Source organism: Protomyctophum bolini (genome assembly GCF_963924005.1).
Source record: "Protomyctophum bolini genome assembly, chromosome: 20".
Classification (NCBI taxonomy): Eukaryota; Metazoa; Chordata; class Actinopteri; order Myctophiformes; family Myctophidae; genus Protomyctophum; species Protomyctophum bolini.
The window spans coordinates 19,773,928-19,918,106 of record NC_137881.1 but is presented as its reverse complement, the minus strand read 5'-3'; the positions used below and the strand labels follow the sequence as shown (position 1 = coordinate 19,918,106).

The following is a 144,179-nucleotide window of genomic DNA, read 5'->3' as shown; positions in this document are numbered from 1 at the left end:
TCTAACTTTAGGTGACTGCGTGTGTGTATATGGCTTCTAGATCATCAAGCATGCCTGTGCCGTGCATGTACGTACAGTATGCATGCTTTGATTACAGACTATGTGATTGTTGGGAAGACAGCGAGTGTGTGGGAGGGGAGTCAGTTGGATCCAGTAGAGACTAGAGAGAACACAGGGGAAAGAGGGTTCTCGTGAATCTTTAACACGCATACAAAGATATTTAATTTTACAGCAGCACCCCTCCCCAGTGACACTCCTCTGACCTGGCTGCTGTGCGTACACATAAAGTGTAATTTAGTGCTCGCAACCCTTACTTATGTTTTGCATAAGAGTGCATCATGGATACATGCAGAGCACGTTCACTCGCACAGGCTAAACTTGGTGTTTGAATGAGCACACGTGGAATGGCGATGCTCGCGTTTCCATTTGCAGCATGTGTGTACTGACTTGCAACGTACTCTATGCAGCCCCCGAGCCACGCCTCTGTGTATGTATATATGTATGTGTATGCATTCCCCTCATCAGCAAATGTGGCTGCCTTCAAATAGCTTTGCTGGGTGTGAATTTGTAGCTGTGTGCCTCCGTGTCTGTGTGTAGCCTGTCCCTTCATGGATCAATGAATTAAAGTGTGGCGCCTCGAATACCAAGCGAGGCTTTGGCTTGCCGTGGCGAGCAGACTGCACGTGGTCACTCTTCCCGTCTCGTTCCACAGAAATGGCCCTCCCCAGAGCTTCCTGAGAATGACTGTAGCGCTATTTAATAGCAGCCCTAGCTATCTTCCCTCATGCTACACAGCATGCCAAGGGCTCCCACCAGTAGGCAGCTCCCCTTGCGTTCCCGCATGCAAAATTTATGACTGCAGTGAAAGACAAAAAAAAAGAGAGAGAGAAAGAGAGAGAGAGAGAGATAGAGAGAATGGGATCCAGTTCTGTCTCACAGAGCAGATATAGGTTTCTTTTCAAATCCCATACCGGCTTTCCCCAAGACATTGCTCAGCTGTGTGACAGTGGCAGAGGAGAGAAGCGAGAGGAGAAATGGAGAGAGAAAGCGAAAGAGGGGGGAAAAAGATTAAAGTGTTCCTGTCTAGCGCGTGTCTATTTTCATCCTGCTCTTCAGAGTATAAGAGTTTGTGTCTTATTACAGTTTGGAACAGACTCCGAGCACTCCCGGCCCCCCTCTCCTCTTTCTTTCTAACCCCCAGAGAAGGCACTCTGCCTGGGCTAGGGATAAGCGAAAGGTGGGCCCCTTTTGTGTGGAGGATCTGATGGCTCATATTCCAAACAAAAACACCAGGTTTGGAAGAAGATTCAGTTCTTAACATGCACAATGAGAAAGGGGCGCACCTGCACCACAGATCGCATATCTCCACCAGGTCTATGTACAAGGCAGAACGTGACATTGTGTCAACCCTAAAAGCAGGTATGTTGTTGGACACATGCAACGTCATAATAGTAAACATTGTGTTCAAAAAGCGTGGGTATAAATATTATTGGAGCTTCAATCTGTCGGCCTTTGATAGGGCATTGTTTGAGTAACAGAACTCAAAGAGTCAGAGGTGAAATAACCGCAACTGCATGACAGCAAATATTTTATTTAATGTAATCAACAATGTTACACGATGTTCTGCTTCACAGCGTGAAATAACAGGGGTACCATGCCCCAATCATATACTGTCTGATACAGTATCAAACGTCTCTCTCTCTCGGTCTCTGAGCACAGTGCGTTGTCACATGACTTCCGCGATCAATCAAAAATATTGTAGTGACCCTGCAAAAGACCCATTCGTAACTTGCTCCTCCAAGGGAGCCAGCTCTCTTGGCGTAGCTTGTTGCCTGCCGGTCTGTCGAGCTGGAGATCGGGGTTCGATTCCAGCTCTATGCACTAAACGTTATGTATGTACGACCCGCTTTCATCACATCACTCCAGAGAACATAACACTTTGTGAGAATTGGACAAAATCTGTAAGCGGAGTAGCAAAAATATTTTTGAATACATTTCGAAGATTGGATATTTTGGTGGAAAATATAGTTAGGCATAAATGCCTATTGGGACTTGCGTCAGGAATCCATGGAAAAGCTTTGCATATACATAACCTACATTTACAGGGGAGCATTATAGCTCAAAAACTTAAAGTAGGCTGGTATAGTGCCATGAGGTCGATTTGAAAAATATGTGGGAAATTACTTCCTTAGCCTAAAGGTAGCATGCCATTATACGTGCCAAGATATTTGGCACTGACCGGTCCAGCGGTTTGCAAGATTTGCCACGGACAGACACACAGGGGCAAAAATTTAATTCCAACCCGGTCTTTCGGCCTGGCGGAGATTGTTGTTACTTCAAAATCAATGATTGACTAATGGATAGAGAAATTATCAAAATCAATGTTATACCAGGACAAACAAATGTGGAAATTAATCTAAGAGGCCCATTGGGTGCTGTCAGAGGTAGCTCTCCGTCATTACACGCTTGATCGCACACCTTTGAAAAATACAGAAGCCCCACCCCATTTCTCCATACTCCAAAATCTATTAATTATCGGCATCTGAGACACCCTCCACCACCCCAGTTTTAAATATAATGCAAAGAATATCTTCATAGGCCATGGCATGCTTCCTAAAATCCCCATTAATCTTAATTTCAGAGTCAACCAAGACTTGCTTTCCCCCCTCAGAGTGATAGTATTTCCACTGGCGGGGAAAATAGCTTCTTAAGATTGCCGCAATGTGGCCAACAAATCACGTTTTGACATCCTTGAAAAAGAGGTCAGAATCAATCAGCCGCCCAGTGGCCTTTGACATTCAATAAACGTCAGTGAATATTTATATGTGTCCCATAACCGGCTGCAGAAGACAAAACAACAATTAAGACTGGCCACAGCTTGGGAGCCCCTCACGTCTGGATCACTGGCATGACAGACAGGGCAGGAGCGCCAGAGGGAGAAAAGACAGAAAGTAAAGTAAGACAGAAAAAGGGCATACTGAAGCAACAATAAGAAATGCCACATCAGTTGTATGCCTCCACCAACCAGTTGCCGTTTTCATCCATGTCTGTCCAGACTCATAAAATATGTTGTGTGAAGACTGAAGACTTTGATGGAATTTTTCCAGGAGACCTGGCCTCTCCTCTTTCCTTTTGTGCCTTGACTATTTCTCCCTGTGTTTGCTCTTTTATTTTTGTACTACTTGTGTGAATTATTTGAGGCACATTTTGATACATTTGTTTTTGCTAATTGGGCTATTTTCTTCCCCAATTTAAAGCTCTCGCACACCAAGTGTGTATTGTTTGTATCTTTTAAAATATGCAGTAGAGACACCTTGCATACTGAGTTGAATGTGCATTATTCTATTGTGAAACATTTGTTGGTGGTTAACTACCATGTTTCTGCTAGTGCACCTCTACAGCAAGAGCCGGAGTAGATTCTTCTGTGTTGTAACAGGATTCTGTAGGCCAGGGGCGTTGCATCAATGCTGAGGACACAATCATCCCGTTTATCCTGAACAGTCAGGAAATCTAGCTCCATCGTGGAGCTAGGTGTTATTATAGACAACCACTCTAACCACCTTCATTTGGAGATTGTGGAAAGGCGCAGCAGCAGGAGGAATGATAGATTCATTTTTTATTTTGGAGGTTCTTCGTCATACCGGTAGGGAATATTTACTCCACTTAAATAAATAAGTTATTTGAGAATATTTTGTTGGACTGTCACTGTAAAAGAGAAATACAGATCACTTCCAGACAGCATTAGCCTAAGGTTTTGCGTTGTTAAGCACTCCCCTACCTCGAATATGGTTTGATTACTCAGACAAAACGAGGTGGAAAAGCACCAAAAGAGAGAGAAAGAAAACACGATAAAGTGAGCAGAGTCGAGACTATGCAGTGGAAAAGCACCAACAGAGAGAAAAGTGATGGGTAGAAAGAGAAGTGCAGAAAAGAGCGCATGAGAGAGAGAGAAGACGAGAGATATGGGAGTCATCTCGTTGATGCAGTCATTTACCAGAGAGCAGCTCTCAGCCCACACAAACCCAAATGCCATCCTCTAAATTCGGCCCTAATTAGGCCCCATGTTGAATGGAGAGGACAGGAGGCTGAGCGCGACTAACAATATCAGTTGTTTACAATAACATCAACAGGCTTGTTATGGCGACTGTATGACAGGGTGATAAGGTCACACATGGGACTCTATTGTAGCCGGCGGGATGCGGATGGATCGCGCCGAATTGATTCCTCCAAACACACCATCCCCCCCAAGTCTGTCAAGACATCCTCTGCGATAGAACACGTACAGTAGGCATTATAATGAACTTGAACTGAATATCAGCAAACTACAATTAAACTGTGAATGTAGACGATGACAATCAATAAGGATAAGATAAGAAAAATGACGACCCAGATGTCTGCTAACTCTATTTACGTCACAAATGCATTCAAATACACTCAGTGGGGGCATTTACGTGGCTTATACCCCACTTAGATGGGATCTCTGGACAACCGACAGTACATGTGTGGGTGTACTGTTTTTGGTGGTTACTGTATGTGGGCAATACAAGCAGTGTTTCAACTGCATTCACATTCAGGCTTTCTTTGCGTATGCGCCTGAGCTATGCCCTCGCATTCCCACTGTGGACGGAACCCAACATCACCATCCTAATGGGTATTCTCGGCACACAGCTTTCTCGCCATTTCCCTGCCTTTCCTTTGATTGATTGTTTTAATTTCAAAAACTGCAGTTATCTTTTTATTTTTTCGGTTTATTTTTGTTGAAACAGCTCCTATCGGTCGCCAGCAGGTCACAATTCCAATTTCCAGTGTCACTCGCCCCACCAAAAATGCAGAATGACCCGAAATAATGGCCTTTCACTCTTTCCCTTTTCTGTGCCGACTCTCTAGTCTAATCCCCTCTCCCCCTCTCAAACAATGGCTCCCTCAGTCAGTCAACCATTGTATTCTTTGGAGCAGGGAGGGGGGTCAAACTAACACACATTTGGCATTTCATGTGAGGAAATGTGGTGGATTCAAACCATTAACTGTCTATTCTACTGTCTAAACTAATGAAGAGAGTGTATTTAGGGTGACGGTAACTGGGTATAGAGTCGGAGGTTTACCAATGTTATTTTTGTGCAAGTGCAATAATGGGATGGCACCCTGATCCTAAAAGCAATTTAAACTTCCAAATAATCACATCAATCATACAATATTGACATTACTTGTCCTGCCAAATCAATGCATTTTTGCCGTTTACAAAAAATATTTTACACAGACAACATCCTGCATAACTGAGAAGCTCTCGACAGTGGTTCCCAAGCGTTTGAGCTCGAGACCCAAGAGAGAAATTTGATGGCTCTCTGGTACCCACACTTTTATGTAGCTCATTGTAGGACATGAAAAAAGGGATATTTACTACATTTACTACCAAATGGGTCCCACTCCCGACCCACTGTTTGGGAAACACTGCAATAAGATACTGCTGCCCCCACCCCCCGACAGTAACATGGGTATTGGCCTGAACGTTGCACTCATTGTGACTTTTGTTGCCCTGCAATTACAAGCACCGAAGACGGCTAAACAGGCTTGGGGAGTGTGCAACCCCCAGGAGGAGTGTGGATTAGCTTGCGGGAGTCAGGGAACACACATGGAACAGAGTCCCCAAGGCCCTGCAGTGCCTAAGAGAAAGGGTAAGTGAGTGTAAGTCCACCACTATCAAACGGGGAGACAGCATATGCGGGTGTGTGACTCAATAGCTCATTACAGTTGAGGAATGTAAAAGCCCACAACGAGGTTGGACGTGGTCTACTTATCACTGGCAAAATGGGGCTTTCGACAGGAGAGTCACTCTGAGGAATGGACCAACTCTTATTGTTTACAATAAGAGCCAACTGTGATCTGATGTATATATATGGGGCACAATGGCACATTGTTAAACTGTATATACAGTAGTGCTTGTGTTAATAGATAAGGTGGTTAGGGACAGAGGCTTGGACTTGCACTAAGAAAAATAAATCAGAAACCGAAGCACTTTCAAAATGAACTGAGCATAATATGGCCACTCATGAGTTTAGTGTGGCTTATTATAGTCTATTATTAATTATTTAATTTCACACATTTGGAGCAGTGAAATTATAAATTCAGAGACATCACAAGTGTGATCTTTTTAGCCTTGCTAGCAGCAGGGCTCTTGTTGACCCAATGGCTTTTCCTCTAGTGCCACTACGCTTAGACTACAATGTCCATTTGCAATCATTACAGTACAGTACATCTCTACTTGAAATGGACAGATTGCCATTACACTTGATCGATCAACACTTTGGTCCCAAACTATAATATGTCGAAAACTACTGGCTATGGTGTAAGGAGTAGCACAACCTCTAAGGGCCAGTATTGGGGCTTATAGAATGTTCACCAGTGAGTAGACAAGAGGAAAAAGCAGGGTACAGGTGGAATATCCGATATGCATTTATTTTCTACAGGGTTCCCTGGAGGCTCTGCTAGTAGGACCACGACCAACATCAAAACTACAGCATCACCAGTTCTGTTCAGACTAGGCACCTGACATACCTTCTCTCCACCCTCATATTTCCGGCACTCTCCAGTCCAACCTGACTAAAGAAAGCGGTGAATAATACTGTAAGAATAAGTTCCAGACCCACAGGAACGCACCCAGGGTGCCGGCCCGATTCCGGCGAGCCGCCCCGTGTCTGAAACAGTTGAGAAATGACAGTTACCGTGTGGGGGTCCATCTACTGTACCCTCTACTGTACTGTACTGTCACCCGAAATCACCATATATACAGTTAATAATATGTGCGTGTGTGTTAGGTTGCGCACAAGTGGTGAAAAACAACCATGCTGTTTTCGTGCTCAGACACACCCACCCACCGACACACGGCTCCGTAAGAGAGTCGTTGCACCACTCAAAAAAATAGGCAAAATTTGCTAAACATGCAGTTGCTATAAGAACTAACACTAATTAGCAGTGAGAATAATTTGATCCCACTAAAACACAATTTACAAAACACATTAGGTCAAACCCAAGCTTCTCTCAAGTAGTTACCCAAAATATTACCCTTGTTAAGAAAACAGAATAAGACTACAGTAATCAAATGAGAGCAGTGCAGCCCGCTCCATTTGAATTGACCCCCATTTCATATTTCTTAAGGATATGGTCGAAATGATTGTTTAGCAAAATCGAATTATTTCCTTCCTGTAAATAATTGGACATCTTGATAATCTCTCAGGACTGGTTATATGCTATCCGTAAGAGATTTTATGAATGAGCACACAGCCCACTCTGACTGCTTGGTAAATGTCTCCGTCAGGCCGAAGGCATGGCCGGGAATATTATGTTTTGCACCGTCCTTTTTCTAGCTTCCCTCTCAAAAGCCTCTGCTCTGTGAGAAATATTCAGCTAAGCGGAGGGAAAAGACCCCTACCATGGGCTGTCAATCACGGCCACATGCATAGAATATTTTTGTCTGCAAGGTTGGAGGGGAGCACGGTAGGGATGCTAGGGGTTACAGGAAAGAGTCATGGATGTTCTTTTAGTTGCATCTGTTTTTATTCCAGAGCTTTGTGATGTCTTTAAAAACTGCCTGGCTGGTGCCTTCATTGGAGAAGATTCTAATTTTCCCTATCATTACCTTCATATAAGCTTAAGGTTTTTAATTTGGCCTAAGAGGCACTTGCATATCCCAAATGAGACCCCAGTGGCTATAAGTTTGGTAATAAACAATAAAAGAGTGTGGCAGAGAGCAACAAAAAAACAGCCGTCAGCAGGTACACTCAGTCTTAACATTTACTTGGACACCCATTACAAAAGGGAACCAGTACCAGTTCAAGGAAGGTCGTAGATTCAATCCCATATGCCTACCCCTGCGTTAAACCCCTCTCGTAAAATACATAAACAAATGATATGTGTCTCAGTGGGATGTGCAAGAGCAGCAAGTTCCCAATTACATTGTTTAAATGTTTTTCTAGAGTGCTCTAAAATGCCAGAAATAAAATAAAATAATAACACTACAAGCCGCAAGATTTACTTTCAATTCTTTTATAATTGTATTTTAGCTTCATATTGCTGACGTTTCATTGTGTTTCATTGTAGTGATTAGGCTCGTTTTCATTTATTACCTTTGTTATAGTGCATTGTGTGTGCAGTATGTCCATTTGTTGCATGTTGGTATATATTAAAGCAGGTTTTGGCCAGGTGACAGCCATCGTGGTGACAAGAGTGTAGCACAGTGAATGGGATTTGTGCATACATTGTTTAATGTGAAAGCCCTGGGCTAACCTATATTAACCTAGGGCTAAGCATAGAAAATGCCTATACAGTCTACCAGACTGAATAGATTGACCCGACTTAACATTGGAGTTGCAAAACATGAAAAAACTGACTCCACTATTAATGGCACACCACACTTTCAAATGCTATATGAACTATTTTTCTCAACTGAAACTTGAAAACGATCTATTTTCCAACATTTAAGAAACACCCAAAGGGAAACTTGGCCTTAAACTGTTACTTTTATCATTTCCACTTGAGAGAAGGTAGGGGGGTCTGCCACTCGAGCAAGAACCTGATTCAATCATCTTTGTAGGTGGCCTAGATCAGCCTCTGCCATTGATCACTGCCAAAGGTTACCGTGAGGAGTAGCGACAAGTAATAACCAATGATGAGCTATGATCTAAAAGTGCTCAAACGCTTTGCTTGCCTCCCGACAGTCTCATAACTAATCCTCTAGACTTGTTAAATGACATAAAAGGTGCCAAGGCCATAGCTCTTGTGACACGCTTGTCAAAAATGCATTTTCAAAGTTTATCTACAACCATGCCTCAAGTTATACAGTGGGGAATTTGTTCCATTGTCGTCAATACAGCAGTGTTCTGTGTGATGCAAAGAACCCAAATAATGACATATCATATTTGGGATTAATAGAGCCCTCATCACATTAGCTCAGCAAGGTTGAACAGTGCTACTTCCACTGCAAGAACACTACTGTACTGGCAATAAAGAATAACAAAGAGTGGTTGAACTTGGGGCAAGGTTGTGTGTCAACTTCGAAAAGACATTTATTGACAAGCGGCTTTCAAGAGGAATGAATGGCTTTGGTACATTTGTCATTTTGTCAAGGCTAGATGATTAGTTATAGTGTTCAGTTTAGATGCAAGAATGGTGTGCAATGTTAGAGCATTGCCCATCACTGGCTCTACCTCCTGAGTCAATGGTTGTTTTGTATCAAGTTAACTAAACCTACATTGCCCTCACTTGGTTTTTGTCCAATGAATAACGACTGGGAGGCCAGTCTACGAGGAGACTCAGTACTATGATTGGTGACATTTGGGATCTCCATATAATATGGGCAAAGGGACACAGACATGTACGAGTATGGATTTAGACTTGGAGATACTATTGACAACTGCCGATCCAATCGACTTCCCCCAGAACGCATCATTCCCTCAGGTCCTCGTGGTATAGATTCCTTGCAGTGTTGTTTGTCAGGCATGACGATAACGTAAATGACGACGTCAACGCCCCTTTTTCCAGGACTAAGACATGACGTTGACGAACGACACTAAAATTATTCGGGACAAGACTGACGCTGACGAGCTAAATCAGCTGTTTGATGACGATGACGAGATGTGTGTGTTTTATCGTTGACGAGACGAGGCTAGACGAAAATGTACATTTATATTTCTGAACGCCGGTGTCGTTCGCCAAAAAGAGCAGAGCTACAAGCTAACAACGTGTCGAGGCTCAATGTGGCGTTCATTGGAAGATCTGTCCCCTTTACTCCCAGTCTCCTGCTATCTAATAAGCATTTCGTCCAAAAGACTAAGACTTGCTAAATCTAAAAAATGCCTGCCAAAAACAACACTGATTCCTTGTGAAGTCGATGGGTCATAGACTGTTCTCAAGACCAGAGGGGGAAACACGTAACAGACGGGTACGCAGAGCTTCTGTAGGTACAGCTACTGCATTGCAAAAAAGGCAAGGATGAACACAATAATGTGCTGTTCCCATCACAAACAAATAAAGTAAAGTAAAGTAGAAGCAGAAGAACCCGGGCCACAGGAGCATCGCCAGCAAGTTGTGTGTACTGTATGTGCACTTGCACTTTGGAATGGACTGAATTTAAAGGACCAAATGATGTCAATCTATAAGACGACCAGCGCCACCATTATACACTTGGCCCCAAAGGACTGAGTGCATTTTCTCAATCATTTCAGTGTCCTGCCCAGTCCCCACCGTTGAACATCAGATGAAGCAGATTAAAGAGTGAGATGTGGGAGACCTCAATGGGTCGATGGTCTACGAGACCCTAACTCACCTCAATGACGACACTATTGGAATAGAATAGAACTCCTCTGTGATTTAAGCGCAGCTTTATGGCAATGCTGGAAAGTAATTTAGGTCAAATCCCTGAGGGGGATATAAAAACAAGCATGGGATAGCATACAAAAAAAATGCACGCACACATGCAGTTTGTATAAATAAAATACCATGTGTACAAGAATGCACTGCACTCGCTCTAAATCATGAAAACGTATACCCATGTATGCATGCAAAACAAGCACACTGTCACTTACCCAGAATCTACCTGCATCAGCGCATTGGGATCATTTCAACTTTGACCGCCATAGAAAAGGTCATTACAATTTAAAGGTATTATTCAGTGATTTCACTTAATTCAAATATCACTTATTTTTTCTTATGTTTTGGATAATCCTCCCTACTATAAAGTATGCTGAACATTATAAGGAGTTCCTCCCTGTCCCCAGTGATCCCCTGGGGTCAAAAAACCCTAGTTTCGGTTTGGGCTTTGGGCGGCAAAGCCTTCATCTAATCAGGAAGAGAGGGGTCTTCCTCTAATCATGATCGAGTGGGGCGGGCCTTGGTGCAAGTCTGTTGTACTTCCACCACTGTAGAGCGTGTGCATGTGCACATCTTGTTACCGGGGTGGACCGGGTTTTTTTTCTTCAAATCACCCAAATCACTTAATGCTCCTTTAATGACTGTATACAATGTGCTTAAAGGGGCAAGAAACAGTTTGTTTTCTGTACAGGCTAAAAACTACTAATGAGCAAAAACATGGCTAACTGACCGTATACACCGTGATGCAAGCAACACAGCTGCAAATAAAATCAATATTTGGTATGCTAGACGTACAGCGTTAGGTGCGGCCGATGTGCAACTTGCGCATTTGCACAAGCATTGACAATACTGCTTGTCAATAGACTGTCAAAGACTACTTTCAATGCTAGCACACAAGCATAGCACAACTAAATCAACATTGGGATTCATGCCAATTTAATCTTAAAATTTAGTCCGAGTTTATGCGTGCAGACAGAGAGAGACACACATACACTGTACTCTGCTCTCACTTGCAAGACCATCCATCTAAGCCCATATATAGTACAGTAGAGCTCTAAACAGCAGCCCTTGCATTGACAAGGGTACACCATGCTACTACTACGCCTGCTGGAGTGGTTCAAGTGGTGCCAACCAGAGCTTCTTGTGTGCGTGTGTACTACATTACATACATGTGAGTGGTACATTAAGTCAAGATGACATGACCCTACTAATCTACGGGGAATAAAAGTAAAAAAAAAAATTAAAAGAAGATAAAATTGTTATGCTTAGACACAAGACATTTTGAAGGCCACCGTATAAATATCTAGCCTGGCACAGCCAGCCTTCATCTGCTTATTGTCTAGTAGTAGTAAAGTAACATCTCACAAAGATTGAAATTCAGTTTCCCCTAGGAGATTCTGTGACAGCTGCTGAATGTTGGGGTACCATTAACCACCTATAGGATACGTCCCAGGTGCATCCATGCGATTTTCCTTCTGAGGTATTCTATTTATAGTGACTCATAGGAATAGACTATGTGACAACCAGGTATAGTCTGGTGACCACCGGAGAGACGGGTGACAGACGGAATGTAAATGGCACCCGGGAGCAGTATGGGTTGGCGCCCCAGCCTGCATCCAAAAAACCTTCGGTGAGGCCTTTAGGAGGCCGCAAGTGGAGCCTGCAGTACCACCGTTGCCCAGGTGGAGCCTGCAGAACCATTGCAGCTCAAGAATCCACCACTACTGAATGAAGTGTCTGATGCTGGGAGTCTGGTGCAACGCACAGGTCCTGGACCTGGTGAGAGCAGGAGTGGACCTGGTGAGACGTAGGAGGGGCCCTTTCCTTTCCCTAATGGGTCTGATCGAGGGTAGCTACTGGGACATAAGTCAGGACTTGATTACCCCGGCTGGGTCACCCGAGTGAGGGGTATGATATTCGCGAGACCCGAAACCCAGATGACTGTGGGATCCATCACTGAGGATACCTCCCAGGTGCATCCATGCGATGTATTTTTGTTTTATGCAGGTCTCCAAGCAGACCTCCAGAGTACCAGCAATTGGTGTGACAGGCTAATTATACAGTCGGAGATCTAGTGATTCATCAAGTAGAGGAAGAAAAGGATATAGGAGTGGTGGTTGATAATTCACTAGAATTTGAAATGCACATCTCTGAAAAAGTAAAAAAGGCAAACTCCATGTTGGCGATAATTAGAAGAAACTTTTAAAATGTATGTAAAGAACCATTTATACCGCTATACAAATTCTTGGTGAGATCACATCTTGAATTTGCAATCTCAATCTGGTGCCCTTACAAAATCAAATACATAGAGAAAATGGTTCAGAGAAGGGCTGCTAAATTAATACCAGGGTTGAAAGAAATGCCAGATTTAGTATTGAAGTGTCCTTGAGCAAGACTCTGAACTCCTAATTGGTGCGTGTGTGTGTGTGTGTGTGTGTGTGTGTGTGTGTGTGTAAGACAGTGCCCCTGCTGCCACCCTTAGATCTCCATATATGTCCTGTTCCGACATTCCATAATTATGACGATCTGATCTCCCATGCCAAAGTGCCAGTGCTCGCCCAGCAGTCTTCCGTCACCCAGGCGGATGCGTGCTTCAGGGCATCTTACTGGTAATAATTATAATAAAATGTAGGAAGCAAAAATAGGGTCCTAGACCCACAAATGGTTCCCGACCCATATGGGAATCAGTGTGCTAGTCCATATGTGTGCCAGAGTAAAAGTCAGTACTATTATACCATGAATGCCATGAAGGTCAAGGCCTTCCACCGACTAGGAGAAAAAGTGAGTGCTTTTTTGCGAACACAGTGAGCACTTACTATGAGACCTAGCAGATCATGTCTGTCTGTCTGTCTGTCTGTCTGTCTGTCTGTCTGTCCCGCTTTTGTGCCCATATATGGAGCTGAGTGATTTGTGTCACCATGACTCAGCCATAACCATATAAGGTACGTCCAAAACCCAAATATGTATGAGCTGCGTTCGCTTCCCGCGTTTGCGCGTCTTACTGGTAATATGCCTGGAATAAGTTCTCAATTATCTTGCCAGTAGTGGCCCCTAAAAATTGACAATTTTAATCATCTAGCTGCTAGATGATTAAAATTCTATATGCTAGATTCTAGCATAACTAAAGGTCACTCGGGTGGAGCAGTGCTAAGAGTGCCTGCCAACCACAGCAGAGTTTGTAGGTTTGAATGGTTGCATATGGCTTTGTCTAGCGTCTATGTCACCAAAATTAGCCCGTGTTCTGGGGAGGGAAGCCAGGCAGGGAGGGTGATATTTGTCAAATTGTCACTGGACGTATTCCTACAGGCTGTGGCAGAACCTGTTGGGCAGGAGGAGTAGGACGAAGTCTCTACATCCTCCCGGTGGGCGGTGGGGGCTCCTAACTGGCAAGTGAGTCTGTTGTACACAACAGCAGTGACAAGTTCACACAAGTTTGTGTGGGGTGGAATCAATTGGAACAACAATTAAATTGAAAAGGGGGTAAAAAAAAGAAAAATGCCTAAATAATAATAATAATAAAGGAAGGCTCAATGTGCCAGAACATTCACTGACTGGATTCCAGCAAACAAGTAGTGCGGGCATGCCAGATAAACAATGTTTTGTCCACCAACCACAGTACTCCCCTGATGCGTTTTAACTTTTAAAATGTAAAACATGACTGATTATCATTATTACGTTTAGACCAACAGCACCAATTTATCCAGCCAGGCAACATCTACAAGCATTTGGCTGGTGGCTGTTTTTTTTTCTCCATCCTGTTCTCCAAGGCATGGAGAGTCTCCAAGGCATGGAAAGTCTGAACAATAATTGGAGGCAATAAAATTCTTTGTTCACATTTGATCACAGCCTTGCTGCAACAGATAGAAAATTCTGTACCACAGATTGATTCAACCTTCCTTCAAAAATTAGGGCTGGCACGTAGTTCTATACTTGCCATCACCACCACCAACTGTGACGCGGAAAGACGTGACAAGCATGCTGAAATGACCTCAATATTTGTGCACGGTACTGAAGCAGTGCTTTGCTCAGATGGGAGGAAGGACACTGTCTCACACAGACACAAAACCATTAAGACTAGAAAAACAAACTATTCACCTTGGCGGTGGCAATAGCTGGGATGCCGAACTTCGACAAGGCCATCGCAGAAAATGAACAGTTTGCATTTCCAATAATAAACCCCTGTTATTACCCCACTTCAAAGACTCACAGCATGGCCTTCTAGGATGAAACATATGCATGCAATGGTTTGGTTTAAATATTGGCAGGGACAGATTTCTTTCATTCATTTTTCATTGTCCTACATACAGTACTACAAATACCCCTGGTATTGGCAGTATGTAGGACAATGTTAAATGCAGGTAATACATGCAGGCGCGCGCGCGCACACACACACACACACACACACACAGTCTCCTCTGTCTGTCCGTCCTTTCTTCTAAGACAAGGACCTGAAGGCATGTCTGCTATAGGTCTGTCTTCCCATAAAAATAAGAGCACCAAAATGAGTCTCACTGCCCTGTTGTAGTAATCTCCATTAGAGTTCAGTTAACTGTGGCACTGGTGTGTCCCACTGCCGGCTAGATAGATACATTGACATGCCGAGTTCCTTCCGCAGTGAGGTCACTTACGGTACTATGACACTTCAGCCTGCAGTGGCACTTGCAGTCAGCTACTGCCATACTGTATGTTATCAACCCTAGGGCTGATCAGTTATCACCCTCTCTAATCTTTATATCACTCCCAGGGCTCGACAGTGCGACTAGGTACTCGCATTTGCGACTAAAAATATCACTGTGCGAGTTGTAAAATTCAATTTGTAGCACAGGTGCGACTACAGGATTTGACCATTCAATCGTGATAAAGACAAGTCTCTGTCTACAGCAAGTGCACATTCTATAGTCGCGGTTCTATACCTACATTTATATTTCTGAACGGCGGTGTCGTTCGCCAAAAAGAGCAGAGCTACAAGCTAACAACGTGTCGCGGCTCAATGCGGTTTTCATTTGAAGATCTGTCCCTTTGCTCCCACCGCCCCGCCCCTCCCTGTGTTGCTGATCAGTTCTCTTCTCTTCCCTGTCAGCAGCGGAGCGAACGCAACAGGATAGCATGTATTGGTAGCACAGAAGACAGAAGGAGTTGCTAGGACCCCGACACGTTGAATACTAAAGTTATTTAGAAAGTTTGTAATGTTAAAACATCACTTGATATAACTTTTAACCAAACGTGAGTGAAACAGCGTGCAGCCGCGCACGTAAAGAGTGCACGTGCGCACGCACATGGAGTGGACGGATTGATGTATACCGGTATACCAAAACAACCCTTGCTAAGCACCTCTCTAAAAGCGTGTGCGCAGCAGCGCAATACGAATGACCGACCTGGCTGGATATATTAGTCAGTGGCTTGCTCAGGACCAGGTCCATAACTCTAAATGCAACGCATTAGACTAGCTATGGACCAGAGCTAGTCAGTGGCCTCACTGGCCTGCATAACGAGCAACGTAAAAAGCCTATATGTCGGATTTTCTGTCTGAACTGAAGCAGTCAAAGCCAAGGAGAATGTTACATTACTAATTCACCATCGAGTAGCCTCTGCACTAAATATCACACTCACATGATAGAACAGCAAGATAAAAACGGATAGTCTGTCCATCCATTCATAAAATGAATTGACTATCTATCTATATATCTGCATACCAAACTAATAGTCTATTAGTATAAAAACAAATTGATTATATAGATTATATAAAAAAATAAAAAATGATATCCAGATGAATATCAATATTGTGATAATTTCTGAAAAGATATTGTGATATAATATTTTGTCATATTGCCTGCCCCTACCTCATATCACTTTATTAAAGAAAAATCACACCTGTGTGAAGTGAGGGGCACTCTTATCATCATACATCATGTTTTAATTTACGTCATATTTAGCAGAATTTTGACCTAATTTCTCCGTTCATTGTCAATGGCAAATATTGAGACGTGTGGGGACTAAAGCTGTATATAAGAGGGGCTAGCGCCCCTCAAAAACACATTATTTGATAACTTTTCATCGTGCTCCTAAAATAATTTGTGTGCTACTAGATTTTTCAACTTAGGCGCACACGTGCTACTTGGAAAAATGCTAAGCGTCGAGCCCTGATCACTCCTATAACCGACAGCAAATAAAGTATGTGATAAAGAGATACATCATACTAATGCTACTGTATCTCCGCTAACTTCATTTGCAGAGTATCCTGCCACACTAATTGATTGAATTACGCACCAGCCGCGTCTGTTCGGCCTACTACTACAACCACACCGGTCTGCACAAGCCTAAACACTATGCAGAAATACAGTATATCCTGCATGCCATGGGGAATGTTATAGACTACATTGCATGCTTTCCAATGTCATATCTACCGTACAGTCTGCATTTTTATGATACTATTATTGCACACTTGGCCTTTCGTTCAGAAACAGCCTCCATGCTGTGATGCAAAGTTACTAAATGCTAGTTACTATAATGACAAGTAGTATCATATCAATGTCCTACAAACAATACATTTATATAATCACCCAGTCTGTGAACCTTCAACAGTGGCTGCTTTCTGCTAGACTGCAGTATTTTGTGTTTCCTTCCCTCCATTACAACCGTGTTTTATAGTGAGTTTGGTCCACATATGACATTTTAAGTTCCACGCAGGCAGCTCGCTTTCAGTGCTAGTACAGCATGGCAATTTAGCTCTCTTAGGCAGCTGTGTATTCCTTGGGAGGATACCACTTTAGCTTGTAGCACAAGTTTATCACCCATGCAGTCACATTCCTTTCATGGCTCCCATTCCAAATAATGGATGAGTATCTGCCTTCAAATTTTCTGACAATAATCTTGGGATCTGCATTCTAACTTCAAATTGTCTGACAATAATCTTGGGATCTGCATTCTAACTTCAAATTGTCTGACAATAATCTTGGGATCTGCATTCTAACTTCAAATTGTCTGACAATAATCTTGGGATCTGCATTCTAACTTCAAATTGTCTGACAATAATCTTGGGATCTGCATTCTAACTTCAAATTGTCTGACAATAATCTTGGGATCTGCATTCTAACTTCAAATTGTCTGACAATAATCTTGGGATCTGCATTCTAACTTCAAATTGTCTGACAATAATCTTGGGATCTGCATTCTAACTTCAAATTGTCTGACAATAATCTTGGGATCTGCATTCTAACTTCAAATTGTCTGACAATAATCTTGTAGTCCGACTTCAAATTGTCTGACAATATCTTGGGGTCTGACTTCAAATTGTCTGACAATAATCTTGGGATTTATGAAAAGGTAAATGACTGTGGACATTCGATTTATGACAGATATGGGATAAATACGGTCAGGCAATATGCCATGTATACATAAAACAAGCAAATACTAGGGCAGGGCAATATGGACAAAATCAAATCAATCAAATCAAATCAATAATATGATATACGCAGTATTGTGACAATGACATTTGCCAAATATGCTAAACTATCCAATCTACGTTGGCTAAATCTGCTTTTCTTTCTTAAATAAAACAAATTCATCTTGAAATACAATAAAAAGTGCTTGCAGAGATTTCAAATAGTTTGTAGCATATTAAGTCCTAGAATAGATGGTGTCATGCCATACGAGTGTAATTTTATGTTATGTCCTGTCTTTATCTGGACTGAGTCTGAAATAATAATGAAAATTCTCAAAATGTAACCATCCATAATTATCTTACCTTTGGTCCAGTGGCACCATCTGCTTGTCCTGTGTATGCAGCCTGGTGAGCCTTGGAACTACTTTTCTCCTGATGAATATAAACACACGTATACAGATGTATGTTTAGACAATGAGGCCACTTTATGTTTTTGTTTATAGTTAAAACAGGCGACGTCCCAAAATATAATGGGTCCCAAAAGGGGCTACGGTACATAGCCTACTACACAAGTTAACACAACACAGCCCATTATATGTACGAACTCGATAAAAAAAAAGTTTATACAAGGCCTAATGTTAAAACAAGGGCCTTGTAATGTTACAAGGCTGAAGATAAACCGCCTGCTGCCTACGCGTCCATTTGCTATTTTAGTGGCTTTTTAAAAAAAAATCATGCTAGCAGACAGAAAATAATTCTTTCCATGACTGACCGATATTTCCCACTGCCATGTCAGATGTGGACTTGAACAGAACCAGCTTTCTCCAATCTCTGCTGCTAACGAAGGCAGTCCTCCTGGACTGGACCACGACACTCCACACTGACAATGGTGAACTGCAGAGAAAACTTGTTCATGTCAAAGTTTAGCATTGGGTTTGCTGCCTATAAACTTTAGTGAGGAAGCCAAACCATGGGTGAGTGTGAGGTGGAAGTTCTGGAACTCACCAACAACAACAAGCAACAGCCGGAATCTGGAATGAACCTGATTAGCTGCACCTGGACAATGGGCTCGCGCGCGCGCGTTTCTTTCTTTCTTTCTTTCTTTCTCTCTCTCTCTCTCTCTCTCTCTCCTTACTTTACTCAGATATAATTGAATTATTATGTTTCAGACATGTTTGTCTTTAATAAAAAATGTCATGGTCCTCGATCCTGGTGACGATATTATAGGCTATACATGCTATGTGTCTTGCCCTTATAGTAGTCAGGTAATGTACCGAAAACCAATTACTTTGTCATATTATGACAAATGGCAAATACAGGAGCTCTAGTTTCAACTTCCAAGTTTATTAGTAAACACCATTGCATAACATTATGAATTATGATGTTTCTTACAATTCAATTCAAGAGGACCACTACCAAAACACAACAATAAAAAGTTTATATTACTTCTGGTAAAGCTTGTATGCTTATACAAGCTCAAGACATACACACACACAAACACACACACACACACACACACAATGTGATATTACACTCAAATTGTTTACACAATCTCACCGATTGCTTTTGATCTATTCTAACCTGGCCTTGATGGATTTGCCTAGGCAGTGGGGAACTGGTACAGTATAAATTCATTCTCTGCAAAATCTCACATGACAAAAATGTAGTATTTGTTGTGCTGCTGCTTCTATCCACACAATGCCATTTCCTGCCTTACTGTAATCTATTGTACTGAAATAACCCCAGAAAGAGAGCTTGGCTCAAGATATTAACTATAGGAGAAATGGCACTACTGGTGGCCACAGCCTCCCCTGGCATGCACTTATAGCTGCACTGCAGCCACAGCCAGCACTCAATCAAACCACAAACTCCACACGGTCATTTAGACATTCAGCTAACTGATAAGGATTCAATTCAAGTGGAATTGCAATGCATATAGCCATGATAACAATATGCAGATGATGTAAATCACCAACCTTGCAGAGGTCACATTTCTTGACTTTCTTGACGCATGTGCAAGCAGACTGGCAATAATATCCATTTTGATCCTGATTGCATTGGTTTATCACGGTGGGTTTCAAAGGGCCCCCGGTTTGATATTCATTAGGCTACGGAGTACGGACCCCCATTTGATGCCATTTCTATGTCTGAGACTCATGGGAATGATACTGTATAAGTCCTCTATACAAATGGAGAGTGGAACCAGTTCATTTGGTTGCATGTGTACATTCTCTGAGTTTTACAGGCCTGTAAGGATACATTTGGTTCATAACTATCAGTCATTTAGCTGGGAACCCCCTGGAACTCCTTCAAGGACCCCTAGGGGTCCCCTGACCCCACTTTGAGAACCACTGGTTTATCATACATTTACATCCCCCATGGAGAGTCAGCACTTCTCCACAACACCTCCACCTGTCCAACGGTCTTCAAACCTCAGTCCAGGTAAGGAAGTATGCAAATGTATTTCAAAAGAATAGCCGCAGGGCATGATGGCATCTGTATTCTCAGATGTGCCAACCAGCTGGTGCTGGTGTTCGCCAGCATCTTAAACCACCCTCTGATCATACAGCCAAAGTCACTACTGTACTTTGCACGAAGTTGAAGTCCCAAGTACAGTACCTAAGTAGGACAAAGTCCCCTGCGCCTTACTGACTGTAGAATGACTGACCTCTGTTCTACTTGACCACGCACACACACAGTGGCCATTTTGAACGTAATACTGTGGGAAACAGTAACCTGTCGCCCGAGTATGATGTAATGCAGTAGTTCTCAAGCCCATAACTCTCCGAGTCACAGACCTGCAAGGGTCAATTTGGAACTCCCTCAAGGAACCCTGAGGGTCCCTGGACCCCACTTTGAGGACCACACTGCTGTAATGGCACAGTACTGTCCCCTGTCTGAATGGTCAATATAATGACCTCTGTGCAGCTTGTACTGATCTAGTGCCTCCAAATCCGCCAGAGTGAACTGTAATCCTTCATCATTTGCAATTAGCCCTCAGGGCAAACTAATTAAAGAATGATACAGTCATCATGGGGCATACATGTCATCCTGGCACAATTGTTTTTCTGGCGACTATGTTCTGTTGTTGTCAACTTTAGCTCCACATTTAGTACCATCCTTTCATAGCTGATTACAGTAATTGTTGACATCGCTTCTCCAATGTCACTGTGACGGATTGTTGTTTTCTTCCAAGTGTGACCCTGAAAATAAGTTTAAGACATTACATTATTGTCTCTGTCTGTCTCTCTCTCTCTCTCTCTCTCTCTCTCTCTAACACGCACACCCTCAATGGAGGTTGTAGGGGTAGCCTACAGTAGTGCCGTCCGCCGATGCCATGCCAGCTGTATTAATAATGAACAGAGTGGAGCAGGCCTGGTGTTATCACAGTTTGCAGCAGCAGAGCTGGGAGCCATAGAAATATTTCCACAGTGCAAGCGTGCCATCTATTGAGGGAGAGAGGGATGGGGGATTGGGGGAGGACGGCAGAAATGATGTGCATGCAGTACCTGTTGACTGAAATAAGTTTGATGCACTCCCCTGGTAGAGACCCAGTAGAAAGTACTACTACACACTCCATCTAAATCAAGAGCACACTTTCGATTTGTCTGGATCAATACCAGGCCTATCTTCCATGCTGGCAAACAGAGGTCTGGTGAGGAGGGCTCACTGCATGTGGAGAAGATGATATGGCTCATGTCAACTGAATGACAACATACCAGAAGACTGGCAATGAGTGTTTCTGTCTCAGTTCACTGGCCTTTGGTTTTGTTCTTGGTTAGACTGAGCCTATAGTATAAACCATAGAAATTGCCACCGTCTAAAATAAAAGGGTGTTTCCAGACAGTGACATTAACAGTCAAAACATATATAAGAAATTGCAGATCTACAAGCTTGTAAATCCAACTATTTAAAAGCGATGAGAATTATATCAAATACCAATTAAATCTATAGTACTGTGCATACAGTAAACTCATACGGCATGAAAATATGGCACACATTCAGTGGACTGTGACTGCAGCAACTGGGAGTGTTCACAATGAAACTGTGGGTTATAAAATAATGTGTTTATGACATAACTCCCACAGTGAGACTTCTGCTGTATATCCAACGTTTGTATAACGCATGCTGTCACATGTAGTTACACTCACTGAACTGGACCAATAAGATCAAATAAGACTTTCTCCTCTTCTTTTGTTCCCATTCTCCATCTCATTGACTTTCCTTTCTTTCTTTCTTTCTTTCTTTCTTTCTTTCGATGGTGAGCCTGTGCAAAATCAGTGTTATACAGTAGGATAGAGAGATATAGATCTCTGGTCTTTCAAGATTGCCATTGTAAAGAAATGTGCAGAAGTGTGTGTGTGTGTGTGTGTGTGTGTGTGTGTGTGTGTGTGTGTGTGTGTGTGTGTGTGTGTGTGTGTGTGTGTGTGTTATAAGTTTGTGTGGGTTTGTGATGCGTCTTGCATATGCTCTCCCTCACAATATGTTTTTGTTGCCTATTTTAGTATTTTAGTGTCAGAACGCTGTCAGGCAGAAACCTCCTATATCCAACTTTTCAGGAAATGATCAAAAGAACCTGTCTTCCAAAGGATCCAATGTAGTTATTTTGTCAAAACACAAGCTCTTGTTAATACTTTGCATTTGATAAATATTTCGGTATTTCACTTTTACTTAAGAAAAAAATAGCAAACATAGCAGCAGTTTAGCCAGCCAGTGATGTGGGGAGAAACGTGGACTTCATCTCGTCTCTCTCATCCTGCACAGCTCGTCTACTCTGTCACTAGCGAACTCAAAGCGAGAAATCTGTGACTTGATAAGTCTGCGTAACATCAAGGAGAAGCAATGTTTTATTCATTGGCACAAAGCTCCTGAATTCACTCAAATCAAATTCGCCTGCTTTTGTTTGAGAGATCAAGCTATGGGTTTGACACGTATAGAAATGATTGAATTTGTTTGACTGCATGGGGAAAGGTAGGAGATTAAGGAGAGTGTTGTTCCATGTGAATGTGGAGAGGAGAGGAGCATTTTTGTGATGCACATCCCAAACGTGCACATTCTAAAAGGATCAAAACAATGCTGATTCTGAAATATATCTCTTAATTGTCATAAAATATCAAATAATTCGTCCTGCAATAAGCACAGCACTGAAGTGTTTACTTCCATTCCAAAGCTGTTAATGAAGTGGCTTTACTTAGAAATGACATGTTTATTTATTTTGACACATTTATACCATCCAAAACAGTGAATAGTCTCAGTGATATCCTTTCCCTACAGGGCTAGAAACAAGCACAATAATGCACTTCAATGCTGGTGCAGAATCAGCATTCATGAATAGTTCATCTGGTCAACTCAACTTAGTAAACCTACTGAGATTATGTCAAAAGGAAAGAGGGCAAGCTATCCATTGTCTTCTAGTTCTTAGCGATTATTCTATTGATTACCTTTTTGATTAATCGAATAATCGGGATATATGAACTAATCGATTAAGAACGGTGCCATGCTAAATTATGAAAATGGCAGATCTACCAATGTACACCGGATTTGAGCTTGTAGATTATTAATATTTTGGAAGGGAAAGAAATATTACTTTGAAGCTTTTCACTTATAATGGCATGCCCAAAATAAGGATTGATTAATATGGATTTACTCTTTAGGGAGATATTATTTGTGTGTGCTGATGTTGCACAGTGAAAATAGCAGATTTAAAAGTTCACAATTATTACAATTATTGCAACATATTTCTGCGTTGTCACTGCTGTTGTATCCTACTGACTCACCTATCAGCGAGGAGCCTCCACCAGGCTACCATCTCAGCCCGTAGAATACATGCAGTCACAAACTCACCTTCCCCACCCAGCTTCCAATGCCCGAACACTGGCCAATTGTGTTCGCAAAGATGCCCCGACAAAGCCAGATGCACCACGGTGGATTCGAACCCACATCGGCAAAGAAAATGGCATGTTTGAAGTTGTTTGGTCAGCCGGTGCCCAAGATATGCGTGGGACAGTCACACAGATATACTGTATAGTGTACAGTGTACAGTACACACAGGTTTGAGGATTTATAGATGGAAAATAAAAGGCATAAGTCAATGCTGCTCTGATTGGGCTGAAACCTTACCAAATTTTGAGTCATATACGACTGACATCACAGGTGGGTACCCGTGATCAGATGATGAATCAGATCCACATAGGAGCCACGCCGCTCCCATGTGGATCACCAGATTTATTTTCTTCTTCTCTTTTCAGAGGTGACCTTGTGAGATTGTACTTTCATTTTGAAAAAACTCACTGCGATCCAGGTCACAGTATACAAACAGTGCATGAATATTCATAAATAGCACGTTCAAAAGTGAAGAATGTATCTTGCTACAGTAACTATCAAGGGATCTCAGGGAATTGTTATGTTACTGTACGTGCTCTGCACAAAAAACTGTCTAACTATGTCTTCCAAGTATTTTAACCACTTAAACCCTACTGTATTGTGTTGATCGGGTCCCCCAGGGCTCTATAATTAATATAAGCAACTCTACATCTGACCTCAAACCTCAAACCCTTAGATCTCCATATATGGAGCTGACCTGTTCTGACATTCCATATGTTGATCCTTCCCCATCCATCCTTCCTCTTCGATGTCTCTCTTTTGACTGATACCCGTCCATTTTAAACTCTAGACGGGCCTGCCCCAAAGTTATTATTGTAGCCATGCCCTGCAGCCAGCGAAAACTAGAGTTCGTAACAGGTCAGAAAGCGCCAGCGCTCGCCCAGCAATCTGCTGTCACCCAGGCAGATATGTTGATCTGACCCCCCATTCCAAAGTGCCAGTGCTCGCCCACCATCATCGCTTCTCTGCCTTTTGGCTAAGATCAAGTGTAGTATCAGTCTGCTGTCACCAAGAATTGCTGTCCACCCAGTGGAAATGATCTTTTCGGAATGAGATTTATAATGTCTCAAATGAGATTTCACTGTGCAATTTGTGACTCCATAACAACCCCTGATTAAAGCGGTGCACACCCTCCTACTCCTTTCACTCTCATTTATGTGCCTTTGGAAATTGCATGAGTGATTTTAAGAGGCCTGATTTGCTGAATGCAGAGTATGTCACGTGTAACTTGCATTTATAAATGAAGGGCGAAAGGAAAAATCACACTGGAAAAAAATATCACACTGCTGAATTATGATTGTCTATAAGTGCGAGGGACTAATGGTTTATCAACCATGATAACTGCCATCACGTATGACAAACTGATGAAATGTTGATTAATTGCAACAAATCCATCATAACTGTCACACAACTGTCACTCAAGATTGTCTCTGTTATTGAGAACTTTGATTAGTTTTTCATTGCAAGCAAATGAAATGAGCCACCCGCCGATGATTAAAAGGCGTGGGCAAAACAGAATTCCCCGTTTGAAAATCAGACATAGCTTGACTGTGACTTTACCATCAAATTGGGAATGGAAATCAGACTGGCTGTGTCTGTTATGAAGGAGGTAGCTGGCAAACATTCAGTGTGTTGGTAAGCCTTTGTAAAACAGAAATCTGACTGGTACTGGGTACAAACATCTGCTGGAGATTCACTTTTGTGAATCTGAGCCAAATGTTCACCATAATTATGCAAGTGTTTCCTTTCAAAATACTACCATTTGAAAAGAGTAACACCTGCACCTGCAAATTGATAGACGACTTTCTTTTTTCATTTGTTCATACTAAAAACATAGGCTGCCCCATTTCCATATCCAAAAACACTCCTAAAATGTACTTTTAAGGAACCATGGGCTTACTGTGATTGTATAGAATATTTTTTCTGTGCAAACACCAAATATAAAGGAATATAAATCCCTTGGAAGTGAAGCATGCTGCCTCTAAAATGTCTAAATCCATTAACTTCAGTGTCAATATTTTGTTTTGGCACGAGGAGCTGAGGGTCCATATTTGAATGGCTTTATTCTAAAACACAGTCTCCAAGCCTCTTTCTTTGCCAGCGAGGGTTTCAGTGTGGAGAGACATTCTGCACAGTTCGTTTTATTTGCAGTGAGTACAGTCTGTGCCAGAGTTGACTTTGTCTTGCCCAGCCAGCCTGGGTAAACATGACGGCTTATCACCTGGACTGGCCAGGTCTGTTTACAGTGAACATGGACGAAGCCACTCAGCTCTCCAATGGTGTTTATTGTAATAGTGAGGAGCTGTGTGCGTGTGTGTGTGCGTGTGCATGTGTGTGTCTGTGTGTTTGCCGTCTATATCTCTATCTTCATTTGTGCACCCCCCTCCCTCCCCCTCTCAAAACACAAGGGCTACTTGCCATTAGGGATGCAACACTGAATCAGACTAATCAATTTACCATCGGTTATGGAGTATTTTCTATAATTGGTAATGGTAGATTGATTTAATAATTTCATACATTTTCAATTATTAATAATCAATCCCTATTTTGGCCATGTGTCATGTGCCATGTGTCATTTGGCCATGTGTGCGCGCACACACACACACGCACACACACACACACACACGCGCACACACACACACACACACACACACACACACACACACACAGGTTTGTATTGACTTGTGCTTTCGTTTGAAATGTATACCCATTCTACATATACTGTGAATAAAAATGTTCAATCAATTCAATCAATCAAACAAACACATACCGTATATGCACCAAAAAGAATGCCATGGCAGCCTATATATACGTACATTCACATGTGTGCCATTTCTATCATTGTATCTGTGCTGCTTGCCTTTTTCATAACTCTCAGTCACCACGTCCTCGTCACTGGGTTCCTACCCACCTTCCCTTTCTTGCACAGGAAGAAAGGTAGATGGCAGGCCCTGGTAGGTCACAGTGCATTAACCACACTAATAAACCCATTACATCGCAACGGAATGGGATCCAAGAGGAGTGGGGGGGGGGGGGGTAAAGATGGGGGAGAGAGCAATGCTGAGAAGGAGAGACAAAGCACAGCCTGTGTAAAAGCTTCTTGATACTGAACTGTACATAGCCGCCACTCTATGTACTTTTATACCCACTGTCTATTCATTACCTCCTGACCACTACCATTCATTAGTGGGGGAGGAATCTTCCATACCCAGCATATTGCATTTCCCTTTGCACTACTCTACGGCTTCTCTTTCAGAGCACGCGCATCTCACTGTACCAGGGCCCAATTAGAATGCCATTGTGGCCATAAATATCCACAATAGGTCTCTTAACCTGCATTACTACTGCTAGAGGAAGGAAGGAGAAGGTGGGAGGGGAGTGCAGTGGCTTCTAAATCTGAGTTTGAAAGTAATTTTCAATAAAGAGATTGGTAGGGATAGATTTTCTCTCCCCAGAAGGCATAAACCACGATTTACAGAGGAATAGACTACAGTAGCCTATATTATGTTGCCTGTTGTTCAAAACCACTGGATTAAAAAAAAAATCCTATGAATTACAAAGGTCATGCATCAAATGCTTAAAAAACACATGATGTTGTATCAAATAAATGTAAGCAGTTGTAGCCAACATCATATAATTTACTTGTGCTTTCTCATCATTACCAAATAGCAAGTCAACCTATGCATGAGGCTCTGATAAATAAGCTGAGAAGCTCCTTGTGTTTTTAATAAAAGACTGAACAGGCAACCAAGACAAGTCGAATAATCATTTGTATGGTCTAAAGTAGGAAGAATCAAGATGGTATAAGTGAAGATAAATTCAACAGAACTATATGTGAATGTGCTGCAGCGTGTAATCATAATGTCTCTGAATCTGACTAAACCAAAGCTGCTGCGGTCAGAATTGATGTACATTTAGTATTTGGTGAATGAAGTGATTCCGATCTTTGAAAACAAGCATGTGTGCCTCATCACATACAGTCTAGTAGTCAGTATATTCTATTTGTTTGTCCTCATTCTAAAGCCACTTGCCTGAACATGATTGAAGCCAGCTGGTTCTCAATGGTGCTCCATTCAGGGAGTGGCTGAGAGAATAGATTCCCCTTATACATTACTGACACCATGTGGCCAACTCAGTTATTGCACGCCCAAGAGGCGACCCAATGAGGTGGGCCGAAGGGGAAGGCTGGGATTTGTTGCTGTGTACAATGGTGTCCGAACAACACATTCATCACCTGCAGACGTCCCCGCTCCTCTCCCTGTGTGCCGAATTGATGAACCATCAACACAAGTTTCATCACATTCACTTTATATTGATAAAGCAATCATGCATGCTTTTCTAGTGCGACTGCGTATCACCGTTTCCCCTCCTCTCAAGACAAATGGGGTGTCAAAATAATATCGCCCCCCCCCCCTCCCCCCCAGTTCCTTGCTCTATGCTCTGAGAATGGAATGTGGATTCCAAATGGAGGGTCATGTGTGTTCTCCACACAGTGTATATAGTGAGACTCCTGTGCACTTTACCTTATTACATATAAGCCTATATACCATGCACAAAACATCAAATGTACTGACAAGATTGAAATGCACGACTCTTAAACAGAGCAGTTTTGCCTCCACTTTTTTTTTAATTAATTTCTACAGTATACAAATATTCACACACCAAATGTTCTCAAAATAAAATAAAATAAAATAATCCCTAACATCACGTAAACATTAAGATTTTCTCCTTGTCTTGCACATTTTGCAATCCTCTGGGTTTTTTTTTTTTTGCTTCATTGCGTCATATGCTTTGCATGACTTTGCTTTAAAAAACAGAAAAAAACTAAAACAAAAAAAACGACTCCACCACTAAACCCACATTGCCCGGTCCTGCTGTCGCCGAAAGACCCTTTCTGAAATTTCTTGTCAAGTCATCACGGTGACATCTCATCATCGCTGAAACTACAGTCGTGACGTCGTCGTGTCGTGTGTCTTGTCATGACACAAACCGTTTACGTTCGGACGTGTGACGCGACAATATAGTGACATCATGTCCAGGACGAAGGGAGGAGGGTAGTAAAAATCACAGTGAGAAGTGAGAGCCCTTGAAAAGAGATTGTTCAATCTAGGTCCAGTGGCGAGGAACGGGTGGAATGGAGCTATGTAGAGAGGGTGCCATATTGCATGGATTTGGGAGTGGGGCATGGGGACAGACAGTGGCGAGTCTGAAACAGACCTGGCTCCATTTGTATTTTTGCTTTGCCCTGCTGGGAGTGCAAGGCAAGCCCTGACAGTCATATAAAAGTGCATTAAGCTGACACTAAAAACGTATATGTGAACGCCTGTCCCTGTGGGTATTCCATGTGCCAAAGCCTACTTCCTCCACTATCCTAATTAGGCTGAAACAAAACATCACAAACGGTTTGCAAACAGCATTTGACCCATATATGACATAGAGGGGTTGAATAATAAATAGGACTATAAGGGGAGGTAGAGAGGATCTGGATCACATAAGAGAGGTTAATGATGATTTTTAGCAGAAGGGACTGTCTAACATGTGGAGTCTGAAGTAAAGAATCCAGGGGGACGGTTTCAGGGCAAATGAACAGATAATCGAGTCAAAATCTGCATATTCATTAAACGTTCTTCAGTAAAAATCACTCCTTATGAACCCCCACCAATAAAAATCTATTTAAAAACATCTCTAAGAACATAATGTAAAAACAAAGTATATATATATTTATATTTATATATTGAAAAATCCATAGGCAGGGGCACTGAAGGCACATCAAATAATTTTGGCTCCGACATTAAATGCTGCGTCTCCATTGCCCTGGTCCATGCATTCTTCCTCTCTACATCTTTATTCAATATGTACTCCGCAAGCAGCGGCCCTTTCCCAAAAACTAGGAAAGCAGTAGTGCAACAAACTTTAGCAGGATTCTTTTTTACATTTTTTATTCCTTTCTTTCTTTCTTTCTTTCTCTCTCTCTCTTTCTGTCTTTCTTTCTTTCTTTCTTTCTTTCTTTCTTTCTTTCTTTCTTTCTAAGGAAATTAGTCACATACATGAGCTCAGGAACCTCCATGAACTGGAAGCCACTCAATGTGTAAGAAAAAGCCCATGATTGAAACACTTTAAAAGATGCAATCCATAATGCAACAGGAAACATGTCGCGAGGAAGGAAATCAGTTGTCTTTTCATTGTCCAGGTTTCCTGCCATCTTTACGAGCCACTTTCACTGACTGTATAAACTTCAACGGGCTAGTAAACATACTGGTGTTTTAAGAGGTGTCTTACAGTCTCTTGTACAGTGCAAACAGTGCAAAAAGTGAAAACACGACACATGACATCTTTTTTTTTAGAGAGTTGCATCGTGTTCACCAACAAACTTATATGGATTGCACCTTTAAACCCCAAGCACGCAGTGGCTTTTTGGTTCAAACTCACAAGAGGAGATAGTGAGCAGGCCATGTGCTTTGCGGTTGTCTGGACGACACCCGACCTTACCCTTGACCTTTTGTTGACATTTCCTTGACCTCTGAAGGCTTATCTGTGAGGCTATGAGTGAGCTAAATAAAAAGGCATTATTTAAAAAATAAGGCTACCAGTCTGGGATGGTTGGAGGGACCCAGACTGAGCTACATTCCATCTTTGACTTTATTTTTATTTTTTTTATATCTTTTTATATTTTAATTTGATTAAATTAAAGATGAAAAAAGTGAAGGAAAATGGAAAAAGAAAATGTTTTAGCTTATGATGACGTCCATTTTTCTTTTTTATAGGGCTAAAACAACTTTCTCTTTACAACTTCATTTTCCCTCTCTCTCTCTATCTCTCTCTCATACAGCTCCCCCCCCACCCCCGCAACCCCTCTAGCCAGTTTCATTTCTTCTTCTTGAACAGGCTCTTAATCTTAGAAGAGGAGCGCTTCATTTTCTCCCCGTTATCGCTGGAGTCTTGGGAAGAGGCGCTCTGGAGCTTGTGCTCCTTGCCGACGCTGCGGCCCTCCGAGTCCAGGGAGGTGAGGGAGGGGTAGCGCCGCACGCTCCCGCTGGGAGGCAGCATGCTGGCGGGCAGCTGGTTGAAGCTGTAGGACTTCTCCAGCATTCCGTTCACGCCCTTGGCGATGGCGTGTCCCTGGGTGAAAGGCATGCTGTGGGTGAGGTCGGGCGAGCCCTTGCGCGCGAACGTGTGGTGCTCCAGGGAGGGCGAGGGCGAGGTGGAGGGCGGGCTGGAGGTGGGCACCAGAGGCGGGGTGGAGGAGTCCCTGAGGCCGCTGGGGAGGGTGGTGGGGGTGCAGACAGCCGAGGAGGAGGACGTTGACATGGAGGGCTCCTGGAGCTGTCCGAACATCAGCATCTCGTCGCGGGAGATCTTTCGGAAGGAGGTCTCCGACCCCGGCGTTGAGGCGCTCCTCTGCTTGCGCCCCAAGGAGGAGCTGAGAGCGTCTATGTCGCACTCCTGGACGTCCCTGGGAGGGTATCAATGTGCAATTCACAGATTAGGATTCAACTTTATTGTGTTATAATTTGATGACTGGGTCATCTGTCACTAGGAGACTCAGTAAATGACTCAGTAGGAGATTGAAGTTGTCATCAAATTATTGTGTCAGGAATGCGAAAACAAATCTCTGTGAATTCAAGGCTTCGTGGGATGCGTAAACTATAGATTTTTATTTATTTATCAACTACTCCTTTATATACTGTCAGGCTCAACTGTTAATAAAAGCATTTTGGATCAAAAGGACACATCGCATCGCAGGTGTAAGATTATATGTGTGTAAGACATATGTACAGATTATACAGCCAGTAACTAATGGATACTGTACATGAATGGGATCACCGCTACATACCCCCTACGTTCCCCCTACATACCCCCTACGTTCCACGTTGAAGAAGTGGTATTCTTCCACCGCCTCGGGGTGGTAGGACAGGGGGGAGCTGGCCATGGACAGCAGGTCAGGATCTGGAGACATGAGTGACGACTGTGGGCTCAGCAGACTCCTGCGGGAGCGACACAGGCTGCTGTTTCGCGTCAGCGGCGGGCGGATCAGAGTGGTCGCTGCGCACGGGGACAAGCAGAGAACAATATCAGGACATGGTGTCAGACACGATATGTCCGGGGGGTGGGGTTTATGACTGCAACACAAAAGACGATGACTAATGGGCTGTCCACACCTTACCGCACCATACGTAGAACCAAGAATATATTATATAAAAAGTCGTTCCGACTCAAGTGGCAGAGGCCACACACCGCAACTTTTAACAACGTAAATGTGGATGCTTGCATAATTATCTTTATAGTTATACATATTGTGCTTGGTGGCCCATAAATCTTGTATGCTTGTATGATGAAAAAAAAAAAAAAAAGTAGTGTTCCAAGAACCACGTATTCTAAATTGACTCGTGTCACAACAAAGTTTTAAGTTGAACTCACTGGAGAACTGGGACATGAGGGGGGGGGTGTCCTCATCCAGGTCGTCGACTCCGCCGGCGATGGGGTAGGGGGGCACCGAGACGCGCGGCATCACCACCCAGCTGTGGTCCGAGTACAGGCTGGCCGTCAGGCTGGGCAGGCCCGAGTTGTGCACCACCGGGAAGCCGCAGAGCTTCTCGATCTGGTGCCAGCGGTGCAGGCGCTCCCTCAGGCACGCCGTCACCTCGGACAGAGACTTCCTGGGGGATGACATAAGGGCAGCGGTGGCCTAAGGGTTAGAGGAGCGCACTTGTTGCCGAAAGGTTGCCGGTTCGATTCCCCGGATGGGCAGGAAAAATCTGGGTGGGGAAGTGATTGTCATCACTCACCCAACACCGCTGAAGTGCCCTTGAGCAAGGCACTGAACCCCCAACTGCTCCCCCTGGAGCTGCCTAGTGGCCAACAGTATAAGACTGTGGTTGTACTGGTCAGCTCCCAGGTTTTAATGTGTGTGTGTGTTTCTATGTGCAGGGCGTTGCTGAAAATGAGCACTTTTTTTTAACGCTTGCGTTGTCTGTGCCCCTCTTGCACAGACCTGTCGTTGATCCAGGCGACCACAGCTGCGTTATTCCATGCCCATCTGAAAGTACCTTTATAGTGTGTAAGGCAGCACTTCTCAACCTTCCCGCCCAAAATAAATAATTATATTTGTTTTGTTTTTTTATCTCATTTTTTTTATTGAGAGAAATATGAAACATGGGATGCTGCTGCTGATATTTAAAATATATTGAAGTCACCACTGAGAAGACTCATGGAAAGGAAGGAAATACTAAACATTTTTATTTATTTATTAAATGTTTCTTTTTGTGGCTTTTGCCTTTTTATTTTATGTTTTTATGGAGGGACAGACAGTAGGCTGACAGGAAATGGGGAGAGAGATGAGGGGGAAGACATGCAGTAAAGGCCGTCGGGATCGGGAGTCGAACCTTTGGCACACTGCCAGACTGGATTACCAGCCAAGGTGACTGGACCACTGAGTCATGGCCCAGACTGTCAGTCAGTCGGGACCAGCATTGAACATTCAACCCAAGGAAAATGTAATAATACTCTCAACGCCACGCCAACTATACTAACAGTAACAGTGTAGTCACCTTCAAGAAAGCACTAAAGATTAACACCACCCCTGTTTCAAACAGGAGTTACAGGACTAACCCATCAATGTACATAATCTGTCCTTACACATGTGACCGATGTGTGTCTCCTCTGCATTTAACTACAACCTATTTAACTATGTATACATACTATGCTAATAACATCCATAATAGTATACAGTATGTAAATATGTATGGCTCAGGTGGCTCTCAACTGTGTGTTATTTGGTTCATTTTTAAACAATGAAAAAGAACAATTTATACTTTGACAGTGTCGTTCAATGACGCTTGAGAGAGTTAAATGTTTAAGCATACATTTGGCTTAAGTTTTTGTTTGTTTGTTTTGTTTGTTTTTTAACAGCACATCTATCTCACTGGTTAATAAGCCAGAAACTTCAAACGTATTTCATTGCCCACAGGGTCTACAGTACTACTAGACCTGATCCTTTTTCACTCTATATACTTGGGCTCCATTTGCGTCACCGCTGAACCCCTTATGCCTAAACTTCTTTGCCTTTTTTTTTTTCAAATCAACTAGCCAATCTACATTGACACGTCGTGAGCTTGTATACTGTCCATTTTAACTCTTCAAAGATGTTTAGCAAAATAGTACAAAAAAAAGCAAAATACCTCAAAATTGTACTTAAGTACAGTAAATGGTAAATGGTGCATTTATATAGCGCCTTTATCCAAGGCGCTTTACATAGTGCATTACATTCACCCATTCACACACATTCATACACCGATTGCGGCGGAAGCCATGAAGGGTAACAACCAGCACATCGGGAGCAATTTGGGGTTCAGTGTCTTGCCCAAGGACGACCTGCTCTACCTCCTGAGCCACAGTCGCCCAGTCGTACTTAAGTAAATGTACTTTACACCACGGGTCATATCGACGGAGGGTGCCTTTCAATACGTTTTGCATTGACGAGGTGACACTGTAATAGGAATTGATATTCCATGACACACACAAGGACCCATCTGGTCGTTGATCAGTAATCAATGACTAGTGTGACTGACTTCGCATTAATGAAAATCAATGGATGAAGATCCATCTGTTCAATGTTGAGAACTATTGATTTGCCTGTAGTCACAGTATTATATGCGTGCACATTCGTATGTATAGTGTACGTAGACCTACAGTATGTGTGTGTGTGTGTGTGTGTGTGTGTGTGTGTGTGTGTGTGTGTTGCCCAGAATGGGTACATGTGGTTTTTTAGCGTGTATTTAAAAAAGGTGTGTAAGTGAATATTCTATCCTTACTTGGCCTCTAGTATCTTGTGGTCGACCTCGTCCAGAGATGAACTGTGGGCTACGTGGAGCGTTCCAAACACAGTACCCCTCTTCTTCTTGATTTTCTCTGCCTATATATCACACACACACACACACACACACACAGTAACAAAACAAAATGACTAGATGAACAGAAAAAACATATGGATGGTGTCAAGGAAGCACAACTGAACACAAATCGTCAAAGAGATAAATCAAGCTTCGTGTCGTGAGTCAACAATAGACACTTTGCTTTGACGAGAGCGTCCCCTGACTCTGTGTGTGTGTGTGTGTGTGTGTGTGTGTGTGTGTGTGTGTGTGTGAGCCATGCAAGTCCCTGAGTTAATCGTTCAGAGTCCATAATCCCTTCCAGCTGCACGTAACAAAGACGAAAACAAATGACGCAATTAAAACACAATTTGGCCAAATCATTATGGATAACAAATGAGGGGAAACGTGGAGGCAGGAACGAGTTTATTCCCTCACACGTCGTGTGAGGTGAGAACTCAATTAAGATTGAAATGTTCATTTCCAAACCACGTGGTTCACGGCGAGCGGCGAAACCCTCGGAGTGTGATGCGAGTTACTTCATAAAATGTCTAGACATATGATAGCATCCATTTAAGACTGAGACCAGCCTCTACAAATGTCTTCTGACAGTTTTCAGAAAATGTTATGTTTCTATGTCAGCGGTTCTCAAAGTTTTTCATGTCAAGGACCCCAAAAACTATATGTACTGTAATTGGCCGCCGACCCCCATCTGAAAATATGTTGTTACAGGGAAATGTATATTCACACAGTAAAACACTGGATTCTTACTTGATAACGTATCATACTGCCAATGTACAACATGTACATATAACCATGATAAATATAGTACCTGGAACTGTGCTGTAAATGACAGATGCCTGGTCTAATGCTTAATTTATGCTTAATGCATCATTTTTAGGGGTCCTTGACATGAAAAGGTTTGAGAACCACTGATATACTGTATCAACATAACGTTTTTCAGAAAACGGAAGACGGAATTAGAAGACATTTGTTGAATCGGCCTCATCATGTCTTAACGGGTTTTTAAGAAGAGCGATGGCATAAAATTGCATAATTGCATAAAATCTACCAGCACATTATACTGTAAGGCATGATGAGCCACGCCGGTTCATTTCACCAGTGGTGTTTTGCTGTGCCGCAGGCCTGCATGTTCTCCGCTATAGCCACACAGCACAGGGTGCCGTTTGATGCTCTGTGTCTCACGCAGTGGACGGATGTTACCCAACAAAACATGGATTATTCTGTTTGATCAGTTAAGTCCATTTATGGAGACCATGTGGAATGGCAGCTTATGTTACTTTAAGCATCGGTCTCATGGATGTGATCAGTACAGAGACTAACAAACAAGTCACAGATTAAGAGCTGTTTACATAGGTTTGACAATGTTGGGCTGATTTCTATTTGCATACACACTGTTAGGCTCAATGATCTAATCTCCAGTTACTAAAGCCATACATGGCAATAAGAGAGCCTATCAAACGCCGGTCCTGATACATTTGTAAAGCAAACTCTGATGCAAAACACTCTGTAAACCTGTTCTGTCCTGCGTGTCTCACCGTCCTATACCATTACCTATACATTTAACATTACTCATATAAACACCATAGCCTGTCATACCAGTAAGACGCCTGAGGGCGAGAAGCGACCTCGCCCTTTAGGGCGTGGTCTGCTGTCTGCTGGGCGAGCGCTGATACTTTGGAATGAGGCGTCAGATCAACATATCTGCCTGCGGGTGACAGCAGATTGCTAGGCGAGCGCTGGCGCTTTGGCATGGGGGGGTAAGATTAGTCGATGAATGCACAAAATTTCATCCTTGAAAAGGCATTTCCCAGCAAGAGTGAAACACCAAACACGCAGCTTATTGCCAAATTGTCTATTTGTGTTTAGTTTTCATTCATTTTTGAGAGGACTAGTCTACTGTATGTACTATGTAGACCCAGGGACAGACAGGGATGGAGACAGGCAGCACAGGTCTCCAGCCAGAATCAAACCAGTCATCGGCTCGCCCCCGAGTTACTGTATGCGTGTCTCTTAATCACCCTCCTCGGGCACAGCGGGTCGGGACCGCGTCGGACAAAACACAAGCCAACTTTGTTTCATTAGATTCGTGCAGCCCTCATTTTACTCAGATGGATTCATATGTTACAAATTATCTGTGCAATGATGATTTTTGGGTTTAAGACCTGAGACAAGATTCTACAAAATGTCTTCTAAATCATGACAGTTTTCTGTTTCTATGTCAGTGGTTCTCAACTATTTCATGTCAAGGACCCCCAGAATTATCTGAAATTGGCCGCCGACCCCCATATGGAAATATGTTGTTCCAGGGATCCCCCAGAAGCAAATATCTGAGTTAAAAACGTTTGCTGTGAAAGAGTATATATTCAATGATTTGCACACATTTTCACAATGGCAGATCTACAAGCTCATAGCGAGGCACTCGGTGCCGCGCTATGAGCTTGTAGATCTGCTATTTTTCAACGGATAAAGTTTAAAATAATGGTTAAAGTGGTCCAAAGCTATAAGGTGACACAGATGTGTCCTCAGATCTAAAATATACTATAACGCACCTCTTCTTTGGCGATGGCGAGCTGTAGCTCGGCGCTCTGCTTCTTGATGTTGTAGTACTGCACCTCCACCTCGTGGGTGAGCTGCAGCCACATCTGCAGCGCCTCCGGCACGGACCACTCCGACTGCATCTCCTTCTCGGCTCGCTTCAGGGCCATGCGCACCTGCACGGAGGGATGGAGCCATTGTTGGAAAAAAGGCGCTCACCTTAGGCGCTCACCTTACTTACTTAAGTAAGGTAAGTACCAATACTGCAGCGTATATAGAAATAACTCCGTTGCAACTAAAAGTCCAGAACTCAAAATGTACTTGAGTTAAAAGTACTGTGTATTGGCATCAAAATGTACTTGAAGTACCAAAAGTAGAAAGTACTTGTTATGCAGAATGTCCCATTTCAAGTTTTCAAATGTATAAAGAACTTTTGAAAATAGCTGATCCACAAGCTCTCACAATGCGTCGCATCGCGACACATTGTGTAATAATCAAAATCTACAGTCAGTACAGTACTTAAGTAAATGTACTTTGTTACTTTACACCACTGGATACAGCCATGGTTCAAGGTTCAGGATTCACTCTTTAGTCATCAATGCCAATGACAACGTAAAAGGCACGTGGAATGCATTGTGTGCCAACAACACCAACACAACAGCATCTACGCAGTCTACGCAGAGTTAAGGCGTCATTACAACTACATATAAACTACCTGAAGGTGCGTGACAGAATCGGTAAATAAAGCAGCTACAGTATTTAAGATGTTGTATCAATGTATACATTATGTGTAGATTCACATTTTCTGCACTTTGTCTGTGCATGGCCACATATTCTTGCTGTAATTATGTGACACACAAATTCCACTACATTAATTTCCCAAATGTCGCTTGGGCATGAATGTTATGTATTAGTATTTTTGCTTTCTAGAATGTTGAGGTACCCAAACCGGTTGTTACTTGTATATACGATGTAACAATACAAAATGTGAATCTTCAGGAAGGTGGGAGTAGCGACAGTCTCCAGGCTCCTTATCCAGTCTCCTGGATAAGGATCCGGGCAGACTCCTGGGTGGGTGAAGGGTCTGAATCCATCGGATGTTGAAAAATATGTAAACCTACAGGATCGAGCGATCTTTGCAACGCGTGTCTCGAAGGACAGACTGTCCAGGACCTCTCGAAGGATCTCGACAGTTGGAACAGGAGCCACCAGGGAGTTGTCGACGGAGCTGGAAAGATCCTACACTGGGCGGGACTTTCCAGGGAGGAGAAGAAGCTCAGTCCTGTCTGCGTGGAGATTGTGGTGGTGAGGAGACATCCACTGTGAGATGTCAGCCAGGCATGCAGCTTCGATTTGTGCAGCAGAGGGAGGGAAGGACAAAAACAGCTGAGTGTCATCAGCACAACAGTGGAGCTTGCGAGCAGAGATGACAGAGCCCAGATATTTTTTAGTGTAGAGGGGAAAAAAGAGGGGGGCAGAAGAGCAGACCCCTGTGTCTGTACAGCTCTCTTAGATTTGTGAATATCCGTTGGTCCCAAACCGTAATGAATCTCACGTCCAGGGGGGCGGCTCGGGTGGCAAGTCCCTGCCCACCACCACGGAGGTTGTGGGTTTGAATCCACCGTGGTGCATCCGGCTTTGGTTGGAGTCTATGCGAACACCATTGGCTCGTGTTCGGGGGAGGAAAGCCGGGTGGGGAGAGTGATATTGGTCATTGCAAGACTGCACGTACTCCTACGGGCTGGGGAGACACCTGTCAGCAGGGAGTGTTGGGCGGGAGGAGTAGGAGGAGGGCCCTATGTCCCCCCGGTGGGGGCTCCTGACTGGCAGGTGACTCAGTAGGATACAGCGGTGACAACACAGAAATTGGCATAACGACTAAATTGGTAAAAAATAATATTGGCTACGCTAACTTAAAAAAAGAATAAAAATAAATTAAAAAATGAGGAGAAAAAAAAAAGAATCCTCTGATAGTCCTCATTAGGATAGGACAGTCCTCAGATGTCCTCAGTCCTACCGTGTCAAGACTCTTGATTGATTGGTTGATATTTCTTTTTTATTGACAAAAATGCATAGTACAAGACCATATATGAGCTGGAGAGCTTATTTCCATGGTGGTCCTGTAAGTGCCCGTCGTGTTGTTGTTCCCTCACCTGTACCAGTTCCTCCTCTGCGTATTTCAGCCGGCTGAGCTCACTCTCAGCGCCCTGCCGCAGCTCGCGGAGCCGGTGGGCCTCCCTCTTGGCCCCGCAGATCTCTCCCATCATCTTCTGCTCCAGGTTGTGCTTCTCCACCGCCACCGTCCGGTTCTCCTCCTGGGCCTTCTCCAGCCTGGGTGGGGAGAGGGGGGGGGAGAGAGAGAGAGAGAGAGAGAGAGAGACACACAGACACAGACACAGACACAGACACAGACACAGACAGACAGACAGACAGACAGACAGACAGACAGACAGACAGACAGACAGACAGACAGACAGACAGACAGACAGACAGACAGACAGAGCATTTTTGAGAGTTGCATAGTAATTGCTTTATTTATTTATTAAAATGTTTCATCCATCATTGATTGATTGATTGAAATCTTTATTAACAGTTTGCAGAATTACAGTACATTTCAAGCACAAACTCAATACAAAGACTGTTAACTGTGAGTGGACGACCCAATTAAGCCTTACACTTGTTTACAACAGGGTCCACATTGTTCAATTCATCACATTGTGACAATTTGGCTGAACGTGAAAGCTCTGAAGCAGTCCAAGCAGCTTGTGTGATTTGACGCGCACGTCACTTTTCCTAGCCTAGATTTAACAACTAACTCATAAGGTGGATGGAGAAACGGAAGAGGAAGATGAAGAGGAAGATGATGGAGCAAATGAAAAATCCCATTCTTCACAAAGGACTAGGACCCTTTGTTTCATATAATTACAAGGGCTGGGAAAAACACCAGCTGTGCACAAGCTGGTTGAAACCATCTCCAAACAAATCAGTATTCATTCAGCATTTTGTTCACTTTGTCCGTCCACAATTATTGCGAAAATTGTAGAGGAGCAATTGATGTTGATAAAGCTGATGAGTAGAACTCTGTTTCTGATTAAACAAATCACTTTGTGATACTTTATGTTGATAAATCTGATGAGCCTAGTGGTATTCTGTACTGTTATGTGTCTGATGAACCAGCACCAGTAGTGCATTTTTATTTAACAGCATAAAAACTAAACGTAGAAAACAAAAAGAATAAGGGTGCCCACAAAGCCGCCCACAGTGTTTGGGATGCATTGCTCACCGGTCCTGCAGCTCCATCAGGCTCTGCTCGGCGCTCTGGAGGCTCTCCAGGTCCCTCATCATCTTGGAGATGTGGACCTTGCTGGACTTGTTCTGCACGTAGGCGAACCAGCAGCCTCCCACGCCGATCACGATGGACACCATCAGGATGAAGTCTTTCATCCAGTTGTGCTGTGGACCTGTGTGTGGACGTGGACGGGGAGAGGATGAAATCTGTGATTTGTATGCAACAGCGTGAAAGGGGAATATAGCCCCATAGCAGACCGTCACACCGGACGCTCTGTTTCCTAAACTATTTAGCACAATTATGATGTTTTGGAACTATCGTTCTAAATGTGTTTGTCTGCTGTTCTACGACATACAGCCAAAAAGTTGGAAGAAATCACAGATTGAGGCTTTAACATGTGAAAAGGAAAGCCACGGTAAAGTCATTGTCAGATTATCAAATTAAATGAATTATTCATCTTTTGTCTCAATTGTTTCGCGAGCCTACCGGTATATATTTCCATCAGGTTTCCGTGTCGGGGGGTGGTCAATTTTTAAACATAGCACATGCAGTATTATTTATTTTGTACTTTTAATACTGACTTCAATATAGTTTTAGATACTTACGTAAGGGCGGTCCAAAGAGCACTGCATCCAATGCCTTTAGGTTGAGTTTCTGTTTATGTCGTTGGTCTATTATCTTCAACTGTTGCGAAAGAAACGACGGTTCATTCGCCGCTATTCTGAAATATGGGCAGAAAATATCATTGAAATAGTTATACATTTGGACTTCAGAAAGTCAGAAATCAAGTCAATTCCTTTATTATTACTGCAGCTGCGATAAAATGGGCAGCTCCTCAGTGAACGCCTCCAAAAAATGTCCTGGTCAATTTATGCATTTTTCTGTTCATCTTACTGACACAAGTGGCTTCTTTTATAGAGGTACTGTGGGATGTAGGTTACAGTAGGCCAGGGTTAGCGTTAACTATTCAATTAGTTAAGGGTCAGGGTTCAGCTTAGGGAAAGAATTTAAAAGTATCCCCCAAGGCTGTGCATCTGTCAATATGAGCCTACGCATGAGAAAGAGCTATGTATATGAATAATATGTTCAAACACGACATCAGTTGACCCTGATGAAGGCCCATGGAGGCCGAAACACCTTGGTCGTTTTTTTTAAAACCTTGTTTTGTTTTTCTAAATGAAATAAAGGATTTTTCTACCTCAACTGCTGCCTTGGATCCTCTTTAAAGGTATAGAACTTTTAAATAACTCTTGTGCTGAATTATTGAAACCGTCTCCAAAGAGCACCTGTCTGCAGTTTTCTACATAAAGGACCCACAAAGCGCTTCTTCTTTTCATTTTTTTTACGACAGTGCTCTTCAGCCAGTAGAAGTTAGAAGGGCTCGTCTGTGATCAACAGGGACAACTTGGATCAGAGAAAAATAATAACTGGGCACTTCAGGAGAGACTACCCAAGTAAAATGGACCTGCAGCACTCGACTGGCGTGCACTAAAAGTCCATTTTTACAGTCTTTGGTATGACCCGGCTGGGGTTCGAGCCCCAAACTCACAGTTTCAGGGCGGACACTCTAACCACAAGGCCACTGAGCACTACGTATGTTCATTGTTTTTCGCAGGGGTGATCGACGTTTCGACTTTCTGCCTTCCTCGACTCTGAGGAAGTGCCCAGGCATTATATCTTCACTGATACTACGTAGTACAGTATATATACTGTGTATTATGTGTGTGTGCATGTATCATTTACAACACCATCTGCCCTTTGCTTATTTTTCCCAGGGGTGAGGGTGGTATCTGCCACCACCATCTTAAGGAAACCAGACAACATGGCAGTCCTGTGAAGGCCGCCCAACCCGCCCCACGCCGTGACATCACCTCATGAGTCAGCAGTCGGCGGCAGAGATACCGTAACGTGACACCCATACCGAGCCCGGCTCCTCACCCCTCGTGGCCCCTCACCCTCCTATCACCCATCCACCCCTCTACCACACACACACACACACACACACACACACACACACACACACACACACACACACACACACACACACACACACACACACACACACACACACACACACACACACACACACACACACACACACACACACACACACACCTCGCCTAAGCCCCACACATCTCTGTTCTCTCATGCTATACATACTGTACAGTTAGCTCTGAGTCGCATTCCATTGCAGTCGTGGAAAAGGTACTCACATTATTTTACTACTACTAAGTAAAAGTATTAACACCATAATGTAGAAACACTCTGTTACAAGTCTGGTATTCAAAATGTACTTGAGTAAAAATACTAGTGTGTGCAAAATATACTTAAAGTACTAAAAGTTAAAGTATGTGTTAGGCAGAATGTCCCATTTCACAAGTTTTCAAAATGTAGGCCTACAGTATATAATTCTTTTGAAAATAGCCGATGCGACACATTGTGAACTTGTACAATGTGTATAGGGCTGAAGTAATTAATGTATGCTTTGTAATAATAAATAACAATCTACAAAGTGACTAGTCACTAAAAGTTTTCAAATAATTGTAGCGGAGCAAAATTATAATATTTGCCTCTGAGATGCAGTGGAAGTAAAGTACAGACAATTGGAAATACTCCAGTATTATTTTTTTTTAAAAAGACCTTAAGTACAGTACTTGAGTAAATGTACTTAGTCACCACTTACTTCATGATTCATTTCTATGCTTTCTCCTGCACGTCACCCGGATGACTTTGTCAACCTGGCGTGTTAACCCATTTAGACGGGAGGCCATTTAAAAATAAATGGCTTCTAAATACTAACAGTAACATGTTTCTATGTCAGTGGTGCTCAACCTTTTTCACGTCAAGGACCCTCGGAATTATCTGTATTTGGCCGCGGACCCCCATCTGAAAATATGTTGTTCCAGGGGACCCCCCCCCCACCCCACCCCCCAGAAGCAAAGATGTTCACTCTGAAAGAATATATATTCAAAGATTTGTGACACATTTTCACGATATTTCAAAAATAGCAGAGCTACAAGCTCATAGCGCCGCACTACGAGCTTGTAGATCTGTGGTTTTTCCACAGCTAAAGTATAACATAATGCTTGAAACACCAAAAGGTGTTCCCGTCCGGAATGGGTTTTAATAATGTCTTTGTTTGTGGCCAGCGTCACAATGCAACCGTTAAAAGGGCGGCTCAGGGGACCCTCAGGGTACCAAATGGAACATTACAGCTCTGTAACTCTGAGAGTTATGGGGCTCTGAGAAATAATAAAAATGCAGTACATTTATTAAGTCGCTTTCACAGACATAGAAAGTTGTAATTTATGTATGTATGTATGCATAAATCTTATCACTGCGCATTCTATAAATATCCCCCACAAATATGTAAACCGTGTGTGTGTGTGTGTGTGTGTGTGTGTGTGTGTATATACAATAATCTTTACTGCTGCATGCATTCATCTTTTTTCATTCTCTCATTAGCAGTTCCCTTCTAGTTTCTTGTGTTCCCCCTTATGACCAGCAGTGGGCAGCATTGATCAGAATAATAAAAAATCTGAGGGTACCTTTGGGAGTTCTAATAAGACCCATTTATCTGCCATAAATCCAATTCATAAACCACCAAATATACCCAGAGAAACAAGCTCACAGAACCCATGAACCTGAATGTCTGGCAATGAGCACTTTGCAAGAACTCTGTAAGCAGTTCAATGAAGATTATATTCATTCTCTGTGTGTGGTGTCAGGAGCAGTGTTGATTTTGACAGCACATTTTGATTTAGGTTTTAATCATAGTCTCTTGAATAGTTTTAATTTAGTTTTAGTCACATTTTAGTCACCTGGAATGTTTTAGTGGTAGTCTAGTTTTAATCGACTAAATCTACAGTTGATTTAGTCGACTAAAATGTATTTTGGCAGGCCTTGATGCCGTCATAATGGCTGATTTTACACTTGCAGAAAATATCTACATCGGCTATTTTCAGCATGCAACCAAGTGTAAAATGACTTATACTGGATCTCTTGTCCAGTTTGTCAGCTAGTCACTTCCTAACATTTTAGTCTAGTTTGTATTTGTTGACTAAATTGTCAATATATTTAGTCTCAGTTTTAGTCACCATAGCTTGGTTTTAATTTAGTTTTCATTCAGTTTTCGAAATCAACAGTGTGTGTGTGTGTGTGTGTGTGTGTGGTGTCAGGAGGTACTGGGCCGTGCTAATACCGTGGCAGTGTGTTCCCTGTGACCCGGAAGTCTCTGAAGTTTGTCTCATACTGAGGCAACTCCACCGAGTCCTTCAGCCACTGCACCGCGTCGTCACTGGTCCAGTTGTGAACTGGAGAGGAGAGGAGAGAGACACAGAGACACAGAGAGAGGGCAGTGTTAAAGATACAGATAAAGATAAAGAAAACTTTATTGTCCATTAAATTGACATAAAATGGAAATTCGTCTTTGGCACACCGGCAGTTAGTTATAAAACATTACAAAAAATACACAGGTGCATTAAAATACTATAGAAAATGCATTCACATTAACACAGCAACAGTGATCGTGAACAGTGGGGATTAGACTATTTAAACATTTGTTTATTTAAAATGTCCACCGCAGTTGGCACAAACGAAGTTTTGTAACCCTTCTTTTTAGCTACGGTAATTTTGCCCTAAGCCTCCTGCCCAATGGCAACAAGTCAAATTCAGAGTGAAGAGGATGGGTAGAATCATTGTAAATCTGAATTGCTTTTTTGGTTATGGAGCGGTTGTATATGTCCTGAAGTTGCAAATGTTTGTCTCCAATGATCTTACTTGCCTGGTTGACTACCTGGGTGAGCTTGTTTTTATCTCTTAACTGAGAGATTCCCAAACCAGGACACGATGTTAAAAGTGAGAACACTCTCAGTGCGTGATCTAGTATAGACCATGGTCAGGGTGTGTTTACTGGCATTAAAACTCCTCAGTTTCCTGAGAAGATAAAGCCGCTGCCTTGCCTTTTTGTAGATGTTATCTGCATTGGTCTGAAAGGTGAGTTTATACATCCTGCAGGCAGGCAACCAGGGCCATGTCGTCAGCGTACTTTGTGAGAGAGATGTCTTTGTATAACAGAGGGGATAAAACGCACCCCTGTGGCATGCCAGTGTTTAGGACAAGGCAGTCAGACAGAGTGTTATTAATACAGACTCGCTGGGGTCTCTCTCTCAGGAACTCCCCAACTGTGTTAAACCACGTTAAATCACGTTTACATTTCAGGTACATTGCCGGCAATTAAGTTGTTCTTAAGGGGGTTCCGGGGGGAGGGGTCCCCCAACAACATTAGTTAAACGATTTAGGACTGAGGCCAGAGTCTACAAAATGTCTTCAAAATCCTGACAGTTTTCTGTTTCTATATCGGTGGTTTTCAAACTATTGTGTCAAGGACCCCAAAAATATAATCGGCCGCCGACCGCCATCTGAAAATGTTGTTCCAGTGGCCCCCAGAAGAAAAAAATATAGCAGATCTACAAGCTCATGAGCTTGAAGATCTACAAGCTCATGAGCTTGTAGATCTACAAGCTTGTAGATCTGTTTAAAATAATAGTTAAAGTGGTTAAAAGCTAAGGTGACACCGATGCGTTCCAGTCTTTAATGGGTTTAATATAACATCCAAATAATTGTATTCACTTGAACCACTTTATCCTATTTTATATCGTATATTTAGGCTATTGAAAAACAGAAGATTTACATGCTCAGGCTCAGATCTGCTATTGTGAATCATTTCGGGAAAAGATGTCCCGTAGAAATGTACAGTGGTGGAAAAAGTACTAGTTTTACGTAAAAGTACCAATACTGCAATTTAGAACTACTTGGTTACAAGTAAAAGTACGGAATTGAACAATGACTAGTCTAAACTAAGTATGCACCCCAAGTAAAAGTACTCATTGTGCAGAATGTGCCATTTCACAAGTTCAAAATGTGTACAAAATCTATTGAAAATAGCAGATCTACAAGCGTTGCGACGCATTGTGAGCTTGTAGATCGGCTATTTTAAAATGGCCGAAATGTATAGGGCTGAAGTGGTTAATGCATGTTTTCTAATCAAAATGTTAATCTTCAAAGTAACTAGCAACCAAAGTTTTCAAATAATTGTAGTGGAGTAAAAGTACAATTTTGGCTCTGAGATGTAGTGGAGTAGAAGTAAAAGTACTGGAAATTGGAAATACTAAAGTACAAATACCCCAAAATTGTACTTAAGTACAGTACTTAAGTAAAAGTACTTAGTTACTTTTCCACCACTGTAAATGTAAAGCGGTTGGTTTGGCGAGCAGTGGCAGGACGACACGTGTCGTGTACCTTCAGAGTTCTTCCAGCTCCGCCACAGCTCCTCCACGGTGATGTGTTGGTCCTCGCGGTGCAGGTTGCTGTGCTTGTTGGTTTGCTGTTGCTTCATGTCTTCTATGATGAACTGGCGAAAAACAAAAGGCGTTCGGGGATTAACCCGGGGGATCACGCACTTTATCCTCCCCGCACACACAAGTTCACATAATCGTCTTTCTGGCGCTTAGCGCTGGAATCCCTCAGTGCTCATTTAATTCCGACTGTAGAAATGGATGGTGGAAGCACATAACTAAGTAAGTAAGTAAGTAGAAATGGATACAAATGACCTGCAAGGTCCATGTTTACAGTTAAATGAACACTGAGCAGTTAGAGGATTTAAACAAGTAATGCGTTTGTCACTCCTGCTGTAGCGCGATTTCACTGCTGCATCTCAGTGTGTGTGTGTGTGTGTGTGTGTGTGTGTGTGTGTGCGCGCGTGCGTGCGTTTGTGCGCGCGTGCATGCATGCCTGCATGCGCACTACTTTAACAGAGAGAGGTGCTGTGAGGACTTGGCCTCAACTAAAAGTCTAGTTTTGGATCACTCACACACATTCTGTTCCCTCTCATTTCTTCCTTTTTAGGGACTTTGCTGATGAACGGAGAAGGGAGAGAGAGCGAGACAAACAGAGCAAGAGAGAGAGGGAGAGAGAGAGAGAGAGAGATAGAGAGAGAGAGAGAGGGAGAGAGAGACAGACAGAGAGAGTGTGTAGCAGTCACGCACATTGGTCATACACGGACACTAAGAGGTTATGTAATAGCAAAGACAAAGCAGTTGTGCATGCGTGTGTGTGTGCATACACAAGTCTTGAGCGATAACTTAACCGGATGTCGTCCTTTGGTTGGTGCCTTTATGCCACAGAACAGAAGGCCAATAGTCTGCCAGCCAACCACCCACTGCACTGCCACATGGCAGGAATCACCAAGGAAACCAGTGAAGGAGAACCACCATGCCTTTTCAAAAAACACTGTTTTGTCTTTAGACTTTTCAGTTCGTCAGTGTGTGTGGTCCTCCTGTCTTGGCCACAAACTGTGGAGGCCATGAAAACAAAAAAAAACTTTGTCTAATTTGGAAACCCTACCCTACCTGACTTTGTTACATAATCATCTGAGGTTGCCTGGATGCAGTACACTTGCCAATGGGCCACGGCGGCCATGGCTTATCTATATTTCATTAAAAAAGACAATACAGCAGCTTGCACCAAAGTCGTAGCACAACTTGGTCCGAAAACAGTTAAGTTGCACTTTTAGGCAAAATGGTAAACTTGGTGAAACCGTTTCCGGAGAGGTAGACTTTTACATTAGTATAATTCCTGTCCTCAAATACACGTGAATATATTAGTTTAACTCCTACACATGCTCAACATACTCACATACAAAATAACATTCTGAAGTCATCTTTTGCAGACAACCATTGAAATCTTCGTAATACTTTGTAGAGCTCGCCTCGAGGCATGTGAGATAAGGAATTATAGTCTGTTAACCATACAGTTAGCTCTGTGTTCGCCTTGTGGCTTCTGTGGCAAGGAGTTTTAGCAGGATTACTGTGATCAACCTTATTCACTTATTTCAAGTTGCTGGAAGCCGTGGGAATTCAGCATTTGATGGTATTAAAGTAGGCCATAATGAACAGCAAATGTTGTTAACTGATAAACTAAATAAAACCTCACTGATCAAAACACACCCACATGTTGTAGCCCCACATGGACCTCACACTACTGGGAAAAGAGAAGTACTTTCACATTGTCCATTAAATATACAATGACATGTATTAAACAAAACAAAAACACACACAGCATGTGTTTATTGCTCACACACAGACAGATTCAGTAACAGGCAGAGAGTGACACATGCTCAGCCTCTCTCTCTCTCTCACGCACGCACGCACGCACACATATTCAGTGGCAAACAAAGAACCGTTTTGTTCCATCATCTCATGGCAGATTCCAGATATTGGTCTGAGGGCTCTTCCCATCAGCCACTGCACTGGCCTCCCTGGCAAACCACTGTTTCTCCTACATTCTACAGGTATGTACATTTCTCCTCCTCCTCTCTCTCCTTCTCAGTCTCCACTTATTGTCCACGACGGATTATATGCCACATCATCGATCATTTATCCCTCGTCGTCAATCAGCAGTGCACCCAGCTGTGTTCTTTTTCACTTAAAGCCCACACACATTACCAGGGAACACTAACGCCAACGTGGCGGTGCGTGCATTAAATCTCATTTCTCACGACCATGATGTTTGTCAAGCAGTCAGTTAGGACAGCCTATTAGAGAACAGTACCACTGACGGCCAAATAATGACTGAAATGTTAAATAATGCCAAGGACACTGAGACAGACAGATGAAGGAGGAATGAGAAGGAGGAATACCAAACGCATTTACCAACCTGCCCCGGGCGTACAGCCGGTGGAACTGCTCGGTCTGGTTTTCCTAAAGTAACCTAAGTAAATTATGCTTTTTTTTTCACACTGATCAAAACTAAATGGAAACTAAATGAACTAAACTAAACTATGATGACTAAAACTAAAACTGAATAAATTGACAATTTCGTCAACAAATAAAAACTAGACTAAAATGTTAGGAAGGGACTAGTGGACAAGAGATCATTGGACAAGTCATTTTACACTTGGTTGCATGCTGAGAATAGCATATCTACAAGCTTGTAGATCTACAATTTTCAGCAAGTGTAAAAACAGCCATTCTGATTTATGACGGCATCAAGGTCCGCCAAAATACATTTTAGTCGACACTAAAACATTCCACTTGACATGTACTGTATATGGAGATAAAGTTTTCAACTTTAATGAAAGCACGCACCCAACTCTCTCTTCTCCCTAAAGTCACACATGGACGTTTAACTTTCTCTCTCCCCACAGTCACACGTGGCAGAAAGAAAGCTTGTATCTCCATATTCCATAATGTTTTTAACGTTTTCTTCATAAATTAATGCCCTCCTTGAGTCCTTCGTCATACTACAGTGTCACACAAAAGTAACAACAATGTGACGTGTTGTGAGCCTGTAGATCTTGCTCTCTCTCTCTCTCTCTCTGTCTCACTCTCTCTCTGTCTCTCTCTCTCTCTCTCTACAGTAGTGAGAGAGAGAGAGAGAGAGCGCATCATACGTTTTTCAGAAAAATCTTTAGATTTAGAACATTGGTTTAGAACAGTGGATTTAGAAAATAGCTGATATACAAGCTCGTACATACGCGTTGTGTGCGCACACACACACACACACACACACACACACACACACACACACACACACACACACACACACACACACACACACACACACACACACACACACACACACACACACACACACACACACACACACACACACACACACACACACACACACACACACACACACACACACACACACACACACACACACACACACACAGAGAGAGAGAGAACTACTGATTTAGAAGGCATTTGTACAATTGGCCTCGGGTCTTGACGGGTTAAGTAACAGTTTTAAATCACACGAGGTTTCCGCTGGACCTCGACGACATGCACACTCTGTGAAAGAATCTGCTGTGCCCTGAAAGAGGACCCTGGAGCTGTCCAATGGCCCGGGGTCTGGTTCCCAGCACTGGGGTGTGAGTAAAATGTCTGGAGTGTCTCTCTCTCTCCCTCTCTCTCCACAGCCACAGCTCTCTCTCTCTCTCTCTCTCCACGGCCCCCCGTGCAGTCGTGCACCACGGGACTTCAACACAAACATCTCCCGTCACTTTCCCACCCGTCCAGCCCTTCCAGACAACCAACCCTCTATACATAGAGCCTGTTAGACACGCCTTCAGACTGTTCGACCTGCTGGCTCCATAACCTAAACACAACACACATGCTGTACTGTACACACTGTGTATACTGTATATTATCGTCCGCTGAGACATACGGACTAACTGAAATATATATCTAATACCTCAATATCAATATTGTGATGATATTATCAAATTGTGACACAAACCCAACCCTGGGGCCCTCAAAACCTAGGACAGTGCAGCTATGTGTGCGTGCGCACACACACACACACGCACACGCACACGCGCACGCGCACACGCGCACACACACACACACGCGCGCGCGGTTCGGTTTCTGACAATTTCAAAGTGATGTAACTGGATTCTTTTTTAGTGTCTCCTTGGCTGACGGACAGACAACATGCAGCCCAGGAACAGGAACCTGCACCTGCCGTCCCCAGCGAGCAGCCGCAAACTGCAACGCAACAAACCCCTGCCTGGCCGGCCGGCTGGCTCCGCCCACAATACTGTATATAGCAGTATAGCAGAAGCTAGAAGCTTTGTCTGTCTACTTCCTGATTGGTCATTGCAACCAGGTATTTTTTTCGACCAATGGCAAAGCTTCTAGGAACATCTTTGAATGCAGATAGCGGCCCCTAGATGTGTAACAGAGACAACATTTTTCTGAGAGCGTCTACCCATTGCTGGCTGTCTGAATACCAAAAAAAAAAATGTCATTAAAATGTTGACATATTATTGCTTATAGCAGCTTTAAGGAATGTTAACAAAAACAAACAAAAAATAAATGGAAAAAAGACCATTACTTATTATTTAAAGACGTTTACGCCACGGACAAAGCCAACTCTTGTTGTGACAAATCATGACAATAAACACAATGTTTTGGGCTGAAAAAAAGTGTGGTACCCTGCCTTCTTTTTACTAATTATTTGAAACATTGTGTTTATAGTCATGATTTGTCACAACAAGAGTTGGCTTTGTCCGCGGCATAAAGATCTTTAAATAAATACTTTTTGAAAAGTCAATGGGGAAAATGACCGGGTAATTATTTCCTGGGCCGTCGTCGTGCAACGCTCTATAGTTGAACTTTCAGGGAAACAAGCGAAACATTCGCTGGAAATAGCGAGCCTACAAGCTCAGAACGTGGCGGATTGTAACGCGTTGGAGGCTGGAAAACTGGCTATTTTTGGCTCCGAGATTTGGTGTAAAGGAAGGAAAAAAAGGAGGTGACCAAGTATAGACCCCTGGGTGACCCTGGTCAATGAAGCATATAAATTAATTGGTATTTAATTATGCAAAGCAGGTCTTTCATGACCAGTTTGAGAAATCCATAAGCACTACTGCAAAGCGGATTTGTAATCCCAAGAGTGGAATCAATGATACACACTGGCATGCATGACATGGCATTTATTCACAGCTTTGTAGTAGCTAATGTACTGTAATCTGTAAGGTGACCTCTCTCTAAACTCTTAACGTATATATGTCCTCTCCCCTAACGCCTCGCCTCGGACGTGACAGACAGGCTAGGTGATGAAGGCCACGGAGGTTAAAGAAATGCCACCGCTATTTTAGAGCTCACCTGCTATGCTAGCATCCTGCTAGCCATTTCTTAAGGTCTCCGGGTTGGACTGATAGAAGTTTTATATCTTCGTAAGAAGGTTTTCACACTTTTTGCGTCCCCAAGGCACACCAAATGGCGAGTCAAAAGTATCAAAGCACACCTGTAAGCATATCTGTGCAAAATAGCCTCTATTAAAGACATGTATATTATCACTCGTATCACTGTGTAAACATTTATTTCAAACACCGGAAAGAGAGCAAACGTCTTTCTCTGTAGCTGGGGAAATAGCTGAGAAGCCTTGGTCAAGTGTTTTGTTTTGTTGTTCTTCTTTTGTTAATAAAAGTGGAGACCTGGCTCTGACTCGGCCAGTTCAACAGCCTACCCTCCCCCCCCATCCCTCCCCAGTCCCACTGACAAGATGAATGGGAGAGAGGAGAGGGGGGTCTGTTTTTTTCCTAATTACTTCCTGCGGATCCTGCAGCTGATGTGACTAGCATGTCACCAGCACCTAACAATGATTCAGCAAGCTTGCAAGCCTCTATAATTTTTCTACTGTGTGTGTGTGCATGTGCGTGTGGTGCTATAAACCTGTAAAATGAGAGCTACTGTATGTTACGACTTAATAAAGTGTTGAATTTTGGATGAGGTTTCATAGGGTTGACAGGGCAGTTTGCTAATGAAATATAAAAAGGGTCATCGCCTTCCACTTTCTTAATCATATGTCACAACCATCTAATTTAAATCACTACTGGTGAGGAAAGTCTTCACATTTCTGTGATGTTTTTCCAGTTTTATGTCAGTACATACAGTACTAGCTCACTCAATGGACTGACTTGCAGGTTGCTGTAGGCTTGAATCTAACCCATGACCTTTCTCACATGACCTTTCTCATATCACATGAGCCCTCCCAACTTTGCCTATCTTCCTCCACCATGTGTGCCTAAAATGTATTTTTTTTAAAAGAAGAAAAAACAAACTGAAAGAAATGCCTTTGAATTAAGAAGTCTTGGACAAATGACCGTCTGTCAAGAAGTGGGGACACAATAAATGATTGCGCTAACAAGAATGAAGCCCCCTGGTCTCAGCGTGCCTCCCACTGGCAGAGCTTCTAAACCCTGACTTGTCGTCCAAGCTGTAAATCACTAGTTTTGCCCTTCAACATGCTCTGCTCTCCAAAACAAGAGGTTAAAAAAAAGCTGATGTGGTTGTCACTGAATATCTACGCTGTCTCTGAGTGATTACACATGGCACGATGACGACATTTCAGTCATATTTCCAACAATGCGATAATTAATCATTTGCCGATACGGAGATAAGCAATACTGGTATTTCTTACCGTCTAATCGTCTATACAGTCTAACCCCAGGGATGTTACGTGCGATGAGAATGACGACAACTGTAATTGCATGTACTGTACAAGTGATCTAACATTTATTTATTGCGTGAGTGGGAGGGGGACATCAGTGGGAGCTTTGTTATGCGTTGTTGATGTTATGTGCTGACATTGACTTGTTCATGATCATGGCACATGTTGGGCTTGGGGAGTGGGGGGGGCTGTCAGACCAGATGCCAGCTCAGGATTAGTGACAGTAACCAAGGCATGGCCTTTCGACACTCTCGACCCCCAATCTGTGTCTGTCTAGTCTACCAGGAAGAGAGAGAGACCTCGTCATGGCACTGTGTTAACCATTATCATATATCTGACACCATCAGAAAGAGGAACATTCAGGAGATACGATATTTAGATAAAACAATAAGAATATTCTTCTTCTATTTTTTGTCGCTAGACATTGAGTTACTTCTTATTTCTCAAGAAGAAAAAACTCCAGCACACACCGTCTTCAAGTGCAAAAAACAAAAAAAACAAACAGGTTATCTTATTTCCTCTCTTATATATGTCAGCCCTAATTTGGCCCTCTCTGACGAACATATCGTTTTATGTAGGTGTGCAAAAGTCTTGCTTTTCATTCTTTTCGCGTCTTATTTCTGGAAATGTCACAAAATGATGAATAATAATAGTTGTTGTTCTACACGAGTGCTTTTAAGGCAAACACAAGATCCACAATCACATTCTCAGCATCCGTGTCACACGCACAACAACGGTCTGAGATTGTTCAATCATTGTTCAATCGCTGATAAGATACTCGTTTGGTGAAAACAGTGGCAGTCACGTCTGTCCTTTCGGGGCCTTAGATTAATCTATCCATCCTATCTAGGCTGCCAGGATTGATTTATTACCTTTGGAGCATACGCCCAAGTATTTGCATACGCCCGTTCACTTGCATTAAACTCATTTTCCCAGAAGCCCTAGCAGCCCAGAGCATGGCTTGATTTCCGGTCTCGTCATCATAACACGACGGCCTCGTCACCAGGACCGCGACAAATCTGCTCTTTCTTTTTAATTATAAAAAATGTCGAATTAATCACATTAAACAAATAGCGGGTTTAGCGTATTACGCAGCACCGACATATGGATTAAAAAGCGGGGAACACGGTTTACAGAGTAGAACTATTAAAGAATAGACATTACTGCAAACCATTTTTCCAAACGCATATCGTAGTTTACGTATTAGAGACGTTTTAGGAGGCCACTGGTTTCAGTAAAATATGGTATGAAAATCAACTGGCAGAGACTTGAAATGTCGCGTTCAAGGCTGAGCATTTCAAAGTCATGCAGAAAATAGTCCCTTGCCTTGAAAAGACTGAATTCAGACTGAATGAAAAATAGAGAAATCACGGCCCTCCATTTTTAAACATGAATGCCAGCCAAAAACAACTTAGGGGATACCGCTGGCGGTAGAAATGGATTTGTGTCAAAGGGCAGAAACTAGGCCAGGGCCTTCATCTAAAGACACACATCATGCCCACAAATTAACACATAGTATACACATGGATGCACATGTGCACACACTCACTCAAGCATAGACTCACACAAGTACTGTACATCCAGTGTTGCCATGTCTGCTTATTAGAAGCGACTTTAGGCTTGCTTTTCTGTAAAGTCACTTTTTTGGGTTTGTTCGTTTCTAAAGTATAGTTGATTATTTGGGCTTGCTTCCTGTTGTTTAAACCATTGGCTCTCAAACATTTTAATTTCAAGGACCCCCAAATGAATATGTATTTGTCCATGGACCCCCATCTAAAAGCATGTTGTGACCACTGACTGTACCAGATTGATGTTGTAAAGAAGCAGATCTACAAGATTATTTTCAAATATCCAATGCTCATGTGGGCTCATTTTACCTAGTTGCTTTTTTCTCTCGCAAACTCTGGCAACACTGTGTACATCCACTGTGCATTCAGTCCACTCCGCACAGATGGGCACAAACACACACTGACACACATATTTCCCTAATCCAGCCCCATGGGGTGAGTTCCAACACCCTGGCCTTAGGGAGTCTTAAACAGGGCCTAAAAGCACACGGCCTTAAGCTATGCTGAGACACCAACTCAATGTCACGGCAAAGAGCGGTGGTATAAACGTGTCTCGCACCTGCACTGCCCTGCCAGTTAAAAATGACTCCTGCCACTGATGCACACGGACAGAATGTGATGTGAACTCCATGGCCCTCCCGCTCCTTTCAAAATAAGAGACTGGTGATTAGCAGCGGGCAGGGCTAGGTCACAGGAGGGCTCTGGTCCAGTGTTGATTTCGTCGACTAATACTATGAGAAACAATGTCCGTCGACCATACCCTTTTTCACTGACGAAAACTAAATGGAAACTAAATGAAAACTAACCTATGATGACTAAAACTAAGAATGAATATAGTGACAATTTCGTCAACAAATAAAAACTAGACTAAAATGTAGGAAAAGGAAGGGACTAGTGGACAAGAGATTCAGAATAACATTTTACACTTTGTTGCATGATGAAAATAGCCGATCTACAAGTTGCGTTGTGAGACCAAAACTAAATTAAAACTATTCAAGAGACTATGACTCTAGATTTGCTGTCGAAATCATCGAATCATCATCCCTCACCATCACATGCACACGCACGCACGCACATGCAGGGCATAATAAATGAAAGCAGTCTTTCCTTGTTCACTGTTCTCACGCGGACTGGTATATCTAATTGTGTTTGTGACCGTGTTGAATGTCCAGCGACCTTTGGATCTAAAAGCAAAGATAGGTACAAAGGAAGCTTACCGCACTAGGCCTTATGAACGAAGAAAATATGATGTTGCTTTCTACGAACTGCGAGAGATTGGCCAACCCAACTTTATCATATAAAACACAATGACGGGTGTAAAGGCTCATTCATAGTCTGGATTTTCGGTGGTGAGGTGACCACCTGAAATAACGTTGAGCGGAGAGAAGCGCTGGGGCGGTGGCGGTGGTTTGCTCTTCACCGCGGCTCGTGACGACATGTTGTAGTTCCTCACCTAACCACCGAAAATCCAGACTATGAATAACGCTTAACGATCATCGGCAGTTACAAATCGTAAAGCACTGTAGCAGACATGCTTCAAGAGGCTTCAGCTTTGGCGAGCGAAGCATTAGAGGTCTTCGGGTAAAACCAGAGACCTGAAAACATCCGGGATCCGACCCGGACCCGGCTCGGTCACCCGTGAAGACCTCTACAAAGCATGCTGCATGTAGGCTACAGCACATCACCATAATCACACGTAAAACACATAAAACACACAGCATACTCCCTTTCCAGAACGGAGTCGTTATCTGATGACTTGAAAAACTGTATGGGCAAAACACAGTAATAGTTCCAAGAGAAGTCAAATGAGTTGCTACACAACCCATAACAGAGTCACAAACACGGTCATATACTGTCTGACACTAATATACGTAATGAAATAGCAGAGACAAAGCAATTGTGTGCGTGGGAGGGGGAAGGGTGGGGGGGGGGGGCTGTAGGAAAAGCCCATGCACATCACAGTCCAATGAAATGAGTGCTGCATGGATAAAAAAATGAAAGCATAAACATCTGCATACCAAATTAAGATGATTTTATTTAATGCAACGACGTGACATTGTGATTTGCGAGCAACAAGCCGCACCTTTTCAGACAGACACCAATCTTCTGAAAGGGGTCCTGCATTTTGGCACCTATAACATCATGCCACACATTGCCATTTAATGCAATGACGTGGCATTTCATACAGGCAGCATCTTCCAAACTAGGGGTCCTCCGAATTGAAAACACACTTGTTGACGCAGTTGGTCAGAAACAGGGCTGTGTTTCTCAGCAAGGAGGTCAATACTTTTAAATTATGCTTTTTAGCAAATGATAGCTTCACTCTAGGATCCAAACAGTTTCAATCACCGTTTCGGATGCCAGGCCCAGGACTGTTATTGTCCCGCTGTGTTGTTGGATCAACGTTATTGCCTTTAATTTCTGGGTAAGCGAGAGATGCAAGGTAACTAATAGCCATGCCTATGAGCATCACTGCGAGCTATTCAGAGTAAACAAAATGTAACACTGAAATATGGCACCAGTTGTTCTAATATGATTAGTACCCTGTAGCCCTGTAGTATTTTCGGAATTTGATCTGTAGCCTTAAAAGTACAGAGTTCGGTACTCAACCCTAGCGAGAAGTGTGTGTGTGTGTGTGTGTGTGTGTGTGTGTGTGTGTGTGTGTGTGTGTGTGTGGGGGGGGGGGGGGGGGGGGGCTCACCTCCACACTCTCATTGACCTCGATGCCTCCGTCATTGTCATCGTCTAGCTGCTTGTGGATGTGTCGGAGGGCTTCCAGGCTGAAACGGTCGGCTTCACCCATGCATGGTGGCACGACCTGCAGACAAGGATCTGGAAGGCAAGGAAGGGACAGAGACAGGTCAGAGATATAGGCCAGGGTAAGGCAGTACTTATTTAACCTATTTGATTAGTGCTGCATGATACTTGCTCAAATGTGAATCTCGATTTTCCTCCACAAGAAAATAAATCATGATTCTCACACACCATTCATTTTTTTCCCCATAAAAATATTTATCGTCTTTTAGTCTGTAGTTGCTGAACTGTTGAACATTACTACATTCGACATCAAATGCTTGACTTAAACCTGCCTTGAAGTCTCTCTCGTATCAAAAAGAGTAAATAAAATGAATTGGACACTAGTCAACTAGTGCTGAACGATTCTTGCTCAAATTTAGAAATGAGATTCCATTATTGTGCAGCACTATTCATATATTACAAGAAATTACCCGTATACGTCCATTTGTACAGTCTCAAGACTCCTACATTCTCCACATTGAGCCATGCACCCACCTAAACTTTAAGACTCCTACATGCTCCACATTGAGCCATGCACCCACCTAAACTTTCTTCCCATCTTATCCACCTAAAGTTCCTTATTAATGAGACACCATCCATCAAACTAATACTGCCGACAACCAGTGATTCCTCATCATCTTTTTTTGACCGTGGTCGAGATCATGGATTTCACAATGCCACGCCAAACTCCCCGGTCCTTCATTGCTATCCCCAGTTCCTGCCTGCTGTAGCATGTGTCCCTAGCAGCGATGATATCAGGGAACAGGGGACAGTTTTCTACCTCTACCTCAAATACTTGTAGTCATCAACCTGTTTCAAAGGAGTGTTTCCAAAAACCTTATAATAAGGACTCCAAGGACCGCCTGGGGGGCCCCGGGGCCCACGTTGAGAACCGAGGTAATAAGATGAACACGGTTCCCAGCAGGCTATGAGCTCAGCCACACACGTGATCAGCTGTGTGTGACAGTGCAAATATTTTGGGCCCATGATGCCGGTATTCTTTTTTTTATTCCTTCAGGAAAGCTTATACGTAGATGACGGTTTGGCCAAATGTTTCACCATCATGAGCTATATATGCACTCAAATCCCTTTAGCATATAAATTACTTTGAGCGACGTGTGCAGAAGGAAATGCTTGTGGACAAACATAATCAGCATGTGGAGTAAGTCGGCGTCATGCTGTCCCATTATTATGTGCATTTGGCCTGTAACTTCTTTTTGTGTGTCACGTGGCCCCCGGCGAAGCTCGTTCTCCTGCGGTGGCGGCGGTAATTAACATACCAAGATGTCATTGTGATATCGTGTGTCAAACTCAAAGCAAGCAGCAGCACACCCACACACACACACACACAGGAGGAAGAACACTAAATACTATGTGTGAGTCAGCATGTGCCGTAACAGTGCTGCAGCATGACGGCAAACAGGTCTGACACATTTTCCCCCGCTTCACTGTCACCTTATCCACTCTGTACGCCTTTGTGCGCTGCTGCTGCTGTCATTCCGTGACCCCCCCCCCCCCTCCCCATAGACACATACACTTTGTGTCCCAAGTATTACACCAGGGAAAATAAGCCCATAACTTTCTTTCATGCCTATCTCTGCCAGTTGATAGTTTGAGCTGGCAATCTGCCAAGTTCTTGCACTTGGAGTCACATGTGCGCGCACACACACACACACACACACACACACACACACACACCTGCCGAACTATTCACAATAAAATGTTAAAATAATCATCATAATAACACTTATTTATAATACATTTGAGACAAACTGCTTAAACATTCAATTCAACAGCCAATTCACAGACACCCATGTTAACTTCCCAGCCTGGCAACACCAACCAACACAATTTGTATTGTACTGTACATTTGCCCTGCATGTGAAATGTGTCCATCCTAACTGTTAGGAGCAGTGGCTGCTATTAATACAGCACTCCACCCAGAGGGAGCAGTTAGGCGTTAGGGGGCTTCTTGTTCAGGGACACTTTGACACGTAGACTGGGGGGACCGAGTGACCTTTCCATTCCCAGACGGCGGCCTCGCTAATACCACTCTAATTAGTTTTCTATTATTATGATTATTGAATAAGAATAAGTAGACACTTAATTGCATGGCATTGCTGTGGATACCTTCTATGTCTTCTCCAAAAGTGTTACTTTTCAGAAAACATGCGGATCCAATGTGGTAGTTATCTCGTCGTCACAAGGTCTTGTTAATGCTTTTCATTGATCAAATATTTACAAAGCCCACAGACTTAACCAATTTTCATCCTGGCTTCCCTATCAGGTATGTGCGTGATATCATCATCATATGCGGAAGTTATGTGGGAACGCCTACCGAGTGGCAAAATAATACTTGGTGGCCTTGACAGCCCATAATACATCCATACTGAAAAGCCCTATATCTGATTGCATGAAACGACATTAAACGAAAGTTAAACTCACTTTTCCACTCACTTTATGCATGTGCATATACAGTACCCTCTATAGCTGAAGGTAAAAGAAAAATAGATCACAAACAATGCATCACATTTTCACTACTTTAACGTGACAGTCATTCAAGTTCAACATTAGTATTGTTATATTATAAAATAGGGCATTAGGAAATAAAAATATATAAAAATATGGACAATCATTGCCTTTGACCAATGTTTCTACTTTCTATCAAATTACAGTAGTAAACAATCAATGTTGATGTTATATTACACACAATATGATTATTGTGCAACCAATGCATTAAAGAAAATATTAAAGAAAATAGGCTACATCAACATGGTACTGTATTTATTATTTACCTATTACAATTACAACTATACAAAATGTATGGTACAGTATGTGGCATGAAATTAAGTCCTATAGGGCCAGTGCATAGGAGGAGTTTCACTCAGAACGGGTTATTCTGGTTGACATTTTCCTGCCTACCAGTAGGCTAGTAGTAGGCTGCGAGGCTACATTTTCCAGCCTCACTGTAGAGACATATACCATTATAGATTTTACAGTCTACATACAGTGTTTTTAAATAAACACTGTATGGTTTGGGTGTCAGATGACAAATAACATAACCTTGATCCACAACAGTAATGGGTCTGCCCTGTTATACCCTAACTTGTCCAATGTCCATTCCACCGCGGGCCGTCAGAATTATGCTTCCATTGTAGCCTTGCAGTGTGTTAACTGTCGGCGATATCAAATAATTAAATACACTCTGTATGGTTTCTTTGATTTGGGAGTCAGCTGACAAAATAACATAACCTTCAGCAACATTCCCAAACACATGTATGCTCTGCTCTAGATCTGCTAGATCTACCTGTCCTCAAACGAGTATGACATGTGTAATAAAAGATAATAAAGGTCAGATCGCATACAGACAGATTATTTATTTACTGCGGAGAGAACACATGTTTGACTGATCACTTGTCACTCTCGTGGTGTTTTTCCCCTCTCCCTGGTTCCATACGGAAATGTCCACATGTCTTCTCGTCAAGTAAGATGTAAACATTGTTAACTGTTTTGACGTGAGGGGAGGGGAGGCGGCTATCAGATCAGAACACTCAAACATTTTCTAACGACGAATAATAATAATACCACCGTCGATCCAGAGCCATAGACTCTAGAGTAGAAGAGTTGTGACAAGTCCAAGATAGTAGAGAGATAGAAGATGGTGTACTGACAGAATACACACTAGCGTCACTGACAAGCAAATTTACGAACTACAGACTGGCAGCCAAGTAGCCTAGCATCCTACTTGCCTACATGTAGGCAGCAAGATGGTGGCCAAATAAACCCAAATCCTACCGAACGCGTCACTATGCTCTCCCCCATATATAAAAATCACACTTGTGTGAAGTGAGGGGCGCTCTCATCACACATCATCATTCATCATCACATCCCGGGCCAATCACTTTTGGCGTCACTTTATATCCTCGCATTTCGTGCTCAGCTAATTAAATCATCGCTATGGGGTACACACAAACCAGGGTATAGGATAAAAAATGCTACTTTGAAATGTTGAACACTGAGCATATACACAAACAAAATAATCATACTATGACTATGAAACCTTGCATTTATGACACCTAACCTACAATCCCCATCGCTCAGGTAATCGTGACATCACGTGACATCAGCCCCCATATATGGGGGCTGTCGCAGTTAAGCCTAAACCTGGAGATCCTTGATGTCATCAATATTGGCCAGCAACTCACCTGACCTCAAAGATCAAAGCCTTAGATCTCCATATATGGATATGCCAGAACCTGTTCTGACATTCCATATGTTGTCCATCCATCATTCCTCTTCAAAGTCTCCTTTTTTACTGATTCAAACTCTAGACGGGCCTGCCCCACAGTTATTAGTGCAGCCGCTCCCGGCAGCCGGCGAAAACTAGAGTTCTCAAATGGCCCGGAAATTAAGGCCCTCATCAAACCCTGTACACTCAAGAGAATGTCCCCACTGCCACCCTTAGATCTCCATATACTGTATATAAGTATATAACAAACAGTAACAAACAGAAAGATAGTTCTGTTTGTTTTAGAGAACTGATAATGTGTGGGACATGGTGTTCCAACCAATGACATCAGGCTGGAATGTGGAGTCTTTCTGAATAGAGTTCCTTATTTTAACTCTTATTAAAATGGACACTGAGGTCCAGGTCGTCTGCTCCTTGGCCTTCCTGTTAATGTCAAGAACCCCCTTAACTCTGAGAGAGTACAAATGAAACCAAAAACCACTATCCGAGTTACAGGTCTATAAAGGTCCATTTGGAACACCCCCGAGGGTCCCTGGACCCCACTTTGAGAACCATTGTGCAGTGAATAAAGACATTGATTGCATATGAGCCTATGCGGCCAGGCACACTTTGGAGTAAGACATGGGTGAGAAAACCAAGGGCAAATGATGACAACAGTTAGTTGCTAAAGTGAATAATAATACACTGAGAGCATTCTGACCGGATGCATCACTGCCTATAATGAGTGCAGCATGGCTTCAATCAGAACTATAGCGTTCTGATTGGCTAAGATTCACATGTAAAGTTTGCAGGAGTGGCTTGTTTTGAACAAAATGCTACAAATCATGGACGCATCGTCCAATATTGCGGTCAAACTCTGCACGCACGTTCGCACTAGGTTGAGGAACAAATGCCACCCTTTTAACATTGCCCTATTATAGCACCACCAGGAGGCCGATTTTTGCAAAGAGAAAAATATATATTACTCCAACAAAGTTTGTCCAAACATCACGCAAATCGGTACACAAATATCTCTATAGAGGTCCCGTCCCCTTTCAGAACAACGAGGGACCCAGAAGAGAATTTTCCATGCATTTTTCCCATAGTAGTTTCAAAAAGTATTTATTTAAAGACCTGTAAGCCTCAGACAAAGCCAACTCGGATCGTGACAAATCGTGACAACACTTTTTTTGTTGTTTTTCGTCTTTGTAATTATTTGTTCGGCCCAAAGTATTTATGTTTATTATCATGATTTGTCACGATCCGAGTTGGCTTTGTTGGCTTACAGATCTTTAAATAAATACTTTTTGAAACGTCTATGGGGAAAAAATCATGGGAAATTATTTTCCGAGCCGCTCGTCGTCATGAAAGGGGCCGGGGCTGCAACGCTCTATAGTCAAGTGATCAAGACGCTCTATAGTCAAGTGATCAAGACGGGTCTGCCCGATTTTTTCCTATGCCTGATTTGCCCAATTCCGAACATTGCTGGCCCACAATAGCCTACCTGACCTGGCGGAGACCTGTTCGCCGAGCTACACTTTCTCTAGTTGGTGGTGATTTATTTGAGCATTGTAGTGTTTTAGTATTCTTTTAACTAGGAATAGTTTTAGATTATAGTAAGCCAGTGGAATGGAATTTCATTCAATTACGCATTTCATATATTTGTTGAATGACAATATAGCTTTGAGCTCTTGAGACTCTCTTGAATCTTGGTGTATAGCACCTGCAACCATTTTGTGAAAATGTTCAAGAAGAATACAGACTTCCTCTGTACTTCTTCCTCTCTCTTGAATAACTGTCAATAACAGGCATTAATAATAATAAAAACAAATATACGGCATTATGCAACTCTATTCACACAAAGAGGCTCTTTGAGAGAACTCTTACTGCCTTTTTACCAAGTTAAAAGCATCTGAAGCCTGAGCACAAGTTACATAATGAATTTGCCTAGCTTGCCAGAGCAGTTTACATACACTGTGGAATACCATTTGGATATCTATTTGGCTGTTTGGTTACTTAAGCAGGCACACAACACAAGTACCTCACTTGTGTTTTAGACAGACAGACAGACAGACAGACAGACAGACAGACAGACAGACAGACAGACAGACTGAATGTGCCTTGAATAATTTCCTGCAATGTCTTTGCAGACAGATGTCAGATCACAGCAGTATAAACAACATTATTTCATGTTGATCTCCTCTCTTATTAATTTCAGTGTAAATTACTGCCCCAATTCTGTTTAACGCATTATTCACGGAGGCCTTCAAGAACAGAGACGTCTTACCGAACGCTTCAGAGGGAGTGAAATTACAAGACACACTCCTTCAATGGCAGGCATCAGGCAGGACCACCTGGTGTGAGTTCTGTTCGTTTTAAAAAGCTTTTCTTCCTCCCAGGTGTCATGATTTGAGTGCAGAGAGAAGTTGTGAGCGACACAATGGGGCTGGGGTAAGAGTGGGGGCTGGGAAGGGACCGTGATGTGCCAGGAAGTGACTGTGACTGTGCTGGTGACCCCCAGCATTCCCGGGGACGCGCGCTAAATCAAAACAACCGGCAGAAGTGGTCCCAGAAGGGGATAAATTTGGACATCATTGAGCTATTAATAAACTTGCTTTGCTTCCAGTTGTCAGGATGTGGCTTATCTTGTAAAACCACAACAATGGCAGAGGTCTCCCTTGCTCTTTCTCACACTCGCACACACGCGCGCACACAGACGTGCACGCAGGCAAACACGCATGTACACACACAGACACTCTTTGGAGGGCAATTTCACTTATTTCAGTGTGGTGCCTGGTGCAAGGACACAGAAATTAACGTCTTGTCCGTCGTCCTCATCTTGTATAAGTTCCTTTACTCTCTTTCTGCCTTTTGTTAAATGTCCCTCAACAATGGCAGAATTAAAGCAAATGCAAAAGAAAATCTTAAAAGCAGAAAAGAATATTCTGAGCAAAGCGCTCTTCCAGACAGAGACAACAAAGTGACTGTCAGCATGTCGCAGATCATCTCTATTTTTTTCTCCTACAAAATAATCTGCATGTAATTATGGAGGCTTTGTCCTCGACTTCACAAAGGGATCATCGTCTCACAGTGAAGAGGAAGACAGAAAAAGGCAGACGGGGAGGATTGTGCGTTTTGGGCCGTTTGGTGTACTTTTAGTTACAGGGGACTTCTTTTGTGCCGGCGTGCTTCTCTTTTTCCCTGGTGGCATGTTGTTGTCGCGTTGCGCAGTTCACACCTGGCAAGCCTGGTGCCCTTCGACACGAAGCATTCCGAGTGAGCGTGGTGTGTGATGTGATCGGTGAGAAGACGTGCGCAAGCATGACAGATTGGGTCACAGGAAAGTCTCCCAAGCAGCAAGTTTGTTTACTTTCTCTTCACACTCTTGAAGACTTTGCACACTATAGTTTGACAGGCGGGGAAGTGATAGTTGAGATAGTATTACCGTACCAATGCAAATGTTCATTAAACATAGCAATAGCATCACTTAAACGGGTCCCTGAACAGACCAGTGAACACGAAATGTATCCACAGGTGCTACGCAGCAGAATTATACGGATGTGGACTTTGGAAGAGTTTGCAGATGTATGCATGTATTTCCGTATGTGGAAAAGACAAACTGCCCAGTACCTTATATAGCCTATAAACCTCTAAGAAAGTGATCTTCAACCCACATGAAAGCATTGAGAGAAATGAAACAAGAGGAGATGAAAGCCTTATTAGGTGGGATGTAGAGAAGTTCATAAGTCACTGTCGATGTTGAATTCCCCTTTTATGGCCCATTTTGTCTGACTGCACTGTTAATCCCTGGAGGACCCAAACCCATAAATACAGTCTGACATGATTTAACAATTCTGATAGATCTTTACCATGTTTTTTAAATATAAACGGAAAACCTAATTTCCACCACTTTTTGTCTTAAAGTTGCTAGTGCAAAACAACTGCACGCCACGCAGTCTAGACAATGCACCAGACATGTTTCAGACCAGTGTCCCAGAACAGTAGTGACTGAGCAATCGTATTCAACTACAAATATGTGGCTATTCTATCTATTTTTGCTGCGTGCCACACTGCCACTTTTGCAGAAAGCAGCCAAAATAGACAGTGAAAACAATAGTCCTAGTGACATCATCCATCCCGGTATCTACGCTTAGAAATCTCAGGCCCATCCAGACTAGACTCTTCAAGGCATTAGACGTGTTCTGTATCCGCTACTGTCCGTCTCTATGGCCAGTACTGGCACTGAGGATGTCAGACATGTCACTAACATTCATGTCTTTCGGTATGGAAGGAAACCAGAGCATCCGGAGGAAATCCATCCGAAAACGGAAGAAGAACAGACTGCGTTTGAAACCCTTCCCAAAACATGACAACAGTCAAACAATAAATTAAAATAGAATAAATGGGTTGGGTCACAGACCTCACAGACTGATAATTCTGGAGGATTGACTGCAGGTCTCATCTCGAAACAATGACTTGAGAATTCACTTGACCTGGACATCCAAAGAAAGACTAAACACATTCAACCTTCACCCATCTGTGAACTAAAAGGTCCACCAGGCTCTTGGGTGGAGGTACAGGCGTGGTGGTGCCCCTCCTCCCCAACAAACATCCATCCATCGACGACTTGGATGAGGAGCCAGATTCAGTGTCAAAGAGTACCGCACGCCTGGGGAGTGGAAGTGTGGGGGCAGAGAGAAAGTGTGGAATTAAGACAGTAGGATATGATGGGTTTGAAATGCGACTCTGTGGAGCCAAGGGGGATAAGGCGGGGTTGAGCTGTCCTCTTTTGACCTGCTGAAGCTTATACTTGTCTGTTCTTACTCTGTCTGTCTGTCTGTCTGTCTATCTGTCTGTCAGACACTGTCTGTCTGTCTGTCTGTCTCTCGCACACACACACACACACACACACACACACACACACACACACACACACACACACACACACACACACACACACACACACACACACACACACACACACACACACACACACACACACACACACACACACACACACACACACACACACACACACACACACAGTATGTGTAACTAAAAAGGTACAGTATATATATGACTATGAATAGATTTACTGTTTGACAATAACAGATGTAACGTCTCGGATGAAGGTCCCAACTGTGAACCTAAATGGCCGTGTAGACATGCCATGCCACCCGTGCCAGCCATGTCAGTAGTTTGTTACAACCATTTGGCACCGTTCCATCCTCTGATCATAATAAATGCTGGGATTCATGCCAAGAGCAACTTGTGAGTTAAGAAGTGACCGGATTTAGAGCTCTATTTACAAAATCGGGGAAGAGATCAAACCGACCACAAACAATGCAGCTATGGTAATCCAGGGCTGGATTGCCTTTGTGGTCACTGGTCAGACGCACTCTGTCCTGCAGTGTGAGTGTGTGTACAACTCTGTCCGTCATTCCTGGTCCCCAGTGAAGTGACCCTCCCCCATCAGGGCATGACACCTGCTCCCCCCCACCACCCACCCCAAGGCACACAAACACGTATGACCCCTGCTCTGATCCCTCTGACAAAACCTGTGCGTCTCTCTCGTGGTAATAAGCCAAGAAACCTCCCCAATTACACAGTGTTCGATATGGTCTGAATGTGGATCCGATGGCTCCAAAATTCCAGTAGGGGATGCATGGTGCCGGTAGGGGGGGAAGGGGGTGAGGATGTGATGCCAATCTGTGTCCGACTCCCCCCCCCCCTGCACCGAGAGCCCATATGGCAGTAACATAAGTCAATTTGACGGCTAGAGTATTAAAGGCGAGTAAATAAAGCTTCCCGAGAGTCTACCATTTCATCTCATCAGCAGCCATTAATAAGTCGCCTAGAAATACCACTCGCTAGCATGGAGGGCCGTGCAAGAGACAGAGAGGTAGAGAGAAAGAGGAACGTGAGATGACATGTGACGTGGTACAATAGTAAAGAGGAAGACAGGAGATGCACAGATGAACACAATGATTATTTTCCAATGCCGGTGCGATTGCGCAAAGAGCAGCAGCACTGTTTAATGCAATTCATTATTTTACCTGATCATGCTATACTGTTGACTTTTATAACTTTGTCATGGGTAATTCAACAACAACAAAAACGTACATTGCATTAAACAGTGCTGCCGGGCGGGTCTTTGCACAACCGCTCCGGGATTTAGATATAGGCGCAATATATATATATATATATATATATAACACAATGGCTCTACACGCATGCATGAGAACTTTAAAGTGTCTCTGTCAGTGCATGAGTTCCCATTTGGCACCAGTGAGAATGACATGGAAACCTTTCAAATTAAATCTTAGATTAGTCTGTGGCAGTGGCTCTTAGAATAGGGGTCATGGGACCCACAGGGGTCCTTAAGGGGACTCCAGGGTGCCCAGCGAAAGGAGGAACAGTTTAATTTCACCATTATTTCACGTAATCAGGCACAAAACCTCACTTGTGATTTACATAGACAGCCTGACAGACTGACACATACACACAAACCTGAATGTGTGTGTGTGTGTGGCTTGAATCATTTCCCGCAACGTCTTTGCATGGATGTAAAGACAGACGTCAGAACACAGCAGTACAAACAACTTTGTTATGTTGATCTCCTTTCTTATTCTTTTCAGTCTAAATTAAAATGACTGCCCCAATTCAGTTTAACGCTTTATTCACTGAGGTTTTCACAGAGTTGTGTGACAGTACAGAGTTGTAGAATTCTGTACAACAATCTAACAACAAAAATAAAAAGATAATTGGGGTCCCTGGCACAAAATCTTTTCTAATGAGGGTCTGCAGACTAATATAATATATCTATTTCGGGGTCCTTGACATGAAAAGCAGCATTTAAAGTATGACAATGACTGAACACATGCAGGTGCAACGTTGTACTGTATGTACTGTATATCCCTGTGAGGAAAGGAATTCTCCTGGCGACGGCAGAGCTCTCTACAGCTCACTTCCCCTCACAAATCAAGTAATAATGGGACTATCTCATCGTCGCTCCATCGTCTAAACACAGAGATAATACCTATTCAACTGGCTTTGCAGTTTCGTTATCTTTGAGCACCGGCCAACATTTCTCACTTGACGTGTGTCTAAATTTCAGCTAGTATGATCTGCTGCTCTGAAGACAGATGGGTTCCCTCTGGACCCAGGATGCTCTGGGGGCATGGCAGGACAATGTGTCTCAGGCATATAGGGTTACAACACAATCAGCAATGAACAAAATACAACGGCAGCGGGAGATGCAGTGACAGCGCTGGCGAATCCACGCATATGAGAAGGAATGTATTCATGTATTAAACACACACACACACAGCCCCTTCTCCCAGACAGGACTCAACACTTATAGTATATGCACAAGCATACGCCACATTTCTCAAGCGCCACCCATACATCGACGGAGGGTCACATTGCTGATGTAAAACACTAAGCTCAATCAATTATCCATGTGTGAGTGAGTGCACACACACACACACACACACACACACACACCTGTGCATTGGGCTTCACCAGACTTTAGCACTGTTCCTTGACCCTTTGCCACTTCTAACGCAAACCTTAATTTCTAGGGAATATTTCACATTATGCATTCGGTCTGCGAGATGAAATGAATAAAGCCAATTAGAGGATGCTGGTACTGGTCTGCATAATGAAATCAAGACAAATCTCCCCTAACCTAGCTGAACCAGCAACATACACTATCCATGCCCATGTACAACGCCAAGCCTGGCATCAGTAATCCTCAGTTTAAGGCCACATCTTAGAAGGCATGCAAGCGCGCTGGAGGGAGAGAAGTATAGTCTGATGCAAAAAACTTCCAGAAAAGGAGACGTTTCTTGAGCCCCGGTTAACTGTGGAATGCTTCAGTAGAAGCAGAAACATGACATTCGGGAGGTGGGTTCACTTGTTTAATTAGCTTACTTGCCCTCTTGTCATGCTTCTCTGCATATAAAACTAATGGTCTGTATCTGTGTGTCTATGTGTGTGTGTGTGTGTGTGTGTGTGTGTGTGTGTGTGTGTGTGTGTGTGTGTGTGGCGGGGGGGGGGGGGTTTGGCGGCTAGGAGAATGGGGGAGAAAACCAAAGAGAGAAATACAGACAGAAAGACACTATATTGTTGGTGTCAGGTGGAAAGCTTCTATGTCCAAAACTGCTACTTTTCAGGAAAGGGGACTATTATGATATGATATGATATTGTCAGCTCGCACTGAAATGTGTCTTGCGACCGAGCGGCCTTGTATGCAACACATATACTCACATTTGACACAACACAGAAAACCCCAAATAAAGAACCTGGGTTCCAAACGGATTCAATACGGTTGTCATTTTGTCACAATCTCTTGTTGTTAATACTTCATCTGTTCATTATTTATATTTAAAAAAAAAGACAAACTTAACCGCTTTCACTTTCAAAATGTTTCTCAAAAATAGTGAATGTAGTCAATCTACATTCTACAAGCTCACACAACTCGACACCTTGTGGTAGGAGAGGTTTCCTCATCTGTTTTCCCCATCACAGGCTTTAATTTCCTTGAGAGTTTTAGATTGCTGATAAGGCAGTGTTGATTTTGTCGATGAAAAATGTTCGGCGACTACCTTTTTTCATTGACGAAAACTAAATGGAAACTAAATTAAAACTAAGCTGTGTTGACTAAAACTAAGACTAAATATATTGACAATTTCGTCAACAAATAAAAACTAGATGAAATGTTAGGAAGGGACTAGTGGACAAGAAATCCAGTATAAGTCATTTTACACTACTAAGAGAGTGTTACTTGCTTTTGTCAAAGCGCCTTTCCATATTTAGATGTTGACAGTTTGATTCTCTTGATACTTATATTTCATACTGCATGTCAGGCATTTGTTCTGTTCTTTTTTTTTTATGTAAAGCACTTTGTAACTTTGTTTAGATAAGTGCTCTATAAATAAAGTTTATTATCATTACACTGTATTCTCTGACCTCATCACGAGCGGGTTCAAAACCAAGCAAGCAGCTGGGTCCATATGGCAAGCATAATTATCAGTTTAAACCCACAATCTGTAAGGACTGTGGCCTTTTGAAGCATTCAAAACGGCAGATCGTTTTTGTACCACACTGCAGTGCACGGCAATGGCTTGTTCTACTGAGACACACAGCTGCACAGCATGATAAATACATATCATGCTGTGTGTGTGTATCACACACGTCCAGGGCTTCAGAACCCTCTGTGCATAATCAGATCTCAATGCTGTGGCCTGACAGGGCCTATAGATCCTAAAATACTAGATAGATGTGAGTGAGGAAGCAGCCTTCTGAAATGACATCTAAGAACCTAATAGTTATTCTCATTGATCAGGATGTTGAGGTAAACCGAGTCGAATATAGAAGTTTAATATACATATAAAGCTCATGGGAGAAGTAAAGACTCATGGTCAAATATACAAAGATATAGGAGAAGAGATTGTGTCATCGTAAGACCACAGCTCTACGGAAAACAATAAATAGTAGGTCTGGGTGGAATGGCATCATGATTCTACTAAATCTACACTATCCAGAATCTCATTCAGAACATCGTTATCTTAAGGTCAAGTTTTAACAACATCCTTCCACAAAACAATTGTCAAGAAAGCAGATTCTGTCATGTTCAGTCAATAGCACATGCCAGGGATACCAACAGATTAAACAAATTCAGTGGTTTTTGAGGAGCGCTAGCCCCTCCTATTAGTGTAGATTTTTGTCTTACACAAACATTAAATTCCCATTGACAATGAATGGACAATTTTACGTCATAGTGTCTGAGCAAATAGACGTTACATCATGATGATGTACGAATTAGACCATTCCTCACACAGGAGTCAGCCAAGCTGTTAATCAGCATAACTTCCTGTTTGACTTCCTGTTCAACTGATGAGATGGCAACACCTACACATGGCAAAAACACAAATACAGTTACAAGCAGTTTGTCCAAACAAACATGGCAAGCCTGAATAAGAAAGAATATGAAAATCATGGAGCTCGATCACCCACCCCCATTTTATTTCAAGTATCTAACTTAAACAAAGCATCAATCAAATAGCTACTGCAGTGTATTGGATGTCGCAACGTGATTGAACATTAGTTTGTTTCATCGAAACGCAAACTGACAGCTAACCAGTTTGCCAACTTGACAAGAATATGTCGACATGTGATGATATGCCAAGGACATACAAGAAATAGACGCCTTGATCTTTAAAGCTGCATCTGACAACAACCTGAAAACATCAACATGCATGGCCTTGGTCACATGACACTCGACAAAAGCCATTGAGATAGAAAGAGTTGCATCACCTCCGATCACTCCGATTATTTTACAGCAATGGTGGACCATGTAAACAAAGAATATAGATTTATTGTATTGAATAGTTCAGTATTATATTCAGTGTTCAATCATTTTTTGGCATAATTCTGAATTCGTTTTGGTGTGCTCACAAACAAGTAACACTTGCCATCAGGCGACGAATAGTTCCAAACACTGCTTTATAGGCCTACCTGTAGTTACAATCACTGAATTCATATAATGGGTGTTGATGAAGCATACATGAACCAAGTGACTTTTTGACCAACACCTTCACATATAGGCCTACAGTGAATGTACTACCTTTCACTCCTGTATTTCTTTGAATTAGAACAATAGATAATAAAATAGAGGTCATTCATTTGCCGTTACCAGGTCCTTGAGTATAATGTAATATGAACCGAGTCCATTTTGGACAGAGATGAAGGCTAGGCACCTGTTTGTCCGGACACACACCCTCGTTAGCAGCACTAAGGTGGATTAGCAATGAGCTCAGCAAAGCCTATCTTACCCACAATTCCTCAGAGAGGCCTGGGAAAAGTGTCTCCTTGGCCGCTGTCAAGGACTGTCTAAAGAGGACGAGACGCGAAGGCCGTGCGGGCGACGCCATGTTGCTCCATGGAAGGAAAGAAACATGTGCAGTTGAGACCAAGGAAGCTGAACGCGGAAGTGTTGGCTGCATATAGCCCATTGCGCATGCTTGGATTCATCTCTGCACACTATGCCTTTGGTTGTTCGCTATTAATCGAGTGTGGTGATGAGCATGGACTGAGGACGTGAACTGAGGTGGAGAAAGAGATGAGGGCATACCAAAGAAATCCACACTGCAGGTCGTCCCCCCCCCCCCCCCCCCTCACAGACCGCCAAATCACGTGCCTCATGCCAATGGAAAGTCCCTGAAATCAGAGGGGACTGCTACTTACATCCAATATCTATCTTTAAATCCTACTTCAAACATACCATGGTAGAACTTTGCATTTCCACTGACGTCCACTTCAATTCGGCATACAGTAGCGCAAACATCACTCACTCTCTGCTGATTTCTGATCGTCTGCACCTTTGTTAAATTCACGCACACACCACACACGTACACACACACTCCTCTCTCTCTCTCTCTGTCGCTCTAATTAATTAGTCTCATGTCCAGCAGCTGGATCCTGCCGGGAGCTGCCTATGCCCTAAAAAGCATGTGTAGGGATGGGTAAAAAATAATCGATTCATGGATAAATCACAATTTTGAATGCCACGATATTAAAATCAAATCGCAAGGTTCCGAATCAATTTTTGATTTATTTATTGTTTCATGTGAGAAAGACTGACTGACGTTATCTGGCTGCATTGTCGTGTATGATTGAACTTGTCAAGGTCTATATCGTTTAAAATTGGTTTAAAATGTTCTATAATAAATAACAAATAATACATTTAAGAATCGCCATATAAATCTAATCGGCACCCTATCAATATCGTATCGAATTGGGAGGTAAGAGAATCGTCCCACCCCTAAACATGTGCCTGCTCATGCAAATGCTGAGAAGTGTCCTTGAGCAAGGCACTGAAACAGTAACTGCTCCCGATGAGCACTTGCATGGTTTCCTCCTCCACCATCGGTGTGTGAATGGGTGAATGTGAATACATTGTAATGCACAGCGCTTTGGATAAAAGCGCTATAAATGCAGTCCCATTTACCAAATAGGTCTTAAGTGTAAGAAAATGTGCACAGTGATAGGTGGCGGAGAGAGGGAGCAAACTGGCTCCATTGACACACACATTTGTCATAAACATGTAGTGTTGAAAAAAATCAAAAGCTGATAGTGACAATAGCCTGCAGTGTTTCTGAGAAAAGGATTAACACTGTAAACTACTAAATCATATAAGTAGCCTTCATGGGTACCAACGGTTCCCGGGGCCATGTGGTCCATGACCACATGTTTCTGTAGTATGAGGCACTTTGAGGCAGCTTGATGTACAAGCGAAACCCCAGAACATAATGACATTATGCTTCTATGTCACAGGGACCTACCTGTATATACCCCCAATCCACCAATTGATAGCCAGTGCCAATCAGAGAGAGCATTGGTAAAGGGTACCAATTTTAGTATTTGGCTTAGGGTTGAACCCAGTTTCAGGGTGGACAGTGGACACCTCGGGCCAGCGGCCACTGGGCTGGTAAAGCAAAAGTTCCAAAAGAGTGTGGATTTAAAATGAACAGGAAAACCGGTAGAGAGGTGGCCTCAAATTAATGACTCCGACTCCTACGGAGGTGCTTTCTGCATGAGTGATGAGTCATTATCCGGTAGAGGTGGCCTCAATTACTCAGACTCCTGTGAGTGATGAGTCATTAACCGTATATAAAAAATAAATAAAAAGTAAATTGCTAAAATAGCTGATATACCTAAGCTCACGAGTTACAAGTCAATGCAGCCAATCGCCTAAACTTTTGGTTTAGGTCAATTGATGTTTATGTGATGTCAAGTGATGATGAATTCATTATGAGAGTACATACTACAAACCATATGGAATATAGACTGTGCTATCGAAGTGAGTTATGTTCATTGTTCATTGTTGTTATATTACAATTTAGGCATTTAGCAGACGCTCTTAATGCAGAGCAATACACAAACACTCAAAAATGGCCATGCAATGTCAATGGCATTCAATGTTTGTGTTTACACCAGCCCTCAAAGCTGGACATAGGAGGAAAAAACAATAATATGTACATTTAAACTATACACACTATGGGATGCAAGGTCTGCAAATGAACTTGGCATCTGCTATAAAACATGTCATCTACATGTTTGCCTTTGCATAACCCTGCAAGGTTGTCAAGGATAGAGCAAGTGAAGAGGTGAGTCTTCAGATTATTCACCATGAGAAAAACCACACACACACACACACACACACACACACACACACACACACACACACACACACACACACACACAGTACACAGTGAATCGGAGTCCTCCAGGCCTAGGACAAATGAACAATCTTTTCAGACCGGAGGCCTGAAAAGATTTCTTAGACAAACTAAGATGATTAATAATTATAGTATTCAATTTTACGTCATTATTTCTAAAAACCAATTTACAGTTGATTTGGAATATGTTTCGGTGTGCTCAAGAGATAACAAGAAGAATGCTGAAGTAACACTTGCCATCGGGCAACCAAACACTGCTGTATAATTCCCACTCCCAAACCCTGAATGCTTTTAATGGGTGTTGATGAAGCACATGTGATACACGCGAAGCACGCAACCTATAGTGTACAAAGCATGAATTGGGTCAGTGATTATGCTTTATGCCTCAGACAGCCTGCATGTTTATCCAATCCCATGCAGGTTAATGGTAACCACCAGTGACAGAATTTGTAACACCTCTTTTGTCCTCACTGTCTGGACTGTTTACGTTTTCGCAGTTCAGGCATGGGTGGGGGGCCATGACAATTATAAGAACTTTTCGTCTCTGGTCACAGGGTCTCCTGTACTACACTACACTAACCTTACACTCTTTTTTCCCCCTCTACACCAAATCCCTTATAAATCAGCCATTTTCAATGAATGTTCACCTATTTTTGTGAAATGTTTGCCTCATATGACATGCCCAGCATAGGGATAGGGTTTATGTTAAGACATTAAATAAAGCCCTATATTGTTTTTCAGGTGAGCCTTGCTAAAAGGTTGTGTCTGGTGTCTGGCCTGTTGAAACCTGGTTATATTGAACATCCCAACTTAAGCCCACATCCATGTCATCAGCAGGTCAGCGGCGGTGGCGGCGTCAGCCTGCTTTATCTCGGATTCCACCGACCAAAGGTTCCGACATTGAAGACGAGGACCGTACCGGAAAATACCAGTGGCTTTATAAATACCCCGACGGGCTCCAGCACTGTTGTTGTGCATTCGGATGGGCCCTATTAGGATGGATCACAGCCCCAAAGCCCCCTGTTTGAGATGTGCAGCAGCTGTCTACCAGAGACCAGACAAACTGAACAAGCAGGTGAGGAGGACAACACCAACGTCTTATTCTAGACGGGAAATGGTTGATTTAAAGGACACTAAACAACCCCAAAACTACTTTTTTCCCCCTCCATCGATCACAATATTCACCCAGGGAAGTCTTGAATTTGTGGAGAATTTTTGATTGTTCGCATTCCTTCACGGTAAATAAGGAATCCAAAAACTAAGAGAATGCTTGAATGAATTTAATTGAATATGGGTCAGGATTAACTCATGGTTAAAGCTGTACAGAAAGATGTAACTTTCTGTCACGGTTAGAGTCAGGATATAATGTAGGACCCAAATGCAGGATGAGGCAGAGGCAGAGAAGGTCGGTACAAAGTGTTTCAAAAACTAATAACAAAGCCACAATGAATAACTAAAAAACTAATGTCAAGACAGGAGACATGCAACGTACCGTATCGGTAACATTGTTCCGAACATTGTTAGGGTTAGTTAACCCTAACCTCAGTCTTATCCAGCCACGTATATACGTCAGAATTAACGGGACGTCGGACTTATGGGCAGTCCCCATCACAATGTAATAGCAAGGAATCACTGGGATCAGGGGGGTATAAATACACAAGGACACAGGTGAATTCAACTGATAATCAACACAGGGACTGGCTAGGACACAGGTGTGGAAAACTAATAATTACACGTGAGACAAGACAGGTCACAGTAACTACAGAGGAAACCAGGACACTAAATACTACAAAATAAAGGATGAACACAACAGAAAAGTAAAACACTGACTAAAACTAGGAAATACAGAAACATACTCAACTAAAGGTTACATAGCTCCACTTTAATAAGAGTAAACTATATCAGTCGGGCACACACGCACACGCACATGCACACACACACACACACACACACGGCTAGCCCTTTGCAGAGCCATGGGCACAGCTACAGTATTGCCTTTAATGAAATGCGGCTGCTGTCTGTGTTTTAATGGGCAGATCTTCATCATACTAAAAGGAATGAACAGTAGGCTGCCCAGAAGAGAAAAGGTCAACGGTCAAGGTCACAATAGTGGGTATACTCGAGTCGTGGCATCATCATCATCACCAGAAGTTATGCAGGAATGCCTACGGAGTGGCAAAAAACTACTTTCTGCCCTTGACAGCCCATACATCCAAACAGAAAAGTCTGATTAAACAACCTTAAATTCACTTTGCCACTAACTTTCCACTTGGTTACAGACAGAATAAGAGATGTTGGTGCACGCCAGGCAGGTTTGACTTTGCACCCACATTTGCTTAATTAATTTAGTAATCAAATGCGGTGCAATTGTTTGTGGATGCTTTTACACAATAAGCATGATAACTATAAATGTAAATATATTGTTTAAAAAAAGATGGCAGAGTCCACACCACAACTAATGAGGACCAGTTAAAGTTATAGTGCTTGATCTATTCTGTAGGGCTGCTATTGATCATTTTCTTAGTGATTCATTCCATTCATTGGTTAAAGCAGCACTATGAAACTTTCCTCTTCTGCCCCGGATTTGAACCTGTTTTTTCTTTTCTTTTTTACCATTGAGCTAATAGAGCTGTGCTGTGCTGCTTGCTCATTGGATTAATTTAATTCTTGCCCATCAGCCAGGTAATTGAGAAGCACAACCTCCCCCCCTATGAAAATATTATTATTTCATTGAAATCAATTACCGTGCACGGTGCACTCCTATTATAGTGCCTGTAGTGAACAGCCTAAGCCTTTTAGAGTTGAAACGGTGGGTTCCTTTCTCTCTGGCAGCGGAGTTTTGATTCAGATTGAAGTGCTTTGGCATAACACCGCACCAGTTCAGTGTTTTGATTAGGTTTTATTACACTAGAAGATCCCTTCGGAACAGCCTGTCCTACTCTTAGTGGGAACGCGTTTGTTTCTTGAATCGTTAAATTGGACAACACAGAACCAAGACATTTGGTCCACACTCACACAATCACCCCAGAGACAACCCAAAACTCACTCTGAAGCCCAAAAGCCTGTGAAAAACAGCCTGGCTTGTTTCTTGTGTGTATGCGGGTTTGGTTGACAGAACAGAGGCCAAGAGCACAGGAAGTATCTCAGAACATAAATTGTTGTGCTCCCTGCAGCACTTAACCACTTGTCTTTATTTAATTTCTTTCTTACTTATCCTGTATCTTATTTATCCTGTATTTAAAACACATTGAGTTTTCCATCCGTTTTTCAAGTGGACCATGCATGGCCAATAAGGCAGAAACATTAAAACAAAAAATACACAAATAAAAACCAAAATACAAATAAACAACAACTAGAAATAATTTAAAAACATGAGCACTCTTTGGCAAACAGCTGTCCAATTTCCAATTTGAGAATCTTTGAGAATGGTACACAATTTTCTTGGAATGTACAAAAAGACTTGTAGTAGCCTACATTGCAATAAAATGGTGCACCACATTCAGTTATCACAGTGGGGATATTATATGAGAAATAATTTCAAAACTATTGTCCAAATGTCCACATAGATCATGAAAGTGTAATGTGATAATGTAGGTTGGTAACTGCACCAGGATATTTTAATGTATACAAAGACATGCCAAAACACATGGCATGTGTCTTCTTGGCCAAAGATGACTGATACAACTGACTGACAATACACAATGATGTGTGACAGATAAAGCACTGCATCATAATATACACTATTATAGTGTCTAAAAGTATGAATCTGTAAAAATAATATCACCATAATCCAATCTTTTTAACCCTAGCGACCCTAATGTCACTATAGGTGGAAATGTAATATTAATTATTTTCTTTAAATTTCTTTCAAAATATGTCTTAAGCAGATCTACGGGTTCGCAATGTGTCGCCACGTTGTGTCAAAAACACAGAGCACAACAAACACCTTGGGGAGAAGCAAATGTTTACACCACTGCTGAGCTGCAACACTAGCTTATCTCCAATCGCCAGAGGCCTTTTCAGGCCTATAAGCTTTTAGCACAATCAAGCTAATGACAGTGACTGTTAATGCCATAAGACATTTTTGTCACTACAGTATAAAGAAGGAAAACAGGCCAGGTGGGAGACAACAAACTATGCATCTAATGGAAGATGTTAACCATCAGAACACATTCAATGTGTATTTCTACAATAACTAATGATAATGATGACATAAATGTCCACGTAGCAAACTTACCGGTAATTCATGAATAGGCTGCAGCCTGCCAACTAGAGTTGCATAATAGTGAGGGCAGAAGGCAGATTATATAAATGCAAAAAACAGATATACGTGTGCTGCGATTAATATGCACTTCGCATACAGTGATGGCAGAACATGTTTGTTAGGATTAAAATGCATATTTGTAGGGTGGCTTTGAGGAGAATTAATATTTTAATTTGCTACAAAGAATATCACAAACCACCGCCGTGCTGACTGGATGTCTAAACTTCACTAGACTAATGATTTTTTTTCAACAATGTATTTTTTTCCCTTTTTTACACACAACTGACAATACAAACATACAAAAAACAACAATGAACATTACAAGACAATTACTGGTATAAAGAAAGCAAAACAATAACCAAAACAAAAAACAACAGCACTACTCCTATTCAGCTCCATCCATTAAAAGTGACAAATTATTGTTCTTTATGTAACTTATAAAACGTCCCCACACCTCCTGAAACTTTTCTTGTTTGTCTTTTGCCTTTTCCAAAGGTAAACATAAAGACAATTCCCTGAACCACTGTGTAATACTTGGTTTGTCTGGCCTCTTCCAGGTCAATGCTATAGACTAATGATTTGGCAGAAATTCTAGTTATAAAATTGCGAGGAGAGACTAATGATTCGCCAGAAATTCTAGTTATAGAATTGCGAGGATAAACAACAGGACCCATTGATTGTGACATGTGGTCTACGGTGGGCTTTCACAGTGCTGAGAAACCGTGTCATTTGTCAGATGCTCTTTTCACGTGTTAATAGCATCGTTTATAATAATCAATGACCTGCCCCGGTGAGCCCACCCCACGGGCCCAAATAACCATTCTCTTTCACATCTACAGTAGCAGATGGGGGCAGCATGGGAAGGGGTGTGTGTGGTTCAGAAGTTGAGATGAGGACAACAGGGACACCAAAGGTTGAGAAAGACTGTCCAGCTGACCTCTCAGGGGTCAGGCTCGAAAACTGCCAATGATGACGACAAACTTCTTTGAAAATGTTAACTATAATCTAATTACATTTATTCCTGAATGCAATTCGGGGTGATTATTTACCTGATTGATTACATCATCCAGATTAGTAGCGATTACATGTATCCAGTCATTTCATTCCGGCACATCATAATTTAAGTTTTGGTTCAAGAGGTAATGTATTGCCTTGACCAGCTCAGTGACTTTGTGGTTAGAGTGTCCGCCCTGAGATTGGAAGGTTGGGATTTGATCCCCTGCTGGGTCATAACAAAGACTATAAAAATGGGACCCATATGCCTCCCTGCTTGGCACTCAGCATCAATGGTTGGATTGGGGGTCAGTCCCTGCAACATACAGTACTATAGCATCATGTCCAGTCAGTGGGTGTACTTGTACATCAAGCTACCTCATGATACAGAAACAGGAGTTCCTGCCCTCATGGGACACATGGAACTGTGTGATCATCATTATGGCCAGAGGGGATGGATTGCGTTTATTAAAATGCCAAACGAGCTAAAATATACAGTATAATAACCATTAAAACAGGAGGAAGTAATAATCTCGCGTAGGCGTAGCCAGACAACTATTCCACAATCTCTGAATGCTATATTGAGTCTGGAACTACACCTCCCGAAATACGAAATATTTTTTAATATCTTTACATTTAATTATTTTATTTCCTTTTCTGCTAAGCAGCAAGCTATATATGCTTAGATTATTTCTATTTATATTAGGAGACTTTTGCGCAACTGTAAAGATGAAACAGAAATGGGGAGGAGGCTCCACTTTGCGAGAGGCAACAGTCTGGTAACGCGAGACTAACATTGTAATTCAAGTGACTGCTACAAGAAAATATAAAAACTCTGTAAAAATTGCATACAATGTCCCTGCTTACCCTTTGAATAAAATTTGTTTAAAAAAAAAGTGACTGCTACAGCTACTTTCACTCCCTTACAGGGTTGACACTAACGGCTGCCCGACAGTCAAGTAATTAAAATGTTCTGGCAAGTGGAGTTTGCGTTCAGGTTGCCCGACTGGATTTTGCATTCCATCATGCTGCTCAGCTGATTGTCAAAACTGAACATCATTTGTGAGTTTACATGTGTCACCAATTCAAAGTGGTTGAATGGTTATTTTCATCCATACATTTATAATTTCTCCTGCATTCAAAATCTTCCTCAGTCTAATATATTATGCAATGTGTACTGTGTAGGTAAGAGCATTTAGCCTACACAAAACCAGGTCTATAAACGTTCCACAACGAGTGGGTGGACCGATACCACAGATCAAGCCTGAAAGATCCATCTTCTATTTGTGTGAATTGCTTGTCTGTAGCACCCTCTTGACCACACAGCTAAACCAACTTAAACCAAATTAGTCATGTTTCATATAAAACAAACAGTATAGTTATGTAATCTGCAGCAAGAAGCTCTCCACGGACCATGAGTAACAAACTTTCTGGTGCACGCACGCACACGCACACGCGCACGCGCACGCACACGCACACGCACACGCACACACACACACACACACGCTCTCTCTTCCTCTCACTCTGTTACTGAGACTCAATGAAAAGGCAGGTGACCTTTCCAGAGAGCCTGCTGGGAAATGGGTTATTCGGTCATGTCCACCGACAGTGTATTAGTTCACTGCTCTGTGTGGGTTATCACCTGATATACTTCAATGACTATTGGGGGGTAAAACATCTGGCAAAACTTTGCTCTTCTAAGCCCATGTGGGCAAGCATACTTCTGCCTTTAAATCCCTGGTCAAATGTGAATGTGTCATGCATGCATAGTTCCATAGTCATACATTCATTGTTTACTCATTATATGCTGTTAATATACTCTTTGAAGGCGTGTTGACACTGACTGTACTTTTTAATAGTCAGTCTCATATTCACAGTTGATGATTGTAATTAAGACAGTGCATATAGCTTCTGCTGTAAAAGAAAAAAGGTTCTGACAATATAATTGCCATACAATGACAACATTCTATCATCATCATGTCACTAGAGCAAAAGGCAGCCAAATTTGCAAAAAGAAAAATATATATTTTACTTATCACCCTTATTTTTCTTAGATTTAAATTGTACACTGGAAGTTTTCCTGACATACCCAACTTACTTTCAACCCTTTTCATATCAAGGTCCATTATTTATTCAGCATTTGAGCCACGGACCATCATCTCAGACCCAAGACTTAAAATGTTGTCCACAATTCCAAGGTGTATTGATGTGGTACCATGGGAGAGATAACAGACGCAAATGTTAATCAAAATAATAATTCTTCTACACTACATGGTCTAATTGTGTACTGTAGACTTCTTGCAAATTAAGAAATGCATACGTTTAACAATAAGTTCAACAACTCTTGATAGCATAAACTTAAACCAAATGATTTTTGGTTTCTTGTTACACTCTCAAGAGATAAAGATCTAATAGGCACCATTTTGGTTACCAACTCTCCATCATTTAGCTGGGGACCATCTGGAATGCCCCACGAACCACTGGTGGTCCTCGGACCACTGGTTGAGAACCACTGCACTATATCATCAGGGTCAGATTTAGGAGAGTGGGGGGCCTTGGTCTTGAGTCATTGGTGGCCCCCCCAACACACTGACACAACACACCACAAAATGATAAGCTACAGCTACTCCAACCAGAATGTATGACCGGAAACACATGCATCCCAATGGAGACATAATAAGAAGCACAGTTTGTTCTTTGGGGACACAGAAATTAATATGCAATGTCAATGCTATAGGCTAGTTGATACAGCATGGCAGGCCTAATAGTCACAATAGAGTCGCAAAATAGCCTACCGGTACATTGCATCACATGCACAAATCAAATTCTGAACAATTATCGTCGTCAATAAAATGTATCTGGACAATTATGTTTTTATCTCCTGTCAATCAAAAGGTGCTATTTCAAATATGATGTACTCATTCTGAATACATCATATTAAAAAAGCTTCTGATAATGGCATCTGGAATTTGTCCCCTCAGCATTCAGCCCATTCTAACTATAAGGATCAGTGAGCAATGAACAATACCGTTGGGAATTGGGATTCGACACTATTGAGGAGCTGTGGTCAAACTGGTGACCTTGCGATTGCAAGACCGGTGGCTCTACCACCTCCTTATCTTATTCACTATGCCATCTGGTTGTTTCATTAATAATTCATGGAATTCTTCCTACCATTTATAACCATAGGATGACTTCAATATTGCTGCCCCTGCAGTCTTGCCCTTGTCCATGGCCTGTCACCGTTGTGCTTTTGACCTCAAGCACTTGCAGTGAAACGTCTGTCCTACACAGCTGAGCCGCTCCAGACTTAATTTATAGCCTACATAGCAGATCTACAAGCTCAGTCACAACGTGTTGCATCACGATGCATTGTGAGCTTGCAGATGTGCTATTTTAGATGTGTGACATGGTGCACGACCAAGTATAAATGAGGCATATTGAATTTGAATCAATCAGGCAGACTGCAAGTGAATGTCATACACATACACCACTGGCCACCATCACAATATTAGGTTTCTATTAAGCCAGCTTTGATTGATAAGTGACCTTACCTTAACACATACTTAGACGCACATCACTGCTAGCCTTGCACTTATTAGTATAGTTGGGCAGCCAGTGTGGCAGAAATCCCAGAATACAAGTCGTTTACTGAGAGGAGATATCAAGCATTGTCTGATATTCCCATAATGAAATATGATCACACACACACACGCCAGTGTGACGTTAATAAATAGGCCCAGACTGCGCTTTGATTTAATAAACCCATGGCGAGGAGGAACTGCTACCTACCCAACCAACAGTGTATTTGTGCAACTGTGCATGTGCCTTCTATACATCACCAGCCTACTCAGCATTGGCCACAACTGGCCACATCATCCACATGTTGCCTTAGCATCAGGACGTGACGTGGAGAACATATATATTCTTGTCCTATCAGGGGGGGAGGGCATCGTGCATTCCGGTCATGCCACCGGCATTCCTCAGCATGTACCAGGGGGGAAAGGTGACTCTCTACGAAGAAGCACGACCCCCCCCCCCCCTACGGCCACCTCCCGCCTGTTATCTCATCACTGTGCATCCCTAAATTCCACGGCATTCTTCGAGCACCGGTACATTGCATCATCATATTGTGTCCATGTCCAACAAAGTGCTTACCTTTAGTGGCTACATTTGTATCAGTCGACTGTCTCGGCAGATCATTCGAGTAGGCTGTGCACTCCACCACCAACCCCAGTACCGCATAGATGACGAGTCCACGTAGCAATATATTCACTACCTTGTGGACGTAAGTCATGTTGAAGAAAACTGAGAATTCGTATCCGTGGGGGGAAAAAATGTTGGGGGGGAAACAGAGCAAAAAGAAAGAATGAAAGAAATGAAAAAAATGCAATCCCAGAAGGAAAGAAAATGAGTGCTGGATGCCAAACAATACGCAGTCACCAAAACTGCCTTTTGTGCACAATTAACAGAATGTGTCGTGTCACAACTAGGAGGCAGTTTCAAATGCAAACAACTTTAATTCCTGCAGTAGAATACTTTGTGTGATAGCCTCGGTCTCAGCCAACATACCGCCTAGCAAACCAAATAGCCGCCGTCATTGTTATTTTACTACAGCATAAAAAGATGAACGGGACTCATAAAGTGCTTGAAGAGCTGCAATGTAATTGTGACGTTTAACGTTGCTCCAAAAGCCAAATTAATTTAAAAAACCAAAAACTCATACAGCCTCTGTACCCTCATAGAGCCTTTATACGTGACTTAACTACGTAACGTCAAGCGATCCCTTCCATGCCTCCTGTGAGAGCAGATTTTATAGAATTAAAGGAAGCCTAGTCCTCTGTTAAATCGATAGTCCTATAAAGTGAACTTGTAATGAAGGTTAAATAAACCCTCAACCCTGGCCGGATAGCGACGCTAATGGCAAAAAGAAAGAAAGAATATCCCCAATGTTGATATCGTGGAAATCCGGCTCTTCCCCCGCAATAGCACGAGTCGTATTAAATCCTTATGTTGTTAGGACAGAACAGTCAGTGTGTACTTCCACGTACAGTATGCAAACATCACGCCTGGAGAGAGGTCCGCCTCTTGCAGCTTCAAACCAAAGTAGCAAATCCCATCGCATAGACTACTAGACTAATAATGTTGTGGACTGTGGTTGTCCTTTCCTTCTGCTGGTAAAGTAGAATATAGTCCTGCTGCTGCCTCGACCCTCCTGTAAACCCGACGCGGCTCCACACAGAGACAGACAGACGGATCGGTCACTCAGGCGACGACAACAGTAGCGGCGGCGCACGACGACATTGATTTCACCTACTTTTACAAAATGAAGTTTATAAGTGTCGCCGATGGCGGTGGTGATATATGATCCTCTGATTCCTCTCTCTCCCCCGTGTGTCATCAAGATCAACTGTTACTGTGTGTTGCTTGCTGAGAGAGAGAGAGAGAGCGCGCGAGAGAAGCCGGCTGATGCAGAAAGCATTCAAAGCATGGGGTTTATGCATCGTCGTATGACGGTATGTGTGTGTGTGTGTGTGTGTGTGTGTGTGTGTGTGTCTCGTCTCCCCCCCCACCCCACCCCACCCGTAAGCCTAGAGACCGAGGCTACCCCCCACCCGATCTAAAAGCTCACTCACCTCACTGCCTGACCTGTTGCCTCCGCGCCGGCGCTCTGTGAGAGCTTGTAGATCGGCTTTTTTTTATTAAAAAGGGGAAGCCTCGGAGCGGAAGTAGCCTACAATATACAAATCATTTTAACATCTGGGTGATGTCAACGTAGGCTACGGACGGTGCCACCCCCACCCCTCACGCCGTGCAAGAGCAACCACGATGTGGTGTCACTGGTGTCATGTGTGTGTGTGTGTGTCAGTGTGTGTGTGTGTGTGTGTGTGGGGGGGGGGGGGTTTCTACAAATCGATCAAGACGGAAGATATTCGCAATTTCATGTGGCACGATGCGGTGGTGGCGCTTGTTGTGTGGCAGCATGCATCTGGCATGATGGAGCAGGCTGTGGTGCTCCTGTGGTGGCGGGGCAGCCAGGGGACTGAGGGAGGGGAGCCTAGGCCTGCCCTCGGGTTTCCTCGTGAAGTGCATGCCATGCATCCACAACGAAGAGGAATTCTCTCTCCTCAGAAACTTCGGGGGTGTTTTCCTCGTCACGGTGACGCGGATGCTCGCCGGTCCATTGTTCTCTTCCTACCTCCCACTCTCTCTCCATCTCCCTCCCTCCGTCCCTTCCAGAGTCTCTCTCTCTCTAAGTTTTCCTCCTGTGTGGAGAGGCGAGTGTCTATTGGCCAGAGCGTCCCAACATGGCACACTGTGATTGGCTGTTCCACACAACACTTTGTCTCTTTTAAAGGTCCTGTGGTGGTGCGCGCAGCGCGGGGAGCTGTTCACTTCTCATCAATCGTCGTCATCATTCAAATTTGATAATCCACATGCTGGACGAAAAATAATGATAAATACTACTACTACTGCTCAAAATAATAGTCATACTAAGCTAACACAATCGACTTATACAACTAGGTCTACTTGTTTTAAAACAATATTCGTTAAAAGTTGATGACAAAGCACCTGAGAAAAGGCTCTGCCTCTGAAAACTACATGAAAAAACGAAATGAAACCATTTAAAAACGGCTGTAGCCTAGGCCAGGGATACTCAAATAGATTTACCTGTGGGCCACATTACAAAAATGGCAAGGGGCCAGGGGCCAGTAGATAAAATTACGACATTAATGATACTTGATAACTTCTCTCTTTCAATTGCTTTATTTTCGCAAAATGTATCAAAGTACAATGTGCATGCACACAATATGTAAATAAATAAATGTGTTACATTTTCTTGCATAAACACAAAGAGCTGTTTCCATAACTGCACAAATTATTGCACATAACATGAGTAGCTGTTATAATAACATAATAACATAACATGAGTAGCTCTTTGCCTGCCTGCCTGCCTGTCTGTCTGTCCATGAGTAGTTATTTGTCTGTCTGTCAATGAGTAGCTGTCTACTGTCTGCCTGTCTATGAGTAGCTGTCTGCCTGCCTGTCTATGAGTAGCTGTCTGTCTGCCTGCCTGCCTGTCCAATTGTCCATGAGTAGCTGTCTGTCTGCCTGTCTGAGTAGCTGTCTGCCTGCCTGCCTAATTGTCCATGAGTAGCTGTCTGTCTGCCTGTCTATGAGTAGCTGTCTGCCTGCCTGCCTAATTGTTTATGAGTAGCTGTCTGTCTGCCTGTCTATGAGTAGCTGTCTGCCTTCCTGCCTGTCCAATTGTCCATGAGTAGATGTCTGTCTGTCTATGAGTAGCTGTCTGCCTGCCTGCCCAATTGTCTATGAGTAGCTGTCTGTCTGTCTATGAGTAGCTGTCTGCCTTCCTGCCTGTCCAATTGTCCATGAGTAGCTGTCTGTCTGTCTATGAGTAGCTGTCTGCCTGCCTGCCCAATTGTCTATGAGTAGCTGTCTGTCTGTCTATGAGTAGCTGTCTGCCTTCCTGCCTGTCCAATTGTCCATGAGTAGCTGTCTGTCTGTCTATGAGTAGCTGTCTGCCTTCCTGCCTGTCCAATTGTCCATGAGTAGCTGTCTGCCTGCCTGTCCAATTCTCCATGAGTAGCTGTCTGTCTGCCTGTCTATGAGTAGCTGTCTGACTGCCTGCCTGTCCAATTCTCCATGAGTAGCTGTCTGTCTGTCTGCCTGTCTATGAGTAGCTGTCTGCCTGCCAGCCAGCAAGTTGGTTAACAGAAAATAAATTGTTATGGCTGAGTAAAATAAAATACAATAAACACAATTTGCCTGAAAATAGATTACCCAGCTATGACCTTTTTCATGAAAAAAAATGAGTAGTGATATGGCTGACTGAGTAGAATAAAACAATCTACCTGAAAATAGATAGCTATAAGTGAAGAGCAATTTCCGCAATTACCATTTCCGCAATTTCCGCAATTTCCATTTCCGCAATTTCCTCAATTTCCATTTCCGCAATTTCCATTTCAACCATTTCCACAATTACCATTTCCGCAATTTCCATTTCCGCATTTCCGCAATTTCCATTTCCGCAATTTTCGCAATTACAATTTCCGCAATTTCCATTTCCGCAATTTCCATTTCCATTTCCAACTATTAATGGCAGCTGGGTTTCATCATTCAAATAAAATAGAATTCTGTCCGTTTAGCTATAAAATTATGTCAGGGAATAGGGATACAGAGTATATGTCTTCCCCCCCCCCCCCAAGCTTTTATTTTCGTTCGAGTAATAGTACAACTCTAATAGTATTACTTATAATAATGTAATTAAAGATAACTTCATTCAGATTTATTTATTTTTATTTTATTTTCCAGATTTTTTTTTCTTCTTTTTTTTTAGATTTTCATTGGTGGGCCAGTCATAATGGTCCCGCGGGCCTGATGTGGCCCGCGGGCCTGAGGTTGAGTATCACTGGCCTAGGCCTATATCCATTCGCATAGTGGGCTTGAATTTCATCAAATGAAAGCTGACAGACAGTCATATATAACTGCACAAATTATTTGTAATGTGTCATTCAAAATTCAACATCATGAGAGCATGGGAAATAAACATTGAAACAATGAGCACATTTTCACATTCTCGCTACTCATTCTTCAGCCATGTCCAAGGGCCATGACCCAGAAACACATTCAAGCTCCACCATCTGGAAGGATGTTACAATTCATAAATTTGCTTCCATGGATGTATAAGGGAGACACAAGGATGGACAAATACAGTAACTATTGTGAAAAGGCCCATGTGTTACTGTCCAAACTGAATTAAGGGTGGCTGAGGTAAACAGGCAACTACTACTTTCAGCCACTGCCAAGAGTGCCAACCTCAGACTAGTTTCGGAAAAACGCACGTTTTAGCCTCAGACTGATGATGAAACCTTTCTGAGCTTGTAGATTCGTTATTGTCAGGGAAGAGATTTGGTGTAGAAAATTATAGACACCTGGAGGACCCAGATTAATTTAGCACCACATGCCTCACCACACCATATCAAAAATATCTACCGTTGTACACTTGGGTTCATCCGTCCATCCATCCAAGTGATAATGCCCATTGTCCAAATGATGCATCATCATATACCTGCCCTAGCTTTGACATGCAAAGGTTAAATTAAAAGTTTTTTTCCCCTTTTTTTTACACACAACTGACAATACAAACATACAAAAAACAACAATGAACAATACAAGACCATTACTGGTATAAAGAAAGCAAAACAACAATAACCAAAAACAAAAAAAAACCAACAACAGCACTACTCCTCTTCAGCTCCATCCATTAAATGTGACAAATTATTGTTCTTTATGTAACTTATAAAACGTCCCCACACCTCCTGAAACTTTTCTTGTTTGTCCTTAAGAATGTATGCAATCTTTTCCAAAGGTAAACATAAAGACAGTTCCCTGAACCACTGTGTAAGTGTAATACTTGGTTTGTCTGGCCTCTTCCAGGTCAATGCTATCATTCTCTTAGCTTGTTTAAATTAAAAGTTTAATTTAGATGCTTATTGTAAATCGCTCTGGATTAAGAGCGTCTGCTAAATGCCTAAAATGTGAATCGTCACACGATCGTGTCGCTCGCAGAAATGATAGATCTTTCCAAACAAAAAGAAAATTATCGTTTAAAATCTATTATTTTTGGGCAGGGTCATTCAACAAAGCTGGCTATGAATTAGCCACAACAGAAGTGGTCCTCAGACAGGAGAGTCTGCTGTGGGAGTCCTAGTCAACAGGTGGCATATGTAACATGGACCAGCAAGAGAGGGAAAGGGAGGGAGGGAGAGGAGGGGGGTATTTGAAAAAGATGAGCAGCATAATTTGATACCGGCCTGGCAGAGAGGATGGCAGGCAAGTGAACCAATGGGCGAGGGAGCAATATAGAGTGGATGCTAGGAAGATGGCCGAAGGGGCAGGCTATCATGTTCTCCGGCCAGTGCTGCTACCTGTCAATTATCCTTTCTGCCTGCACAAGCTCAATACCTTTGGTGAGCTGCCAGAATGGAAGACACCCTGCCCAAATATTTACACTATCACATAATAGGTATGATATTCAATAAAGACGGTCGCTTCAGCAGGATTGAGGATGGCTGCAGCACAAATCCGAGGACATACTGTATGTGATTTATTCATATATAAATTACACATAAGCACAGATTTAACAAAAAGTGATTACATTAATCAAAGAATTTTAATTATACATTTGTTGTAAAAGAACAAAAAATACTGGGAATGAGTGACAAGTTTCCTAATTACAGTACAGGCCAATTGCAAGTGTAGAACATTGCAATTTGTAGCTGCTGTGGGAGCTTCCAATCTTCTCAGTAATAACTTATAAGCAATAGTAATAATACGGTAGTTGCAGTTACACTTATCAAAGTTGATGCACTTATTTCTCACATGCTGTTAATGCAGTACAAATACTGCTTCCTGTTAATAATGAGCCTCTCAGCTAGTCCAAGCATTGGCACACAAATATGTTCATTCTTCAGCAAGGAGGTTAGTTTAAATACTTGCTGTTCTGCAGACTATATTTACAGTATAATCTAATAACACGAAACAGTGTAATGAGTAGTTATGGAGCATGCATTCTGAGGGGGGGGGGGGGGGTATGGCTTTTTAATACCAATTTTAGACCAATCAATACTAATTGAATGGTCTGGGATGAATGTGCATAAGTACCAAAGATTTGTTTTGTTGCAGTTAGTTGGTGTTCCATACACAATAAGTCAGCAACTCCTGTTGGATGATCAATGGCGTCGGCACGGCAACAGCACGGCTGCCTGGCATCTCTTCACCCAGGTGGTGCATGCATACAGACGCACCACGCCATGCGATGCTCATCTCTTTATCACCCAGGTGGTGCATGCATACAGACGCACCACGCCATGCGATGCTCATCTCTTTATCACCCAGGTGGTGCATGCATACAGACGCACCACGCCATGCGATGCTCCTCAGATGTCGGTGGCAAAAAGGAAGATCTGGATGAGAGGCATGACCTTCAGAGTTGAAAGGTCGGCGAGGACAGCCTGTGATGAGGTCAACAAACGAAATGCAAATCAGACACCGTTTTGCCGTCAATGCTTGCACATCCCTTATGTAGCAGCTATGTAGCAGCATAAGGGATAACGAATCATAAATTCAGCATTTGAAAGATTAACCACAGTGACAGGATCCTCTGCAAAACGACAACTTGCACGTTGGAATATGCCGTTCCCCACCATGGCCTCTTGGGATTGACAAGAGATTAAATTTAGGGGGCCTATCATGTTTAGAGAGAGGGTCTAATATTTCAACGCTGGGCCCCGGACTCTAAAAATAAGGTAAGGAGCAGTGTGTTATAATAGCTTCTCCACAGGGCCAGGTGCTAAATGAGCAAGCAAATAGTTCCGGCCAGCATGTTAGACCATCAGGTCAGCTTGACGCCCTGTGCGTCACACCCTGGATTAACCGACCCCCCCCCCCCCCCCCCAACCCCCTCCTTGTCCACCCACTCACACAGGAGGCTAGCGGGAAGGAGGGAGACAGTGTGGAGGGAGGAGAGGTGAGGAGAGAACAGGGCGAGTTATCATCACAAGGATTACCTTTGGGAACTGGTGAAATACATAGTATACTGAATAATGGTTCCTGTCAGGCGGAAACCATGTATCTCCATATATTTATTGTATTTTTGTAAATTAATGTCCTACTTCTTTGTATGCGAGTGTCCCGCAAAAGTACTGAAAATAGCAGATCTACAAGATCACAAGCTTACAATTTGGAAGATTTTGAACGTGAAAGTGAAAATGGTCTGTTTGTGGGTTTTATAAATATCTAATCAATGAAAAGTACTAACAAGACAAGAGCTTGTGACTAAAGTATAACTGCACTGGCTCTTTACTCCATGTCCTGAAAACTAACGGTTTTGGAAACACAAAGTTTCCACCCGACATTGTCACAATATACACTGAACTGTACGCCAGTGATTCTCAACCGTTTACATTTCAAGGACCCACAGGTTGATGTGCATTAGGCCACAGATCCCCATTTGATGTGATTTGTGTACAAATGAACCTAAATGGACCGTCACGTTTCCATTTGGTTCGATTTGTGTCGAGTCTCTCAGAGTTATAGACCAGTAATGGTACATTTTTTGGACACACTGGTGGGACCCGACGTTGAGAACCAGTGCTGTGTACACGACATGACATTGTCACGATGTGCGTCAATGATGTACTGACGTAATAACCCCTCATGAAATGAGTGTGGGACGTCGAATATGTCCACCCACCCACGTTTCAGTCAAATCTATTAGGCCTCTTTCAGACAGCGACTGTCTCCAGTTAAACGGCAAAGTCCCGTTGCATTCAAATTTTTTATTGACCCTTTACACAAGAACGCACACTTTATGAAAACGCTATAATTTCGCTAGGTGGCGGTAACGGGCTGCCAAATAGACCGTCGCTCGCTGCCTGCTTTCTATAACGCATTGAGTGACACTGCAGTGCACAGGCTGACAGGCATCCCAGAGGCTTGCAGGCAGAGCGCGCCATGGGATGGTTATATATTTTATAATACATTAGGCTACATAAACGCTGCTGCCGCCTATCACAAGGCATTTTATTTACATCATTGTTTTACATTCACCATGGCCATCATTGATGAGCGGCGCTTTGTAGGCGAGGAGGGAGGCGTGTCCACTGAGGAACTCCATTATATCATATATGGCTCTGCAATGAATGTAATAAACATGCGTTGTGAGCCAACAAGTTTTGCGGATTCACCGTTTTGCCTGTTTACATGGAGACGGGAGGAAACGGCGTTCTCAAAGATTTCCACTCTGGAAGGTGGTTTCACTTTGTTGCGTTTTCTCTCCTGAAAACGCCGTTCTCGTCAAAAAGGGACCCCAGCAAATGATTTTGCCGTTTTCTATGAACACTGTTCTCGTGTAAAGACCACCTGAGTCGCACCTTTCGCCTTACTCACCTTCCGACCTTTTTTTGTTTTTGACATGACATGCCCAGTGAGCCCAGAGAGTCTAAAAAAAGCTAAATACAGACACATGCTGGGCTTTGTATATAAAATCACCCCGGCGAGTACTATTTCAGCTGGAGCAGGGGCCTTTAGAGGAGGTGGCAGTGATTGGGACGGGGTGGGGTGTTGGTGGTTGGAGGGTACGGGGTATAAGGTGGTGGGTGGGTGTACATAAGCAAGGGGCCGAGCATTCTAGAGTGTCCAGCCAGCATTTCTTTTATTTTTTCTCTCTTTTTTTTAAGATGCGTGCATGCATGCAGAAGACCGGGTTACAGGCACCGTCTGGTAATCATGGGCTATTTCCAGCCCTCTGGTGCTGCGACGGCGAACATGGGAGCAGACTAGTATAGGAGTGAAAGCACAGTCCCTCGCATCTACGTACACACATGTACGCCCCATGGACGCACAGGTGCGAAAAGCAACTCACCTCGGCCGAGGCCAGAGACGTCACCTCCATCAGATTCTCAGCGCGGAAGGCAAAGACAGCAGCTGCTAGGACTGGAGGGGGGAGGAAGAGGGAAAGAGAGAGAGAGATGGATCGGGGGTGAACAGTTTTATATGCATTAGGGCCACAGACGCCCATTTGATAAAATATTTGACCTCTGGGAGTCCAATCTGACTGCTTAATCCTCTTGATTGAACTCAGAGTGTACAATGTGTATTGGGCGGCGGTGGCTCAGGGGTAGAGTGGCCGGATGGGAACCGCAAGGTTTCCAGTTCCCTGTTTGAACTAGAGTGTAGAGTAGGAGAGTAGCGACACGCTTTGATCTCACCGCAAAGCGGGTGCCTATGGGCTATAGTTCCAAACATTGCTCCTATGGCTGGAACTATCCCATTGAGATAGAATGAGCACTTCCGCATTCCATTGTTACAATGGGAGTCAATGCTAGTGTCGCCACTCTCTTACTATATTACTCTAGTTTGAACCAGGGCTCCCCCAGAGTTAGTGCCGAAGTGTCCTTGAGCAAGACTCTGAACCCCTAATTGCTCCCGATGAGCATGTTGGTGCCTTGCATGGTTTCCCCCGCCATCGGTGTATGAATGTGTGCGTGAATGGGTGAATATAATGCACAATCCAAACACAAAAGGGTCCATTTCAGCCCTCGCGCCAGACCCAACGTTGAGAAACAGTGCTATAATGCAAACATGAGTTCAAACGGAGTGCTGCTACAGTAAAACTAAAAGCCTACCTGCCACTATCTCCAGTGAGTCATAGCCCAGGATACGGTCCCAGAGTAGCAACAGCTGGTCAGTGGAAAGATAGCCGGAAAAGGCCCGCACCATCCACTTGAAAGCTATGCGTAACCTGAACACACATAGTTAACAGGTTATACAAGAGCAGTTGTTTACTGATGAAAAACAGAACAAGATCTATGTAAGTATGAGGCTATATTATATCATTTATTGTAATGGTTTGTTTACTTTGAATATGCCTACATAAAGTATGGGTACTCTAAGCCCGGTGTGGGGCATAAAGAATTCAAATACAGGTCAGTTTAGCTTAAAACAAAACCTTTCAATAAATTAAAAAATAAAACAATGTTTAGCTTTCACATACAGCCAGATCACTTCATCTGTTCCATGAAAACACATTGTCATAGGTGATTTCACCAATTCACCACAAGGTGGTAGTACAACCTTATGTACAACCTTGTGTATTTTGCAACCTCACTGCAACAACTGGTTAGAAGGATGAAATGGAGTGGGTGGTACATCATGATTCCAAACACAGTACACAGATTCAAACACCACACGAACAGTAAAGCATAATGTAATAATCCAATAGTATTAGTGACTGAAGAACATATCAAATAGGGATGATAGGGGTTTGTGTAATCTCTCAAAACAGATTTGAAATGCCTTTAAATTATACAATATTTATTTTTAACCAAATGTTTTCCCACTATAGGACTTTTCTGTTTAGATGTATGGGCTGTCAAGGCCAGAAAGTGACTGGACAGCTAAGCTAGGCATGTAGTAACGTTAAACGGTTTGCGGGTGGCGCCATTTCTCCACTTATCCATGCATTACCGTCAGATGAGACATCTAGTAGTCAACTACAGTAAGTGATTAAGAAAAATAAATATAAACGTTCCATCCCCGGTGAAACCATGGTAATATGAATGCTGCTACATTAATTCCCTCGGCTTGCAATGGCAATATTTGCATCTATTATTTTATGGAGGGTATCGTATGCGTGTGACATCATCATTATACCCCCGGAATGCCTACTGATTGGCAAAAAAACTATCTTCTGGCCTTGACAGCCCATCCATCAAAACAGAAAAGTTCTAGCTGATTGCATTAAACGACATTACATAACGTTAAACTCACTTTGCCAATCGATGTTCTATATACATGCGCATACCCTCTATACTTGTGGAGACTTTTGGCCCTCACAAGTATAGGCTAGTAGTATATGCGTGCACACGCATGCACGCACGCATGCACAGCTAAGCTTACAATGCATTGTAACTTGTAGATTGGCCAGTTTTGGCAAAGAGTGTGCAAGGGAGTATTAGTTTACTGGGAGTAGAGGGTTCAAGTGGTTTTAATAAATAGCCTACAGTACAGTTGAAAGCCGTGCATTAATTATATCGCAGTGGTAGTGATCATGTTGTAGCAGCTGCTGCTGCTGGAAATCCATACATTACTGATATTGTGGTTGTATCAGTACTCTGCTGTAAAGCAGTGTTTTTCAACCAGTGGTCCTTGAGGGGGTTCAGATGGTCCCCAGCTAAATGATGGAGAGTTGGTAACCAAATGGACCGCCAGACAGTTGAGAGTGTAAAATGTTCTACTGTAGGAGAAGATGAGTTTCAGTTACCATTGTCTGCTATTATGTTTAAAGATGCAGAACACCTCAAGCAGACTGTAATAAACAAACCTTTTAATTCATTGTCTGGTTCCTGTGTGATCCTCAACACAGGATCTGATAAATCCAGACTCAAATTATTAGTATTATTTATTTGAGCGGATGATTCAGCTAAGTCTCTCATAAGGAGAAAAGATAGGTTGGAAAAGCTAGTTAGTGATGAACTCCTTAAGGTTAGTGTCTGGCTATCAGATAACAAACTGTCTCTCCACCTCGGCAAAACTGAGTCCATTCTTTTTGGGTCCAATCACAAACTGAAGAAGTCTCCTGGGTTTAAAATAGTGGTCTGGGACTTTGAAGTGACAGCCAAGGAATCCATTACTTACCTGGGGTGTATTTTGGATAACAAGCTTTCAGGAGAAAGTATGGCACAAAAAGTAGTTTCAAAGGTAAGTCAAAGAACAACATTTTTAGCTAGAATATCCAGCCTTTTAAATACACCTCAAATATCCTGGATGGGGCTCTTGTACAATGTCACTTTGACTATGCCTGTACATCTTGGTATACTGGCATTTCTATGACCCTTAAGAAGAAACTTCAGACCTCCCAAAATAAATTGGTTAGAGTGATCCTTAAGTTGCATCCTACAGTAGAACTCATATTCTCCCTGCCCACTTCACCAGTCTGGGGTGGCTTAAAGTGGAGGAGAATGTCCCAATGTAAAATGTGTCTAGTTCACAGGATTAGAAATAATGTAGCACACAAATCTTTCCGTGATTAATTTTCAAAGGTTAGTCACAGGCACGTCTTCACTCTGTATGCCACAAAAGAGTAACGAAAATAAAACAACTTTTGGCATTAACCACCTTGCCTTATTTAAACATAACCACCCTGGACTCAGTGAGTCGTTACAGGCACTACTACCGATTTTAAACCCTGCCTTTTTCGCAGAAATATGGGAAAAACATAATTCGTTCATACTGCAGCAGTTCAGTGGAATGACTTGCCTTCCAGCCACAAGTTGATCAGTTCCTTTGATGGTTGGCCGATAACATGACCTAATTTTAAATTCATGTACTGACCTTTCAGTGTAGAAAAGATAAAAACAAAACAATCTAGATTTTATTGATCAGTTTTTATGCAATTGTTTTAGTGTAGAAAAGATAAAAACGAAATGAAAACAAAACAATCTAGATTTTATTGATCAGTTTGTTGTTTTTCTTTTTGTCTCCTGCCCCCCTTTCCCAAAAGGAAGCTGTTAGAGAAAAATACTAAGGTGTTTTGTTTTTGTCTGTGTTTTGTGTTGTTGCTCCCCATGTCCCCTTTCCCCAAAAGGACCACAACAGAAACAAGCCTAACAGATTTCTCGTGTCTGTATCTTTTTGAATGAATTTTCAATAAAGTAATCAATCAATCAATCAATCAGTCAACATGCCAGCTTGTGATGGACAATTAATATTTATTTTTTGCTGTAAAGCGTTTAGCTAGTTACCCAGCGAGACTGGGAAGTTATCCAGTATCCACTGTATACTGGCAGGTCCTGAGACAGGCATTATATGTGGCATTATGCCTAGTCCAAGTGTATTCCATGTTTGTACTTAGGTTAGGTGCAAAGGTGAATGGGTGTGTTCAGATAGATGGCTTATCAGAGGACAGTGTTACTTGGGGACATGAGGACACAGGACGTTCTACAAGCTAAACCAGTTTTGTGTTTGTCAACTTAACTTAAATAGTTTCCATTAAGGTAATTGTCCCCCCCACCCCCCATGGCGCCCCAAGCGGCTGTTTCGTCGGCCTGTGGGAAGGGCCGGGCCTGGTTTCATTTTACACTCTCTAGCGTTTTTTTAAGTCAATTATAGGAAAACAGACTGGAATAGCCAATTTATTTTTGTTGGTGACAAAGACCTTTTTTCTGCAACGAACAGTGCCATTTCACATTTGTGGTGCCCCTCCATGTATTATTCAAATTTGGGGTATATTGGATGCTGTGTTAATGATGTTTGCCATTCTTTGTAAAAATAGGCGACTCCTGCAAAATGTGGAGGAAGGCAACTATAGCCATTTGGAATGGCTATAAATGTGTGTTTTGAAGGAAATTGAAAAAGGAAACTGGCAGACGTGTGGCCTGCATCGGATTGTGTCATGATTCAAGGAATCCAGGGGAAAAGTTTTGATTGTAACACAGCCTGGTATAGCTCCACCATAAGCCTGATATGGGATGGAGTCTCAGCCAATCAAATCATCACGTTCCGTGCTACAAACACAAACACGTGCTCAAACACACCTACACACAAAGCTGTGCAAAGGAGGGGCTAGCGCCCCTCAAAAATATAAAGCAAAATAAAGCCTGGGGTTAAAAAGAACATGAAACTATAGCATTTTCCCCATTATACGGAATTGTGTGGAAAGAGAAGAAATGGTTAAACAACTCTTTGTAGGTGCAGTTGATCCAGATCAACTTGTCTTGCAGCTTTGTAGATTTTTTTTAGCAGCTACATAATATGTTGGGAGTGGCAGCGGTGGCCGAACGGTTTGTGGAGCGGTCTTGATATCGGAATGTCGCTAGTTCGTATCGCCAGACCGGCAAGTTAAAATTACCACCGCTGAAGTGCCCTTGGACAAGGCATTGAACCTCTACCATGAAATGTTCTATGAGCAGGGCCTGGCTGTAAACAAGTTCTTGAGCTTAGTCCAGTTACCCTGGGTAAACATAGTACCTTTCTCTTGGCTTTAGTATCTTCATGTTGCTGGCTTCCATTAAAATATGCTGTATCTTTGCATCTTCATGTTGCTGGCTTCCATTAAAAATATGCTGTATCTTTGCATCTTCATGTTTCTGGCTTCCATTTTAAATTAATCGTAGCCTGCACCTTTGTATATTCACGTTGGCACAAGCAGACTGAGAAATAGCTTCTTCGCCCAGGCCATGGCTGCTAAATAAGTTAATATGAAGTGATTCACTTGCACTACCTTTGGTGTAATATTTGTGTACTACGCTGCTTTCGATTAAATCTTTTTTTTAGGGCTATTCTTACTGTGTATTTATTTATTTGTGTGCTAGGCAGTGGTTCCCAAACACTGGGTTTCTTTGGGTCACAATACAATTATTATTTAAAAAGATTTTCAAACTGTCTAAAAATTAAAATAATATCAAATACAATTTGGCAAGAAAAGAATCAAAATAATTTCTGAAAATCTAAATGAAACCCATAATTACAAAAGAAATAGAAAAAAAAACTTGAAAATAGAACATAATGTCTCTGCTACAGTGCTCCCTCTGAGGTTTTCTACTGGCTGTCTCTCCTACACTCTCACACTTCACTACTTAACTGTACTGTAGCCTGTAAAACGGAATGCTAAATGTTTTTCATCTGCACGTCAACACATTCCTTCTGGTATCGGTTATACAGGTATTCTTGGTTGTTTTGTGTTTTGTGAGCTTTGAATTTAATGTAAGTGTGTGTGTGTGTGTGTGTGTGTGTGTGTGTGGGGGGGGGGGGGGGGGGGGAGGGGTTGAGAGAGTGGGAGGAGGGGTGAGAGTGACACACACAAACACACACACACACACACACACACACACACACACACACACACACACACTCAGGAAGAACCACCCATGTCATGTGATCTCTGAAGAATGAGGAAAGGAAGCCACATTGTTAAAAGTCAACTCGGTCAGTGTGTGACAATCATTCATCACTAAGCTGGAAAATGGACCTGCACTTGCATCCACAGCAGATTCTGTTGGACGAGGACAAATTGGCCTGTTCCATCTGTCTGGATACACTGAGGGTTCCGGTGACCATTGCCTGTGGACACAACTACTGCGCTAGGTGTATCGGCGGATACTGGGACAAGAATGAGCAAACGCCGAGAGTCCGATGTCCACAGTGCAGAGAGTCGTTCGACCCAAGACCCAGGCTGAGGAAAAACCTCCTGTTGCTCGACCTGGTGGCTATAATGAAGGAGGCAAAACTCAAAGGTGTTATTCCTGAGAAGTGCTTCGCTGGGCCTGGAGACGTGGGCTGCGATACCTGCCCTGGGAGGAAGCTGAAAGCGACGGAGACTTGCCTTCAGTGCATGGTCTCGTACTGTAGCACACACATCCTGCCTCACTATAAATCTCCTGCCTTTAGGAATCACAAGCTGGTTAAAGCCATGCCTCAGGGGAACACCTGCGTGCGGGAGAGAATCCAGGAGAGAGGGGAAGAAGTGAAGCTGCTTGAGCAGGAGGTGGAAAACATCAATCACTCTGCCGACAAAGCAGCGAGGGAAAGTGACGACATCTTCGCCGAGCTCATCTCCTCCATTCACAGAAGACGTTCTAAGGTGAGGGAGCATCTCAGAGACCAGCAGAGACATGAATGTAGCCGTGCCGAAGCACACAAGAAGATTGTGGAGAAGGCGGTCACTGAGCTGAAGAGCCAACATGCCGAGCTGCATGAGCAGCTCTCTCACACAGAGAATCCCAGCCACGTTCAACACAGTTACAGCTCCCTCTCAAGGATCAGTGACAGCGTGTCCACATACCGAGTCAGCATCCATGACCGTCCTCTGAGACACTTTGACGACGTGACCGTGGCCACGTCAAAGCTGACGGACAAGATGACGGCCACTCTGAAAGAGGAAGCGGCACGCATCTCAAAGACGGTGAACAGAGTGGATGTTTTAATGTCAACCCTAGAGCCTAAGACCAGAGGCGAGTTCTTGAAATATGCTCTCGCGGTCACAATGGATCCAAACACAGCACACCAATACCTGGTTCTGTCCAACGATCACCTGACAGTAACGAATACCAACACAGTGCAAGGACATCCTCCGCACACAGACAGATTCACAGACTGCTGGCAGTGTCTGGGCACAGAGGCTCTGACCGGACGCCATTACTGGGAGGTGGAGTGGAACGGAGAATACGTCGACATTGCAATCGCGTACCCGGAGATCCAGCGGACGGGAGACATGGAGCGTAGATTCGGACTGAACAAAAAAACGTGGTGCCTGCAGGTTTACAAGGGCGGGTGCCATTACAGAACCAACGACATCGGTCACGAGATCGACATCCCCGTGAGGTCCAGAGTAGGAGTGTACCTGGACCACGGCGCCGGCATCGTGTCCTTCTACAGCGTCTCGGACACCATGACGCTGCTCAAGAGAGTCCAGACCGCGTTCCGTCGTCCCATCCTCCCCGGGTTTTGGGTATGCGACGCCGCCACCATGGAGATGTGTCATGACATCACCAGGTAAATCCACTGGGCTGTGACTAAATACATGTGCTCACGTGCAGCACGTAAGTCAAATTTGGAGGTATGTTTTTACTTTACTCGAGTATTTCCATTTTGGAGGGGGCGCTAGCCCCTCCTATGCCCAGCTTTGTCTGTTTGTGTGAACACAAACACGATGATTTGATTGGCTGATCACCCCATAGCGATGATTTAAGTGATTGGCCAGAATTACATTTGTGATGATTTGATTGGCTGAGCACGGAATGTGATGTATGATGATAAGAGGGCCCCTCACTTCACACAAGTGTGATTTTTGTATATACTTTTACTTCTACTCCACTGGATCTCAGAGGCAAATAATGTATTTTTCACTCTACTACAATTATTTGAAAACTGTAGTTAGGCTACTAGGTGTATTGAAGATGTTTTATTGTGTATACAAGCCCTACTCTATTATACTTCTTCCATCACTGAGCAAATCAGATTTTGTCTGTTGAGAAGATATTGCATAATTATGTCCTTATGATTTGCCAGAAGGACAGAGGAATTCTTGTGGCTTCTTCTTTTTTTGTTCCATTTTGTTTAGCCTGGAAACCAGACAAATTGTCTTGTTATGAAGTAATCATCATTTTGTGGGTTTGATTTTCCATGTGAACATTGAGTGATATTGATTTACCGTAGTTTAAATTCAACGATTATGTAATAAACTGTAATGTAATACATAGTAACCCAACATGATAATTAAATTACAATAAATGTTTGTGTATGACGACATTATGTGTATTGTGTTTGTCATCTTTAATGCTGTTACTGTATATGGACTGAGACTTATTTTGTGTATCATCATCAGATGTCCAGCTTAATGTCATGCAGCCTCTGACAGTGGTCTGTTCCGAGACAGGTGGTGATTATGTGTGGTATGACATGAAATAGTTTGCGCACCACTGACACAGAAAACTGTCAGGATTTAGAAGACATTTAGTAGAATCCAGTGTCAGGTCTAAATGGCACTAGCGGCATGACCTCAGCATTCTGTTACGCTGCTCGGCTAGCTGAGTCTGTCTGCCAAGACAACTACTTCCGCCCACTTTTCAAGCTGCCTATGGGACAAAGTGTCCCATAGGCAGCTTGAAAAGTCCAGACTGATACCGGGGAAGGGGGGGGGGGGGGGGGAGAGGAAGCAAGAGTGAATCCACGTTATCAGGCTGTCACAATGACATATATGTATGAGGATCAGTGAAGAAGGTGTAGTTGTGTACGGGCTACTCACGGCTGAGCATCGATCTGTCGAAGGTGGTAAAAGAGTTGGGGGAGGTGTGTCTGGAGCAGACATTCAAACTGGAGACACAGCGATACGATGCCCTGTAGACGCACACACACACAAACACACACACACACACACACACACACACACACACACACACACACACACACACACACACACACACTATGAACTATGTGTGTGCACAAACACAAAATAGAGGATACAACTGAACCATGAACATAATTGATATTTATAAGAATTTGTGAATAGAAGTTAAGCTAGACAGTGTGTGTGTGTGTGTGTGTGTGTGTGTGTGCTTACTGAAGGCGAGGAGGAGATGGAGTGCAGTCTGAAGAAATAGCGTACATACATCTCTCTGAACACACTGTACAGCTTAGATGGCTCATTATAGAGGAAGCACAGAGGAGCCACTGGAAGAGAGAGAGAGAGGCGCGCGCACACACACACACACACACACACACACACACACACACACAAGTCATCAATATTTTATATATACGGCTCACACATTTTTGCCCCTCACACGTTTACTGTAGACGTTGATAATGTCGACGTATAAATTGTACTCACCGTACATTGAAAATCCATGAAACGGAATGACACCTGTACGAGGGACATTTTCAAGTCAATTCAGTGCATTGCAGTTGCACAAGATGAATAACTAAATCCAATGGAAGCCTTTCACAAGTGGCTGTTTTCACGGGTGAACGTGGCTAAAAGGTAACAACGTTAATCATGATATGCTAATAAAGTTTCATATAATAGCTTTGTTTCTGCATGCCAACATGAAGTTAAATGTACATAGGTGTCTTTCCTGGCAAAAGTCAATGTTATTACTACATTATTGTCTTTGCCGGGACGAAGGCGTGGCTGAAACTATGTATTTGTTAGACAGACAACAGCATCTAATGCTGCTTGCCATGCATTAGGTCAGGTGTATAATATTTTAGATAAAATAACCTAAAAGGCAGTGTCTCTCCTCCGCGAATGTTTGTGGGAATTATTGATTTATCCTGTGTTTATTTATTACCTACAGTAGATGCAGTTACTAGTTTGACCCAGGGCAGGTGCTACTGTTTAAATCAGCCACCCCAAACCCAATCTGAGAACCCATCGTCAAAAAATAAAGGAAAAACACTCTTTTGACGGAGTCAACAGTCTCACATTTAACTGCTGTTTAACCCATTCTGAAAGGGAATCTCTTTTGGTGTTTTAAGCATTATGTTATGCTTTAGCTATTGAAAAATAGCAGATCTACAAGCTCATAGTGCGGCACCGAGTGCCATGCTACGAGATTGTAGGTCTGCTATTTTTGAAAAATCGTGAAAATGTGGCGCAAATCTTTGAATCTATATTCTTTCAGAGCGAATGTTTTAAACTCAAATCTTTGCTTCTGGGGGGTCCCTGGAACACCATCTTTTCAGATGGGGGTCGGCGGCCAAATCCAGATAATTCTGGGGGTCCTTGACATGAAAAAGGTTGAGCACCACTGATATAGAAACATAGGGTTTTTCAGAAAATTGTGTAGGATTTAGAAGACTTTTGTAGAATTGTCCTCAGGTCAAAATGGGTTAATGGGGACATTTGGATGTAATTCCTTTCCATTGACTGGGGTGACTCAGTACGTCGGCAGGCTGTTTCCCGGGCCCATTTTCCAAGAGATTTCTAAGAGATCTCTAAAGCGATATGCTTGATAATTCATGCTGGCAAAGTCTGCTCCTGAGCCTCCAGAGTAGACTGAAGGATGTGAAAGTGAAGTTGCAGTCTCACCGTTAGGAGGATACACCACAGCACATTCTTCATTGCCCACTTTTCCTAAAGGCAGACACATAGTTGTACACATTGTTAATATTATTCTGAGCATCTTGATCACCATAAACATTACATTAAGATGGTGCATCGGGGCGATATTTCGCATTAGCCTGGTCCCCGAGCGCTGGGTGGGTGTATTGTGGAAAGCCAAAAGTGGAAGAGCCAATCAGCATCAGGGCCGATTGACGCCGATTATTTACCAGGCTAATTTTGAAGCACATCTGGATGCAAAGGCCAAATAATAATAATAATAATAATAATAAATACCTGAAACAACAGGTTTGATAATGCCCATATATGGACTTTGTGTGTGTATGTGAAGGACCGAGAGTCTCACCCTGGATGTAGGATTTGGGAGGAGTGGCGCTGTTGTAACTGAAGTGTTCCAAGACAGCTGTATCTCTGGAGAAACACAGCAGCACCTGAACACGCACGCACACGCACGCATGCAAACACACACACACACAAACATGGAATTAAGAAAATTCATCACACACGATATACCCCCTTCAAAATACAGTACACACAGACACGTACACCGCCCTACGCATGCACTCACATGTGTGTGTGTCTGTCTCTCTCTCTTCCAGTGGTTCCTCTGTGTTTTCTCTGTACAGTGTGTTCAGAGAGATGTACTGTATGCACTCTAGTCTATCTCCTCGCTTTCAGTAAGAGCACACACACAGTTGCGCGCGTGCGCACACACACACACACACACACACACACACACACACACACACACACAGACACACACACACACACAGGCTACCGTTCTTAAGTTACCAAGGGCTTCCATTAAAACACTTTTATTTGGTCACTGGCGAATGATGTGCTCGAGTTGCTTCCATTACTTTCAGGCAAGGAGTCTATTAAAACAGGCTAGCTGGAGCCAACATTCCAGGATGTTCTGAGATAGTGAACCGTAACAGGCTCTGGAGTGAAGTGGCCACTCGCTGCACGAAATACGAGTGGAGGTTTCTTTTCCCATTACAATCCCATTTGGGAGAATTAATTTCAATTCCCCTGCCCACTTGAACTGTATTATATTCAACAAAGTAGCCCTGAGATGGACCGACCTCACGGACGAGACAGCAAACAATGACTATGGGGTGTTTCGGCAGAGTCCCTAGGGTCTGCTCTTTGATCAACCTGTGGGACTGGATAGTAGACGACGGTGGTCATTTTAGAAAGAGGCCAAACTGCAAAGAATGTATTATTCAATGAATTATAAATGTATATTTCTTTTGTTTGCTTGTTATTACAGTAGGGATGCAAATGATTTTACTCTGTAGCACTTGAAAGCTGCATTATAAATACAAAGTATTATTATTAATCTACAATATTACACTAATCTACTTTTCCCTACACTAAATATATTCAGACAATAGCTGGTCTACATTCATAACTGTTACATCTGCAGTGGTTGGAGATGGCCCCTGTAGGAGCCGTAATATGTTGCTTTCTAATGTGCTATTATTATTGACGTAAGGTATGTCACTTTAATGGGCACTGCCTAGGTAGTGGGCGTGTCACGGGGGCTGGGGCGCTGCCACTCTAGTTTTCATGGCGTTACCTGTCACTTGGGTGAGGGAAGTTTGATAGAGAGAGGAGGTGAGCGTGGGAGAAGACAATTCTGTTGACCGTATCAATCGCACCTCTTATTCACCTTAACAACCACGTTCAGTTATATCTAAAGCCTGGGAACTGTTGTAACTTAACATGTGGTGACAAGAATAAATGGTAAAACCTACAGCTGGAATGGACCTGAATTCAGTGCGTGCGTGTCATACAAGCGTCTCTTTAATATCATGTTTAGCTCCTCGCGGAGGCCTATAAACCGCCGCAACAGCCCCGATACTCTATAACGTAGAACTATGACATGCTCTGTGAGTTTGTAGGTCTGCCTTCTTCGCTGAATGTTCACCTATTTTCACCAAATGTTCGCCTTCGTTACATACCCAAGTACAGTGCATACCTACAAAGTAATTAAATTAAGAGTATTGCTCATTCCAACTCCCTTCCCCTACACTAATACTGCCCACCACTTCCACAAGATTTCACAGACTAGTGTGCTCACTATCGGCCAATATTGAGAGAGATGTGAGGCTTTTGAGCCACGCCTGTGTAATCACGATAAGGTGGGGGTCCAACAGGTGAGAAGGCAATCAAAGCTGTGGCTACTGGAGCGGCTAATAATAACAAACGCTCAGACTGGAGACGTTTTCTGAGTCTGTCGGCGATAATCTCTGAAGTAACGTGGCAGAAAATAGAACAGGTGAGGTGGTGCTGCTGCTATCAATCGCTAGATGCTATTGCAATGAGTTTAATCCTTTGGGACATCCAAAGACGAAGTATGAAGCTAATAAACATCCAGTTTTGTGTCATCTAGTGGTATGAAACAGGAGGAGGATGTAACATGGATACGAGAGAATAGAAGTGTGGCCCTGAATGCACCGTGGGTGCCCAATGCACGGCACCGTCGACACATGAATGCACACTGCACCTTCCTGGGTGTATCCTTAGTGGCAGTGCATAATCATCGCTGTCAAGCAGAAACCATATACTGTCCAAAACTGTTAATTTTCAGAAAATGGGAAAAATAATGTGTGCTCCAATAGATCCAACATAGTTGTTTAGTCACAAGCTGCTGTTTATACTTTTCATTGGTAAAATGTATAAAACCCCACAGTCAGATTGTGTTTTTGAGTAGTATAGACTCATTTTGCTATTTTTGCGTGACACTCTTGTACAACAAAGTAAGGCATTACTTTATGGGGGGGAAAAAAGGTGAAATATGGAGATACTAGCTTTCTGTCTGACAATGATATGTGAAATAAAGGTTATAACTAACACATTTATTTGACCTTTGTGAAAATGGGTGCACTTGAGTGAACAACACATTGAACACAAACTAGGACAGAAAAGGATGCGTTGAAAGCTGGAGATGGAAGAAGCTCACCTGATAGAGATGAAGATGGAATAATTAAGTTCACCTGATAGAGATAGTCTTCAAAGACAAAGTAGTAGTCGTCATTACTGGCCGTGAGCTTCACGTCCTGGAGGATGGGACAAAGCATCGAAAACAGCTGATCTACAAGCTAACACGCTGCATTGTCTTGTGAGCTTGCTTTACTTTATTTGTCGATTTAGACGGGACAACGCATTAATGGACACTATATAAATGCAGTGTATTAATATAGTGTGCATTATTGCATACACCGGATTTAACAAAAATGAAAATTTCCATCTGCATTCCCAACATGAAAACATAAAACAAAACAGGCAAACAGTACCTTACATTAGGAAACAAAGCATTGAAAACATACATGCACAAGAAAAAAAATCACACACGTGTGAACTGAGTGGTGCAATCACCAGTTTTTGGTCATTTCATTTTATAAACCAAATGAAGTGGAGTGTACAGTACCTTGTAGATGAGGTTGTCCACCAGCAGGTCATGTTGTATGACCCCTGCCTTCAGCTGCTCGTAGTGCATCACATCCTGAACACACACACACACACGTCTCATCATCAGGGCTCATCAATATGTCCGCACACGGACAAATGTGTCCGTGGCAAAGACTCGGTCTTGTCCGTGGCAACTTTGAGATTTTCTGTTTTTAAACATCATTATAATGTTCTTATTTTGATTATGAGACCCAATTACTGAATGTCAAGTCTCCAGTATGTATGACACTCACGTATGGTACATTTTAGGAGTCCAACTAGTAGAGGTTCTCAAACATTATATTTGCAAGGACCCCCTTTAACTCTGAGAGTGTACAAAATGGTTTCATTTGAACACCCTTTACAGACCTGTGTTATGGTCATTCAGGGCTTAGCTTGTCCACTCATTTTGTATATCTGTGGCAAAAACGGAATTTTGACAAAAATGTCCACAACGAGCCAACATGGTGATGACCCCTTCTCATAATCATCAACCGACAGTTCAAATCTCTAAGCACTTGAACCGCAGCATCCATATTGTGTGGAACATAAGTGGTTCATTGTGCTGACACAAGAGATGAGGGTGAAAATCCAATTTAATGCTTTCTGAATGTCATAATTTTCTAGTAATGCGATTGCGATACCAATGAATAAAAGGAGCTGACTATCTGTAAGCTCTGTACTAGGACGTGTTTCGAAAAATCCCTAGCGTGCAGAATGAACAGTTTGCGCCATATATTATTTAAAAGAAATCCATTAACCACCTGACCTCACGGAGGTTGTTAAATTTAAGCTATTATTCGCTGACAGTGACGATAGCAGGAGATGACTCTCATGTTTCCGGCAGCGTGGTTAATCTCACAGCTGTCATAAAATAACCAGAAAACAGGCAATGACGGTGGAAAAGGGGAAATAAAAATGTCTTTGGTAACAGATGTTAAGGACCCTGGAAATAAATGAATGGCGGAAGCAGAAGAGACCCAAAGGTACTGTAGACCTTCAAGTTGTGTGTGATCGTGTTTCAACACTTCCAATTAAATTTCTTTATCCTGTATGACTGACTTCTCTCTCCTCCTGATCCAATGGAAATGGTATCCTGACCTGAAAATGTATTTTCTGTTATAAAGAAACTAAAGAGCAGGAGTGACAGGGCTATTACCCCTGTTTAATCTGAACCAACTCTCAATGATTGATGTGGTAACATAGAGCTATTTAATACTTATTTAAGCAATAAATAAATAAATCACTTGCATGATGTTAACCACACTTGACCCCTAGAGAGCCCCTGTTCCACATTTTGGCAAAGGCATGCAAATATTCCATGAAAATAGCAGATTTCCGTTCTCAGTGTGTCGCATGACACTGAGCTTTCTGATCGGCTAATTTGGCGAAGAGAATTTGGGAAAATAGGAGGGGACCAAGTCCCCTGGAGGGCACCAGCAAACAAACTATATACTGTATGGTTTAAGTGCAAAACAAGCATGGGCACACGGCCAAAACCAGATTGGACAGGAGGGAATACCTGGAAGGAAGAAAGTGTTCGGCTCATATTAATACAAAGCAAATTATTTGTTTTCTAATAGAAATTTTGTTTTTAAGACACATTTATCTGACCACGGATCAGATCATTAGCATAACTGATGTGGGGGTTAGAAGAAGGCCAGTAAAAGCACCCCACCAAAGTATGTGAAACTGGTCTGCAAACATTATTGCGGTGGATTTCATGGTGAAAGAATTGCAGCATCAGTGGAGAACAAGTCAATGTCACATTTGTGTTACATTTTAATGTGCAAAATGTGCTATAAAAACTAAGTTTGATGTTGAACAGATGCAGGAATTTAATGTGCAATATGTTATGTACTATAAAAACGAAAGTTTGATGTTGAACAGATTCAAGTATTTAACAAACCACTACAGTTAAGCAATGACTTCAAACTACAGCGGTGCACACAAACTGAAAGGACTGACACTTGCTGACTTTCTGTTCAATGCGTGGGTCTGGGATCCTGCAAACACTCTCCAGATCTCAGCCAGGTGCCTGTTGCTCTCCCTCAGAGATCCATCTCCTCACGGCATGCGTTGTTTTATCCATGGAGGACGCTAACTTGGTACATTTACTTGAGTCCTGTACAAACGTGGTAGATCTTTGAATAGCCAACGCTGAAATCTAAAACGACACAGATGCTTTCCCGATTTGAATGGGCTATGTCAATTTTGTTGAGTATCTGTACTTTACTTAGTATTTGTATTTTTGGATACTTTTGATTACTTTCCCTCAACTACATTTCTAGCAAGGAAAATCTTAGAATTTCTTTAGAAAATACATACAATTCAATACAGAAATACGTTGATATCAAAATGTAATTTGTACTTTTGTATTCTTAATAGTTCTACTGCGTAACCAGTGTTCCCCACTATTTAATGCAATATTCTACGCTGCCTAGATTGTCTTATTACCTTTGGAGCATACGCCGAAGTATTTGCACCTTTGATCCACGGAAATCCGGCGGAAAATAGTCAGATGGTTTGTTGTTGAAGAGAAAAACATGCCGCCATTACAATGCAAAACAAGAACCGCCTCCACAGCATGTTGTAGTCCAAACAAACACCCCGTTCACTTGCATTGAGCTCATTTTCCCATAAGCCCTAGCAGCCCAGAGCACCTCGTCACCAGGTCCACGCCAAAGCCGCTCTTTCTTTTTAATTATTAAAAAACGGCGAATTAACACATTAAACAAATAGTGGGTTTAGCGTATTAAGCAGAGGGGAACGTTGGATAAAATCATTCAAAGCCCTCAACGTCTGGAGCTCTCTGCTGGAACTGTTGCCCCTGCAACAGGACCCCGGATGAACGGATGCAGATGGATGATGGATGGATGGACGGACGGACGGGAAGTATTTTTTTTAAAGCATGTACTTTTGAATACTCAAGTATTTATTTTAGAGCAAGCACTGCTGTACTTCAACGCAATACAGATATGGCAGAGTAATGGGCTCCAGTACTTTCGGCCACCACAGTGCTTATCATCAGGACAGATGGGATATTAGGGGAGGGGGATGTTCTCAACCTTTATACAGGGCAATTGCCACACAGGGAGCAACCCATTCTGTTTGAGCTAACTGATGCTAAATCACCAGCGTTTGATTACGTTGGCATTGGAGCAGCCAGGACACTGTGGTGTAAACATTAGGGCCCGCTGGGATATGTCTGCCTGGCTGTATGTGGGTCCAGCTCAGAAACATGCAGGGGGATCTACTGGAACTCCATTCCTTTGCACACGGAAGCTCAATGCAAGTCAGTGCAATCCAAAAAACAACTTTGGATGCAAGTTCACTGCTTGAATGACGATGTCAAACAATATAATAAATCTGAATATTTGTATTCAATAGTGTAACATTATCCATCTATTGATTCACGGAACCTGTGTGTGTCCCGGACATAACTTACCAACGAAACAGCCTCAATGACCCGGGGTGTGCCATGGCCAGTGGCAACTTGATCGGATTCCGACCGAACTGTCCGAAGCTCTACAAGCTCAGGCAATTTGGTGTAGACTAGAGGGAAGAAAGTATAGACCCCTGGGTGGGCCCGATCAATGAATATACTGTAATATCAAAGTGGTTATAGTCAATGCTAAATAAAAAAGTATTATTTTTAGCGCACATCCTCGGTCATATGGTTCACAATATATGCCAAAAAGAAAATAAATCGATATCAAAATCCAATCGAGTTTATATTGAATATATACCAACAGATTTGAACTATTAACCACTCGTCCTGCTGTTGCTACTGTGACACCTGTATTTCCCCGTGGGGATCAATAAAGGTTTATCTTGTTTATAAACAAGAATGCACATCCACTAACGGCGGGGCTCCACCGGGCGCGTGTGACGCGGGTCAAAAAACAAACCGGGGCAATTTTAAAGCAGTCACCGAGCGCAGCGCAACGCAGGCAGGGGAGCCACCCTTCATTGTTTAAAAAGGGAACATTCCCTGACGGTGACGGAGACACGACGCTGCCGCGTCCAGTGGAGCCCCGGTGTTTATCAAGCCCCACCGTCTGAGCGGACATTGGTTCACAAGGCTACCCACAAAGAAACCCCCAATGGATAATATGTGGCAACAGCTCTCTGAAAGCCGAAGAGGGTGTGTTAACAGCGAGCTGAATGTATCACATACCAACACAGCCTGTGTTGCATCATTAAGCATCTCTCTACACAGCAGGCCCTTAACAGCCTCCTCATGATGAGGTGAGGAAATGGGATCGGTTGAAAAGTTCACCTTGTTGTACACAAGATGAAGGCTGAGAATAGCTTCCTCCGTGCACGCCACTTTATAACAATCACTGACAGCGGATAAACACGGCGAGGGACCGACTTGTAGGCATGCGCGGCATGTACGACTGGGTATGGCTACGGTATATTGATATATTGACTCAGTTTGGAAGAAACCTCAGTTATTTTATGACAATATCCATTTAAATTACAAGGGGAAGAAGAAAGTACTGGCCTCTAACATCACCCGTCAGCTCACCAATACTGTCACTACATGACGCCAATTACTAACTAACTAACACATCCCCTTCCTCCACATTTCCACTCCCCTCCACCACAAATTGCCTCTGTTATCCCGGTTATTATATCTCACCAACCCCGTAATCATGTTCCACCCAAAACATGCCTCCAACCGCTTCCACAGGTTCCCACTGATGGAAGTATTATTGGCAAGAAAACATTTCAATCTGCGCTGAATTTGCGCTGAAGGTCTCTGAGATACTCATCCCAAGCCCTGCTGGTCGTTACACCCACAAAACTAAGAACTAAAGGTGATCGAGCCTTTGCTAGTTTCGACTATGAAACAATCTCCCGGACCACCTGAAATCTGTGGCCTCTGTGGACCTTTTTAAAAAACATTTAAAGACCCACCTTTTTAGACAGGCCTTTGCTGTATTGATTTCTTGATTTTTACCAGTGCCATTTGCTCTGTCTTCTTTTTATTTGCTTCATTCTTATAATTTGTATTCTTATTATTAATATTACTATTGTTACTATTGACACTTAGTAGTTTGTGACTATGATGTCTGTGAAATGTGCTCTATAAATAGAATCTACTTACTTACTTACTTACTGTGCGTGCATGCATGTACAGTACTGTACCTGGGGCTGGTTGGTGGAGTTGAGGATGAGGGCCCACAGATCTGCCCGGAGCCCCGTGGGACAGCCCTGTCTGCTGTACTGCTGTGCTGCAGCGCAGTCCTGCGCAGACAACACTGATAAGGGAGAGAGACAGAAACAGTTACCAACAGCGAAGGCAACCGACATCCATCACCAATCCAGAGTGTGTGTGAGTGTTATTTTATTTTTTACGTTCCGTTTATTGCATTTTTTGGATGCGTTATATATTCAGGGATAAAACTCTCCAGTAAAATTAGTATACAGAACAATTCATTGTCTTGAACACATCAAGATAGGCTGACAAGCTACAAGCTAAGAGACTCCCTATTGTAAACAAGTGTAATGCTTTATGGTGTCGTCCACAGTTTTTGTATTGAGTTGTGCTTGACATGTACTGTAATTCTACAAACTGTTAATAAATACTTCAATCAATCAAACAAACAAACACACGCAGAGAACAGAACACTGCAACACTTTTGGCAGGGTGTAAAGCGAGTGCAGGCCATGGCACAGTGGCCTTTCTGAACAGTTTGGGATTCACCCCCTTGCCTGAGGACAAGCGTCTGCACAGAAATGGCTCTGCCAAACGCCTGTTAACAATTAGTCATCACATTAGCCCAGAAAGCCACTCAACAGTTTTGAACACAGACACTACAACAAAAATCGAAAAACTCCAGTCTACTTCCATCAAGCATGACAGTGCCCAAAACACGCACGGTCCTTGACTTGAGGTGTTAAGTCAGCCATAAACATGAAACACCCTTCACGACCGTATACGCTGTGGCCCCCTGGCAAACACACGGCAGCCAAGGAGTGGGACCGAGCTAACACACAGGCAATTAAGCGTGTGTGTGTATATATGAAATGGTGGCTGTGTGCTTAAGAGTCCCGCAGATTGGAAAGACTGATTGGGGTTTAGAAGAGGTCAGTGTTTACATTGGATTCATAGCACGCTGATGAGTGTTGAGTTAAAGTGCGCCTCTCGGCCTGTTAGGAGAGATGGCGGGGGACGACGGCACTTGAGAGGGCGAAGGAGACGATTAATTATGGCAGGAGATGACATCAGGGTTATGTGTGAAGGAGAGTGAGAGGGGGGAAAGACAGACATCAGGGTTATGTGTGAAGGAGAGACAGACATCAGGGTTATGTGTGAGGGAGTGGGAAAGACAGAGCAAAAGTTGAGTCAAGGGCAGAGGGAGAGAAGGAAAGAATCGCTCAGACATATCTGCTTTTATGAATTTTGCAAAAGTAAATGTAATGCAATTTGTAGTCGGCACTAACACTATTTCCGAATATTCTCATATTTTCACTTTCTCTTTGTATATGCAGAACACACTTTTGAAAAGGCCTGATGTTGACCAAAACTGTGCTATACAAAATGTAATAACACGAATAATCATGGGATAATTATGGGATGATTGAAAGGATACTGTACTAAACAAACAGTAACAACAGTAAGCGAGCAGGTCAAGTACAATATGTCCAGCGGTCCCAGCAATATACAGAAAATAAACTTGTTCAAACACTAGTGCATTGCCCGGGGTCCCCCAGGGGTCTATACTAGGTCCCCTCCTTTATTCCCTCTACAACAGGGGTGCCCAAAAGGTAGATCCTGATCTACCAGTAGATCACAAAGGCTCCACCTTTGCACCAGCACGATAGACCACATGACATGCCCCTAAAATATATATAATCTACCACTTGAATTAACGTGACTTGATTGATTGACATCAAAAAGGGCCTGTTAGCTCAAACTCAAATACAAGTTATTTTCAAGAGTGTTGCACACAAACATTAGTAGCATTATAAAGTTATAATAAAACCTACCAATTCCATTTCCCCCCTCTATTTCCCGTTCCAAGTGTGTCTTATGTAACTTTAAACTTTTTTAATAATGATTTTGGTCAGTAGATCTTGTTGAACTGGTCATTTTGAAGTAGCTCTCAAGAAAGAAAAAAGTGTGGGCACCCCTGCTCTACAACAATAAGGGCCTTTCTCTGCCCCACCCCTCGCCCACTGTTTATATTGCGTTTAGTTTCCAAGATGGCTGCAGCACCAGGAGGGTGTGGGGCGGAGGTGAGCCTTGTAGATGAGCTTGTAGATGCTATTTTCACAGAATATTCACCTATTACGACAAATCCATAACAGGGCCGTCAGGGTCCAGGTGGATCAGCTTGAACAAAGTACAAATGATCACAAGCAGCCCCACAGCAGCGACACGTTTCGGCCGGAGCCTTCCTCCGCGTAATTAGCAATTATCACACTCAGGAAGGTACATGGCGAAACGTCCGCTGCTCTTGCGAGGTCATTAAAATAAAATATCCTAAAAGGACGTCCTGTGAGTGCTGGTGATCCTTTGAGTTACCTATCCACTTCGTGCCTTGTGTCACTTCCACTTTTCATGGCCGGTGTTTGATCCTTTGTACTAGTATCTTTTCAGATCCGTTCCCGTTCTCCTTTTCAAGCTTTAACCAGGACTATGTATGGAACTGCCAGGAACAACTAATGGTCCTCGACAGTGACCTTTTTGAGGGCATGTAGATCAGAAATGGAAGAAGTGGCCAACCCGTTGAGAACTTTAATAACTAGAACTGCACTCTGTCGAGTGCCTACTTGCACATTGCACACAAGTAGGCCATAAATGGCCTACTAGTGCGCAAGCAAAGTGCGCAAGTACTGTCGACAGCTACAAACTTTTATATCTCAGCCTCTCTGTAAAACATTGAAATTAATTACGAAAGTAATTACGATGCGTTTCAATATTGGTTGGGTAACAGGTAACGTACCAGTATGTATGTATACGTACATGTAATGTATGTAAGTTGACAGTACTATACTGTGTTCGCCTGGCTTTTTTATGCGTATGCTCGGAGGTATATATTATATACTGATGTTGATGGTGACGTAATTGTATCAATGGTTATAACTGGCTTTCGAAGGTGACGTAATAAAGATAGGTTTCAGATTACATACATGTATACATACAGACATTACCTGTAATTCACCCGACACTGAAACATATCCCAATTACGTCACCATTAACATCATCAGTATATATACTGTACCTCCGAGCATACGCACACACGTACGAGCACGGCCACAGTACTTGTGTGCTCTGCTTGCGAAAGTAATAAAACCTTCCGAATGGATACTGCAGAGAGCCGATGAAGATCGAGGCCCAAAGCCACATGGATGATTCTCTCTATGTCATGGAAGAAGACTTGACCTTCAACAAGCTTTGAGAGTGTATTCGCTGATATTAAATCTGAGGTGTCCTGAAGATTTTCAGCATGTGATTGTACGTATGGTGTGGATGTAAAACTCTGGCCATGTCAATGAGGCAATGTGAAAGTGTTTAAATAGTAACCAAACCCCTGCCCCCCCCTTACCTTTATTCCCGATTTGAACATACTCGCTTTCAAACAAATCTGTGCAGCGATGGGAGAGAAGGAACAGGAATACATCAGCGATCACCAGGGAGGGATCCGCTTTAAAATCACGCCAACTTTATCAGCTTGATTTACAAACACACAACCAGACGACAATACTATTTAAATCCCGAGACTATAAAACTGACTATGACTGTTCATACAGAGATATGGTTTGAGAGACACCAGAGCGGCACGGTGCAGCCCTGAAGCCTGCTCTGTTTACACCCGTTTGCATCTGCTGTGTTTATAAAGTAAACACATGTTTATCCCTGTTTTCACTGATGAATCCATCAGCGCCAACATTTTCCTACAGACTAAGTAATGTTCATTACTGGAAGCCAGGAAAATGTGTCATTTAGATCACAATTGTAGTCATTCTAATTTGTGACTAACTAGTAATTGTATCAACAAATAACATTTCACCTCTGATCATGATTTTTTTTTCAATTGAACATATAGATGAAATTGTGTAAATCGATCTACGTCCATTTTCTATTTCAGCTTATCTGTAGATCATATGAGTGTCAAAGACCTCATACAGTATTTCGGAATATTGCCACACATGCACTTTGATCATATAAACTCCTAGTGACTGAATAAAATGAATAAAAGTGGACACAATTCTAACAAGACATTTACAGTAGTTGACTGACGTTTTGACGATTACCTGGATGCATGTGAGAGTTGTCGTCGATACCCAGCTGGCCAGTGGTCAGGCTTAGTTCTGAATAAGCCTCTCTCTGATGGGTGAAAAACAAACGGGCTTCAATCAGACTGTTACTCGACAACCTTTAGAGAAACTTTGTACCATTTATATTTCCAGTAATTGCAGACACTGCTATATACAGCATTTGATGTATGGTATGTGCTAGTTCTTCCAGGGAATCCAATTCAGTTATTATTTAGTCACAAGTACTTACTTTGACATACTTTTCATTGATTATATTTATATAACACCCACACAGACTTTCACTTACAACATATTTCAAAACATTAGCAAAACAGCAGTTCTCTCTTCCCTTGTTAACTCTTTGCCATATCCAAGGCATTTCAATGTAGTTGATAGGATTCTCTATGGCAGAATGCCATTTTTGAATGATTTATTGAAAATTCTCTGTTGTGACTGTGCGACAACGAAAGACCTTCAGAGAAAGCTTGACTTGTCTGCTTCCAGAAACTGAATGTTTAGTTTTTGTGTTGGAAGCCATTTAAAAGAGCCTGCATTTACACTGTGTAGTGTTTCTAGGACAACAAAAAAAGTTATGCCCGTTTGAAGTTTTATTTTCCAAATAACTTTTGATTTCATTGGACCACGCACAGAACATCGGAAACAAATGCAAACAACGGCCGCCGGGCCGCAAGGCACGAGGTTGTGACACACAAAAAATAATCATACTAATATGGGGGGAGTGAACACAACGGAGACAGTGCTTCTTTCACCTGACAAATATCACTATGTGATCATTTCTTGTTTTGTGAGGTGTTGTGAGCTTGTAGATTGGCTTTTTTGTAATTATTTTGTACCTTTATACAACACTCTTGTACGATGAAGTAAAGGAAACTAAAATAAAATAAAGTTGGAACAGAAACACACACAAAGGGCGACAGTCAGGCCCCTACCATCTGCCGGACGTCCCTCACATTGAGTGGCACTTGGATTAGACCCCAGTGGCTCCGGGCGCTGACCTCCTCACAGTTATCGTGGTTGGGGTTCCGCAAGCTGACGAGTACCTGACGAGCATGGGAGAGGTTGCGTTACAAACATGCCCGCCAAGCGCCATTCTTCTCCATCATTTCAAGACCATTTACATTGAACCGCTGCGAATAATTTGATAAGTCAGGAGTCCAATTACCTCCAGAAAGTCCTTGGGGGCATAAACAGGCCTGAAGCGACTTAAATCTGAACAGGAAGACAAGAATGTAAGGAAATTGCACATGAGTTCATGTCATTTTGCAATTATGTACATACTGTACATACTATTGAGTACATCTGACTAACATAAAACTAGCTTTCCATTACGCTCATTAACGGTCTCAGCAAAAGCTGTATGTGAAGTACAAATCGGCCTTGAACCAGACGACATCTACAGAAGTCATGGTGATTCCGCCAGACATCCATAAGTAGGACGGTGAGCCAGTGCAGCCCAGAGAAGGGCTACGTTTAGCATCGAGGTGGAGGAATTCCTGTCGTTATCACGTCTCGGTCTGGGGAGTCTGGACAGCCTCTACTGTATGCTCACAACCCCTGGTGTTTATAGGCTGGGGACGGCACATGGCTTGAAATGTTATCATAGCCTACTCTGTACAGATAGCATTGTTAGGATACTAGTGGCTCTTTTTAACTAAAAGAACTAGGCGAACCATGCCGTGTCGTGTGAAGTATTTAACAGGTTCTGGATTAGTTTGCACGAGCTACAGTATGGCTCGGTTCCAGATATGGTTCTTGTTCTCGGATCCAAATGTTGGCCGTGCTCCAACACTGCTCCCCCTTCAGGGAACTTCTGGTTATAATGGAGACGAGAACAAAACGAAAAAACGACATGACAATGTCCTCTCGTTTTAACATCATTGCTTAATGTACTGAGAGTGGGGTGGGGGGAGGGGGTTGTACAATTCTTGTCAGCAAGGGAAGCTACAATATGACGACCTGTGAGCTAGTAGACGCTAATCTGATAAAATGAAGACATGCCAGCACTCAATATATGTCCTTTTCACATGATTTATTCATCTCTGACGAGCAGACAACGTAGTTTACCTCTGACGAGCAGACAACATCTCGTTAGAGGTAAATAAATCATGTGAAAAGGACATATATTGAGCGCTGGCATTTCTTCATTGTATCATGTACTGTACCATGGAGCCTTGCACCTAGAAGCATTGCTTCTCTAACCTGGAGTACTGCGGGTTGTCTGCTTCGGCAGTACTCTCTACTTATGCTAATCTCAAATACACCCGTGCCTGATTGATGCCAAACTCATCTAGTGAAAACTTGGGTCTGGAGAAGAGCTAGTGTCCACACCTGGTTCATCGGTGCCCATCTCATTCCATTTGTTGGTCAGCTCATTCTGCTCCGCTACAGGCCTCTGCGGAGCAGGAAGAAGAAACGTGTCCTGTCAACACAGCCCTGTGGGCCTAAATCAGCAGGATACATCCTGAATAAGCATGTTTATTAAAATAATAAAAACACCGGGAGCTACAAACCCTGACCAAACCCGTTTCTCTTGTTCCAAGTCTCTCCTCTCTGGAGATATGACCGATTATGTAGTTATTATGACCTTGACCTTTTTGTCCCAAAAGGTCTTTAAAGGTAACTTGTTACGTTGATAAACTATTGATTCGGAGAAAGCGAGCAAGTTACTTTACTTAGCTTAATTATTACCGAATGAGTTATTTAATTACTAACTTTTTTCTTTTAACAGCTGATCATTCCATGTTTCATGGATATCTGCATATCTGCTCTAAGGTTTTACCTTGACCTTCATTGTTAACTATGCTTTGAGCAGAGGTTAGCTACAGAGTTAGGTAACAAAGCTTAAGCGTGAACAAAGTGCAACCGCCCATAAAATGCTACGATAAACTATACAGTGAAAGGTACAATGTGAAAAAAAGCACAAGGAAATAATCCCAGAAGCTACAACAGAGAATTATTGTGAATATGCTCAGCTCAGCCTTGATTGAAAACACATTTAGACACCTTGCGAGCCAGTGGGACTTCCAGTTCTGTACACATGCTGTTTAGGCTTTTGAGGATGCGTTTCTCCCAGTTGGTCTGTCAAGGAGAACACGAACACACGCGAACACACACACACACACACACACACACACACACACACACACACACACACACACACACACACACACACACACACACACACACACACACACACACACACACACACACACACACACACACACACACACACACACACACACACACACACACACACACACACACACACACACACACACACACACACACACACACACACACACAGTTAGTGGCAGATACGGTGCTACAAAGAACATAGTGGTAAAAAGTGGACCACATCTCCCATGTGGGCAGGCAGAGACTGAGGGAGATAGGAAGAGACAGACTGACCTGTGCCTTGCGCATGTATGACAGAGGCTCTTTGAGGTGTTCTGGAGGGACTGCAGGATGACTGGGGGGAGGTTGGCTGCACAAGAGTAGTGTATAAAAAGTAAAAGCCCATGAAATACCAATGGAGAATATTGTATATATAATACAAAATATACAGTACTGATTAGTGTGTGCGTGCGTGCATATATATATAATATAGTGTGTATATAAAATGTTATGCATGATAATATGCCAAAAATAAGTCTGGAGGGACAAACAAGACCCCCTTGTTTGTATATTTTAGTTATATAAATATGTGTTGCCTACTATTTAGCTTTTTTTCTTCGTTTTATATTTACAATAAAGCATAAAGGGTCAGGTTCAAGGATTCCCACAAATTTCAACTCTAAATCCAAAAGATGCATGGTGTCTGCCCGAGACCCAAACTGAAGCCATGTTTTTTAAGTGAAAGTGCGACGCTGCGGTGAATTTCTTAATTAGATTTTATTCTTTTCAGTCTTTATTTTATTTTAATTTGTGAAATATATATTTCATATACAGTAGGAAACGTGGGACTGCGACCCAGAAATGGCTCCCGGTCCGCATTGTTTGGGGAAAGACTGCTTTAGTCCCCTGGTGAACTCCTCTAAACCAAGTGTACCACGTGGTTCCCATCTAAGCCCACTTATCATGCCTCAGACATATTGCATGACTCATGGTCTCCTTGTGTTACACAACCTTCACCCCAACATAAACACCCTACAAAACATCGGGTTGACTCGTGCCTAACAGGGGGGGTGTTTTATGTCACCCTTGAAGAAAAACAGTGGGCGAAGCAGCTGTAGGTGTTTCAATCTATGCCAAAGTCTAATTTATAGTCTGTAGTTGGACGTTCACGGTGTCACATCACTTGCTGACAAGAATTATACTCGTCGACTCGGCAAGCAAAACTGTCATGCGATAGATTGGGCTTAGGACGACAGGGAATATACACCAGTAAAGGGCAAGATCGTGTGCAGACATCCGCCTGGGTGACACCAGACTGCTGGGCGAGCACTGGCGCTTTGGCATGGGGGGTCAGATCAACATATGGAATGAATTCTGTAGGCTACTGGCCATATATGGAGCGTGTCTTGAGTGTACAGGGTTTGATTGTAGTTTTAGAGTTGCTGGCCAATATTGATGACATCAGGGGTCTCGATATATGGGCATTCCCATATATTGATGACAACAGGGATCTCCATCCCTGATGATGTCACGAGGCATGACCATATATGGAGACGTGGGGTGACGCACACACTGAAATGCACGTTTTCATAGACCTGTGGTCGCAATTATGTCACCTTTCCATCCATGTGAAATGGTAGAGATATCATTGTAGAACAAACGGTTTAATGAATGACATGCTTTTCCCTGTTTGAATTGAATAGAAACTGCATGTTGAAAATAGCACTGTGTGACTGTAAAAGAAAAAGACTGTTTAATTTCCCACTGGCGAGCTGTGAACACACATAATGGGGAAACGAAAAGTGTGATTAGATGATAAGAAGAATCAAATAACACAGAAAAGCACGGAGACATATTAAACTGTGTCTTCAATATCCGACGGAGACAAATGGGTCCAACGCAGACTAACACAAATCTCATATCCAGACATTATAGGCGACAACCAACCCCGACATTTGATTACACAAACAAGGATATTGGTGCAACACGGAGGTGATGGTGGACCAGCGGTAGGTCAGGAGGGCTGAGGACATGGTGATGGTGGACCAGCGGTAGACCAGGAGGGCTGAGGACATGGTGATGGTGGACCAGCGGTAGACCAGGAGGGCTGAGGACATGGTGATGGTGGACCAGTGGTAGACCAGGAGGGCTGAGGACATGGTGATGGTGGACCAGTGGTAGACCAGGAGGGCTGAGGACATGGTGATGGTGGACCAGTGGTAGACCAGGAGGGCTGAGGACATGGTGATGGTGGACCAGTGGTAGACCAGGAGGGCTGAGGACATGGTGATGGTGGACCAGCGGTAGACCAGGAGGGCTGAGGACATGGTGATGGTGGACCAGCGGTAGACCAGGAGGGCTGAGGACATGGTGATGGTAGACCAGTGGTAGGTCAGGAGGGCTGAGGACATGGTGATGGTGGACCAGCGGTAGGTCAGGAGGGCTGAGGACATGGTGATGGTGGACCAGCGGTAGGTCAGGAGGGCTGAGGACATGGTGATGGTGGACCAGCGGTAGGTCAGGAGGGCTGAGGGCATGGTGATGGTGGACCAGCGGTAGACCAGGAGGGCTGAGGGCATGGTGATGGTGGACCAGCGGTAGGTCAGGAGGGCTGAGGACATGGTGATGGTGGACCAGCGGTAGGTCAGGAGGGCTGAGGACATGGTGATGGTGGACCAGTGGTAGACCAGGAGGGCTGAGGGCATGGTGATGGTGGACCAGCGGTAGGTCAGGAGGGCTGAGGGCATGGTGATGGTGGACCAGCGGTAGGTCAGGAGGGCTGAGGGCATGGTGATGGTGGACCAGCGGTAGGTCAGGAGGGCTGAGGACATGGTGATGGTGGACCAGCGGTAGGTCAGGAGGGCTGAGGGCATGGTGATGGTGGACCAGCGGTAGACCAGGAGGGCTGTGGACATGGTGATGGTGGACCAGCGGTAGGTCAGGAGGGCTGAGGACATGGTGATGGTGGACCAGCGGTAGGTCAGGAGGGCTGAGGGCATGGTGATGGTGGACCAGCGGTAGGTCAGGAGGGCTGAGGACATGGTGATGGTGGACCAGCAGTAGACCAGGAGGGCTGAGGACATGGTGATGGTGGACCAGCGGTAGACCAGGAGGGCTGAGGGCATGGTGATGGTGGACCAGCAGTAGACCAGGAGGGCTGAGGACATGGTGATGGTGGACCAGTGGTAGACCAGGAGGGCTGAGGACATGATGGTGGACCAGTGGTAGACCAGGAGGGCTGAGGACATGGTGATGGTGGACCAGCGGTAGACCAGGAGGGCTGAGGGCATGCGTCAGCATCACAATTGGCAGGAAATGCCCTTGTGACCACGTGTACAGCAGTGTTGTTTTCGTCGACTAAAACAATGACGAAAGATGTTCGTCGACTACCTTTTTCCGAAAACTAAATGAAAACTAAGCTATGATGACTAAAACTATGAGTAAATATATACTGTCGATTTCGTCAACAAATAAAAACTAGACTAAAATGTTAGGAAGGGACTAGTGGACAAGAAATCCTTGTCCTCATTTTACAATTAGGACTACCTACTGTAGTGGGAAATCCAATCCTTTTCTCAAACTGGCAGGGCCAGGGCCAGGCCTCTCATTAGGCAAAGTAGGCAACCGCCTAGGGCGCCATCTAGAGGGGGGGGTGATGGCATTTGCATGATCTGTATTCTATATCACTCGTTTGCAAGTCACATCAGTATGTGAAATTATCAAATTAACTTTGTGATACTGACTGCAACGGGTTCCGGTAGGGGCGCCTCTGACGGCACAGACTGTTGGCTCACAAACTGTTTGCTATGGCCGAAAGCTCACAATAGATTTCGATTTGTGTGTGTGTGTGTGTGTGTCTGTGTCTGTGCACTGTGCGTGTTTGTTTTGTTTCCACTCTTCCGACTGTCTCACAACATTTTAAAACGATTAGATTATTAGAAAAAGCGGATGTACCACCTGCCCCCATTTCCATTTCAGCTTGGCGGTCGCATAAAAGTGCAAAGCCTATCTAGCGTGCTGATTAGCGGAAATGGAAATTCACTTCAGAAACATGAAAATATATTTCCATGAATGGAAATGACAAAAATTGCTTGGTGGAGCAGGTGTGCTTCCTCTTGTGGGGATGATTGGGTGTGGGTGCAAATAATATAAAGCAGCATGTGGTGCACCATCAATTCCCTTTTAATGTGCTCTGAATGATGAAGGCGCTGGAGTCTGGATGAACCGCGTTAGCAGCTGGAGGAACAGAAATTACAGGTAACTGCGTACTTGATCCAACCGTCTTGCATTTGTATTTATTTTTGGAATGTTTGTTTGTTTGTTCTTTGTTCTTCCTGTAGCAACTTTTGTAATTGCAGACTCTCTGGCATTCATAGATTATGAGTTGTTGTGCATGATAGACTAATCAAAGTCTGGTAGTTTTTGTTTGCGACCTGAAAAACCTGTCCGTCAGTCGGGTCACGCCTCCATATGGTTGTCAGTCCATTACGCATCGTGACATCTCCATATATGAAGATCACGACCCTTACCTCATCAAACCCTGGATAGCCATACATGGAGAAGACTGAATCATCACCTAGATCTGCATACTGTATATGGAGCCGGCCAGCAACTCTACATCTGACCTCAAAACCTTAGATCTCCATATATGGAGCTGACCTATTCTGACATTCCATATGTTGATCCTCCCCACCCACCATTCGTCTTCGATGTCTCCCTTTTGACTGATACCGGTCCATTCAAACTCTAGACAGGCCCACCCTAAAGTTATTAGTGCAGCCGCGCCCGGCAGCCTGCGAAAACTAGAGTTCTCAACAGGCCCCGCTGCCACCCAGATCTCCATACAGTAAATAAATGGAGCTGACCTGTTCTGACATTCCATGTTGATCTGACCTCATCAAACCCTGTACACTCAAGACACGCTCCATATATGACCAGACCTCATCAAACCCTGTACACTCAAGACACTGCCCCCGCTGCCACCCTTAGATCTCCATATATGGAGCTGACCTGTTCTGACATTCCATATGTTGATCTGATCTCATCAAACCCTGTACACTCAGTCAAGACACGCTCCATATATGGCCAGTACAGAATTCATTCCATATGTTGATCTGACCCCCCATGCCAAAGCGCCAGTTCTCGCCGAGCAGTCTGCCGTCACCCATGGCGGATGCGTGCACGCGTCTTACTGGTACTAAATATACTAATATATGTGACAATGTGTTTGTTTTTGCATTTAAAAACGAAATACTTAAAAGAGTAGTACCAAAAAGAGTTTGACAATACTGGTCTATCCAGTAGGAATATCAAAGAGTCTGAGCAGCCACCAAGCATGCAGTCATAAGGCTTCATGGCATGTGTAATGAAAACAAGTCGTTTTTTGGGTGAACACAAATGCTATAATAGCCCAACAAAGGTTGAAATTCACTTACACGTGCATTTCTCTATATACGGCATTCTGTAGATTTCTTTCCCAACCTGTAAACATAATAGTATTTCTGTATAATTGGTGTAACTATTATTATTATTATTATAACTAGCAGTATTGTTTGAAGTAATAATAATATAAAGATAAGAATTGTGCTCACATGCATTACCAGAGACAGTACTGTATTTATAATAATAGCCAAATGATCAAATGTGGGCGTTACCGATTGCAACATGCTTACCTGATGTTTTAAGGAAACTGCGAACATCTTCTTTAAGGGATTCCAATTTTATCTCAGGTTGGTGTAAACAGTCCTAAAAAATGAAATAAAATTAATTTTCACTATTTTTGCATGACACTGTCTGTTCTGTTGTGATATAAAGTAGCCTATCAAATAATTTGATCAAAATGTTACAAACGGCAGGCTTCTTGATTGTTCGATTAATCGAAATAGTTAAGAAAAAAATAAGAATATAGGCTACATCACTGCAAAGTGGTCATCTGTTCGAGGTAAACAACTGACTCCGGACGAAATTTTAAGTTGTACACCTTGCAGAGCAATGCTGCTAACGTTAACTCACTTTGGCCTGCCTCTCAATCTGAGAGTGCAAATGGCTTCCTTTCAGTCGCTGGACAATTTGAGCAATTGTCATCGATAACTCGGTTCCGTCCGCCATCATTTTAGACGATTATGATCACAACAGGGCAGTCTGATTTCTAGAATCCATCGAGCACCCGATGATGCACCCGATCTCTGCACTAGTCTGCAGTGGTTACTTAGCAACTGAGCACAGCAATAATATGTCCTGGAGGCTGGAGGGAAACATGAGCATCCGACATTATAGTTCCTAGCTCGCTGCTTTTCAGCACACTATGTAGTGCAGTTCTCAAAGTGGGGTCCGGGAACGCCCAGGGGGTCCCACTCACTCCCTCCTTTGTGCTTGAGGGAGTTCCAGGGGGTCCCCAGCTAAATGATAGTTAGGAACCAAATTGACCCTTATATGGGTCTGTAACTAATACTAACTATCAGAGAGTGTACAAATGGAACCAAATGGACCCCCATTTGGTTTTGGTTCCATTTGTACACTCTCAGAGTTAAATTAACATTGATTTTAGCTACAATATAAATTGGGGTCACAGATCTCATACCATTAAATGGGGGTCAGTCTAGAAATGATGAACCGCATTGTGACGGAGGAGCGTTTAGCCTGCGTACCCCATGCCTCAGATTGCCCCCTGTGGGACCTAACCTGACTCCGCCAGCTGGTGGCAGCAGTGAGCGAGTGCCGCAATCTGGCCCCCACACCTGAAGCTACAGTAGCATACCATTTGAAGTGTGACTGTGTGAGTCAAACTGTAAGTAACGAATCCATCCTATCTGACTCTGACAGCCTTGCATAAAATGCCAAAGCGGGAATATAGCCTACAGCTTGAATACATGTCCATGATGTCCTCAGATTCACACACACACACACACACGCACGCACGCACGCACGCACGCACGCACGCACGCACGCACGCACAAGCACGTATAGCCTACAACCGACTAGAGGCTAGTCTAGCCAACCTAATAATCTTTTGCAGCACAGGGTGTATTCAAAATAACTATAGGCCTAAGGGAAACAATAACATTTCAGCATTTACATTATGGAAAGGTCTTTGACAGAAGCAATTAACAACACAACACCCACTTTATAGACGACCAATGGGGCAAGGAAAACAAAAAATACCCAAGAAAAATACCAATAAATTATGGGGGGGAAATGGTGGCATGCATGGGCAGTATAGCCTATAATGCAAAACAAACAAAGAACAACTTATAAATTATAAGGCTACAGGTATTATAAGTTATAATAATAGCCTATACGGGCATACACGCATATTAATGTGACATTAATTAATACAAAAAAAAGTCAATTGAGAAATAAAACCTTGTAAATAAATAAATCTTCCAATGCAGCGATGAGCCAGCATGTATAGTCAGCTGTCTGTCTTCATCCTCCACTCTGCCTGTAGCTTACTGTAATGTAATTAGGGGCCAGGCCATGAAAGTGCCAAGTTAGAAGTATAGGCTCATCAATACGATATCAACATCACATCAATCCAACCAACCAACCAGTGCAGGAAAGGAAAAGGACGGACTTCGGAGATACGGGCTGGTTCAGTCAGAGGAGAAGAGGGCTTGGTTTGGTTTGACGCACACCGTGCGCGCTGCTAATTGGGAAGAAGAAGAGCATGAAGAGGAGAGCGCACGGAACGGCACGAAATGTCCCTTGGTTAAATATTATAGACTGTATAGTAGGCAATATATAGTGCTCAGCATCCGACACACCGACACAGGACATATAGAGAACTAACTGTTATCAGAATCAGACTCTTCTTATAATTCTTTGGCTGATGTTCGACGTGTGTGTTGCTTCTTGGGCTGAGAGATCTTCATTGCGTGTTTGTATTGTAGTTTATATATATTGAATTCTCTTCTGTAGAAGTGGAGTTTTGAAGCACAGCCACCATGGAGACGTTTACCTTGCACGACATGCTTATTATAAATTCCACCGATTTAAACAAGATTTTGTGTAGCCTTGGGATTAGGAATATTTCTGACTGCGAGAATGAGCAGGGTTCGTCATCAGAATCGAAAGGTAGGTTTAATTGGGCTTTCTTTCTTTTCCCTCTCTCTTTTATGTTCTTTCAACACAAATAATATAGGCTAGGTCTACAATACAACATGAGCCTTTTTAGTTATATTCTTATTTTAAAACAAAATTGTTATTCAACCGTCCGTTCGAAATAGTTGTCTGTATAGACGACATATCGATACTCCAAAGTGATCAATTTGAGTCGTATGGCTATTTGCGAATTGCGAGTGACTTTGGGCATCTGTTGCCTGGTGCGCAAAATGCGCATATTACGCATCGTTCAACTAATGTGTATAATAGCAACTCAATTTCGAGATTTTATTTCATGCTACAGTATAGGTCACATGTGTTTTAATGTTGTCATAAGCATATAGCAATAATCCAGTTGTTTCCAGTTGATTCTGAATTGAACTAATTACGCAATTAATTTAGGCATGGTCTCATTGGTCTATAGTCTATAGATCATGTTTGCCTTGATCTGTATGAAATGTGTTTCAGAAGAAGTCACCGAAAGTGATGAATGCTGTTTACAATGTATTTGTTTTAATGCATATCTGAGACATGTAGATTAAAACAATATTTAAACCAGCAAATAAACATCTAATGATCATGGTATGCTAATTTGCTGCAGGCATGGGTGTGATTAAAGCTGCTAAGACATACATAATAGTCTACATGCAGTAGCCTACATTGTGTGTGATAGGTTATACATTGCAATTTCCAGGGCTGTCAGCAACATCATGTGTCTGTTTGGCTATCTGTGAGTCTATCCTCTCATTACTGATGCATGGATTGTTCTCAGTCTTCACGACTGATTTCAGTCATTGGGATTCCACAGCAGCTCAGTATGTCTTCTATATAGAAGCATCTCTTGTACTGAAAATAACAACTGAAAATGGGCAACTGTAAAATAGCCCAAATAGCTGCGACAGTGCGACGTGTTGTAGATTGTGGATTGGCTATTTTCAGTTGTTTTAAGATTAAAGTATTTGAAGTGGTCAAACAAAAAATTGAAGCCTCAATCTAGAAAAACTAGAACATCACAGTCCTACATAATATTAGTTCATATAGTTTAGGAAACTTTCATGCTGTTTCACAAATCACAGATTCGGGACTGACAAAAATTCTAATCTGATTCCAGTCGTTGCAATTCTTATTTAGCTATATTATCCCATCACTGACGTCATCTCCACATCTGTCCGTCTGCATGCGTTGCGTCTCACAGACCTCGACCAGCAGGTGCGGATCGCCCTCTACAGCCTCATCTTCCTCCTCAGCGTCCTCGGCAACAGCCTCATCATCGCCGTGCTGGTGAGGAACCGCCGCATGAGGACCGTCACCAACCTGTTCCTGCTGTCCCTGGCCGTCAGCGACCTCATGCTGTCCCTGATCTGCATCCCCTTCACCCTCATCCCCAACCTCATGAAGAACTTCATCTTCGGGACGGGCATGTGCAAGCTGGTCATGTACTTCATGGGTGAGTCCGTGGACAGTATACAAGCTGGTCATGTACTTCATGGGTGAGTCCGTGGACAGTATACAAGCTGGTCATGTACTTCATGGGTGAGTCCGTGGACAGTATACAAGCTGGTCATGTACTTCATGGGTGAGTCCGTGGACAGTATACAAGCTGGTCATGTACTTCATGGGTGAGTCCGTGGACAGTATACAAGCTGGTCATGTACTTCATGGGTGAGTCCGTGGACAGTATACTGTATACTGCAGGGGTTCCCAAGCGGCGGTGCGTGCAAACCCTTGTGGTGCATGAACACCCTAGGGGGTGTGTGACATGAAATGGGTAATGGCGGTTTTATGGTGTCATTTAACACAAACGGCAAAATCTAGTAAACCAGAGAGATGGAAGCTGTATAGAGCAGCTGCGGGAGTATACAGCAGCTGCATGTCTCAGTGACATTCTGTGATTATTTGCCATTAATCATATTAAAACATTTATCATTTTCGCCCCAAATGCAACGAGACTTAGTGTTGGGGGGTGCGTCAGCTAGGTGAGGAGGTAATAGACTTAGTGTTGGGGGTGCGTCAGCTAGGTGAGGAGGTAATAGACTTAGTGTTGGGGGTGCGTCAGCTAGGTGAGGAGGTAATAGGAGGTGCACAGCCAAAACAGTTTGGGGACCGCTGCTATATAGGGACGACACGGTCAACGCACATGCACCAACATCCTGATAGTATACAACAATGGGTCAAGTTGTTAACACAGAGGGTTGTAATCAAATGGCCCCATTTGTGCACCCTCTCTCTCTCTCTCTCTCTCTCTCTGTTAAATGGATTCAGCTGTAGATCAGGATGCTGATCACAAATAAAAGCCTAAAGGGGGGGTTGTGTCCCAAGGGGATTGATATGTTCTTTTATTTCCCAAGAAATACTGTGTAAAAGGATACAGCATTTGCTGTGTTCCTCGCAAGTGGCAGCATTGTTTGAAAAAAAATAATATATATAATGTCTTTGGTGGACTAATGTAAAATTCTACAACTTTTAACCACAAGTCTCTGATGGTACTGGCTACATTTCTAAATGCCAAAGTTCAAATTGCCTTATTGAGGGAAATCATTTCACAGAGGCCCTAAACAAAGACATCTGGGTTATGGCCTGTGTATTGTTAAAGGCTCTGTTTCTCTCTGCAGGAATGTAAACTGGCTAATGCTCTAGTGAAAAATAATAACCTTAATTTCAGTGACAAACTAACAATCCAGGCTAGATTTAAGACGAGAGGAAAGGTCAGCAGGAATGGCTTCTACAACCAAGTCTACCAATGTGATTTTATAAGCCCAAATATATTTGATATAAATATCATTCCATTAATGCAGATGGCATAAGGGCATTAATGGAATGAAGATGAAGTATGAAATGTTCCCATTTGAAATCCTGAGTGCCCTGATGCACACAGCTGCATTGAGGCATATTAATTTATGTTTTAATACAGCCAGTGCAACAACATCTGGTACTCAGGGCTTAAAGCAACAAAAACTCCCAAGACTGAAAATGATTTTTTGCATATCTGTACTGATCTCATTAAATGACCCCTATGAAATCCTCAGGTTGAAATCCCTCCCCAGGACTGAGAACTTTAAGCCCTGCGGGTACTTAAAATAAGCTATGCAAGATTTCTCTCAAAGTATGGTTTTGAAAATGTGCAAAACTTCATGAGGGCATGCTGCCTAATGATGGTGCGCGTGATATCGCGATTGAATTTGGTTTATTACATCGTTAATTTAATTTCTTTCTTCATCAATTCATGCAGAGCAAAAGCCTGAGCGTTCATAAATACACTGTCAGAGGTAGATGCTCAGGACTTCACCATGTGTGGGGCCGCACTGGGATCCTAATTCTCAATGTTTCAATGCTTCCTGTTGGCTGTTATGGTGACAACACGGTGCTGCCAGCCAGGGCCGATTATCTCATTTGTCTACATGTCGGATAACGTGTTTATGTGGCCCGCCGCTGGGATCGTACACCGCGATAATGTGGATGTATTTATAGGACTCAATGTTATTATTACTGAGTTTGTTAACACTGCACTGCAGGGCTGTATATTGTCCCATAGTGCAGGGTGTCCTCTGGCTCCATACAATACATTTACATTTGACGAATCGTTAAAGTGCCATGACATCACCACCATTCACCAGCAGTCAGCCTGAGAGCGTATCTCTGTTAAATTGGCAAGTGCTTCTCGTCACTTGAACCCTTCAAACGGACACGATTTGCAACTGTAGCCCACTTGGTACGCTCCCTTTTCACTCTACACAAGGCCCTATATCTTGCGCCACCCCTTACCCCTTATCCCTAAACTTATTTGCCATTTTTTACTATTTTAAAACATATAAAATAGTAGGCTACTAATAGCCGATCTACAAGCTAATAACGTGTCGATGTAGATTGGCTAGTTAGTTGAACTATTTTTAAATGTTTTAAAATAGTAAGAAATGGGAAATAAGTTTAGGGATAAGGGGTAAGGGGTGGCGCAAGATGGAGCCGCAAATCACTTCACCAAAAATAGCAGATCTAGAGCTTGCGGATTGTAGTATAATTTATTCTAAACGTTCCCCCAAGAATTTGGATGCTGGGGTTCAACATGGTTAAGGATTACAAACACCATGATGTGGGGTTTAGCTGTGTCCAGACTGGCAAAAATCCCAATTCAACTCATGTTTATCTTCCAAAAAGCCAACACTACCCAATCTGATTAGTTTCTGTCGTAGTGCAGTCCAGCAAACTGTTTGCTGGACTCTCTACACAAACCAAAACGAGACAGAACACAGATGACTGATGTCATGGATCCACTGAATGTTTGAATCCAAATCCGAGTGTTGCCAACAACATAATAATAATAAGTCCATCGTGTAGCAGAAGAAAATATAATATTATGACTATTAAAGAAACTCCCAGTGAGACTGCTTGCTCTTTGATTAGCAGTATGCTTATTACAATCATCAAATAAAACATCAACTTGAGTTACGCTGCTAAAGTCAGAGTGCCACGTGCCAAGGCATTCTCTTTAACCCTAGAACACTAAACACAGGTGATTTTCATCCGGACGATTTAGCAGTTGGGTGAGTTGGGTGGGTCTTTCAGTACCTTCATGATGCTCAGTGACATCATATAAGGTAGGTTTGTTTCCCTGCCCACATCCCTGTTTTTTTCTACAGGCAGGTGTTTGGGTGAATTTAACCCGTGTTTAGTGATAGAGTGATAGAGAAAAGAAATCCCATATAGACTATTTCTTATGGAATATTTTACACTGGGTAAAATATACCCATGTTTAGTGATGGTGCAAGAAAAAAATATGTTTAGTGTTCTAGGGTTAAGCTGTAAAGTGAAGTCTTCACTCCCACTCTACCCTACGCTGCTGCTCCACTGCTCAGATTGCAATCACTGCTACTCACCTCCTGGCCTGCATTCATCACCTCCTCCTCCTCCTCCGCCAGCCCATGTATACCTTTCATGTAGACTCTGATTGTAGATTTCCCCGGGGCACGTCTACGATCCTCTCCCTGTTTTCTCATTTGCTAATCTTTATGGTGCATGCTTGCGGAGAGCGACAGGTTCAGAGCCCATTAGACATCAAGATGATAAGATCCACCACTCAATAAATCTGTTTCATGTGAAATGTCCGCGTGAAATCTCATAATTCACATCAACTCCATTACCTTGTAACCATTAACATGGTAAATGGTGCATTTATATAGCCATGGCGCTTTACATAGATTGTGCATTACAGTCACCCATCCACACACACATTCATACACTGATGGCGGCGGAAACCATGCAAGGCACCAACCAGCGTCAACAGGAGCAATTAGGGGTTCAGTGTCTTGCTCAAGGACACTTCGACACAAACTGGGGGGAGCCCGGGTTCAAACTGGCAACCTTACCATCCGGCCACTCTACCCCTGAGCCACCGCCGCCCCCAGCATGAACCTATAGAACAAAATGAATGTTATAGTGTTGCCTTTCCCCCGGTTTGTACAGGAGTCTCAGTCAGTGTGTCCACCTTCAACCTGATGGCCATCTCCCTGGAGCGCTACAGCGCCATCTGCAACCCGTTGTCCTCCAGGACGTGGCAGACCAAGTCCCACGCCGCCAAGGTCATTTCGGCCACCTGGGTGGCGTCCTTCGTCCTCATGCTGCCGTACCCCATCGCCAGCACCCTGAAGCCCTTCGTCCGCTTCAACAACAGCACAGGGTACATGTGCCGCCTGGTCTGGCCTCACGATGTCATCCAGCAGTCCTGGTGAGAGATGCCATCCTCTTACCTATACCTAGTTTTGCTCAACACATTCTCACACTTTGTTGTGTCAAACTGGGTGACGACGTGGGACAGGAATCACAGGACTTGACCACGCGTCCCCTGCCTCAGACATCGCTGCCTAGTTGTGTGCGACTCGAACGCCATTGAGTCGACAGAAGTAGACTTCTCAACACTCGGCACCGCCTGCTTCTGACGGCAGATTGCAGATTGCCCCAAATCACTGCAAAGAAAGTAAATCTTGTCAGTACTGATGAGATGTGACGCACTGAACGACTGTTCTTCCTATATGACTCCTATTACTGCAGTTGCGCTGCAAACATGAGAGATACATCTTCTGTTGATCTGTCAGTGCTAGAGGCTGTAGGGATGTAGTTAGGCCTCTAGTTTGATGACATGTGACGCACTGAGTGACTGATCTTCCTGTGACTCATTTCCATGACCCACTTAATTTGTCCCCTTCAGGTATGTGTCTCTGTTGCTCCTACTCTTTCTGATCCCTGGGATAGTGATGATGGCAGCCTATGGACGCATTTCTATGGAACTCTATCGGGGAGTCAAGTTTGAGCTGAACAATAAGAAATCCAACAGAGGTAAGGTCATTGCTCATTACTTGGGTTAACAGCACTATATGCATTTCCTCATTCTTTGAATTTGGATGTTTTTTCCAAACACAGTGAACATTTATACCTCTTATCTGATAAACACACACACAGTGCAACAAATTGTGTGATGGGGTGCTTGTCATGACCTTCTACTGGCCTTCCCTCTGACAGAGAGACAAGCGAGCACTGGCAGCATTAAACCGGGTGACAGCGACGGCTGTTACCTCCAGCCGTCCAAAAGGAAGAGCCTGACCTTGAGTACGGCCAGCAGCAATGGGGGCGGAGCCGGCAACACCGCCACCAAGGCCAAGCTGAGGCGTGTGTGCAGCAACAGCTCCACGGCCAACCTGATGGCCAAGAAGCGAGTCATCCGCATGCTCCTGGTCATCGTCTTCCTCTTCTTCCTCTGCTGGACCCCTGTGTTTGTGGTCAACGCGTGGAAGGCCTTCGACCGCCAGCTGGCCGACCGCCTGACGGGGGCTCCCATCTCCTTCATCCACCTGCTGTCCTACGTGTCGGCCTGCGTCAACCCGATCATCTACTGTTTCATGCACAAGCGCTTCCGCCAGGGCATGCTGGCTACGTTCGCCTGCTGCAGCCGCAGCCACGGGGGCATCGGCTCCATGAGGTCTACTACCGGAAGTGGCACGCCCAGAAGTGGAGTCGGGTCGGCGAGAGCAGGGCTAAGAAGCAGCGAAGAGAATGGCCACGCCCCGGGTGGCGGCAGCTCACGATTCACGTATAACAGTGTCCGTGGATCAGCTTGGAACGAGTTGACCTGAATCTGACAGACCATTCGTGAAACTTACTGTAGATCACGGGCTCGAGTGCCAAAACCTCAAAACGTATTGAAAAGTGCAACCTTGTTATTAGGTAAGGCCGTAAAAGTGCTTTATGTGACTTGTTTATGGCCATATTATGCTGCTTTCGCTTGGAGTGTGACATGACAAGGGTGCAGAAGTTTGTCAATGCTGTGTCAGTGCTCAGTGGTGTGCAGTACATTCAGTGCATATTTACAGACTCCCCTTCAGTCTATATCAACACCACTACCTTCTATGTAGCTTCTCTCAGCTGTTTTTCTCAAGCTCGCAGCATCCAAACTCTGTCTGACACTGTCCAGACAAATCCTGAATGCCTGATTAGTTTTGGTAGATCTCAAAGTCAAACATACTTAGGAACTACTGTGTGTTCATGGAGTGGAATACCCATGAATGGGTAACCTTCCCCCACACAGTCTCGATAAACACCTCTCACCACTTTAAGGGTGACAGCAACATTGTATATAAATGTGGGTAACGCTGTCTTTTGAAAGTAATTGTTAACATTCACTTAAACCCCCCATAAGTGATTAAAAGGTGGTTCCAAATCCCACCATGTGACATGCAAGTCACTTTGGAAAGTAATTGTTATCATTATTTTTAATCCAATAAGTGATTCAAAGGTTGTTCCAAATTCCACCATGCGTCACCTAAGTAAGACAATATTGTAGAAAAATACAATAGACATTATTGTTTTGAAGAAGTTTTAGTACATTTTCCTATCATCTAAGAATAGCAACAGTTTTATGTACAGTCATTGCAATGGGCACTCATCCGGCATCTAAGCCATTTAAGATGTGTACAGAAATATTTGCAAATGCTATTATCAGGCAATTATAGATATGGTAATGGCGGATTTGAAAACCGCATAATCATGTTTGTAATTAGTAGCCTATTAATCTGTTCCTGATATGCATTCCATACCATCTGACCTAGTCCACTATAGCTTCAAAATAAGCACTAAATCCTTATAAGCACTTAATCCAATACTTAGTTCAGGGGTTCTCAATATATATATATATATATATATATATATACATATGCATGTACTCTGTGTAGTGCACTATGTAAACTCTTCATTTCCATTTTCCAGCCATTCAGTTGCAAAATAATTTGGGGACCCCGCCTAAAATAATTGGGCGACACCCTGAGGGGTCGCGACCCACGGGTTGAGAACCCCTGACTTAGTTGACCAGGGTCAGCCAGTGCTTTTCTTGGGTCATATTTTCCTCCTATAGCCACCTTCAAGCTCCCAGTGTTGTGAGCTGTAGATCATCAATTGCTGCCAAATGTTCCTCCTGGAATAGGGATGCTAGGGTTCATGCGGCCTTTACCAGCTGTCTGTGTTTATGTCTGACTTCATAGTTGTACAGAGTATAGGAGTGTCATGGAGGCCTTATCGTTCTGTGGGACTTCAAGCACCTGGCCGTCCACTCTTCAAAGAGCTTATTTCCCAGCACTGCCCGTCACTCTCACCTGATAAATATTGACTTTGGTTAAGTATAACTGCAGCGCAAATGTAGCAATTTGTTATTTCCATTTCGTTTACTCATTAAGTCGTTATACTGTGTTGCAATGTAATCGTAGCTGTAACAACCTTGCTCTGGAGGATAGATTATTTATCTGACATAAAGTAATTGAAATCTGTGTAAAATGGTCAGTATTTGGTGTTACTGTATGATAGAATGATTTCTATGCGAAGAATATGTCTTTTGAACCTGTGTCGCGACAAGTTTCTGTCTACGTGCAAGATATTTTCCAGACAATAAATCAGCCATTCAGCTTGCACAACGTGCTTCTGTCACGAACTCTACTACATCAAGTACTGAAATAATGAAAGTAATAATGGAAATGTCCTGAAAATGGTCCCATCTACTAACAAATAGAGCCTCACCCTTCTTATAATGTACACACACACACACACATACACACCGACCGAGCCCAAATAAACAGCTGCTGCTACACAGACTTGAGAGAGTAGCTTGGGCTTTTAACAGCTTTAACGAAGTGGATCTAAAAGGCAGAAAGCATTACATTATCTCACAGCCATATACTGTAGTTGCCTGAAGGAGACTCCATTGGAACCACTTCCCACACAGTAAAATCCGCAGTAACATTTTACACACTAAAAAAATAAATAAAAACTAGGAAAAAAAGGCAGGACTAAGCAGGAAGGCAATAAGCAATAAGAATAATTAGAATTTTGCGAACCTGTGGCTTGCTCATCCTAGCACCACGTGTCGCAAATGGGAAGAAGGCAATTGCGGGAGGCAATAGTTTTTTTTACTTGGAAAAGCAAACATGGCAACCCATGATGTTTTCATATACCCACTTCCTTAGAAAGTGCAAACTTGGCAACCTGGCTGAGTGGCCCTATTTTTTGTTTCTATTTCCGTACGTATTGATCAATTACCATATTGTGATTAAAGCGCGAGAGAGAAAGAGAGGCACAGACAGACAGAGCACTGCAGTAGAGGGTGGGAGAGAAAAAGAGTCTCGTCTCTTCTCGTCTCAACGTGCATGCATTTAAAATGAATCATTTGTTTTTTACACACAATCATCAGAGTTTTAGCAGAAGCAGATGCATCATGCATGTACCGGTCTTGGCTGAATGGAATATTAACAATAACAAGGCGCTTATGCACTTATAAACAGCTCCTACTTTGCTCTCTTCATAATCCACGTGTGGGGAATGGGATACACAGGAGAGTTGTCATGGTTGCTTTAATCCTTCTTATATTAATTTGAGGTTGAGGTCAACACTGTTGTCGGGATCCGTGGTCGTGATATAAAGTATAATTGCACGCCGGTGTTTTCATTCAAATCAGCGCAAGGCAAAACCATGCAGGACGGGGTTTGAATTGTGTGGCAAGTCTTGCGCTGCTGATCCTAAATCAGCATAATCATCATACGTAACACAGTCGTTCGTGTGGCTGCAACACTATCCTGATCCTAGGTCAGCCTAAATGATCACACTTTAAACAGAACTTTTTACCCCGTTTTTCTCCTCCGCAGCGATGCAGAGCATGAGCGCACATGCAGCAGACAGAGAAAAAGTATATAGCCTCAGTCAGACTGGCACACAATCACACACTGAATGAATATTATATTAACATTTGCAACAACAAAAAAGCTACTATAGATTCCCTTGTCCGTATAAGTCCAAAGTTCACGCGTATAACTTTTTCATGCATTTTGATCAAAGATCCTGGGAGGAATTGATTTTTATATAATTCGAAATGGCGGGTGATCTACAATTTACAATTTAGCAGATCTAGAGGTCAGAGGTCAAAAGTAAGCACGAAACCTTTTTCGGCATGAGGAGACGCATGTGTATCGAAGTTTCATTGCCATTGGTCAAACAGTTCATGGGCTGTGTGGTCAAAGTTTGCATTTTCAATTGAGTGCTATAGCGCCACCCTTTTGCCAATGGTTGTGGGCTTCGCATCCTCACCGTTTGGCAAAGCCCTCATAGCATATTTCCGAGTTTCACGAAAACCGACTGCACGGTTCAGCCAGAACTGCTATTTTTGGCCGGATGAGGAGAAGGAGAAGAAAAAAAACTGACAAAAACAACGAAGGACCAAGTCCTTTCAGGACTGCTTGGTCCTTTAATAAAATCTATCTATCGCCTCTGTGATGGAGATACATCCAATACTGGCATTCAGAAGCAACACCGTAATAAAGTCCGAACTGGTTCTTACATAGTTATCCATAGATGTGAATAACCCGATATGTACAACTCAACATCCTGGCAAGATGATAAAACATACAAAACAGATTTTATATCACATTTTTATTTCTCTTTTTATGCCAATATTGCAAGTTTTTTTTCTCCTATTTTTCTTTTTTTTTCATTTTCAATGACATACGGTTTTGAGCATGAACTTGAACTGCAATATGTACAAAAAAACAAACTATCGTATGTTATCAAAAAAGCTGTCCCCTTGTTTTGACGTTATTGCTAAATGTTACAAACGGCACAGGTTTCTACCATCAGCAACCCTTTGAGCACTGAGTACACTACCACACTGACACCTCGGCTTACCATTACTAGCATAATACACACACAGTGAGAGTTGAAAGATACTGTAGTTAAAGGACGTATGAAGAGGAGAGAGAAGGGTGGGGTGGGTGTAAAAAATAATAAAAAACTAAGTCTGACCGTTGCAAAGTTAAGCGTTATCAAGCTGCATGTACAGGGAGGGCAAAGAGCAGGAGAGAATTCCAAATGTACATAATGTCTTTATGAACATGGAAGAGACATTTTGAGCGCGAGTTGGGAATTTTAAAAGCATGATAGAGGAAGGGGGGGTAAAAAGAAAGACAAGTTAAGCCCGATTTATACTAGTCGTACAACAGGCGACGGAGCATAAATGTGACACTAGCGCCCGGTAGTGCAAACAGCCAAATTGACTTAGGGAGAAGTAAGGCTGAGTGCAACAGAGAAGGGGCTCCACACACCTTTTCATTGATTTAAAGCTGCCTCTCAATCTGCCCTGTTTTTGTTTAGCAGTGCATGAAAAACTCTATGTTATAAAAAAGACATTTGGCATATTAGAAGATACATACATTGTTCAGAGCTCATTATATATAAAAAAAAAAAAAAAATTAACAGCTGCTTTTGTAACGATCCAACAGACATTATGGCAAGGAGAGAAATAAAAAGGAGAAACTTATAAAAGTTAAGTACAGAATATCTTGCAATAGCATCACAAAAGTTCATGAGATGGCATTTGTATGTTTCTCCTCAGACAGCTCAGTCACCATGTTAATACAGCGTAAGAACTAAGACATAGAACATGCCTTAATGAGTGAGACAGAGATGCATTGAAGCTCATTATCTGACCCCCTTCTGTAAAATTCCTAACACACTAAAGAGAAAACGACACTGTAAACCATCAAGCCAGCTCAGATTGTCAAAATGTGTTGGTTTCACATAAACATGCCCCCCAGCTTTACTAGTTTGTGAAAACTGTGATACCCCTTCTGTTGACACTCTCACACACACACAACAGTGGTGAACCCAGCCAGGGGTTGCAATCCTAAAAGAGGCGACTGCAAGCTGTAAACGAAACGGAAACAAAAGGCTGATGCTAATATAAGAGGCTATATTAAGCACACAACGGATTTAAGAGCACACCCTCTATTGAACATAAAAGTAGAAATAATTACACACTGTAAAATGTACAGGAAGATTTTGGTGAGCATCTCCATCATCACCGCAGTAAAGGGTTCAGAACGGCCGGCGGCTTGTTCTGGATAAAACAAGGTTTCACATGTGAAAAAGTTCAAATTGGTTTGGTGATGCTACAACGCCACTATGGGCACATAGGTTGATAGCACCCCGTTTCCACAGAAAAAAAATTAAAAGGACAGACAGGAAGTTCATTTCAGGACAGACATGACATGACATGGCCTCTTTTTAAAAAAAATACACTCCCAGGCCAAACTAGGCAGCTTGGGCAATAATGCACTTAATTTATTTTTTTCAATTTTTAAAAACACCAACTAACTGGGGGGGGGGGGACGACTTTGTACCAATAATTTAAAAAATATCAATATTACAATTGCAAAACATTTAACATCAATGACGGACAAGTGGAAAGTGGGGGCATAACTTAAACTTTTAACAGTTTGGAGGGGAGCAAGTGAACCCTCTTTTTGGTTTGCTCCTTACACATATTTAAGGGTATGCTTGAAGGGCAAACATACTTCATTAAGTAGACATTCAATTTACAGCATCATAGTTATTTCCCGGAATAGCACACAGTTGTACTGTAATACTAAGTTCCAAAGTATTGCCTTTGAGGGTTTATACACAATTGTTTAAGAGTGGGAGCCTATTTGGATCGTGACGGAAGACGGTGGGACCAAAGTTATGTGAAGTCCTTTTTTTCAAGAGAAATTACAATTTTGAAGATGATCTTTTAAAATGAAGAGAGTCTAACTCAATGCTCCATTTGTATGACTATGTAGGGAGACACACACACACACACACACACACACACACGAGCGCGCGCACACACTCAGTAACATACATACATACACCTGCTGGCTGGTGAACTAGTGGTCAGGCAGACAAATCACAACACAGACGGAAAAAGAATGAAATGACCTGTACAATATTGCTGTATGTTTGGAAATACACATATTCAGTAATACACATATAGAAGGCCTTTTCGCTTCTACACGAGACTTGTTCGCCATAAATACAGACGAGTGCGGCTACTCTCGGACAGTGAGTTTACAATGTACACACATCTAGCTCTGTTAAGTGGAAACCACAGGACATGTAGTCACTTAAACCCTATATACTTAGTTGACCAGGGTCCCCCAGCGGTCTGTACTTGGACACCCTCCTTTTTCTCTCTACACCAAACCTTTTCACCAAAAATAGCCAATCTACAGCTTGTGGATCGGCTCTATTTGCTGAAAGTCCGCCTATTATGGCATGCCCAGAATAGGTACACTAGGGTTCATGTGGTTATAAAGGCTAAGAGGCTGAGAACACTTTACAGCGCTCACAAGACAATGTACCACGCACCGCAAGGTACACTGAAAAACAAACCAAAGACATGTTATCGTAATTGTACACCAAAATGAAGGCCAATATATCCTTCGGAAGGCTCTTTTGTTTCACAATGTGGTTTTGGTAACAAGTGGTACGTGGATGGACATTACAACGGGTGTACAAGTTCAATTAGACATCAGCACCTGCAACGAGAAGCAAGGCAACAGTTTTTTTTATATGTGCCAAACACAGGTGTTCTTCCAAGGTGAGTAAACATGGTATTTTGCAAAAGCAAAAAAAAGGTGAAATACTTGATGTCAAGTTATCAGTAAGGCCACATCAAATCGGAAGTGTTTGTCTTGCTTTTAGGAAAACCAATGGAAGTAAAATGCCACCAAAAATCAGAGTAGTACACACTGGAAGACACCTAGTTAGGCGTAGTTTCAAGAACACAACGGCAGAGTTCACAAGGTCATTTGATACTTTAGACCAATGTTACTTTAGTATCTGAAAGTCCAGATATGTGACATTGGATATGTCATTCTTTTGACTGTGTGCACAGGAATAATATACAGTACTAAGGCTATCCTCAATTCAATGACTACGCATATTAAATCGGTGTGAAAAATGATAAATTGACTTAGTTTTGTAGCTGCAGGAAGTCTGGTTTCTGAAGTATTCTGCAAATATCGCTATGGCTCTTACGTGAGATGTACAGACATGTATAATTTTTTTCCAAAGGAAACATAGCGCACATAAGAGTATTGCAGGCAAGGCAGAGGCATTGCTTAAAGCTTTTCCTTTTAAAGACTTCATAAAAACCAATGATATAAAATAGGCCCTCTGAGGTTATTCCCTAAAAACAAAACAAAACAAAATGTTCGGTTATGTAAATTTAAAAATAAAAAAAATATCCGTAGACTTCAGACCCCAACCCCCCCCCCCTCCCCTAACAGAAAAAGCTAAAATATTCAAAAATGGAAGTGTTCCATCCAAAAACACTGGCGCTTCTTTATTTTCAGGGAGAAAAAGCTCGCCATGAGTATGTATTTTGGACCTCAAAAAAAGGAAACAAAACAAAATTAAAAAATTAAAAAAGGGCCAAGCTCAGAGGAAGAATAGAAACTATTTGGTAACAAAAGTGTACTATATGTTTAATACAAAAAAAGGTATGGAGAAAATGTACCTTTACTAAAGCTTATACAAGATCCTTGGTCCATAAAAACTATGTTATCATCACGTCGTTATGCGTGTCCCTGGTGTTATCGTCACATCGTTATGCGTGTCCCCGTGTCCTCGCTCCGTCCCACAACAATACATCCAGACCCCTTTTCAGATACATACTACACAGATAGATCAACAGATTAAAATAAAAACACTCAAGGAAAAAATAAACTGACAGAGGAGCGGGGGAGGGGGAGGAAAGCGCCAAAAATAGACTATTTTTTCTTTTAAACACAATTTTGTACACGGTGGATGTATCGTTGTTGTGGTTTCCTTTCTCACAGCCAGGAAAAGGTGCTGGTGAATCAGTGGAACTCCTCATTCCACATCTCCTTTCTTTTTTTAAACACCAGAACCGAACAGGCATGTCCCTTTGGAAACCACAGGCGGGCGACGAGGAGCACATTTCTCTTATTTCCGTTTGGCTGACAACGTGTTCATCCTTCAGACGACGACGACGACGGGCCCCCACCCCTCCCTTCCCCCCCCACTTTCCCAAATCCCCAATCCCGTCCGTCTGAAAGATTTCGCTTCAGCTTCTTTGAGTTCCAAAATGAATATGCAGCACTTTAGAGAGAGAGAGAGTGTGGGTTATTTCTTTTCCCCCCCCAAAAGTTTTTATTTTTTCCTTTCTTTTCTTTTTTTTTTAACCACATGGTACTGTTTCACTCTCAAGGCATATTTGTCACATGTTTTGCTTTTGCATCCTTTCTATGC

The 144,179-nt window shown here is 42.9% G+C and overlaps 4 protein-coding genes across 10 annotated transcripts in view; 1 reads left to right on the top strand and 3 right to left on the bottom strand.

The window, feature by feature from the left end:
• Positions 1-28,416: 28,416 nt before the first annotated feature.
• On the bottom strand, positions 28,417-85,912 carry stim2b (stromal interaction molecule 2b). Of its 5 annotated transcripts, none has more exons than XM_080792771.1 (14): positions 85,507-85,912; positions 84,614-84,763; positions 57,632-57,762; positions 56,647-56,694; positions 46,643-46,754; positions 44,544-44,655; positions 40,948-41,063; positions 40,337-40,514; positions 39,207-39,384; positions 37,068-37,229; positions 34,438-34,538; positions 32,045-32,283; positions 31,483-31,669; positions 28,417-31,079 (listed from the first exon to the last, which is right to left on the bottom strand). In XM_080792771.1, exons 1-14 carry the CDS (start codon positions 85,517-85,519, stop codon positions 30,491-30,493), a joined length of 2,316 nt encoding a protein of 771 aa, XP_080648897.1. In that variant the 5' UTR covers positions 85,520-85,912; the 3' UTR covers positions 28,417-30,490. The 5 variants fall into 5 exon arrangements, with proteins under 5 accessions (XP_080648897.1, XP_080648899.1, XP_080648898.1 ...); XM_080792773.1 differs by having other exon boundaries at positions 85,773-85,903; XM_080792772.1 differs by having other exon boundaries at positions 84,614-85,912.
• Positions 85,913-89,716: 3,804 nt separating this feature from the next.
• tbc1d19 (TBC1 domain family, member 19) lies at positions 89,717-126,646 on the bottom strand. Of its 2 annotated transcripts, XM_080793015.1 has the most exons (21): positions 126,480-126,646; positions 126,140-126,212; positions 125,903-125,948; positions 120,762-120,837; positions 120,357-120,431; positions 119,682-119,745; positions 118,516-118,562; positions 118,283-118,393; positions 117,330-117,402; positions 116,621-116,659; positions 113,214-113,326; positions 108,037-108,111; positions 107,603-107,665; positions 104,947-105,031; positions 104,568-104,612; positions 103,368-103,400; positions 103,098-103,207; positions 102,783-102,874; positions 94,666-94,781; positions 93,903-93,973; positions 89,717-91,491 (listed from the first exon to the last, which is right to left on the bottom strand). In XM_080793015.1, the coding sequence occupies exons 1-21, from the start codon at positions 126,576-126,578 to the stop codon at positions 91,417-91,419; spliced, it is 1,581 nt and encodes a 526-aa protein (XP_080649141.1). In that variant the 5' UTR covers positions 126,579-126,646; the 3' UTR covers positions 89,717-91,416. The 2 variants fall into 2 exon arrangements, with proteins under 2 accessions (XP_080649141.1, XP_080649142.1); XM_080793016.1 differs by lacking the exon at positions 116,621-116,659.
• Positions 126,647-128,410: 1,764 nt separating this feature from the next.
• On the top strand, positions 128,411-135,688 carry cckar (cholecystokinin A receptor; the record flags this gene model as incomplete). Its single annotated transcript, XM_080792264.1, has 5 exons — positions 128,411-128,540; positions 129,763-130,014; positions 134,025-134,286; positions 134,767-134,894; positions 135,078-135,688. 5 exons carry the CDS (start codon positions 128,411-128,413, stop codon positions 135,686-135,688), a joined length of 1,383 nt encoding a protein of 460 aa, XP_080648390.1.
• An 8,281-nt stretch (positions 135,689-143,969) lies between these two features.
• The window catches only part of rbpjb (recombination signal binding protein for immunoglobulin kappa J region b), a 57,431-nt gene continuing 57,221 nt past the window's right edge, over positions 143,970-144,179 (bottom strand). For both annotated transcript variants that reach the window (XM_080792810.1, XM_080792811.1), the window contains one exon: positions 143,970-144,179. This exon is cut by the window's right edge and continues 332 nt beyond it. The gene's annotated coding sequence lies outside the window, so the exon portion shown is untranslated.

Bases quoted from the DNA above. Each gene is read 5' to 3' on its own strand.
- stim2b (XM_080792771.1), bottom strand. The intron at 46,755-56,646 runs GTGTGTTTTATG...GTTTTTCGCCAG, and splicing joins TTCTGGAAAGGGAGTATGCT to TTCATCATAGAAGACATGAA. The intron at 34,539-37,067 runs GTGCGTTATAGT...TGTGATATATAG, and splicing joins TCGCCATCGCCAAAGAAGAG to GCAGAGAAAATCAAGAAGAA.
- tbc1d19 (XM_080793015.1), bottom strand. From the start codon at position 126,578: ATGATGGCGGACGGAACCGAGTTATCGATGACAATTGCTCAAATTGTC. The intron at 118,394-118,515 runs GTAATTGGACTC...CATGCTCGTCAG, and splicing joins CCCCCAAGGACTTTCTGGAG to GTACTCGTCAGCTTGCGGAA. The intron at 103,208-103,367 runs GTGAGTACAATT...TCTCTCTTCCAG, and splicing joins TCATGGATTTTCAATGTACG to TGGCTCCTCTGTGCTTCCTC.